This window comes from Balaenoptera ricei, chromosome 2 (genome assembly GCF_028023285.1).
Source record: "Balaenoptera ricei isolate mBalRic1 chromosome 2, mBalRic1.hap2, whole genome shotgun sequence".
Lineage (NCBI taxonomy): Eukaryota > Metazoa > Chordata > Mammalia > Artiodactyla > Balaenopteridae > Balaenoptera > Balaenoptera ricei.
In genome coordinates, this window is record NC_082640.1 from 26,435,609 (window position 1) to 26,579,787 (window position 144,179).

General features: G+C 38.2%; 1 protein-coding gene and 1 long non-coding RNA gene across 4 annotated transcripts; both read left to right on the top strand.

The window, feature by feature from the left end:
* Window positions 1-2,335: 2,335 nt before the first annotated feature.
* On the top strand, window positions 2,336-104,373 carry LOC132359028 (uncharacterized). Of its 3 annotated transcripts, none has more exons than XR_009500694.1 (6): window positions 2,336-2,825; window positions 5,052-5,197; window positions 70,170-70,349; window positions 89,561-89,675; window positions 92,639-92,745; window positions 103,297-104,373. It is a non-coding gene; the product is annotated as an uncharacterized LOC132359028 (long non-coding RNA). The 3 variants fall into 3 exon arrangements; XR_009500693.1 differs by lacking the exon at window positions 103,297-104,373 and adding an exon at window positions 98,757-98,791; XR_009500692.1 differs by lacking the exons at window positions 70,170-70,349; window positions 89,561-89,675; window positions 92,639-92,745; window positions 103,297-104,373 and adding an exon at window positions 59,787-60,064.
* On the top strand, window positions 2,786-3,601 carry LOC132359027 (malignant T-cell-amplified sequence 1-like). The gene has a single exon (XM_059912229.1). It carries the CDS (start codon window positions 2,912-2,914, stop codon window positions 3,455-3,457), a length of 546 nt encoding a protein of 181 aa, XP_059768212.1. The 5' UTR covers window positions 2,786-2,911; the 3' UTR covers window positions 3,458-3,601.
* Window positions 104,374-144,179: the final 39,806 nt, after the last annotated feature.

Sequence of the window (144,179 nt, forward strand, 5' to 3'; positions counted from 1 at the left end):
TTCTTCTAAAAATCCATATAATTAATTTTGAATTGGTTTAAAATTATTTAACCAGAATAAGTTGGTCATGTTTTAACATATTAGTATGTTTAAAGCAACATTTGTGTATCACATTCTTTAATATGCTAATGTATGCCAGCCTCAAAGACCTAGGTTCTTCTATAAAGTTTAAGAACCAGGCCCCATGATTTTAGAGAAGGTGAGTTTTTAGAAAGTCTAAAAAGAGGTTTTCCATTTTAACTGAAGAATTTAGAAGCAAAAACTAGAGCTTCGTGTCCCTTTTCATGGTAGATAGCAAAGAGATGCTTGTGGGCTAAGAAAGTGCACCCTGGGGAAGAGTTACATGGTATGGAATTAAGAGTATGATTTCAGATAAGAAGGATAATTAACTTCAAAAAGATTTTTCATTGCTATGGAACTCCAGACTAAAAATTTTTAAGTCCTTTGCTTAAAATAGCTTCACTACAAAGTCCTTTGGGCATGCCTCTGATAGCCAGGTCTAGGTCAGATCATTTCTGATTAAGCCATTTGGCATCTAGACACGTCACCCTGGTCATTGTAGCCAGTAATGACCTTCCCTCCCCTGAATTTCTACATCTCGTTTATGCTGCTCATACATATGACTTCACAGATCGGAACAATGGGACAATCCTTAAGAACAAAAGAAAGACAACCATCCTATAAGAAGAGTTAAGCCCATAAAATCCACATATAATGAATTAGGTTAGCGGCTTATAAAATAACCAGAGATGCATCTGGATGTGTGTGACTTCACAGGATCAAAGTGACTCGAGTGAAATTTTAGGGAAGCAGAACAGACTAAGCTATAAGTAGGAAAGTGCAAATGTGGGGCCAGTTGTACTGTGTCCTGTGTGAAGAGTGTTTAAAATATTTATGTAACTGTTTTGATGTTAATTTAATAATAATAGCTATGTCAAATATTTAAAACCCATTTGTTATAAGTATCAATTCAAGCAATTCTCACCCCCACCCCCAGGAGATGGGTATTCTTGTTAACCACACATTCATGATGAATAAACTGAGGCACAGATGAAGTTAAGTAACTTCCAGGATTTCAATCTAGTAACTGATGGAGCAGGAGTCATTTCTGGGCTCTAGGGTCAGCACACATAAATACCCCATTATACTGCCTCATTTAAGATGGTCTACCCCTGTGATGGTTCATTTATGTGTCAACTTGACTGGTCCACGGGGTGCACAGATATTTGATCAAATATTATTCTGGGTGTTTCTGGATGAGATTAACATTTTAATTGTAGAGTAAAGCAGATTGTTTTCCCTAATGTGGACAGGGCTTATCCAATCAGTTTGGAAGCCTGAATAAAACAAAAAGGTTGACTCTCCCCTGAAAAGGCCATCCTCCTGCTGGATGGCCTTTGAGCTGGGACGATGGTCTTCATCTACCTTCAGACTTGGACTCAGACTGGAATTTATACCATCTTGGTCCTCAGGCCTTTAGATTCAAACTGAATTACACCATCGGCTCTCCTGAGTGTCTGGCTTGTTGACTGTTGATTTTGGAACTCATCAGCCTCCATAATCGTGTGAGCCAATTCCTTATAATAATGATTATATATGTATACGTATAAAACACACATATATAAAACCCTCATGTGCTATAAGCTCCCCAAAATGAGGAAATGTATGTTATTTTTCCACTATACATTCAGCACCTGTTACAATTCTGCTGCAGTGCAGGCTTCCCAAATTAAGCATGTGTTATTGGAGAGAAGTGCCCACAGAGCAAGGATTTGCTCTTATTCTCTTCACAAAGCACTGTCTGGGAAACAAAGGGACCAAAACTTGGGGGAGAGGAAGCATTCTTTCATTTATTCATCAGTCACTTACTGTGTATGTAGTATGAAACAGATCTATCTTGTGCTGGGTGAAAAAATACAGAGATAAAATATACAATTACTGCCCTCACGGGCCTCACACTTCTTTGGATGACAAGTAAAACCTAAGCGGATAAAATCCTAATTAACAGGGTGACTTCCACATTAATCTGAAATGGGTATGGACCTAATAACGCAGCTTCAAAATGTATAAATCCAAAGCTGATAGAACTGAAAAGGGAAAGAGCTCCACAACCATGGAGATTTCAATATGCTGCTCAGTAACGGACAGAATGAGCACACAGAAAATCAGTAAGAATAGAGAAGCGCTGCACCCAAACAAAGCAGAAGGCCCATTATTTTCAGAAGCACCGTTACATTCACCAAAAGAGACCGTATGCCGGCCCATAAAACGAGTTTGGGTGTGTTTAAAAGGACTGAAATCGTACAACATCCGCATTCCTCCTGGCCGTAAAGCCTCTTCTCCGGGTGCAAGTGGAGAGAACTGGGAAGGTGACAGGCAGCGACTGTTTGCAAGTATTCGGAGCTGCGCTAAACCAGCGAGAGATTGTGAGAGCATGAGAGATTGTGGAGGAGGAATAACGCACAGGACTCGACTCCTTGCCGTGACGGTGCGGAACAGGTGGTCTTATCGTTCAGGATTCGTCCCCCGGTTTCTGGCGTGGGTAATTGGACGGATGGTGATCCATTTCCCAATTAAAAAAAATGGAAGACAGGCCCCCTCCATTCTTCTCTTCCTGCAACAAAAATGATTGCTCCACCACCCTTCCTTCTCAAGTCCCGCCCTTTTACATGCCCGCCCCGGAGAGTAATCGGAAGACCAAATACTGCCGCAAAGAGCGACGCCACGTTCCAAGGAGCGGAAGTAGATTTCCCGGAAAGCCGTAAAGCGCGCCCCTCTTCCGGTTAACAACAGCCGTACCGACCGTCCTCGCCGGCCGTCCTCCGGTAAGCGCCTCCGCCGGTCTCTCTGTAATTCAATTTTCTCTTCCATTCCGGGCACTTCCTTGTCGTCGCCCTCTTCACCTTGGATCATGTTCAAGAAATTTGATGAAAAAGAAAATGTGTCCAACTGCATCCAGTTGAAAACTTCCGTTATTAAGGGTATTAAGAACCAGTTGATAGAGCAATTTCCTGGTATCGATCCGTGGCTGAATCAAATCATGCCTAAGAAGGATCCGGTCAAAATAGTGCGATGCCACGAACACATAGAAATCCTCACGGTAAACGGGGAGTTACTATTTTTTAGACAAAGAGAAGGGCCTTTTTATCCAACGCTAAGGCTGCTTCACAAATACCCTTTCATCCTGCCCCGCCAGCAGGTTGATAAAGGAGCCATCAAGTTTGTGCTCAGTGGAGCCAATATCATGTGTCCGGGCCTGACCTCTCCCGGAGCTAAGCTCTACCCCGCCGCTGTGGACACAGTGGTCGCAATCATGGCAGAAGGAAAACAGCACGCCCTGTGTGTGGGAGTCATGAAGATGTCTGCAGAGGAAATCGAGAAAGTCAACAAAGGAATCGGGATCGAAAATATCCATTATTTAAATGACGGGCTGTGGCACATGAAGACGTATAAATGAGCCTCAGAAGAAATGCGCCTGGGCTAAACATGGACCTCGTGCAGTATCTGCTTGTGTGTGACGGCATGAAGACGGCACCTCTGTGGTTAGCAATTCAACAGATGCTAAAAACCGGAAATAGACGAAGTAAAGCTTTGGAACGAATCCATATGTCTGTGCATGTGTCATTGTGTGTGTGTCTGTGTGAGTGTGTATGCCTGTGGATATGTGAGGGTGTGTGTGTGTGTTTGTGTGTGTTTACAGGGGAGTGATTAGATTTGCTGTCTTGTCTGTTTAAGCAGATATCAGTTCAAACAGGTAAATTATCTTTTAGAAAAATAGATTTCAAAGTCAAGAGTGTGCAGTTGCTAGGTGGACCCAAGTTGGGAGAAGAAAATGACTGGAGAGAGACCCTAAACAACTCTATTCATATGACCGTTTAAGGGATGAGTACTAGAAACAGAAAATCCGGTAAAAAGTACACAGCGGTCATTATTGGTTGTCCACCCAACAAAGTAGCCCCCTCCCTCCTTGGTGGCATAGCTCTGTCCATCCCTTTTCTGCACGAGTCTGGAAAATGCTGATTAGTCAAGGCCTATCACGGTGGTCTATTTCCCTATGAGATGGATTCATTTGTAGGTGGGCGTGGGGCCTAAGGCCAAGGAGGATCTTCTGTTTAGGAACCCATGGGAAAATGAGGGTCCTTCCTCCCATGGTTTTGAGTCATTTATAGGTGGGACCACTAAAAGAAAGATGCATGGGGAGAAACTCCCTACTTTGGATGGACATTGGCATATGATTTTGCTCTTGCCAAACACACACACACACACCCTTGATTAGCATAAAGTCTGAACATGGTAAAGCTGAAAATAGAAAAGAGTGCCCTTGGTGATCTATGAACCAATGATTAATCAACTATGCAGATTCCATATATTGGGACCTCTTAAGGGGTGTGACTAAGTTCTGTGAAATAATAAAATTTTCTTATAGATTACTTCATTTGTACTTGAGTTTTCTGAAATTTAAAGCTAAAGAGAACTCAGTTTTTATAGAGTGGCATCATAGACACCCAACTGAAAAATATCTTAAACAGGGATAAAATAGGTCAGCTGAAAGTTCATCAGTGACTTTCACATGAGCAGTTTCAGTGAAATTCACATGAAAGCAAGATAAATTGCAGTAGATCTGGGGGTGAATGGGGAGTGAGAAGGTTAAGGTGTGGGAGTTTACACTTCATGTTATTATTTACAGAATTTTGGGAATTAAAAGGTGGGTGAAAGGAAGGTCATAGTTAAGATAGTCTGTTTTGGAGTTTATATTATTTTGCTGTTGTTATTTTAATTGTTTTTGTTTTTTTCTTTCTTGTGGCATGTTTGTTAGTGGGGTATCTGAGTATATTTATATGCTGAGGGGAAAGATTCACTAAGAGAGGGATACTTGATGGGGATTTAATCAGTGGAATAGGAAATCAGAAAGGAATGGCTCCAAAAGCAGGGGTAGAGGATGGCCTTCTATCCTCAGAAATCTGCACATTTTGATTATTGCCTTTCACCATAAGGTTGTCATGTAACAGCTCTTAAATACTCCTCTTCAAAACACTGTTTTTTCCTTAAAGGCTTAGGGCTTTTGCCCCTATTAATTCTCCGCCCAAATCAGCATCATTAAGTCTGGTCAGTGGTGGATACCTGTGGAGGGTCTCTGAACGTCTCATGATAATCTGGAGCACCCAGGCCTCTGACGAACACTGATGGAGACAATCAAGTAAGCAAACTTTCAGTTCTTCTTTTACCATATTCTAACTATCTCCACCAAAAATTGAACAAGGACCTTCTGGATCTACTCTAAGCCTTCTTTCAGGTCTCTTCTATTCCTTCTCTTATTCCATCCTGGTTCACTTGGTTCTATTGGATGGTGTTGTAGTCCTACTGAACAACTCAGAATGGACAGCCTGTATACAAACTGGGAAGCGGATGGAGATAAAGAGTTCTATGAACTTCCTGGAATTTCATACAAAATCTGGTGTGTATGTGCATAGATAACTGTATTTGGTAGAGCCTTCTCTACATTGATCATGTGTTTAAGGTGACCTGTGAGCCAAAAGGGTATTATGAACAATTAAAGTAGAAGAGCATCCCCATCTACTTCTTCTTGGCTAATGCCAGTGCATAGTTCAATGATAGGATGCTGGAAAATGAAATACAAATTACAGTCATATCTTACCTCAAGAATCTACCCACTCCAGTGCTATGTAACCCAGAATAGTTCAACAAACATTCTTGGGTACTTACCGTAAGGCAGACACTGGGCTAGGAGTAAGGGACAGAAAGAGAAATATACTATTACCTTAACTTTTAGGAGCTTGGTCTTGTTAGGAAGGCAAACTTAGATAATTTCACTTTCGTATATTCATGTATGTATATAATCTACATACAGTGAATATCTGAATTACCTATTACAACATAGCATGAATGAATGAGGGAAAGCTGTCTCTCCCTAGAGAATCAAAGAGGGTTTCTGAATGACAGGTTGTGTGAGTGGGGACATAAAAGATGATTCAGAATATTGGGAATTCCCTGGTGGTCCAGTGGTTGGGACTCTGCTTTCACTGCTGAGGGCCAGGGTTCAGTCCCTGGTCAGGGAACTAAGATCCCACAAGCCAAGTGGCATGGCCAAAAAAAAAAAAAAAAAAATCTTCATAATGAATATGGTGAAAAATTACAGTAAAAGATACAGGGCAAGCAATGCACTAGATTCACAGAAATACAAGCAGTTTGGCTTTTGTAGGCCATGATTTTCCTGGAAAAGGTGAGAGGAGATGAAGCTGGAGGCCTATGGTAGAGACCCATTTTTAATATGCTAAAGAATTTATATACTTGAGGGACTTCCCTGGTGGTCCAGAGGTAAAGAATCCACCTTCCAATACAGGGAACGCGGGTTCGATCCCTGGTCAGGGAACTAAGATCCCACACGTCGCAGGGCAACTAAGCCCGCATGCCACAACTGCTGAGCTGAGGCACCTCCATGAGAGAGCCCACATGCCGCAAACTACAGAGTCCATGTGCTCTGGAGCCCACACGCCACAACTAGAGAGAGGAAAAAAAAAAAACCTGCACGCCACAACTAGAGAGAAGCCCACGTGCTGCAACAAAAGATCCTGCATGCTGCAACTAAGACCCAGCGCAGCCAAATAAATAAATAAATATTAAAAAATGTATATACTTGACAATTTAAATCGGTCTTTTAAAGGCTGCTAAAAAAGAATGAGACATGAACAATATATTTTGGATAGATGATAATGGTGAGGATGGGTTCTAGTGGGGATAAGACTAGAGGAAATAACTAATATTGCAGCATTGTAGGTATTTCAGGCAAAAGATAATGGCACTGATTAAAAGGATTTGAACTATTCTAAAAATGTTTGTGGAGGAAATTTTCCTAAGACATTAAGGGAACCACCAGCTCACTTAAGAAGAAATGGGTAACTACAGTAGTACTATATCTATTAAAGTACATAATTAAATTTGTAGTTAAAATTCTACAAACAAGGAAAACTCCAGACCCAGAAAGTTTCACTAGTGAAATCTACCAAACATTTCAGGAGAAATAATTTAAAAATTTATAGAATTTCTTCTAAAGTAAAGAGGTTTGGGGAATACTTTCCAACTCATTTTATGAGGCCAGCAGTACTGAAAAATCCAAACCAAATACATGGCAAAACCCCCCACAAAACTATAGACCGATATCCATCTGAATATAAACACAAATACTGTTTAAAAAATGAGCAAACTGAGCCCAGCAATATGTAAAAATGGCAAAACGGATTTATTCTGGAAATGGAAGCTTGGTTTAATATTTAGAAATCAATGTAATATGCCATATTAATAGATTAAAGAAGGAAAAGCATAAGGTATTCCCACTAGATGCAGAAAAAAACATTTGACATAGTTCATTATTAATTCATTCACTGAAAGAAATCTTCCTCAACCTGATAAAGTAGGTCTATAAAATACCTACAGCTCACATATATTTATTGGTGAAAGACTGAATGCTGTCTTCCTAAAATCAGGAACAGGACAGAAATGTCCCCTATAACTCCTTCTATCAGTCATTTTAGGTAGTGATTCAGTAAAGGAAGACCAAAGAAATAAAAGGCATACAGCCTGCAAGTAAAAAACAAAACTGTCTCTACTCACAGACAACTTAGTTGTCTAAGTAGAAAATCCAAAGGAATGTACAAAATAAGCCATTAGAACAGATACATGAGGTTAGCAAATCAATATTTAAAAATCAGTTGCATGTCTATATGCCAGCAATGAACAATTGTTGAAATTTAAAAATAGACCATTTTCAGTAGCACAGAAAAACTTGAAATCCTTAATCAAACAGTATGTGCATGATCTGTATGCCAAAACCACAAAACACTTATGAATGAAACACTGATTAAAGGGCACTTTCATAAACACAGAGGTTTGATCTGTTCAGGAACAGGAAAGTGATAATGTCAATTCTCCCCAAATTAATATAGAGATTTAATACAATTTGAGTCAAAATCACACAGGTTTTTCATAAGAATTGGCAAACTATTTCTAAATTTTTGTTGTTGTTGTTGTTAAATTTATTTATTTATTTATTTATTTCTGGCTACCTTGGGCCTTCTTTGCTGCACGTGGGCTTTCTCTAGTTGTGGTGAGCGGGGGCTACTCTTTGTTTGCGGTGTGCGGGCTTCTCATTGCGGTGGCTTCTCTTGTTGCAGAGCACGGGCTCTAGGCGTGCGGGCTTCAGTAGTTGTGACTTGCGGGCTCCAGAGCTCAGGCTCAGTAGTTGTGGCGCACAGGCTTAGTTGCTCCGTGGCATGTGGGATCTTCCCGGACCAGGGCTTGAACCTGTGTCCCCTGCATTGGCAGGCGGATTCTTAACCACTGCACCACCAGGGAAGTCCCTATTTCTAAAATTTTAATGGCACTTCAAAGGGACAGAATAGTCCAAACCATTGTGAAAAGGGAGAACAAAGTTGGAGGGCTCACACTTACAGATGCCAAATCTTCCTATAAAGCTGCCGTAGACAGTATGGTCTTAGCAAAAGGACAGACTCATGAATCAAGGGAGCTGAGAAGAGTCCCCAGATGGACCTGCTAAATATTGTCAATTGATTTTCTACAAAGTTGCAAAGGTAATTCCATGGAGCAAGAATAGTCTTCTCAACAAATGGTGCTGGGGGCATCCATATGCAAAAATATTGAACTTTGGCCCTTACTTTACAATGTAAATAAAAATTAACTCAAAATGCATTGTAGACCTAAATGTTAAAACGTATCAAATTTCTAGAAGTAAACACAGGAGAAAAACTATGAGTTTAAAAAAAAAAAACAAAAACTATGAGTTTAACAAAGATTTCTTAGATGTAACACCAAAAACACTACCCTTTTAAAAAAATTTAATTAATGTATTTATGGCTATGTTGGGTCTTTGTTGCTGCAGGTGGGCTTTCTCTAGTTGCAGCGAGCGGGGGCTACTCTTTGTTTACGGTGCACGGGCTTCTCATTGCAGTGGCTTCTCTTTTTGTGGAGCACGGGCTCTAGGCACGCAGGCTTCAGTAGTTGTGGCTCGTGTGCTCTAGGGCGCAGGCTCAATAGTTGTGGTGCATGGGCTTAGTTGCTCCGCCGCATGTGGGATCTTCCCGGACCAGGGCTCGAACCTGCGTCCCCTGCACTGATAGGCAGATTCTTATCCACTACACCACCAGGGAAGACCCCAAAACACTACCCTTAAATGAAGAAATAGAAATAACTGAAATTAAGAACTTCTAAGTTTTTAAAGACACTGTTAAGACACGGAAAAGACAAACCGTATACTAAAAGAAACTATTATCAAAACATATATTTAATAAGTCATTAGCATCCAAAATACATATTTTCAAAATTCAGTGATGAAAAAGCAAGAAAAAAACAGGCAAAATGTTTGACAGACACTTCACTAAATAAGATATGTATGAATAGCAAATAAGCACATGAAAAGATGCTCAACATCTTTAATAATTAGAGAAATTAAAATTAAACCACAGTGAGATACACTACATACAAACAACAACAACAGAAAAGGCTGGCCATGTAAGTGTTGGCAGAAATGCTGAGCAAATGGAACTCTCATCCATTGCTGCTGGGAATGCAAGTGGTGTAGCCAGCTGTGGAAAGGAAATGTTTATAGTGGCTGTATTTGTAATCCCCCCAAACTTGAAACACAGTAAAGGAACATTCCTACCAAAGGGACATTCCTACCATTGCCATATACTTATCCACTCTCAATCTTTATTTTAATAGGAATCTTTTAACAGCAAACATATTACAAATAATGACCAATAAGGATGTTGAATATTACAAACTGAGGTTTTCAGATTATGAGGATTAATGATAGTGAACATATTGGCACATTTTTTCATCTCTATGCACTTTCTCATTCTTTTGAGAAAGGTCAAGGTCTATGTTAAATCAAGGTCAAGGTCTATGTTAAATCAAGGTCAAGGTCTATGTTAATCCTGGGACCTCAGTCCTTCAGTTCATCCTCACGTGATAAACTCCAGGAAAACTTTAAAACACTTACAAAGAGCATGATTGCAATTCTTGCGTGCTCTTTCAGCAGAGCTAAATTCAGGGTATAAATATTTTCTTTAAAAATTCAGTTGGCTCAACATATTTTCAAAGGAGGAAATTCTGAGGCTTTGAAAAGCACATCTGTGTTACAGAGAAAACATTTTCTAAGCAGGAAAAGTCTTTCTGACTCTGCAAAACAATATTTTCAATTGCATGTTTTGGGGTTATCTCTGTCCGAAGACTTTTTTCTTCTGTCCGAATGTTGTAGAAAGGTGCACAAGCAAGTCATGGTTATGTCAGAAGCTTAGCCAAACAATCGTGAAAACCAAATATGATATCAATTGGTTTTCTTTGGGCAAAATAATGCTTTTTAAAGTAAGCCCTGCATTTCCGGTCTGTTGAGGATTTGAGCTGACTATGACCATTCCTTTCAAAACCATGAAGTGAGCAGCCCCTCCAAGGGCTCCTTATATACATACCGACTATTGGTCATTATGTCTCTGTTCTTTTGAGGTCAAATGACAGTTTATTTTTAAAAATTTGTATTTATATCTCAGTAAAAATCTATAAAAATGTAAAAGAATGAAAACATGGGTGCATGTAGAGGGCATTAGGCTAAGAAGGACACGTTCTTAAAACCATTGCAGATTCTCAGGCCAAAGAGAGCTGTGATTTGTCGTCCTGTTTATCGATTATGCTGTTTTTTTCCTTTCTTATTAACCTTCCAAGTTGTACTAGATGACATTCGAGAAGTTGCACTAAGGTTTTGAGTATCACTCTCTTAATTACAGGTAGAGCACCACTTCGATGAACGTGGTTTAAAAGTGAGCCCTTAACCAAGCAATGCCCTCATTCTGGTGATGCACCAAAGAGGCTTAGGTTTATTGCTTTTGTTAAAATTCAGTTTAATGTACTATTACTCTCAATTAAAGGATGCTGTTTTGCACTACCTATTTGTAGATGAACGCAGGAGAAATTCCCTGAGCTGTGAATACTTCCCCACAGGATTAGGTGGTGACTAACTCTCCATAGCTGCTCATACCCTTTACCCCATCCTTCTTTTCCTGCTGCCCCTTTCCCCAAACCTACACAGCCCTTCCTCTTCAGCCTCCCCCTCTCCCCATATACCCTTTAAAATATTCATAATTTATGAGAACAATCATCTGAGATAGGATTATAACCTCCTTTTTTGGAGCTGACAATTTGAGGCACACAGAGAGGCAAGGCTAATTACCCAAAGTCACAGAGCCCGTGAATGATGGAGATGGGCTTGGGTCTCAGACATCTGACTCCAGAATCTGGGTGCTCTTCTATAGAAGACACCAGAGAATTTCCCCACCTGATTCAACATGCTGTTTGACTTGTTACCTCACCCTCAGGGACATGCAAGAATTTCTGTTGGTTTCCTCTTACTGAAAAAAAAGTCACAGAGTCTTAGTTTTCATCTCTAAAAGCTAACCATCCCACTTCACTCTAGCCAACCTGTTTTATTCACTCTCTCACAGACTTTTTGTGGACATTTTGGAGTCCAGCTTAGGTTCAAATTATTCTTTTATCTTGAGTTTTCTATTCCCTCTTGGCCTAACTATTATATACATTATCACTTTTCTTCAGAACTTTATGAAGGCTTGCATTTCCTCTATTAGATTCTCCTTTATTATTCCCCTCACCAAAAGTCAAATCTTCTGAGATCTTAAGAGAACATAATGTCTGTATATCTCATTTTGCCATTTTATCACGTTGGCCTCAAGGAATCATATAAAAGTTACATGGATTGTCATCTACTAGCAAAACCACAGTGCTGGTTATGTTAGAGCTGCAAAGCAGTGTGAAACAGGGTTTTTGCACTCAGTGAACTTATATATATATGAAGGCAAGATATAAAGGTGAATTTTTAAAAATACTTTTTAAAAACCAAAACTAGGAATAAGACAAGATGATACCAAAGTAGCTGGCACTACACAGACGTTCTTTGTGCAGACAATATCAATATATGCGTGAAGAGGAGGGAGAGGTAACTAGTGTCCCGACCAGTCCAGGAAGATTTATGGAGGAGACAGATGAAGCCGTAAACATGTAACAGAAGAAAAATGTAGTGGAAGTGGAGTGTAAGAATGGAAAAGGTGGATTGAAGCCACATAGAGAGTGCTTTGAGTTCTCAGTCAGTGCATTCACCTGAAGGTAACAGGTCACCTGGGCTTCTGAGCCCAGCAATGGAATGTTGATTTTGAAAGTGTCTTGCAAGAGAAACTATAGACGTGGGAAAGTCTGCGTGCTGTAAGTATGGAGGGTTGAGACCCTGAGCGCAGGAAGTGAGAGAGAGAGAAAGGTGGAAAAGTCATATCTGTGGGTTACATACCCGTTGTTGTTGTGTGTGTGTGTGAGAGTGTGTGTGTGCACATGATTTAGCAGGAGCAAGCTGTTTGAGAATTGAACAGGCCAACTCTACATGGATTTTGCCCTACAGAATCCTCAAATAATTAGCAGTTCAATGGAGACAATGAAGTCTGTTGTCTGACACCCTGTAGCCTGGCAAGAATGGCTCCGTGATTGACAGTCCCCACTCTCACCTGCTGGGCTGGAGTTACTTGGTGTTGCCTTAGTGTCTGAACTGTGTCTTTTTACCCCATCCTGTACTAAACATCAGAAAGAACACCATCCATGTGATTAGGGAACATCTGTTTGTTCTTTTTCCGTTTTAACAGCAATGAGAACTACAAAAGCCTAGATCTTTTTAGCACTAGGAACAGGGATGATTTAAAATATGGATGGTAGAATTCAGGTATGATAAAATTAGTGCAGAAATCTAGCTATAAATAAACACCAAAGAAGAGTAAAATACAATGTGCAGGATTTTTCACATCAAACTCTAGTTCAGGAATAGATTATGCATATGTTCATGTATTTAAATACCTGAAAATTAAGAAATATGTGGCACACAATATGCACAAACTCTAAAGTATGAAATTTATAGTAGAATAGCTTTGTAGTATATTTTATTCCCTTAGAATATTTTAAGATTTTAATGTAATAATGAATTAAACTATTAACAATAAAAACAATTTTATGAAGCACATTTGTCAATTTTAATACACAATCCAATAATCAGTAATAATGGAGAAACCCTCAATACTTCTTATAGCTTTAAAAAATCATAGCCTTTCCTTTTAGACTTACAGCCAGAACTCTGAATAAGAATTAGTTATTTTTAATATTAGAAAATACAGTTTTAATTAAGGACTGGGAGTTTACACAGGAAATGACCCCTTCCCCGCTCTCCCACCCCTCCACCATGCTACACACATTAAGTCTTTTCATTTAAAACAAATATTTTGAGCAAGGTAATCATACTAGTGCATAAAAGACAAACTGCCTCTTTTTGGGGGGAGGGGGTAGAATTGGGAGTGAAAATGTAATAAACAGATGTAGATAATTAGTTGGAAGAAATAATAGAAAGCCTTATGCTGTTAATGAAATTTCGAAAATTCATCTGAAACCATTGACTTAATTTATGTATTCATTTATTCTTACATTAATTCATGTAACAACTACTAATTAACACCCACCATAAAATGGAAATTAAAATACTTAGGCAAGCCTTTTTGGCTGCAATTAACAAAGCCCCATTGCCCTAGTAGAAGCAAAACATTGCCGGCCATCTTAAAGATTTGGGGCATCTCCAGGAAGGCACAGGGTTGGGAGTGGGGTTGGTTCTCACGGGGGTGTGCCTGCAGACCCGTTACGACTCAAGGTGGCGGGGGGGGGGTCTCATCTCTGTCTCTTTCTTTCTGCTTTGTTCTGTTCCTTCCTTGCAAACCAATTGCTCTGATTTTGGTGTACATGAGTCAGAATTGCCCAGACTGTGCTCCTGAGTTGGCCACCTGTGGACACTGATTAGTGTCTGAAATCCAAATCCAAGTTCCAGGAAGAATGTGTACCCTTGGCGTTGCTTTGCTCTCATCACCCCTTGGCTCATCAATTACTGCAGCAGCCTCCTGCCCTCCCTACTCTGGTCTTTTATTTTTCCCAAACAGTCTTCCCTGCTGCGTTCAGATGGATCCTTCTGAAATTCAAATCTGGTCATGCCTCACACCTAGCTTTTAGTCTTAAAAGGCTGCATATTACTCTCTGGTTAAAATAGGGATGCCTTAAATGGAGTGCGAGACCCTTCCTGATTCAGCCTCTGGGAATTCTTAGGTCTCCTCTCTCACCAGCTTCACTAATTCTAGCCCTCTCTGCTACAGAAACCCTGAATTTGTAGTTTTTCTAAGGCACCATGCTGTCCCCTGCCTTTGGGTTTTAACTTCTCTGTTCTGTCTGAAGAACTTCTCTATTCTGCCTACCCTCTGCCTTCGCGTGGCTAACTGTTACTCCTCCTTCTGTGTTAATTGCTTGTTGCATCCGGCAGACTTTCCTGATCCCAAGTCTGAGCCACAGCCCCACATGCCCCCTCGCACCAGGTACCACTGCTGCTGCAGCCCTGGGCATCTGTACAGTTGTCTGCTCGTGTGTCTGTACAATTTGTGAAAACTTGTTTCCACCTGTTATATACTGTATTAGCAATAAATACTGATTAAATAGGGAAATAATCAAATCAGTGGAATCCATAATCAAATAATAGGATTTCCAGATGGGAAGGAGACAAGGATTTTAACTGCCCCACCCCCTCACTAAGTGAACTAACTGCCACAGAATGCTGTTGTTTAAGGAAAATATACTGATGATTTAACTCAGAAGAAAACTGGTTGGTAAGTAATCGGAAACAGGAGGGGTTAACTTGAATGTGCTGGATGTTTGAAAAATACAATGTCTAATCCTGGTTCTTCCTGAACTTGTGTGAAATTAGTCAAATTCCTTACTAACATTAAAGGGTTGGTATAAAATTTAAATAAAACAATACAAGTATTTAGAAGCTGTAGAAGTATCTCCCCAAAGAGTACAAAGTCTAAAATACCTTTATAAATATATATCTATATAAATCAATAAAATATGAGTAACTTGGGGGTTGACGTTCAAGTAATACCTAAGGTATTAGCTCTTTTCTTGGAGTTCCTGTGTTCAAATAGCCACATGCTTGTTCCAGGTGGTTGCCCTCAATACGTGCTTCCCTGTTCCTCTTCTGCATTTGGAATCAAATGAGAGAAAGACAAACCAAAAGGTAGATGGAGATTGAAATATTCACAACCACAGAAGCAAATTCTGTGGGCAATTGCTGCTATTTGGCCCTGCCAGAATGATGCCCAGGACTTTATTTACCTAAAGGGCAAATAGCTTAGTTGTGTGGCAACGTTCTTACTAATACTATGACAAACCCACAATGCTTAGTGTCAAAAACTGTGGGAATTAAGGCTTTGAAACCTCCTAGTCTCTATGATCAAGGCCAAGTCATACATCCTTGTTTGAAACTTGATTTCATTATCTGTAAATGGAAATAAATATACAAGCCCCCCACCCCCTTATATTTGTTTTGTAGACCACATTGATAATGTGGGAATTTAGTCCATGTATTTTTTTTTTTTTTAAAGATTGATTGATTGATTGATTGATTGCTATGTTGGGTCTTCGTTTCTGTGCTAGGGCTTTCTCTAGCTGCGGCAAGTGGGGGCCACTCTTCATCGTGATGCGCGGGCCTCTCACTATCGTGGCCTCTCTTGTTGCGGAGCACAGGCTCCAGACGCGCAGGCTCAGCAGTTATGGTTCACGGGCCCAGTTGCTCCACGGCATGTGGGATCCTCCCAGACCAGGGCTCGAACCCGTGTCCCCTGCATTAGCAGGCAGATTCTCAACCACTGCACCACCAGGGAAGCCCCCTAGTCCATGTATTTTTAAATGGTGTAGACATTTTATTAATTAAGCATTAAAACAGCAGTAATGCGTTGTAATATCCCTGACATGAGATTGGGTAACTCAAGAGACTAAGTCCTGGCTGTAGGGCAGTTCGTGCACCAGCCCTCTGTATACTTTGGTGATAAGTGTATCGTTCCAGAATTTGTACCTTGAATACATTTCTGTGCATTTGCTTATTTTTCTTCAATATTTTAGTTATCCGTGCATTTGACTATCTTTCTTTAACTCATCGTTTTATCGTATCGTATAAAGAGAATTCATTTGGGTTCACTTCAGGTTTTTTCAAAATGTGACCTAAATATAATCCAAGTAGATTCCATGTGTCCAAGCCTGAGTTACCTGGAGAACAGTAGTGCAGCTGAGAGAAGTACAGTGTTCTGTGGGCTGGTGTGTGCGGGAGAGGGTTTGTGTGCTCTTTTGTAGATTTGCTGGGTTGAGGGGATAGTGGGACAGCCACATTATATACAACAGTCACCTGCAGATTAGTGTGTGAATTTGAAGATAGATGTTAAAAATTAAGATGTAGTTTTGAGTGTCCTCAATGAACACTTATTATTTCTCTCTTTTTAAAGGAATAGGTTTCCAAAGCCTACGTACTGTGACAATCTATTGTTTGGGCCTCCTTACTCTCTCCTTCCCCCTTTCTTAATACAAAACCTAGATTTTTGTTTCAGTATTTCTGCAACCTTCAAAATTAGTTTGTTCCAGGAGCAACTAGATGGCCCCGCAACCCTGGGCTCAGGCCTAAGCTCGGCAGTGCAATCCTTGCCCTGACCCCAGCCCTGGTCAAATTGACTGTTTTAGGGGTCTGGGCAATTGGTCCTATTTGGCTCCGCCAGAATGATGCCAGGACTTTAAGGACTGGGGAAGAAACTGGGCAGCAGGCTTGGGACGACAGCAAGCAGATTGCAACCAAAAGGCAAGTCAGCCTGAATCTGAAGCCCAGTCATGCATGGGGGGGCGGATCCAAGAGGACGAGAAGAGCAAGAGGGGGGCTGTGATGAAACCGCTTTTGAAGCCTGAAATTCTTCTGAGCTTTTAGTTATGTGTGTCCATAACTTTCCTTTATAGTTTTAGCCAAATCGACCTGTGGCTTGTGGGTTATTATTTTTGTTATGTTGTCACCTGTGCTAATATAATCGATGCATGAGGTTGAATTTACAGATTGCACGAGATATTCAAACCATACATTAGCATCACGTATCTCTAACTATATGCAAGGAACGCCCTGGCAATTTAATCCGAGAACTGCCCACTATAGGCACCTCTAAAATCATGTAGTTCAACCCCTCATTTCATAAAGGAGAAAACTGAGGCCAGCAAAAATAACTGAAATTGTCCAACTTAATAGACTTGGATAATGACATAGTTAAGATTAAAAAATCAATTCTCTTTGGCATGGAAATCACTTCTGCCAGCACAGAGCATTTTCATTATGTTTTCCACATACTGTGAAATTAGCCAAGCAAGTAGCCAAGCTAAGCCAGTTGAGAGCACTTTGTGAAGTGAGGGAATACAGGAGCATCCTCTCTGGAACCCAGAGCCAAAGTTGAGGAATAAACCATGAAGGAGATTAGCATACATTTTAGCCCTGGAAAGACATCTACCCACCTCACAGAACACAGCTGGCAAAGACAAAATGAAAAGAGAGGAAAAGAAAGATGCAAATTAGCTGCCACACCACCCCCATTGATTTATTAATGTAACAAGTCCTGTGTGTTTACTTAGTCCTGTGCTAATGCCTGGAGATGGAATGGTGAGCAGAGCCAGGCTCTGCCCTTACACATCCCCGTCTGGGTAGGAAGGGGAGTCTAGCAAAGAGACAATTATAGCACAGACAGAAGGTAAGGTCTGCGGGTCAAGAAAGGAGTCCTCAGGGAACCCACACCTGTCTTCAGACTGCAGGGTAGGGAAGGTTTAGGCAAGTGGAAGTCAGGGAAGAGCATTCGAGGCCAAGAGAAGAGCGTAACAAAGGTTTGTGGTTGAGAGCAAAAGCCTAGGAAATGCAGGAAGTCATGTTCACGTGGCCGGGTCGTGGAGCAATAGAATGCTGAGTGATGCTAGAGGGGAAGCAGTTCTCTGACAGAGAGACAAAAGCACACAGGAGTCCTTCAAAGGGTTAAACACCTCCTGGGAGATAGTATGCATGAACCCTTCATTACAGGAATGCACCCAGTTTTCAGGTGTAATTTGGATTGCGACTTTGCAATTTAGAAAATCCTTTCCAAAGCAACTGAACTTTAAAGATTTTAAAGGCCATAGGCCAGACAGCATTCAAAATAATATGTTTTTGGTTTTTGCTTATAGATGCATGACAGGTGGCTTTCCTTTCACATATTATAAGGCACTTTTAGGTTTAGAAAACTGGAATGCATGCTGAACAAAATTCCTGTAAACAATCATTTATTTATCTGTGTCTTTGAAGAAACAAAAGATTGCTTTCTTTAAAATTGTATTACAGCAGAAGAAAAAAATTGTCTTTTCTACAAAGAGGTATCTAGATTATTGGGGTATTTAAACATTCCATTCCTGATATAACCAAGTCTCATTTATTCCAATACATTTAAAAAAATTATGGTATACATGTATTTACCAAATTATGTCATGGGCACTCAGTATACTTTGAGTAGAAATAGCAGATGTCTGTATTTCCCAGTTTTATGTGAATCCGCTAAACATATATAGTCCTATACTCAACTGTAATTTTCTTTCTAATTAAAAATATATGTTGGATACATATTTCCATGTTAAGCTATGTGTGCCTTATGTATAGACTCTTTGGCTTCCTTAAAATAATATTTCCATAGTATTTATGGCTAACCAACCACCTGCCAAAATTTTGACATACTAAGAAATGGTCAATCTACTCCAAAAATAGCATGTTCTCTCAAATTTCTTAGTGGGCTTTGGACAGAATATTTCATTTCCTGTGACATTTTTAACTCCCTTCGAGGCAGTTTCAAGAGTCCTAGCTTCTCAAAAGTAGCTATAAGGTAGGAAACTTGAGTTTAAATACATTTATGAATTCTGTTCAATTATTAGGAGCATGCCACAGTGCAAGTTCTATGAATGCCTTTAATTATCCCGTTTAACCAAACATCCCAAACTTAGTGTGTGGAGTAGGATGAGCTCCTTGTTCACAAAATGTCTCAAAACAAGCTTGATGCTCTGATTTAGCGAGGGCCTGTTATACAGAGTAAGACACAATCATTAACTTTAAGAAGCTTAAGTTTAGTTGAGGAGTCAGAATGTATGTATTTACATACAATAATAATACTGAAATATCATCGAAATGCTAAATTTATGGCACAGACTAGTTAATCGAGAGTTGCTGGGGCTGACTAAAATTAAAAATTCACCAAGCTGATGGAATGCTTGGCATATGATAAACTCTCGGTAATAATAATTACAGTTAGTAGTAAAAAAAAAAAAAAAACAAAGTGTGTGTTTGTGAGAGTGTGTGTAATTTGGCTCCATAGACTTGCATTGAGAGAAAGAAACAAGAATGGGTAGAAACATCAGAATGAAGATTTTTTTAGTGCTATTGTTGCAGCAATTAAGGCAAGAGATTATGAGAATCCCACCACTAAAATGGAAAGAAAAGGAGAGGATTCAGGGGTTTTTCTTGCTATGGTGGTGGATTATGTGTGATTGGCAAAGAAGAAAAAGGAAAAGAGGAACCAACTGATGGGAATCACGGGGGCTTCTGTGTTAGTGGATGTCTCTGTGGCTGCGTCACCAATAGCAACAGTAACCGTCGTGCATAGTGGTGATAACATGCTCAGTCGGGGTCATAGGTTAGGGTTGAAGATGTAGACTTTGAACAGCGCTTTGTGGTACTGGAGACCACGTGGTCTCAGCGGGATGGGTTGGAACTCACAGAACACCACTCTTGATTGGGTGCAGAGCAACGGGCCCGCCCACGTCTGCAGCTCTTCTTTCGCTTCCATGGTTCCTGTGGATGTATTTCAGCTCTGAACACGTCTTGCTTGTTATGAATTTGGAGGTCATGTTACTGACACGAATATGAATTCTAGGAAGTAAAGGTAAGCCACCAATCAAGGTTGACCGATCTGATATTGGCCTAGGGCCCAAAGCTGGGACCAATGTGGGGAAAGTGATTTGAAACAGTGCTTGACATTCACGTAATAAGCTAGAAATGTCAATTGCTGCTTGAGGTAAACATTTATTTTCCAGAGTAAATGTTACAGCCCCTGCTTTTCATGACCCTGTGTCATTCAAGCACTTGTCTGAAGGGCGGAAATGCATCTTGGAAGTAGCTTTCATTCCTAATCCGTATTTGTGTTTAACTACAAAACCATTTAATCCACCTGCTCATTGTAATCAGCAAAACAGAGAACACACATTTCCTTCATTATAAAAATAAAACAAAACCAAGGACTTTTCTCTGCGTTAGATTCCTTTTGAATACTAATGTATAAAAGCCCAGGTTAAATTAATCTCAGCTGTCACAGTCACACTTGGCAAATGAATCATAAAATAGTTTCTTCTTCATGTGACATCTTAATTTGATAGCAAATTAAAATCTTAATAAGGGCTTCTAAAATGCACATGCATATGTACATGCATAATCTCCTTTATTGGAGCTCAATGTCAAAATACAAATTATTTTGCTTTGTTTTTTTTAAATTGTGAATTTTTGAAAAGATAAAAAGATTTTCCAGATCTTTTTATCTGATGGTTTCAAAGTCTCTATACCCTTGAATACTTTTAACTTACCTACAAAATAAGTTTTGGAAATCTTGCCAGAGTTGTTGGATAATGGTTTGTTTTTTTTTATGACAGAAAATTTATTAACTGTTTACTTAAATGATACAGATATCAATGATATAATTCTCTACCTCCTAGCTTTCCTCAATAACAGTGGCCTCTCGGGGCTGGGATGTCACATGAAGAGATCAGAGGCCAATTACAGGGGTAGATTCCTGCTAGCTCTGTAGGTGCAACTCTCAAGGTGCAGAGAGGTTGCAGAAAGACACATCAGGAAACAGGTGGAGACTTACAGCTTCAACTCAGACATGTGAAGAGCTTGGAAGTTGTCATTACCATCCTCACATTAGGAAAAAAGATGAACTAACTGAAAAAAAATCAATGAAGTCTCAGGTCTAGGTACCACTCCAGATTCTGGAGAGAAACGTGAATCTGGAAAGTCAGAGCCAAGACCTGCTTTCCTGGAACAGAACCCACTGGAGCCATAAACTGGTAGCAACACTTAAAGGGTAATTTTGTTGAATTTCTGGAAGCAGAGTATGGTCTAGCTTGAGAGTAAGAAGTTGGTGGAGACCACTGAAAGGGGCTTTACCTCCAGGAATTCTGTAAAGAGCTAAGGAAGAGCCCCTTGTGGCTCTGGCAGGGGAGAAGGAGAGCAATCTTTGAGAAAGACACCCAAGTGTTCTCCATAACAGAATCCTACTCTGTGGGGAGCAGACTGTACCATCACCTTATTCCACCTGGGGGAAGACCACTGCCCTGACTCCAGCCCCCTCTAGACTTCCTGAAGCTAAGTAGCATGTGTGAAGGTCACAGCTCAGGGACACAGGCCCACCAAGAGACTGGGGTTTAATCAGAAGATAACAGAGCACTTCTCCTCTCCCACACCCCACAGCTACATCAGCAGGGCTCCTGTATAATAACAGCAGATTGTACGGATTCAGACTCTAAGGAGGAATTCGTAGGGAAGCCCCAAAGCCATCAGGGGAGATAAAACCAATGGAACTAGAGGAATTTGAAGCTGGCGTGTACAACTATAACAAACATTAAACATAGCCTGAACTGCACATGAAAGGTCTGTTTACCTCAGTTCCTATTACCCAGCATGTCATGTCTGGATTTCAGTAAAAAATCACAAGGCGTGCTAAAAGGCAGGAAAATTACAGTATGGAAAGACAAAACGAGCATCAGAAAGATACTTAGATATGGCACAGATTTTAGAATGTTTAAAAGTAACTATGATTAAGCTCTAATGGAAAAGGTAGACAGCACACAGGAAGAGATGAATATGATTTTTTATCAACACAACCACAGAGCACCTGTGGATTCCCTGCCTGCATCCCTTCCCTTCCTTTTTTCAGGGCATCCAAACAGACTGCTTGAGTTTCTTGATGCCAGCTGGGTCTCTGATAGAAAATTGTATGTGCTCCTAAATGATCTTATTTTCCACTGTGGATGTTGAGTGGTGTCATTAAAAGTAAATAAATCAATGTGATGATTGTAAAAAAAAAAGAGAGAGGAATAATAGAAGCAGAGAGGTGGAAACTATCTGATGGGCTCATGAGTAGATGAGACACAGGCAGGGAAAGAATCACCGAGCTTGAAGGTATATCAACTGAAACTTTCCAAACTAAAGTGCAAAGAGAAAAAAGAACAACAACAACAACAACAAAAATTAAGGAAGGAAGGAAGGAGGGAGAAATATGACTGGTAGCTAGATTTTATAATATCTGTGGTAATTTGGGGATTGGGTAAAAATAAAGGACAAAGGTCTAGTCAGGATCCCATAATCTTGAAATATTTAATAGATGACTGGATGCTTAAAGGACCACCCAGAAGCTAGGATCTGGGTGATTTAAGTCCAGCTCAAAGGGGCATATTTTAACTGAAGTTTACATAAGACATTTTTTTCTCCCAATGTCACATCTTCCTTTCCCTCCTAATCTCAATTCTATTCTCTATGGGTCTGGGAGGGAACATTAAGTGCTAGGAAACATTAAGTGCCATACAATTCAGGCTTTGCATCCACGTGTGCAAGATAGGCTGGCAATGCTCCAGTAATTGTAACAGCCATATTACTTTCTGCGTATCTGGGACAATTAAAAGCAGGCTGAAAATTGTTCTCAGACCGATTTTCCTCCATTTCAGTATTCCAGTATCTTTATAGCCTTCTAAATAAAATATCATTTAAATATGGACTTATAGATGAGAAATGTACAATGCTTTCAAAGTTGCTGTGTTTTTAATAATAAATATTATACCATTTGCAAGCTCATGTTTGGATTTACATAAATTGATGCCTTGTATTTTCCATAATACTTCCTGACAAAATTGCATTTGATACTTGATGACGAGGCTTACTTGGAGGGTCATCAATTCAGTCTTACGATGATTGAATCTCTAAATGGAATAGTTGGCAGCTGTTTCTTTGCCTCGATTATACTTGGGTGACCTTAACTCTATCAGGGTATAAATAATACTCTATAAAAAATAGATTTGTGACTACAGTTTTATATCAAACATGTTTGGTTTAGTTTGAAACACTGAAATATTATACGGCCTTTGCTGAGAGTCAAAATATCCCGTGGGGTTTGAGGTCATGGGCTCTGGAATAAACTTCCTGGGTTGAAATCCTGTCTCTATGCCTTAGAGGCTTTGTGACTTTGGGGAAGTAACTTACTCTCTATATTTCTCAGTATTTTCATATGTAAAATTGAGATAATAATAATACCTGCCTTGTTTAGTTCTCATGGGATTAAAGGTGTTAATATACACAAATCACCCCAAAAGGTGACTAAATAAGTGCTCAGTGAGTATTTACTGTTATCTTAAAACTTTTTTTGGTCCTGGGGCTCCCCATACATGCTGTTAAAGCCAATTGAAGATAAAGTATTTGTAGTCCTGAAAAACGTCCTAATGTTTGACTAACTGGTATTTTACTTGCCACCCAATGATGCAGAATTTAATCCGTATGTACAATGCTTCCTTCCGTAATTGTCATTAATGTATCTTGATGACTTTCCACATCTTTTTTGGAGTCCTGTCTTTTCCCAACTGGGCTCATCAGCAGAATTTCCTGGGGCACTTGTTAAACACAGTGATTCCTAAATCTCTCATCTGGAGGTCTGGAATGTGACACCTCAGAATCTATATTTTTAATAAGCACCTCAGATATTTTAATGACTACCTCAGTTGGAAAAAATATTGGTCTAAAACATACATATGAATTAAGTTCTACATCCTAAGACCATTGTAAACAAACATATTTTTCATATATATTGGAAACCATGTTAGAAATATTAATCTCTGAGGTTATTGAGCACTTGGTGTCTTTTGTGATCTATTGATGTGGTTTAACTTGACTCTCAGTTGCTAGGACAATCCATCATGAAGATGTGGTTAGCAGGATGTGCCCCCCCCCCCCACTCTAAAGATGTCTGCATCTGAATCTCCAGAACCTGCTAATGTTCTGTGTTATGTTACATGGCAAGGGGGAATTAAGGTTGTAGATGAAAATAAGATTGCTAATCAGTTCACCTTAAAATAAGAAGAGTCTCCTAGATTATCCCACTGGGCCCAAGGTAATTTCAGGGTCCTTTAAAGTATAAGAGGGAGACAAAAGGGAAAGTCAGAGTCAGAGAAAAATTGGAAGATGGAGGAAGGTGCCGTGAGCCAAGAATGCAGGCAGCCTCTAGAAGCTGGAAAAGGCAAGAATACCGAGGCTTCCGAAAGCCTTCAGAAGGAACACAGGCCTGCTGACCTGATTTTAGCTAAGGAAGACCTATTTTGGACTTTTTGACTTCTAAAACTATAAGATGATAAATTTGGAGAAAATCTATTTGACCTTCAGTTTGAATTTCTACATATAGCACCAAAAGCATGGTACACACACACACACACACACACACACATGCATATACAGGGTGAATGAGAGCTAAACCTTGCTATTTTAAGCCTTTCAGATTGGGAGTTATTTGTTTCCATAGCATAAGGATAACCTCATCTCTCCAGACTGGTAAAAGCCAGAAGAATTAACCTGCATTGTGTAATGTGAGAGCATTCAGGGGCAGATATGAGATCAAATCCTTCTCTGTTACTTCAATTAGTAGAAGCTGACCTTTGAAATGCTAGTAGGGGAAGTAGATTGTAAGATTAGGATGGCATGGAGGGAGGGATACTTCATTTGACGCTATTTTATTTGGAGATGAAAGGCAAGAATGAACTTTCACCTTGGAGGACTCAGTTGCTTTTACCTGTTAAGCACTTCTATTAATCTTATATTCATATTTTGGAAAAAGAATGTGAAACAAATGAACAACAAAAGCAGTGGCAACAAATTCAGAAATAAATTTTAACTTGAATTTTATATAGCGCATTCTGGTGAAAATATTGTTCCTATTGTTGGTAGTTATATAGAACTTTAACGTGCATGCCTATCACCCGGAAATCCTGTTAAATGCAGATCCCGATTCCATACATCTCAGGTGGGGAGTAAGGTTCTGCATTCTCGTGGAGCCCCGCGTGGTGCTGATCCATGGACCACATTTTGACAAGCAGTGTGTAGAATACACACATGCAAATAGAATATTTTAATTTCATTGGAAAGCGTAATTCCAGTTTTAGAAAATAAAGGTGTATTTAGGCAAGTAATTCCAGTAGCTGTAGTTTCTCAAAATATGAGTTAGCCAGCTAAATTCAAATCCTTTGTCTGTTACCTGTTTTCTTTGAATTCTCAACATTGGCTTAGTCTCGTAATACATCATTTCTACTTAGCTCAAAAAGGTTTCCTAAATGAAAACTATAATTGTAGATAAAAAAAGAAAAGAGAGAAAAAAATAATGGCAAGATATAAATTAAGAAGAAAAGCAGAATCTTAAAAATTATTCAGGATATGTCTTTTTTATTTTGCTTTGTTGGATAGAAGAGGAAATGAAATTGTATATTTATCAAAGATTTAAAATCAGGATTTTGAAATATTACAATTTATTACTATTTATTCTTACTTTTAGCAAATAAGATGCTGAATGGAGCAAGTGCATATTCAGTTGTAATACTGATGTTTGTGCCAGGTTAAAACTCAAGTCCAAATGCCAAGACATTTAGAAAACTAAATTCTTAGATGTTATCTCAATACTTCTTTTTTTTCCAAAGCGAGAACATTGTTATTGGTGCACTGACCTTTCTCCCAGGTCCCAGACTCAAATGATTGTACAAAAAGCAATATTCTTACAGTCAAACTATACATTCACTTATTATTTAAATGCTTCTTAGAAAAGTTCTTTTTAATAGATTTATTAGAATCAAAATGTTTGTTAAATATCAGTTGTTTTTATTCTTATTTATAAAATGAAGAATAGAGGCACAAAATCTCGAGACATCCAAGATCACACTGCCTGCTAAGGAAAGCTTAAAACAAAGCACAAGAGTCCCTTTAACTACTTATTTTACAGAGACATCATATACAGCCATATGGGAAAGACTGGAATAAGATATATTAGATGTTGAATTTAAGTTTCATCTGAGTTATTGGAGTTTGATTTTAGAAATATATATTTGGATCATGAGTTCTTTTTTAGTTGACAAAATTGAGAGATGTGATTCAAATAACAATTAATATATTATTCATCTATGTCTTTATGAGTCTTCATAACTCATTCCTTTTTATCTTTGAATAGCATTCTAAGGTGTGGATGTGCCACAGTATGTTTATTCACTCAAATATCGAAGGATATATTGATTACTTCCAGTTTTGGGCATTTATGAATAAAGCTACTATAATACTTGCTTGCAGGTTTTTGTGTAAATGTACATTTTCCAGTCAGTTGGGTAAATACCTTATCGGCCTGATTGCTAAATCATTTGAAAGACTATGCTTAGTTTTGTAAGGAACTGCCAAACTGTCTTCCAAAATGGCTGTACCATTTTGCATTCCTGCGAACAATGAATGAGAGTTCCTGTAGCATGCTTGGTGTTTATGGGTCTTTACGGTTAAGAATACTGATAGGTGTGTAATGGTTTTTATCACTGGTTTAATTTGCATTTCTCTGAAAACATGTACCATTGAGCATCTTCATCTTTTCATGTGACAATTTTCCTTTTTAGTGAGATGTCTATTCAGATCTTTTTACCATTTCTTACTTGGGTCCTTTGCTTTCTTATTGTTGAGTCTGAAGAGTCCTGTGTATTTTTTAGAGACGACTTTTATCAGATAAGTGTTTTGCAAATGTCTTCTCTCATTCCGAGGCTAACAGCATCTTTCACAAAACAGACACTTTTAATTTTAATAATGCTCACCCTATCAATTTTTTAAATGGATCATGTTTTTGGTGCTATATGTAAAAATTCATCACCAAACTGAAGGTCAAATAGAGTTTCTCCTACATTTTCTTCTAGAAATTTTATAGTTTAGTATTTAACACTTGGGTCTATGGCCCATCTTGAGTTAATTTTTGTAAAAAGTGTATGGTCTGTGTCTACACTTTTTTTTTTTGCATATGGATATACACAATTCTAGCACAATTTGTTTAAAAGACTATTCTTTCTCCACTGAATTGCCCTTGAACCCCTGTCAAAAATCAGCTGACTTAATTTGTTTGGGTCTAATTTTGAGCTCTGTATCCTGCTCATTGATCTATGTGTCTATTGTTTTGCAAATACCACACCGTCTTGGTTTTCTGTAGTTTGAATATAGTCTGTGATATTTAAAATAAATATTTTAAAATATAAAAATATATGATAAAACAAATATTTATTCTTCCTGATGTTCTATGAGCTTCCTGGATTTGTGGTTTAGTGTCAGTCGTTAATTTTGCAAAGTTCTTGACCATTATTTCTTCAAATATTTCTTTTCCTCCATCCTATCTTTATTCTCCGGATATTCCAATGACACACATTACATACTTTTAAATTGTCTCACAGTTCTTGAATGTCCTGTTATTTCTCTTTCTCTTTTTTTTTTCTCCTTGAATTTCAGTCTGGGAAGTTTCTATTTATATATCCAAGCTCACTGACTCTTTCCTCAGCTGTGTCCGGTCTACTGATGATCTCTTTGAAGGCATTCTTCATGTCTGTTACTATGTTTTTTATTTCTAGCATTTCTTTTTGATTCTTAGAGCTTCTGTCTCTCTGCTTACATTACCCGTGTAAACTTACATGCTGTTAACTTTTCCCATTAGAGCCCTTGACCTACTAATCACAGTTATTTTAAATTCTGTAACTGATAATTCCGACATCTGTGTCACATTTGTCTGATACCGATGCTCACTTTGTCTCTTCACACTGTATTTTTTCTTGTCTTTTATGCCTTCTAATTTTTTGTTGAAAGCCGGACACACATTGACTAACAGGTACTGAAGTAAATAGGCTTTTAGTTGGAGGATTTATGGTCATCCGGCTAAGGGTAGCTGTAGCAGAATGTGCTTGAGGACTCAAGGTCCTCCAGTGCCCTTGTTTTTGTCTCCATTGTGATTTTGGGGTTCCCTAATTAATCTCCAGAGAGAGTCTCTGTCTTCCAGCTCTTTCAGGTATAATGCACTGTTATTATACAGGAACCCCATGTTTTGGTGGTAACACACAGGGAAGGACAAGCATTCTATAATCTCAGGACTAAATCTCAGTGTCTTGCAGGCCTGCATCTCTGGGCTGTGACCTTCACGAGTGTTTTTCCCGTGGTATAGTTTTCTTCCCTCATCCACCTCTCCCTTCTTGACTAGAGAGTTGCCTATCTATTTCCTTAAGGCTCTAACCTCCTGACTACTGTTGTGTTTTTGTTTTATCCTCTTGAGTGAGACATAAATATTAGAGGGAGTGGAAGGAAGACCCTCCCCCAGCTGAGGTAAGGCCAGTAAAGTCTTTTCTGGACTCACTGGTCTCCAGATTTCAGAGTGGCAACTTGCCCCACAGCCTCAATTCTCTGATGGGTCCAAGAAAGTCATTTATTTTCAGTTTGCCTAGCTTTTTTGTTGTAAAAATGGGAGTGACAGCTTCTAAACTCTTTACACGTCGAAGCTGAAACCAGAAGTCAGGCATCAGTTTCTCCAAACTGATCTTCTCCAAAACTCCTTTACCTTAAAAAGAAGACAGTTTTGCCTGCAACAATGACCAAGTAGCGAATGCCTACAGGAGTGATTTCAGGACCATGGAGACACAGTATTTTACATGACTAATGGTTTAAACACCTTGGGATGTTTATCCAGGTGCAAAGAAAACTCATGAAGGGCGGGTTGGAACATTCCAGCGGTCCTCACATATTTGAAGGGAAGCCTTGTGAAAGCACAGTCAGGTAGGTTTGTATAATAAATGGATTAAAATCACGTGCCAAACAGATTACCGAAAGAATACGTTGCTCTCACAAGTTTATTTAGAATGTCAAAGGTCAAGCACACACACGCAGTTTTCCTGCTCTGGCTTATATATCATGTCAGGTTGTGTACAATCCTCTGACTCCTCTGCCACTGTTAGAGTTTCTTTGTTGATAAACTTAGTCAGTGCTGCTCAGCGCTGGTGTACACACGGGCTCAACTGGGATTTTGGGGATACTGCCAACACCTTCTGCATCTTTCCCTCTCTCCCTCAATGTTTGCTCTGTTTTCTGAAGCCAACCCTTTATTCTTGGGGAGTCAAGGCCCCTCACTTTATACTCCTGATTATACATACAAGTACTGTGTGTGTGTGTGTGTGTGTGTGTGTGTGTCGGGGGTGGCGGTTGTCAGATAAACAATCACGTACAAATGGCTGAGACTTTCTGTTGACAGGGGTCTGGCAGGGCCTGATAGGAGCGTGTGTACAAGGAGTGAACGTGAACCATCAAACATCAGAAAGTGATGTCAAATGCCCCTGAAGAGGAAACTAGGAGAGTCAGAATATTTTCTCTGGATGCACAATGTCCCCATTTTCCAGTCTTAAGACTGTCTAATAGGATTCCTATTCCATGGCCACTGGCATCTGAGTTTATTTCCCTTGGCTGTTGCCTGCTCCACACTGTGTTTTAGGAGGCAGTGTCTGTAGCTGGGTGCTATGCCTGATCAGGTCAAGCAGCTGAGCATTGTCTGTGTTCTGCCAAGCACCCAGCTTCACAGGTACCCTTCCTCCATAGAGTCTTCTTTAAAAACATGAAGTATAGTTGATTTACAATTTTATGTTACTTTCAGGTGTACAACATAGAGATTCAATATTTTTATAGAATATACTCCATTTAAAGTTATTATAAAATATTGACTATATATTCCTGTGCTGTATAATATATCCTTGTAGCTTATTTATTTTATACACAGTAGTTTGTACCTCTTAATCCCCTACCCCTATCTTGCCCCTCCTCCCTTCCCTCTCCCCACTGGTAACCACTATTTTGTTCTCTATATCTGTGAGTCTGCTTCTATTTTGTTATATACATTAGTTTGTTTTATTTTTTAGATTCCACATATAAGTGATAACATAGAGTATTAGTCTGTCTCTGTTTGGCTCATTTCACTTAGCATAATACCCTCTAGATCCATCTATGTTGTTGCAAATGGCAGAATTTCATCCCTTTTTATGGCTGAGTAATATTCCATTGTACCTATTTACCACATCTTCTTTATCCATTCATCTGTTGATGGACACTTAGGTTGCTTCCATATCTTGGCTATTGTAAATAATGCTGCTATGAGCACTGGGGTGCATGTACTTTTCAAATTAGTGTTTTCATTTTTTTGAGATATATACCCAGGAGTGGAATTGCTGGATCATATGGTAGTTCTAGTTTTAGTTTTTTGAGGACCCTCCATCCTGTCTTCCATGGTGGCTGTACCAATTTACATTCTTGAGCATGGCATTCTGGGACTCTTTCATGATTTTCTCCATTTAGCCCCTGGAGATTATTTTTTAGAGAAAGGGACCTATTTGCAAAAGAGCTGTAAAAGGTTGATATAAGATTGTAACATTGTTGATCATAAGCCTGTACAATAAAAAGAATAAGTAAAGACCAAAACTCTCATATTCGAAAATGACTTCAAGACACAACTACTTTAACTAACTTCTCCTGGTCTCCTTAATACTTAAAAACTGTGATTAAGTCTAACTGCAGAGCTCTTTTCTAACAATAACTATTTTAACCCCTTAAACTGCCTTCATAGGTACTCATTCTTTTTTTTTTTTAATTTATTTATTAAATTTATTTATTTATTTATTTTTGGCTGTGTTGGGTCTTCGTTGCTGCACGCGGGCTTTTTCTAGTTGCTGTGAGCGGGGGCTACTCTTTGTTGCAGTACGCGGGCTTCTCATTGTGGTGGCTTCTTGTTGCAGAGCACAGGCTCTAGGCCTGCGGGCTTCAGTAGTTGTGGAACATGGGCTCAGTAGTTGTGGCTCGTGGGCTCTAGAGCGCAGGCTCAGTAGTTGTGGCGCATGGGCTTAGTTGCTCCACGGCATGTGGGATCTTCCCGAACCAGGGCTTGAACCCATGTCCCCTGCATTGGCAGGCGGATTCTTAACCACTGCGCCACCAGGGAAGCCCTGGTACTCATTCTTTTAAGGATTAATGAAGTTCTTGAATAGGAAGATTAAGGCCATTGCTTTGGACTTCTGAAACAGTCACTTATGTTTAGTTATTGATTGACTGAAACCAGCAAGTATAATTTTTTTGTCATTAAATAGCTTAATTAATGTGTCCTGGTATTTTCCTGGCTGTTCTTCCCACATCAGATTCAATTGGTCCATAAAAACATGAAGCCAACTCTTTACTGACTTACTAAGACAAAAGAAGTCTCAGACTATGTTTTTCCATATGGAAATCCTCTGGAGATCCTTCTTTGTACTCATCATTAGTGTGACATTTTCTCAAAACAAGATTAATCAACAAACATGGATTTGTTGATCTTTGCATTGAAAAGTTTATATTTTGTAAGGAAAGTATTTTTGATACTTAAAATGTTATGAAGCAACTTCGCTGTGTCTATGTATTCCGAATTCAAAGAGTGAAACTTATAATAAATTCTCATCAAAGTAAAACACACGTTTTTTAAAGATCAGATAAGACCTTGTGGTTAAGACAGCAAGACTCATAGCAAACACTGGTGATCTGTCATGCATCTTCCTGTCCTGGTCACGTTCACTAAGAGGCAACAGCTTATAGTTCTCCCAGTGTTTATTCTTGTTAGTTACCTCCACATTTCCAAATAATATTCAAATTATCAACTTTACCTATTTTCCATAGCCAGCTCCCTTCTCCTCTATGAATTCTACCTAATATCTCCACTGTGTGCTAAATAATTTTTCAGTGTCTGCAGTGCTATGACTATGTAACTGCTTAGCCAAAAACAAAAAAAAAGAAGAAGAAGAAGAAGAAAAAAAGATGCTTCACTTTCATTTTCTTTTTAGACAACTTTTATTTTTCCTTGGAATTTGTAATTATTCTTTCATTTTGATTTTGTTTGCCATCTGCTTTCTTTTTCTATACACCGCTAAATAATTCTTCAAAATACTCCAATAAAGCAGTAAAATCCCTCTTATTGGAAAACTATTTACACGTGGTCAAATGAATCAATTTCTTTCCTCCTCATTGAAATCTCCCTTTTACGGCCATCGTCCAACTGCTCCAGACACACTGTCCTCTACCTGTCCCATCCACAACTGCTGTGCTATTCATTTATTCATCACCCTCATTTGTCCTGTTCATCACCCACTCATAGTCTTCACTCCCTCTCTCCTTTACTGGAACCTCTGTTTTAGGGATTGCAGACTTTCCTCTTTACCCTGTTATTTTAGTAACACCATCCTCAACCCGAGAAAGGGTACATATAGGAACTTTTTTGAGAACTTCTGTAGTTTTGAATGTCTCATTAATTTGCTCCAATATTGAATTAAGGGGAAAGTGATTTTTTAAGGCAATTCTGCCATTGTCTTCTATACTACAGGCCGTTGTTGAGATGTTGAGGTGTCTGATGTCATCCTAATTCCTGCTTTTGTTATTGTTTTTGTTTTTTGTAGTGGCCAATGTTTGTCTATATCTTTCTGGAAACTTTTAGAGTCTTCTTTGTATACCTGGTGTTTTGAAACTTCATATCGGCATGTTTTGGTGCAGGCCATTTTGCAGTCAGTACACTGAACCCTGGCTAGTCCCTTGTAAGGTAGAAAATCTTGCAATATAGTTCTCTGAGATTTCTTTTTTGAATGGAAGAGTCTTTAAATTCTACAGTGCTTTACAATTTTCAAAAGTTTCACACACATGATTTCATATAATCCCATAATAACCTTTTATTCCCCCACCCTTATATTGCCCCTCCCCCTGAGATTTTTTGATATTATTTCTTTAATAATATCTCTCCTGCACATACGTGTGTGTGTGTGTGTGTGTGTGTGTTTCTTTACTCTTTCTGGAACTACTGTTAGTTGAATATTGGACCTCCGTGATAGACCCTCTGATATTATTAATTTTCCCTCCAATTTTGTCATGTTTTTTCCCTCTTAAAATGAATTATATGAAATTATAAATATGTGATCACTTCTTAAAATTTACAAAAGTGGCAATTCCATGTGGTTCAATCTGTATGTCATTATGAATATTTCTTTCATTATATCATACAAAATATTTTATATGGATGATATTTTAAAGTTCCAACTTATTTGCAATGAATATCAAGATTCTTGTTTAATAACAAGATTCACTATGTTCTCTTATGTTCTTGAAGATGTTCATTAAACTTTTTAGAAGTTTTCATCTACTTTACTGAATCTCTTTATTTTCAAAATCTTTTGTGCCCATTGCTTTCTTCTAAGAGGTTTTCTGGAAATATCTGGCAATCTTTAACTATCAGTCAATGTTTAAAAATTTAAACAGGGTCTCTAGGGCTTCCCTGGTGGCACAGTGGTTGAGAATCTGCCTGCTAATGCAGGGCACACGGGTTCGAGCCCTGGTCTGGGAAGATCCCACATGCCGCGGAGCAACTGGGCCCGTGAGCCACAACTGCTGAGCCTGCGCGTCTGGAACCTGTGCCCCGCAACGGGAGGGGCCGTGATAGTGAGAGGCCCGCGCAGCGCGATGAAGAGTGGTCCCTGCACCACGATGAAGAGTGGCCCCCGCTTGCCGCAACTAGAGAAAGCCCTCGCACGAAACGAAGACCCAACACAGCTAAAAAAATAAAATAAATAAGTAAATAATGTAGCTATAAAAAAACAACTTTAAAAAAAAATGGGTCTCTAAAAAGCTGATTAAGAGCTATGTGTTCACAGTGGAGTTGGCATGTGATTGGACACGACTCCATTCATTTTCTTGCTGGAGCCTAAAATATGCAAAATTGTAGGTCTTTTTTATTTTTCCTCTGAGATGAATTTTTTTCCAGAGACAAAATATCCTGTCTTCTGCCCACAGGCTATATGATCAACTTCCAATTTTGTAGGAGTTGAGCAGGGGCAAAAGGGAAAGATTTCCCCATTGAGCTTATAAACTTTAACTTAATTTCCTTAGTTTTATTTTAATGACCAAACAGCCACCCTCTACTGTGCTTTCCCTGCCCCAGTGGGGGATCTCTGAGGTCACTTTCTTTCTGGATGGGAGAGGTGGACTCATTAGGCTGCAAAGAGTGAAGAAGGAATCTCGCTCACCTAATCACTCTGTGTTCAAGCTGCCACCCCTCTCCTAGTTTGGAACCCCCTTCACTCACTCTCCTTGCTGTACTTTATGCTTCTGATTCTCCATTTTTCCCAGGTTCCTCAGTGAAAAATCCACTCAGGATTCAGCTTCCTCTGTCCTAAGTCCATGTCCACTGTCCCTCTGCTTTCTCTCTTTCGAATAGTTGTTAGTCTCTCGCCCACTGATGCCTCTTCTTTCATTCACTTTGTGAGTTTATACTTCTTTTCTATCATTTTAGTAGGACTTCCAGAAGGAGCAGACCTAGACCACCATGTGTTTAATCTATTATATTTAACCAGAATTTCTGCAATTTATTTGCCTAGACATGTTATCAAGCTTATTTCTATTTTTTTTTTTTTTTTTGCTGAACCACATGGCATGTGGGATCTTAGTTCCCCACCAGGGATCGAACCCGCACCCTCTGAGGTGGAAGTGTGGAGTCTAAACGACTGGTCCACCAGGGAAGTCCCCTCAAGCTTATTTCTAAGTCCTATGACAGACAAAGTGCACTATTTAGTAGAGCAGAACCTATGTTTTACAACTTTATCATTCATGCATAAGTAATGGAAACCTGAAGGAGGTTAGTTCTGAAAATGTTTGAAGCTGAAAAATGTCTAATTTATGGAATTTGAGAAGCTTATCATCCTCAGAGTAGAGATTGGTATTCCTCTTTGTGGTGAATCCTCTCCTTGCTCTGGGATAAAATGATTTGGTGAGTTTAATTTCACATACATGGTATAATGTCCGTATAAACTCATGCAGGGTTGAGGTTGGTACCTAATCATCTTTGGTAGCACAGGAGATTAGCCCAAATGCAGTTTCTTCATTTTGAGATGCTGTGCTTTCATTTAGAAATGGAAATTAGATAATTTATATATAATATATATATTTTATTTATATACAAATAAAATTTATATATTATATAAAATATATTATTATTTATATATAAATATATATAAATAATATATATAATTACATAATTTATAATTATATAATTATATATAATTATAATAATATATATAATATATAATATATATAATTTATATAAATTTATAATATATATTATAAATAATATATATTATTTATATATAAAATATATTATTTATATATAAATATATTATTATTTATATATAAATAATATATATATATAATTTATATAAATTTATACAAACAAGGCAGTATCCCTGTATGATTAGAACATTTTAAACTTAATTTTGGAGTTAGACTCCTCAACGATGAAAAATTAGACATTTGATTCCAGAAATCTAGGGTCATTCAGCTGGTAGAAGGATGTGTCAGTATCACCTCTACTCAAAGCTCTTCGGAGGAAATTCTATGACAAGGATCTGGTTTAGCTGAGAACATCTCTAACTATTAGTTCTTCAAGGGGGTGTTTAAGAATGAATAAAATATGACTTTGGGGAAAGTGGACTATCTCATTTGTAGTTTCTGGTGGACAGACCATCTCTGAATACCTCTGCTCTCCTGAAGTAAATAAATATCTTCATTGTCAATTAACGTTCTGTGGGAACAAAGTCAATACCTAGATTCCTGGCATTGTTTTGAGAAAGGATATTAGCAGTTATTCTCCACCCTCCTCCCCCATATCAGGATCTAGCTCATCAAGCATTGTTATGTGGGGTGGGCAATATTCAGAGGATTTGATGTTTACTGGGAAGAAAAGTACTGAAACTCATTCATACCCACAGACATAATTACCTGCAACTTTAGCACTCAGGGAATCTTGTTGGCACAGATCCATCCAAAATCTTGGAAGACGCTCCATCAATACCCGCCCTCCCACAAGGCAATATGTCCTATAAAATTTGCAAAAGTAAGAGACCATTCTGATGTTCCCCCTTCCCTCATCACACTCTCTGTAGGTGGAGAAACCACGGAAATGTTGAGGATCTAAGGGGAAGATGAGTCAGGGATTCACTGAGTTTGGGCTTAGTGAGAGATATTTATGAAATTCACAGTCAATTTCTAACATTTCCATGTGGAAAGGGCTGCTAGGAGTGTCTTTTTCAAAGATCTGAAACGCATTTCTTTAAAACGTGATCATCAGGAGGGTTGGGCACTCTGTCTCCCGTCTCTGTGGGAGGGTAGAATCCTAACATTTTGTTTTTCCGTTACCAGCCAGCAGACACAGCTGGCCCAATCGCCTTTACCCTTGCCAATCCTTTCTGACTTTTCACTTCCCTGGCTCTACAGAGGTCCCCTAATCCCTCATCCTCCCTTTAAACCAGTCACCTCTGTACTAATTGAAGTTGAGCTCAGTTTACATCGGATCCTCTTCCCTCCTGCAATAGTACGTTACCGATTAGAGTCTTCCTTGCCACTTTAACTAGTGTCCAGCTTCAGCTAAGTCCCAAACTGTCCAATCAGGCATCTTGTCGTCACAAAGTCTCATAATTCCAGACCTTATTTGTTTGCTCAGGCTGCTATAATGGATACCACAGACTGGCTGGATTAAACAGCAGACATTTCTTTCTCACAGTTCTGGAGCCTGGGAGTCCAAGATCAAGGTGTCCTCAGAGAGTTATCTTCTCCTTAGACCTTCCCTTGTGTCTCCTTTTATAAGGGTACTAATCCCATTCATGGGGGTGCCACCTTCATGAACTAATCACCCCCAAAGGCCCCACCTCCTGACATCAGCACATTAAGGATTTAGGCTTCAATGTATAAATTTTTTAGAGACACATTCAGTCCACAGCACAGACTAAGCAGTGTGCACTATGTCCTATAAAAACAAGCATCCCAGTGACACTGTGAGGATGCAAGACCAGCCTGATTACACAATTACATGGTTTGCACCTCAGTACAACATTTGATTTGCTTTTTTTTTTTTCAGTTTTTAAATTTTTTAATTTGTTTCAAAGTTAAACCCAAGACACATTGACTTCATAGGAAATCCACTGAGAAATGTTTTCCTAGGCTGAACACCTCTTTCCCTTTAGTCTCCCCCAGCAGAGCATGTACATGTTAATTACTTTCATTTTATAATCACTGCTGTCCCACCACTATACCAAGATCACCTAAACTGTGTGTGTAGTATTCTGAATGTTCTTAGTTATACCCTAATTTCACTAACAGCAAAAGATTTTCTGCGATAAGCTGTCACTTGAATTCTTTGGCTACTTTTGAAGATGAAGTCCAAAGAACTCTTAAATGATTCTCCTTTGTGGGGGTGGGGGTAGGTGGTATTTTATAGGCATTAGAAACTAGCACCTGGGGCTGTGCTGATCCCATCTGGCATCACTGGGAGACAACCTATAAAACCAAAGAATCATTTGATGCAGCAGCCAACTAAGTGACTCGAAACTGAAGGTTAAATTTAAAGAAAAAACTAATTTAGAGAAAAAAAGGTAATCCTAGAGGAACTCATTCTAGGCAATTGATCATTATGCCTGTGTGTGTGTGTGTGTGTGTGTGTGTGTTTGTTGTGTGTAAGGCACAACCAGATCGATTCAGTGCTGCCTGGTAGGTCCCAAATGACTCTCCTTTTCGGAAGACCGTGATCTGAGGGAGCAGAATCTGGCAAGTGGCCAGTACCAGTAAAGAGCAGCCGTGAAGTGCTGGCGACATTTATATTCAACCCCCCTCTGGAGTCAAACCGACAGGTTTGGGAATTCCCTGGCAGTCCAGTGGTTAGGACTCATCACTCTCATTGCCAAGGGCCAGGGTTCAATCCCTGGTTGAGGAACTAAGATCCCACAAGCTGTGCAGCGCAGCTTAAAAAAAAACAAAAACAGAAACAAACCTACAGGTTCACTTGGGTCCCACAGAGCAGTCAAGTCCACTCAGAAGCCGACTATAACCCAGGAGGTAGACTTTCCCACTGTTAACACATCCTTTCGCTTTGTTTCACTTCCAGCTATAAGCTGCTTGGACCGGTTTTCAGGCTCTTTAAATCTCACTCCAAATATAGCTTCCTTGGTGACCGAACAAATATGTGACCTTACATATAAAGAGCTGCACACACCTCCCAACTTCAACAGAAAAGAACGGCAATCCGTGTCCACTTCAAGCCTGGCATTTAAATGGGAACAAAGCCCAGCGCCACTTTGCTACTCTCTTGCTCACATGCCAGCCATGCCATTCAGACAGAGCTGAGCTAATGCCAGGAGAGCTCCCTGGTGTTAACAAAGCACCTGGAAACCAAATTGCTCTGCTAGTGCCATTGTACCCCTTCTCTCCCGAATGTCAGGATATGGTGCAAAGGCAAGAGGTCAGATAGTCCTGAAGTGTTCTCACTGCCACAGCTGGCATACATCTGCCATTCCTGTCTGTTTCAAAGAGTGCATTCATTTTCTTGAAATATGTGACAAGCACTCTTTCATTCCACGATAAGAGTATAAACCAAATCTGGGCCACTTGCCCATTTCTACCACCTCTTATAGCCTGTGACCTCAGAGCCATTAATCAAGGGGCCTAAAGCGTGACAGGGCAGCCACACCACTGGTTTTCAAGTTGCAGAGGGAGGATGCACTAGGACTGGGGTCTCGGCAGGGTATGCACAATTCCCTTTGGAGTCCATTCAATTCGATCCCTTATAAAGACTGAACTTCTTTTAAGAGCACAGGGCCAGCCCCTTAAGCCTCAGAACAGATTGTTTTCCCTCAGTAGAGATTTTCAGACAGAGATAACTAACCATCTAGGCTCGGGACATGTAAGATGGAAACAGAAAGCTTACAAACAACAAGAGAGGAATCATCATTTCACTTGCTTCAGGCAAAGCAGTTCAGTTCTGTCTCACTCACTGCAGACACCTAGCAAAGAAAACAAACCTATGTCAAAGTCTCCCTGACACGTAGCACAACTCAAAGGCCAGGACAGGGGAAGCAAAAAGAACGCTCCACCCAAGCCTGTTCCAAAGGTCTTCTCTATTACACACAGGAGAGAAATTCCGCCTTGGGTCAAGGGCAGCTGAAAGAGCACTGCTGCTAGTTAGTGTCTTGTTCTGGAGCATCCTTTTCAGCCTCAAACTGAGGCTGAGACTGTACCATTTATAGAAATTTCATCACGAAGATGCTTACACTCAATATCTTTGGATGATGGTTTTCATGTGACTTTTTCCAAGTCCACAGCCAACATCTTTAACCTTTCTCATTTCTGGTGCCCAGCCAGGTCTTGCCTGCATCTATTCTTACTCATTTCAAGGTTCCATTCGTTAGTTTTAAGCTTCAACGTGCACGTTGGTTTCTCACCGTCTCTGCAGATGCCAAAGGCCACTGCCAAAGGTCTGAGGTTGCTGGCCTCGCTTGGACCAGACTGAGGCCACCATGACTTCCAGCCACGAGACCGGCCCTGAAGAGCTGGTTTGCTTTTGTGGATACCATAATTTTGAATTCTTTTTCTTTACTTTTTCTGTTTTTCAGAGTTCTCAAGTGTTACCTATGATAGAAAGTAAGTGTTGTTAATTCAGAGCATTTATGATTAGTCACTGCACAAGAATACTTGAAATGCTCTAAAATCTTACAGCTCAAATGAGCAATAACCTTCACAAACATCTTCTTAAATGTGACAAGAGTCCTAAAAATTTGCACGAAATGATCAACCCAGAGTTGTGAAGGTGACATGAACTGCTCAAAGCTGTCAAAACAAACAAACAAACCCTCAAATTCTGGCCAGCCTTGCTAGAGAAAAAAAAAACAAACTAAATTATATTTTTGGTTTTTCTAATATAAAATGTTATGTTACAAAATGATTGCCAAATGGAGAGATGCTCAAAGAGAAGAGTCAGAGATGCAGGGAGAAGCAGTAGAAAGGTATGCTGGGCAGCAAATTAATTTTAAAAAATCATTCTAAACGTGATGTGTGTGGCATTTATTAGCTTTTCAAAAATTTGTAATTTGTGGGGATGTGTATTCTCATTTCAAACAAACATCTATTTTATACATATTTTTGGATTCTTTTTCTTAACGAGGATTCCCCCATATTATGTCAACTCCAGAGCCCACAAAGCTTGGATCCCTTTTTGCTTAGAGACATTTTCTTTGGAGCGCAAATATACTACATCGTGTCTGCTGAGTTCAGGGAGGTGGAACTGAGGGGGACTTAGAGGAAAGGACACAGGGACAGCCCTTGAAAGAAGGAGGCACTTGTTAGAAAGGGAAAGTTTGGCTCAATTTTCTGGTCCTCACTCCTGGACTTTGGTTGGCCACCTGAAGAACAGATTCCAGGACGAGGGTAAGGCTGAACCCTTCCAGACCAGCCACCGTCTCCCTGGAGTGTGAGAACTGAGAAGGTGGCTCTGTGTGTCTGCATGTGAAGTCAGGAGCCTGTCCTTACCTAGCTGTAGCCCCGGGAGCCTCAGAGCCGATTGGACCCGGGAGAGAGGAGATCTAGGAAGAAGAGGCAGCCCTGTAGGCCCTGCCACATTGAGAGCAGGGGGATAGTCAGGATCCAGCATAAAGAGGAGAGAGGACATCGAAAAGAACCGCATGTTCCCACGGCTGGTGTAAGTATGGATACTTCCGGCTCTGAGTGGACTCTACCTGAGGTTTTTTTGTCTTAAAAGATTCTATTTTTTAAGAGCAGTTTTAGGTTTACAACTCAATTGAGAAGAAGGTACAGAGATTTCCCATAAACCCTCTGCTCCACAAATGCATAGCTTCCCCCACGATCACCACCCCCACCAGAATGGTCCTTTGTTTTTTTTTTTCTTTTAACCAAGGATGAACCTACACTGACACCTTTTTTTTTTTTTTTTTAATCTACAAAGAAGAGAGAAAAAAAGTCAACACCTCAGTAATGCATATTGCTTCTCTTTTTACTTTCCTTTCTTCTCTTGAACGTCCTCAGTGGAAAAACATCACTTATCAGAAGCAAAAACTGTCAATATTACGGTGCGGGCAGAGAGAACTTTGTTTACAAAGAATCAGTTTCACTTCCTGCTTCCTGTAGATGGAGCTAAATCCTTAAGCATATGTTCTGTGTTTGCACATCTTCCAAGTTTCTGGGAAGGAAATCTTTGAAAGACGATATTAATGTCTGAAGGCTCCTCGTTCTTTTTACTGTAACTAGTGCTACAATGTGCAAGATTTGGTGCTAAAGAAAAAACACTTCTTTGAGTCACAAGTCCTGTGCCCGCTTCCTTGTCTTTGCAGGGAGCTTGTCTTAGAGAGCAATGGCCAGAATGTTGCTACTATTTTTTATTTCTGTGTTTTGTGAAAAATTAAACTGCCCATTATGCATTGTCCTTTCCCACGGCTGTTTCCTGTGTACTGGTCTCGTCGCTTGCTCGGTGTGATTGAATGATCATATATAACAGGTTGCAATGACCTCTCAGTATTTTTTTCAATCAGTTAATAAACATTGCGTACCTGTGGACAGAAGGATGCACTTTATTACTTCCCCACATGGTTTCTAAGGGATGTGAGAACACAATGTGTCAGGCCACCAGGAAACTTAAAAAAGGAAACAGAAAAAAAAAAGGATCTGATTGTGTCCCTACCAAGTTCATAGCATTGTATTTGTTCATCAATTCCAAAACCAGGAAGAGAAACTTTATACCTTAAAAGGAAAAGAAAAAGCGAAGTAATATTTAAAGGGTTTTAAATATAAATATAGGAAATATTTTGATTAAATGAATTTTCCTATGTCTTAGATGCTTTTTAATTTACCCAACAGTGCATTGAATACATTTTACTTTTTGAAATAAGAAAAAAAGAACCCTTCAAAAAGTTTTTAAAATGTTTTACTATTCTTTCCTAGTAGCTCCCAAATTTGTAGCCAGGATAAGTCAGAGGCAGAATAAAAATGAACGAACGATTTTAATTGTAACCTAAAATATTATCTTGAGCTTAAGACATTGTAATTATTTTGAATTTCAGGAAGATGCTGACAGCAAGGTAAATTTCATTCTCCACATTTTTAAGCTGCATGTTAGAAACTTTACCACCCTTGTGTACCTTTTAATTCTCTAAAGCTATGACATTTTCAATAATCAAACATTTCTTTTGGGGGGATTAATATGTGAATTTGCAGATTGGGTTAATTTCACTAATATGTGAGTTGAGAAATAATTCTCAAAATATTGGAATACTCAGTTTCATGTATTGGTGAGCATTCAGATGTATCATTTACTATAGTTTGCAGAGTTTAGAGGATTAAAGAAAAGAAATGTTGATATTAAAGAGGTGAATTATGAAATTAGTGATTCTCAAAACAACATCCAGGTTTAGTCCTTTAAAAAAGTAGTATAATTTTTTCAAAGTCACATTTACTGTTATACAAGCTATCCCTTGTTTTGATTTATTAGGAGGATATGAAAGGCATATTCTTTTTTTATGCATTTTTCTTAAGACTCCATTAAAACAAATGGTTTTCCGGTCTGTGCCCCCTTCCTATGTGATTATATATCAATTTAACATTGAGTTGCAAAAGGGAATCCATTACAAAAACCTTTTGTAATTGTGTAAATTCCCTGTGTTTAGGAAGCTTTTGAGACATCCAGGAATAAGCCAATTTCCCTAATGGTGAGAGAGAATTGTATGGTGGAGACAATAAAGTCTTGTCTGTTGACTCAGGCTTGTGCATGAATAAGTATACGATTTACTAATTAAAAAAGATGTTAACTTTGAGTTGTTGCTTTCTCTATAAAAAAAACAAACTGCTAGCAACTCTAGTTCTATTTTTCCCTGTCAGAATGCTGTCAGCCCACTGTCTTGAGGACGGAACTGAAATTCCATAGGATGGATAAATTTAAGTTTATTTTATGTGCTATACAGTTTATGGAAAGATTCTTAACATGTTAAGTATTAGACTGGATTCCAAAACATTGAAAGCATGCCAATTGACAGAGATTTGTAAAGATCGTTGAAGACATTATCTTTGCATATATAGCAATAGTATATTTACATTTTAAAATGGTTACCAGAGACTTGGGGGGAGGGCACAGGGGTGAAAGAAATGGGGAGATATTGGTCGAAGGGTACACATTTCCAGTTAAAAGATAAGTTCTGGGATCCAATGTACAGCATGGCGATGATAGTTACTCATACTGTATTGTGTACTTGAAAGTTGCTAAGAGAATAAATCTTAAATGTTCTCACCATAAACACACACACACACACACACACACACACACACACACACACAATGGTAACTATGTGATGTGAGGGAAGTAATCATTTTGCAGTCTACAAGTGTACCAAATCATCACATTTATACCTTTGACTTATACAATGTTATATGTCAATTACATCTCGATAAAGCTGAAAAAAAGATAATTTCTAAAAAAAAGGGGAAAATAATTTGAATATACCTTCTTACGGGCTAGGTGTTTTCATTGGTCACGCTCAAATCTGTTGTTTCCAATTCTCCCCTGGCTTAGGCCTTTCTGAGAGCAAAAGGACTAACTGAGTTAGGGTAATGGGTTTCCAGGGTCCTCTTGGCTGTTACCTTATTTAATAAGGCTTGGCTTGTGCAGTCACTAGTTGGATTCAATTATGTCCCTTCCTGACATTTTCATTCATTTGATTGCCCAGGCCTAATATGTCAGGCAAGATGAGGTCTGGGAGCAGGATATTTTCCTTTGAAAGCATCAGTGCTGATCAGATTTAAATATTTGTTCCCCCTACCCCTGCTCCTGACCCCACCACCTTGGCTATATCTAAGTCAACCAAATACTCTCCCATAAAATTTATTAAAGCCCCAAAACAATCAAGAAAGACACATTCAAATCTGCTGCCTCAACTATAGATTGAGACAAAGAAATGCAGATTTCACTTGATTGTTCAGTCATAGAAGTGTCTTTTTTTAAAAATAAATTTATTTATTTATTTTTGGCTGCATTGGGTCTTCGTTGCTGCGCGCGGGCTTTCTCTAGTTGCGACGAGCGGGGGCTACATTTCGTTGTGGTGCGCAGGCTTCTCACTGTGGTGGCTTCTCCTGTTGTGGAGCAGGGACTCTAGGCGCACGGGCTTCAGTAGTTGTGGCATGCGGCCTCAGTAGTTGTGGCGCACGGGCTTAGTTGCTCCGCGGCATGTGGGATCTTCCCGGACCAGGGCTCGAACCCATGTCCCCTGCACTGGCAGGCGGATTCTTAACCACTGTGCCACCAGGGAAGTCCTAGAAGTGTCTTTTGTTCATTCAGGAAGCATGGAAGGCAGTTCTAGGAAGGAAGCCACTTTGAGCCTAAGGAGCCCCTTGATGAATTTCTCTCTTTTCTTGATCTATTTCCTAGTTCCATAGCTGTCAGTGAAAAAATGTTGCCTGCCATAACAGTAAACAAAGGATGTTGTAGCCATCAAGACATCACACTGCAGCCACCCCCAACGATGCACCCTGAGGAGACTCAGGGTGAGAAAACACAGTATACTGGCCTCAGATAGCTGAGGTACATATCAAAGGAATGATTTCAGCGAGCCCTGATTCTTGAATCTTCCCCTACATAGAAAAGCACTAAATTCCTTAACTTGAGATGTCTGATTTTCTTTAATTCTTTAATTAACAGTAATCTTTTGATGTTCCAACTACTTGTTCTTTGTTGCAAAAACTCCTATATACCCTGGCTCCTTCCCTACCTCTTTGGAGCAGTCCCTCAGAGCTATCTGACCGGCTGCCTCCCGGGCTCAAGTCCTCAGTTTTGTTCACCGAATAAAACATCTCTCTCAACTTTTAGTTGTACATATTTTTTTTCAGTTGACATAGCCTTGCTGCAGTTTGCCCACTGTCCCCAGGCAGAGGTGAGGTGGAAGGAATGAAGGAAAAGATAAAGCAAATCACGGAAAATCTTGATGTAGCCAATCCGAATTGCATAACCTGACTGATAATGTTTTACAGGCACATGAAAAAATTACCTTGCGTTTCCTGAGTACATTCTACCTCACCTGTGTTGTGATTAAATCACAGACTGTCACGGATTTGAAAAGTTCAGGGCAGTGAGGCTGGTGTTCCACTGGAAGCCCCTGAATCTTTCAGCAGAACTCAGCCACGGACGTCAATATTACCAGCCCTTCGTGAGCTAAACTAAACGTGGATTCCATTTAAAAACACTCTTGTTTTGCACGTCATGTGCTCTTAGTACAATCATAATTATCAGTGATTCCAGTAATTAGCTGCTTGCTCACTTTCAAGCACTACAATATGATTATACAACATTTATAAAATTTGGAATCCATCCTGTCCTCCAGTCAAAGAGATATTTCAGGATTTAAAAAATCCTTTTCGCTTATCACCTTCAGTGTGTGCTGACAGGACTGACAGGTCCTGGGGTAGCACTTGTGTAGTTTCTATAATCCACCTAAACGGGAGACTTTTCTAGAAGAGGTTCTGCAAGCCTGCCTTATGTGAAGGGTGATGGAAGAACACAGTTTATTTTCTGAATACAAGAACCATAAACAAGTCACTGAAACAATATTACTTTTTGTTTATGCTAAAAGGATCAAATACTCTGCCCTCTCTAGAAACTTAATTAGAACATCTTCAAAGGCCCTCTAGGTTGCTGAAAGAGATATAATTTCGGGAACTTTCAAGTGATGAATAATAGAGGATCCCTTTATTTATTCCTTTGATAATTCTACCTAAATTGCATTTTTTCCCCAAGAAGACGTTTTCTTTGTTCTTTGTTCATTAACAAATCGTTATTCATCATAACTTGGAATCCAATTATCCCTTTCCAGAGCTGCCCGTGCTATTTCACTTCCCTGGGCACAGTGGGGTCATGCATATGTGTGACATCTCACAAAGTGTCATTTTAGGAAAGTCCTCTTACTCTACGTGTGGGAAGAAACAGAGTTAGGTTGTGTAGCCACAGAGCCCACTTTATTTTGCAACCTTTAGCTTCCTGGGGGGAGTCCAGAAATGAGGAGGGAATTTGACTTAAAACACTAGGTTGTTAGAGTTCAAATGTTCCGCTTATTTATATCAACAAATTCAATCTAGACATCTCATTTAAAAATGTACATATCAGTGCCTGTTTGGAGAAACATGTAAAAATGTATGGCTAAATGCTCACAACTTTACTTTCAGACCATCATAATTATCTTGGCATTTCTATTTACCTTATGTGGAAATCAGAAAACAATTTTGAAAGCTTTTAGGGGCAACAGGGGCAGAAAGGACAGGTACCCTTAAAACAGTAAAGGCATTGCAGTCACCTGAGAGGCAACCTCAGAACTACCAGCAGAGGGCGCAACAGCCTATTTTATAATCAGTAGGAAGAATTTCGTGATCAGAAAACAACCTAAAATGGTATTTTCTCTCTTTGCTTATTAATTCTTAGTGCACTAAAAATATAATGACTTTATTTATTTATATAAATTTATTTATTTGTTTATATTTTATTTTGGGCTGCGTTGGGTCTTTGTTGCTGTGCGTGGGCTTTCTCTAGCTGCCGTGAGCGAGGGCTACTCTTTGTTGCGGTGCACGGGCTTCTCATTGTGGTGGCTTCTCTTGTTGTGGAGCACGGGCTCTAGGCGCGCGGGCTTCAGTAGTTGTGGTTCACGGGCCTAGTTGCTCTGCGGCATGTGGGATCTTCCCGGACTAGGGCTCGAACCCGTGTCCCCTGCATTGGCAGGAGGATTCTTAACCACTGCGCCACCAGGGAAGTCCTATAATGACTTTATTGACAATAACATTTGGAACTAAAACCACACAAGCTGTAATAATTGTATTAGAGTAATGATAGGATTATTATACATAATATCTGACTTCTGGAACTAAAAGGGACCCTAGACCTTTTGGGTTCAATTTCTCTGTTTAAGGCCAGGGAGACTGAGGTTCTTAATTTTGAAGTTAAAATTCAAGGGGAGAGTTTTGATGAGAATTCTGGTCGCATCACTGGGTCCAGGACTCTGATTCAGCAGCACTGCTCCTCAGCCAAATAGCATTTTTAGCCCAATAACCGCAGAGGGGAGAGTGGGGAGGGATATGGGATCATTGAAGTTAAGAATATTTTTCAGCTGATGTTTATCTGTAAAGTCTCCTCAATTCTTTTGTAAGAACATTCATATATTCAGAGAAATGACATTTTCAGGGAGAACCTGCCATCCTTCTGTCACCTCTATAGTATTTTCTAAAGCACCTCTGTTTCCAGCTGTGACCCAGCAATGCCATTTTACCAAATGCTGCCTTTCCAGCCTCCGGCTCTTTCCGCAATAGAAGGGAAGGGATTTTTCACACATTTGGTTTATTCTGAGAAGATACTTCCTACAGCATCAACAAATATCATGTAACAGGAATGAGTAAGGAGACCTGGCTTCGGTTCTGTTGCCAGGATTCTCATGGAAATGATGCTGCTATTCAAAAAGTGGAAGTTGACATAAAGCTGCATTGTTAACTCACAGAAGAAGGAGAGTAATGAAAGCTTGCGTTCAAAAAGAACACAATGCTCCCCAAATAATCACCTGACCTGAAAATGAAAAGGACAGAAAATCGATAGGACAGTCATGGACTTTAATATTTTGAAAATTTATTTTGTAATTTACATTATTTCTTCTTGTTCATATTGCCAAGTGGCTTGAAAACTGTCTGAAGGACCATAAATGATTGATGCTGAAAATTATATATTAGAAACTTTTGTTGAAAAGGTGAGGAAAGACAGAAATTTTGGAAAACCAAGATATACTACAAGGTCTGTCCATATATATATATATATTTATCAACAGGTAATACTTTCTCTCAACCATTGAAAATGTGATAGTACTTTAACAATAAAATGATTTTCAATGTGTTACAGACAATATAAGGTAACTAAAACTTCAATCAAATATCTGATTGGAAGGCTTTACAGAACTCTTCAAAATATTATTTAAAAATACGGTTTCCTTTTGAAAGTATCTGAAAATCAAATTGCCCAGATCATTACACATTTGACTAAGTTTCAATTTGACAAAGGTTCTCCATTGGAATATATATTTTAGAAGCAAGATTAAATGAGTAAATGCAGATAAAGCACTTTGCCCTTTGCCTGGCTCAAATAACTTGTTACAATTATTTTTAAAATTTCCATTACAGTGCAGCAAAATGACCATCCAATTTTCAGCGTATGCTACTTTTGAGTAGAAGGCTTTTTAGCAACGAGCTGAATGTCCTTTTACTTATAAAAGTAAATGGCCTAATCAGATGTTGTTTTGGAGACTTCCAAGGTTTAACATTTGGTGATTTTACCATCTTATTCCAAATAAAGGAGACAAGGAAACCTCTCTGATTTTACTGTGAGAGCTCTGTATGAACAGCTGTGTATAATAACTTGACAACGTTATGGGAAAATTTGGTAAAAGACATTTTATTTGTAACACCTATTTGAATTGGAGATGATCTCTGAGGACATGACTTCCCCGATGCTTATTCATTAGAAAATATCCTGGACTAAAGGCTGGCAAAATATTCTCTTGGGAGCAAGGTCTGCATTACTTAAAAGGTCTGACAATCTGGATATCTTCATATACAAATTTATACTATTTTGCATATCACCTGTTTTCCTTAGGTTAATGTTTAACTTAGCCTTTTTTCTTTTTAAGTGAATAGAAGCTTAACAAGTAGAAAATCTACGGATGATTTTCATTATGTGAACCAAGAAAGTAATTTGAACCTAGTAGTAACTATGACAAAATATTGCTTTCTAGTTATTATCTTTTTTCTTTTAGTGCTGGCCCTTGCTAAATGTTGCCAAAATTTTCAAATTTATGGATTGAGATACATAAACATATGTGAAAACTAGTTGTGTGAACCACCTTGGGCCTTAGTTTCCCCATTCAGCACAGAAGGAGTTGGGATGAATGAGAGGTGGGCTCTTTTCCCAGGTCTAGATGGGGCATCTATGTAGAGTGGTCCTGCTGGAGCTCATAGGGATGGTGAACAAGTCCAGTGTCCAAGCAGCCAGTGGGGCAGGTCCCCAGGGCCTTACCCCAAACACCCTGGGTCTGATGTGTTTCAAAATTCAGATTTGGTTTTTCCTTTTGGATTTTAGAAAGGAAATACATGGCAGATACAGTGCATTATACAGTATCCCCATCAAGCTCTGGGGCAGCTCCACACAGTCAAGCATATTAAGGATTCTGAAGGTAAATACTGTAGGGACTGTAAATAACTTCTCCTCCACTCAGGCCACCTGTTGACATTAGAGGAATTATGAAGTTTGTTTGTTTGTTTGTTTTTTACTGCATTTTGGATTTTGAATTGCAGTTAAGATATTGTGAACCTGGACACATGTGAAGCCTACTAATTAAATACAAACACAGAGAGCATAAAGCTTGTGCTAACTCTTCCCACAGCAGCAGGGGAAGAGATAAGATGTGAGAGACACGTGTCTCCACCCTTGGGAGGGCGTGTGCTTGCGGTGAGGGTGGGACATTTCCATCAGTATTTATTTCCTTGGTTCCATATAAATTTCACTATCTCTACTTTTGTGCTTTTTTTTTGGTGGCAACACAAACATACAAACTAACTGAAAAAAAAAACCCAAACCCTAACTTTTATTAATTTTGCAATTCAGGAATTGAAGGATTTTATCATGGAACCATTGGCGTTTCAAAGACTCTTCCTACTACATTACCTGGAGATAAACAAAGACCATCCAAACGAGAACAGGCAAAGCCTGCTTATTCTGAGCTTGCTAGAGCGAAGGCAATCAGCCACCATCACTCGCTTTTCGCAGGAGACTCCAAGGCAGTCAGGGGAGTTGGAAAGCTTCATCGTGGACAAAAGAGAAGGCTTCAGGGGTGCCCAGGTGGAGGCTGTCAGCTTGGGGAAAGCTGTAGGCAGGCTAACATTACCATGGGGCTCCTAGGAGACTTCCTCTGGTCAGTTCTGTGTTAGAAAGGAGGTCAGGGGCCAACATGAGAGAAGCTGGCAGTTACTGACCTAGTTCTGGCCATTTAGGGCCAATGGCTACAGGGGTTGTGGTTTGGCTTCCTGGGCTGGCTGCTGCTGTGGTTGTAGGTCGGAGTTCTGCTGTCATAAACAGTCTAGCCACTGTCCTTTTCTCCATTCAGTCTCTCAGTAGGAGGGAGTTCCAGTGGTAGTTCCAGAATTTCTAGAAGGGAGAGATTTAAAGGGATAACTTTATGGATGGAGAGTCTAGGAGACTTGTAACGAAGCTGCATTTTCATAGGAAACTCCTGGGCTTTCCTTAGATTATTCCTTTATTGGAGTGGCTTTGGAATCAGGACATGCTGCGTAGGGTGGGGCTTCTCAAGTCCCCACTGCTTTCTCTAGCTCTGCAGCTGGGGGTGCCTTCCTGCGTTAGGTTCCTTTCATTTCATTAAGCAGCTAACGTTAACTTTCTTGCTGCAGTCAAACAGCAAAATCGGCTCTGGGAACAAGCACGAAGTTCAAATCTTAAAGAAAACATTCCCTTGCCATGCAACGTTCTGCTCTAATGAAGTACGTTAAGCAAATAATTTGCTTCGCAGGTCCCAGGGAAGTTACTGAGAAAATGATGAATAGGAAGAAAGGTGAAAGAATAGAAAGATTGAAAAGAGAGATAGGCCCATGAACTTCTGAGTCACTTGAACAAAATCAAATACTAACTATGAAAATTAACCATTAGTCAAACTAATTGATTTATAAGATGAACAGTCCTCTCAGAATCAAAATAATGATATTAAATGGAAGAATAACTGCATTTGAGGTTATTGAAAGGAAAGAAAATCTCTGCAGTGACTAAAGTTAATGGCCTGCTCTTGCCCTGCTGTCAACTTTCTCTATTCAGAATATATATATTCTCTCTCTCCCATCCATGGATTATTAATATCCATATCACACATCACAATAAAACAAAATTATGATGTGAATATTATTCCCATATTTTGAATACTCCCTGAAGTGCCTTTTGGGTCATTAGGGTGATTTTTCATTTAGAACATGTAGATAACTGATTTTTAAAATGAAGAATTTCTAATATACACAGCACCTAAATGCATAATATCATTTTACATTTTTATAAAGACGTTCCTCTGAGGTTCCCAAAGCCCATGGTTAATTTCAGTTTGATTTATATCCAGCTATGTGACTGCTCTGAAGACACAGATACAGTGTAGCTTCCTATCAGAACTCTCAAGAGTTGTGAAGCACTTAAGATTTCACCCAACTTGGAACCAACAAGTTAGGTTGCCAATTTCATGGATGGTAATCAGAAGACATGAGACTCCCGGGTCAGAGACAAGGACTTTATGACTCATGGTGCAGCAGGCAGTTTGAGCAAACATTTGCTGAGTTTGCACTGCTTGTCCCCCAAATCCCACAGGGAGGTGTGTGTGTGTGTGCAGTGGACAGGGACCTTGAATTTGGAGAGCCTGATCTAAGAACAGTAAGAATGTCTTCCCTTTGTTCTGGAAGGAGACACTGTATCTTCCATGCTGATTGCCATTCAAATACCCTGCTTGCTGTTCAGATTTCCCTCTGCTGGAAAGATGTACCCAAATCCCAGAGACACATGGAGAATGATCTTTCAGTAATATGGTGAGATTTCCCAGGAGTACACACGCTGTTGGGCACTATGATTAATCTGACCGACAGAAGCAGCAGCAAAGTCTGTTCAACTTGTCTCCCATGACATTTAATTTAGGCTTCTACCAACAGGACCGCAGTCCATAGGACATGCCAATCCATCCAGAGAATCCAGATGGCTAGCCGGAAGCAAGCTTGAATTCCCCAGGCCCCTTTTGGCCAGGCTACCACCCAAAGGTGTACCAACCAGACTGGTCCAGTGTGGGAGAGAAAGACACATCATGCCAGGAATTCTCAGAGTAGAATCTTAGATATTCAGGTTAGGTCTTTGCCACCCCTTTCATCCTGATCATTGCTCAGGAGATGGCCAAGAAGGGACAGTCCCTTTTTGGAACAGTGGTGTTCAGTGACCAAAGTACCTTGCTAAGGCTGCAGACCAGAAAGAGGTGAGGGAGGTAGAGTTAGAAAATTTTTGAGTCATTTTTTTCAGGAGGCTGTTCGAACATTCAATGATACCGAATGACTGTGGTTGGTAGGCAGCACGGAAGGGCCATCTTGACTATCAGCCCATGGTTGGGTGGTTTTTGCTGTAGAAGGCACACCGCTGTCAGATTGCAAATGGAAAGCATGGCCCAGATTACGTTCAAGGCCCCAGTGGTGTGGCCGGAGTCGGCTGATTGGACTGCATCTCATGAAATGTCAAGTGTGATGAGACACAAGTGATAGCCTGAGAGGAGCTTCGGCATCAGGTGTAGTCTATCTGCCAGGAGCAGCAGGGGCCATACCCCCTGCACAGTGGCCTCCCTCACCTGAGACAAACAGCGGGACCACTGGCAACAGCCCAAGGGGCAGAAGAGATTAACAAGGCACATCAACAGGAGTTTTGGACACAGCTATGAGAATGGCTTTGCGTTCGGCCCACTGAGCAGTGACCACAAACGTCATAACTTCTGTTTGGGTGGAGCTGAGCTGGAACGGCCACAGCAGCTCAGAGGATATACATACTGTCTGGTAGCAAATGACTGGGGAGTTTAGCCCAGTGGTGCTTCTCTACCTGGAGCTCTTCCTGATGGGGTAAAGCCCCTTGGCCCTTATGGGGTTGGGAGCACAGGCATGTGACACTTTAATTCCTACTGTACATTCAGAGGTAGATGAGACATCAACAAGGCACTGAAATGCTCCAGTGGCTCCACATTCTTCCTTACTGAGAATGCTGCTCAACCCCATCTGTTGAATTTGGCCTTTTATAGGATCAGATAGGGTAGAGGCTTGGGCGACAGTATCCAGCAGAGACACAGAAGTCTGAGACTCTCTTCTTCCTCTTCTTCAGCTAGTTGGGTGGGTGGGTGTGGTCTTCAGCTTTCCCTGGGGACTGGGAGACTTCAGCTCCACCCCTAATCTCATCTTAAGGTACCTTCATACAATCTTAAGGTGCTTTGAACTCAGACAACCCTCTGCATTCAAAGGATTCTTTAAATGATAAGTAGAGAATCACTAAATATTTACCAATCTTTTAGTCTAAATATGCACATCCGAGGACAGACGTTTTACACTTTTATGTCTCTAAGGACTTTTAAAGGGAATTTTGTTTGGATCATCACTTTCTTCTGACGCTGGTTGCTGGTAATAAATAGTTCATTAATCCAACGTGGCAAAGTCTTGTCCTGGTCTGTGCCCTTTGTGGTCCACCACCTTCTTCAACAACCTGTTCTAGGTTTTCCACCATCATAAATCCCAGGCAGTGCTAGCATCAGTGCTGCAGGAGAGCTTGCAAACCACAGTGCCCTCCGAAATCCCTGTGTCTGAGCCTTTTCTGGCCTGTACCCCTATGTCTACATCCCCATCTTTGAACTGCTTTTCTTTTTCTCCTTTTTCTCAACCTCTCTTATTTTGTTCACTTCTCCTCCAGTCTGAATATACCAAACCATCCTTTTTTTCTTTTCTCTTATCTTTGTTGATGACTCCTAATTTTCATTAGGAAAATGTATTATTTTAATGTGCTTTGTAAGGCTAGTGGCATTCAGGAGTTCGTGCCCTTGGAAATTCATGCATGTTCACCTTCTAGAACTCCCTGGTTCCTGAGAGCAGGAATGAGTTATCTCTGACTTTCAGTGTCTGTAGGAACCATCAGGGACAATCTGATAAATTGGGCATACAACACATACCCCCCCAAAAGATTCTCAACAAATGTGACCGTTCACTGCTCACTGCAGTCAAATATACTGAACACTGAAAATGACTCTGTTTAGGACTTCCCTGGTGGCGCAGTGGTTAAGAATCCACCTGACAATGCAGGGGACACAGGTTCGAGCCCTGGTCCGGGAAGATCCCACATGCCGCGGAGCAACTAAGCCCGTGCACCACAGCTACTGAGCCTGCGCTCTAGAGCCCGCGAGCCACAACTACTGAGCCTGTGCTCTAGAGCCCGTAAGCCACAACTACTGAGCCTGTGCTCTAGAGCCCGTGAGTCACAACTACTGAGCCCGCACGCCACAACTACTGAAGCCCGCATGCCTAGAGCCCATGCTCCGCAACAAGAGAAGCCACTGCAATGAGAAGCCTGCGCACAGCAAAGAGGAGTAGCCCCTGCTCGCCACAACTAGAGAAAGCCTGCGCGCAGCAACGCAGACCCAACACAACCAAAAATAAATAAATAAATTAATTAATTAAAACAAAAAGAAAGAAAATGACTTTGTTTATACTGGATGAATTCTTGTGACTTTAGATAAAACACACAGAAAAACCCATGTGTGGGGACGACCTCTGAGAGGCAGTAGAAAGTCCTACCACTCTGCCATTCTGTCTCCTTTCTTCTTCACCCCAAGTGAGGAAGGGGCAGAAATGTCTTGAAGCTTACATAAAGCTCTGGTTAAGTCACTTTCATGTAAAAATTTGTTTCACATTTTCCTTGCAGCAGGACCGAGAATTTGGATAAGTATACCTAAAAAAATTTTATAAACTTCTTTCCTAACTTGCGTTTTCTCCATACAGTTGTTGAATCTTTGCTTTATATGTAGTCTTAGGAAGTTTACATTGTCTGAAATAAAGAAATAAATAAAATTTTCTTTTCTTTTTTTATTGTTGTGGTAAAATAGACATAACACAAAATGTAACATTTTAACCATTCTTGGGTGTCCAGTTCAGTGGCATTAAGTACATTCATATTGTTGTGACACCATCACCACCATCCATCTCCATAGCTCTTTTCATCTTCCCCAGTGGAAACTCCGAACCCATTAAACAACAATGCCTCATTCCCTCATCCCCCAGCCCCTGGTTACCACTATTCTACTTTCAGTCTATGAATTGACTATTCAAAGTACCTCACATACTTGGAATCATACAGTATTTGTCCTTTTGTGTCTGGCTTATTTCACGTAGCATAAGATCTTCCAGGTTTACTCATGTTGTATCCTATGCCAGAATTTCCTTCCAGAAATTAGAAATTAGAATAAATTATCCAGAAATTAAAATAAATTATTTTATTAGTTTTAGAATTTTTTGTACTAGAATGTCTTGAGTTTTCTTTGTATACCAGTGTACAGTCGTGTAATCAGCAAAAGTAATAGTTTTTCTTTTTTCCCATGTTTTTTGCCAGTTATTTCATTTTCTTTTAGTATTTACTATAATACCTGTAACAGTGTTAAAATTAATGTGAAATGGATTATCTTTGTCTGGTTCTGATTTTAGAATTTGCTGCTAGTTTTTGGAAAATTATTTTTATTGATTTAAATAGTTTCTTTCTAGTGCTATTTTTAATTAGGACTGACTATTGAATTTTTTCAAATGCCTTTTAATCAACTTGGGCTTTTATCTTTCACCTTTTTTGCTATACTGGATTAAGTGGATACATTTCCTGATATTAAGCACTCTATTATTCTTGGATTCATGTTTAAAAAAAACAAGAAGTAGAAAATTTTAATCAATCAGCTACCAAATAATCCATAAGACGGTCAAGAATCTATCATTTAAAAAGACACCAGGACCATATGGCTTCACAACTGAGTTTTACCTGGACTCTAAAGAACAGAAAATTCCCATATTATTTAAGATAAGCCATTGAAATATATATAAAGCTCCTCAATGATGTCAACATAATTTTCATGCCCAGATTTGATAAAAATAGAAGCAAAATACAAAACTGCAAGCCAGTTTGGCTTATTATGATAAAAGCAGTAACTCTAAATAAAATATTAGCAAAGAGAATCTGTCTATATTTCAAAGGACTAAGTAGAATACATTTCATGAAATATATTCTTAAGTATAAATTTTTCATTGCTATTTTCACTTCAAGTTGTTTATCATATCCTATTGTCCAGGTTATTCACATTCTTTGAAGTTATATCTTCCCCTGACAACTTAGGAACCCTGAGAAAGTGAATAAGAGAGGAATAAACTATCTAAAATCTGACTCAGACCCCAGATAAGCATACGGTGCTTTAGTGAGGAGAAATTTGATTCTGCTGATCAGGATACTAAAAGTTGACCTTTGCGATCTTCTCCTAATAAAATAAAACTAGAGGGCTGCCCTGTGAAAATGTTTATTCATGGATCATCAGGGTGAGAAGGACCTTGATCCCAGAGGAAGGTCTTCCCACAGACACTCAGACTTTCATGGCTGTGAATGTGAATGTGGCTTTCAGAGAGCAACGATGGCTATAAATCTGCAACTCAGAGCAGTTCAGGCGACACACCTCCAGCCTTTATCGCTATTGTTCACTTGAAATTTTTATCAAAATTGTCCGCCCACTTTCCAGTATCACCTTGTTCTGGTGTAGGCTGTGCTTCAAGCCAGCTTCAACCTCACTAACAAATGAGGTGAAATCCAAAACGTAAAATGTTACCTCTCGTAGGGAGGCAGAGGGAAGGCATAAGAGAGAAGCACATAGATAAATATAAATATAAATAAATTATTGTTAATGATCCAGCTTTTGGGCTGGGTGATAGGTTCATGAAGGTACACTTTATTGTGCTTTATTTTTAAAAAGACATATCACTACATGCATATATATATATGTATATCTCATATATAATATTTATAGGTATCAAATAACATTTAACAATATGAAAGAGGGGGAATCACCTAATAGACTTATTAAGAAACAAAGCCCAGGCCCCTCCTTCCAGAGATTTGATTCAATAGGTCTGAGCAGGGTCTGCAAATCTGCATTTAAAAAAAAATGAGGTGAAATCCATATAGGGAGGAATCAGAGCCACGTTGAATTGAAAGAGCTCGCCTCAGGAGCAGCAAATTAGGTGTGCAACAAGAAAGAGAGCTCCAGAGCGCACATTTCCAGTCATTGACTGAAGCTGGGGGACCTGCACCCTTCAATGAATCAATCAACATTTACTTATCCGTCCCCTGCAGCAGCTTTGCAAGTCGTTTTCAAAAATCATTGAACCACTAACAGTTTATCCACTCTGCAAAATATACACAGCTTCTCATATCCACCAGGGTTACTCCCCTCTCGGCTATATTCAGCTCTTTTTACTGCTCCTGATTTCAATAAGCAGCAAATTATATACCCCTGCCCAGGGAGATCACTCGTACCACAAAATTGCCTCTTATGTTGAAATGTCTATGAGACCCTCCAAAAAAGAGAGCCAGCGAGCTGAAGCAAGGGTTTACCCCCAACTTAAAAAGATCTATCTTATAAATAATATGCCCTGGGGAATGGCCAACATTGCTTCACCCTTGAGCGTGAACTTCACCACCTCCAGCTCCAAGGAAATCACTAGCAAAAATGTTATTCCTACACCTTGGCTTCTATCCCAGGCCTCAAATACATACAGGGTCCCAAAGGGTACTTCCTTCCTGTCGCTTTGATCTCGTGTCAGAAGAGGGAGTAGGGGGGCTCCCACCTGCAGCTGAGCGATGCTGGGAAGACATGATGCTCATGCTTCCATAGATGGTGACCTTGGGCAGGATTCCTAGCATAACGTCACTTTCCTTATCTGCAAAAGGAAAATAATACTTCCTCCCTCACAAGGTGTTTAATCCTCTTCACTTTGTTTCTATGTTGGAAAGGTAGAGAACTCAGGGTTGTTTCTCTTCAATGCAGCTGTTTGATCAACAGCTTGAAACCTGGAAGGAATGGCATCTTGAAAACCGACCAAGTAAGGCTTTGGGAAATATCGATTAATGCCAATTCCATTAATTAGTCAGGGAAACCTGATCCAGTACACTAAAATGTGAACATCTGTGAACAGATCAGTAAGATTGGTTTTACTCTTTTAATCCTTTTTCAGGACTTAGAATAATTTTGGTAGAGGAGGGTATGGAGTAGTTCTTATTTAAAAAATTTTTGAAAAGGAAGATAGTTGTAGTTTAAACACTAAGGCCTTTATTTTATTTTATTTTATTTTCATTTAAGGTCTTTATTTTAAAATTTATTTCAAACTTAGAATACCAAAGTGAACTTGATATATTTGCACATAATAAAATGTGGGAAGTAGATTTAGCTTTGTTCCTTAAAATACAGAAATCATACCTTAGATTTTCAAGTGTTTAGAAAATAGTAATTTATGCTCTCCGTTTCTTTATATCCTGCATATTTTTAATTAGAAATGTCAAGTCCAGTTGAGTTTTACAACTCCTGCTGAAAATAAAAGTTCTAAACCAATCTGTAGAGTTTAGAAGTAAATTGTATGACTATTTTACTAATGCTTAAATATTTCTAAAAAATTAGCTATCTCCATTAGTATTTATACCTTCCCCTTCTAAGAAAAGAAATTTTATGTAATTATTATTCTGAGATAGATTTCTTGTTGTTTCCACATAATCTTCTTAGACTAAGACTTATTCTTAGGCTAGCTGAGAAATGCCTCTTAGTTCAGATAACATTTTTTTCTTTTTACTGGTAGTTTTTATAGTATAAGCCAGCAGTTCTGAAATATGTTTAAAAATGTGTTTAAAATAAGGTATGCTATTTACTTTATATAAGCAACAGTTCAATAATTCAAATCCTATATTTATCTTCTCAGAGTAAAAGGCAGACTTATGCAAACACATTTAACAAACAATAGTGGGTTTCAACATCTTTGACTCATTTTCAAGAGAGATTCCATGTAATTCAAAGACAAAAATTTTAATATGAAATACTTTCCTTAACAACTCATATGTACTCATCTAAAGAGTATGTTTGCCATTTTCATGTCTTTTTACATAAATATTAGGAATGGTTAAGTAGAATTTGGAAAGACTTTACTTTTCTCATATGCTTTGGCTTAAATGAAATGGAAACTCATAGGATCTGTGTTTTTGGAGAGGAGCAGAATAAAAGTGAGGGACTGTAGAACTTGGAGGGAAGGGACCATTTAGTAAGAGACACAAAAGTGCTCTCTTGGGAAGAGAAATGATCTTAACTTTACTCCCAAATTGAATAAAAAAGTTCTCCTACGGAAAATGTGCAGTTACTCAAATAATTAACAAATAATGAAACCCAGGAAATTGATTTTTATTTTTTCGAGAGCAGAAGAATATTATCTTGGCTATTCAAATGCATTCAGCAAATATTTAGGTTCTTTTTTCCCTATGTGTCCAATATTTTAATCTTTAGACTTTACTAATGCTAGAGGTCTTACTTGTAATTTAATAAAATATTCTATTTAGTTTAGAAATGTGAATAATATTTTATCAAAACACAGAGCTTATTAATGGTATAATAATTTCTTTTCTTTTTTTAAAATTTTATTTATTTTATTTATTTATTTTTGGCTGTGTTGGGTCTTTGTTGCTGCACGCGGGCTTTCTCTAGTTGCGGCGACCGGGGGCTACTCTTCATTGTGGTGCGCGGGCTTCTCATTGCGGTGGCTTCTCTTGTTGCCAAGCACAAGCTCTAGGCGCGTGGGCTTCAGTAATTGCAGCATGCAGGCTTCAGTAGTTGCAGCACGCAGCCTCAGTAGTTGTGGCTTGTGGGCTCTAGAGCGCAGGCTCAGGAGTTGTGGCGCATGGGCTTAGTTGCTCCGTAGCATGTGGGATCTTCCCGGACCAGGGCTTGAACCCGTGTCCCCTGCATTGGCAGGTGGATTCTTAACCACTGCGCCACCAGGGAAGTCCCAATAATGTCTTAATAATTTATCAAATGTGGTACGTTGAGCACTGTCCTAAATGCTTTTATGCATTAACTGAAGATCTGTTATATATAGTAATCTGTGCCCCACTGTCAAATTCTCCCTCTAGGACTGTGACACTCACTTACACGATTGTCAGGAGTATGGATTTTGACGGAACACTGCTGAGTCTGTCTCCAGGAATTGCCCATGGCCAAATAAAGCAACCCTGTGTCCACGGGGGACATCTCTGAAGGGTCATGGACGACCCCAGGTTCAGAGGTCCCATACATTAGTATTTCTGCTGTTTGATTAATTCTGGTATTTATGCTGCACTATTTCTATTGTTTTTTTTTTTTTTTTGAGTGAAGAATTTTTCAGTGAATTTTTTTTTTTTCACACACACACACACTGTATTTTATTTTCTATTGTTTGATAAAAAATTCTGTATTTATGAATTTATGTTGCTTGATTCTTTCTGTATCAATGAATAATCATAATGAAAAATCAATCTGGAAGAAATTTTTAATCTCTAGAGTCTTATGGGCACAGAGATTTTTGCCCACATTTTTATCGGAGTGAAAAAATATGATGATCAACAAAGCATTTTCAGGAATAAAAACATTTACACTAACAAAACTCAAAGGGAGAAATGGAGTGAAATTTACATTCAAGAAAGAAAAGTCATGTAAAATAACCAACTGTTACTTGAGCTTGTTCATGTGTACCTTTCCATGGCTGGTCCAAGATATAAAATCATTACAATTTTTAGATTTCATTAGGTAAATTTACAAACATGTATCTAAATTCTAGTTGACTTATTTTTAAAACTCCAATATTTGTTGATCTGGAAATTATACTCTTTACAACTATATCAACTTATGACAAAATTTTTTAGCGGCCACCTAACATTGTGTGAAAGGATATATAGCTTTTCAGAATTCTTCTGGGTGTTAAGTAGGCAAAAATTTCCACTAAACTAGATGACTCAAACTGTCTTTTGACTATAAATTCGGTGATGCTTTCTTATCTTGTTTTCTAGAGATAGTCAATCTAATCAAGTCTTTTGTGGTGATCACCCATCCGTGGTGAAAAAAGAATTATTAGCAATGGAAGAGGAAACATCACCAGAAAATCAAAAGCAGGAAATAATTTGGGCTGGCATAAGCTTTGAAAGAAGTAGGGGGGGGGGATTACAAATGTCCTTCTCTGCTCACAAACCACATGTCCTCATCAGGATAGGTGATGCCGACATCTCAAGCCTTAGACTCACATCTCCTTGCTGTTGGTCTCACTGAAGGAAAAGGAGACAGAAGGATTTCTGCTTTCCTCCGCCGCCCTCTGATGACTGCCGTGAATGACTGAGAAATGCTTTCCAGGAGTGGGAAGCTCTCAGTCCAGTGGATAAATCCGTAAGAGCCTGCATAATGTAACCCTCGGGTATCCAAGCATCCATGTGATGCTCATGAAAACAGACAAGCTGGCTTCCAGGGTCCTCATAACTGACCTGCTTAGAAAAACATACCTTAGCTGTAGGCAAAACATGAGGTTGCTTCAGGAATCTTACTGTCCTTCTTAATATTCAAGCTTGTACATTTGTGGTACTAATCTGTTCTCCTTAATTACACTGAAATTATTATCAGAATAAAAAATCCATGATTTTTCATATTTCTTTAAAATGAAATATTTCAATTGCCTCTGACATTTCAGATGAGACCTTTATAATGTAAATATAACTGCGTGAGATATTCCCTGAATATATATTTAATGACTGAGAAAAAATAAATTTCTTCCCATGAAATGGGGAGTCACCAGAAGCAAGGATGGAATGGAATTATAGTCAGGGATAAAGTAAGAGGCAGAGAAGAAAGGGGAGCAAAAAATAATTCTATTCCTCTGCAGGACAATTGGAGTCAGGACTTCGGGTGTCTTCCCAGTCATTCTGTGGTCGTACTGGAAGAACGGCTTTCTTCCCCGGCAGGAAGCATCCTTGTGGATTGGGACTTATTCCTTTGCACATTTCAGGAAATCCACTCACTGCTAGCAGAGGGGTAGTGACATACTGAAAAATTGGCAGGACCGTAGAATTCCATTGATTAACTGTTATATGTGGCAATAAACACTTAAAACATAATCACTAGACTATTTACAGACCTTAGGGATTTCCTACACTTTCAAGCTACGATGTTTCTGTCCACCCTGGCTCTGTAATTTTGTAAGCGCAAATATTAAAGCCAAACAGACATTATGTTTTTCTTCCTTCTTCTCTTCCAGCTGGAATCATTGCAGGAATTTTACTCATATGCCAACACTTAAATCAGCAGCTTTATCTTGTTGAGAGAGAAGCATAACAAGAATTGCATCCAGAATAATGGGAAGAGCAATGATTCATACTTAATTATTATAATGATGTTCTTAAATTAAGAGCTTAGTCATTATATGCATGCACGACAAGCTGAAAAGACAGGTGGGATCTGACAGGTTTGTAGAAGTACCATCCATCTCTGGAAGAGAGACATCTTCCATTCTACAGGAAAAGATGGAAGATGTCCAGCTTACTCAAGCTGATCTAGAAACAAACATTAGCATTTAGAACAAACCCATGGCAAAAACAGTGGTATATATGACCAATATGAAAGCGTTAATGAAAATAGATAGCTGATCATCAAAGCACAGGGGAAATTAATAAATTAACAGTGATAAAAATGTCCTATTTATTCCTTAACTGTTTTACCAAAATAAAAATGAATTAAACTGTAGATGTTTCCAAAAATTCAAAAAGCAAGCCCTTACATTAACTGAGTGAAGATATTACTATAAACCAATTGAAATGTGGTCTGGATTCATTAAAGAGTTTCTATTTAGAATGGAGGGGGGATGGGAGCATGTATTGAACACAGTCAGAACTTACCTTTGCTAAGGCCAGATTTGAATGTGTTGTTTTATTTGGGAAGGTCAGAAGACATGAACTTTCCTCACTCTCTATTAGAAAGTGCACATCTGACCTTGCTTTGAAAGGGATGCTGATGCCTTTAGCAAGGCCTTTAAAAAAATAGTTTTATCACAGTTATTCAAAACTACTGAAGATTCATCTCTATACAAGATTTTCCACTTTTTCTAGCAAACATGAATTATAGTTATAACACTTCCCCAAAATTAATTATACTAGTAGATATGGCCATAAATAACTCAAGGTCATAGGGTTGGATACACAACATATAAGATTTTGTTGTTCATTTTTCTTGTTAAATTGCTACAATTAGTGATAAATTACTAATGTACTAAATAATGAGCTAGAATGATTTTTCTAAAGTGGAATCTTCAGTCTGTTCAAGTTTTCCAAATAGCACATTGTGCAAGTGAAAAACAAGCATCCTGGAAATACTTACTGTTATGTAAATTTTCACCATTACTGGCAAGTCTTAAGCAAAGCAAATTTCAATGAGAACTCATTCTTACAAAGTGACTTAAAATGATCACATACAAAATACCACACTTTGTTTTTTTCACATTTTTCCCCTGCCAAATACACAATATCAACACCCAAACTGGTTACTCATTGGCAATGCAAAAATATAAGACTGACCTTGGTGATAGGAGGAATGGATTTGTCCTTCTCCTCCACCCCCAATCTGAGGAAGGCTTTGTCTGTCTTCACATACCTACCACCTCTCCGTGGAGAATTCCTTAATCACTCTTATTTAAGAAGACCTCATTTTCAAGCTCCTTTTTCCATGCCATACAATTAACACTTCTTTATACTGTAGCTAATGTACCAATTATTTTTACCTAGTAATTTAACACTTGATAATGAACTATTTTGTTCTCTAATTTTTCTTGAATATGCTACTTATCCCCACCAATCATATTATAAAGATTAAGTCCAGATTCCAAACTGCCTGAGATCCAATCTTGGGTCTTTCACTTAAAAGTGTTGGTAACCTTAGGAAAATCACTTAGACATTTTCGTGCCTCAGTTTTCTTCATGCAAAGTGGGAACAATGGTAAACAGTACAGCTTATAGGCTGTTGTGAGGATTAAATAATAAATGTACAAAAAATATGTAGGACAGTTTTTTAAATTTTATTTAAGTATTGTTGATTTACAATGTTATGTTCATTTCTGCTGTATAGAAAAGTGATTCAGTTATACATATGTATACATTCTTTTTCATTTTCTTTTCCATTATGGTTTATCATAAGATATTGAACATAGTTCCCTGTGCTATACAATAGGACTTTGTTGTTTATCCATCCTATATGTAATAGTTTGCATCTGCTAATCCCAAACTCCCAATCCTTCCCTCCCCCACCCCTTCCCACTTGGCAACCACAAGTCTGTTCTCCATGTCTGTGAGTCTGTTTCTGTTTCATAGATAAGTCCATTTGTGTCACATTTTAGATTCTATATATAAGTGATATCACATGGTATTTATCTTTCTCTTTCTGACTGACTTCACTTAGTTTGATCATCTCTAGGTCTATCCATGTTGCTGCAAATGGCATTATTTCATTCTTTTTAATGGCTGAGTAGTATTCCATTGTATATATGTACCACATCTTCTTTATTCATTCTCCCGTTGATGGGCGTTCAGGTTGTTTCCATGTGTAGGACAGTTTCTGATATGTGTGTTATATAACGTTCCCTATCATCATTAGTATTTTATTGTTATTGTTATTGGTACCCTTAATTCCAGGGACTTCATATCATATCTTTGACATCATGCCTTGCACAGTGTTGGTCATACGAGTACTCTGTAAATTTTGATGACTGAATAGTAAGACTAGAAGGCAGAAGAAAATCCATAGACCAGTGTATAGTGTCTGCATATGCATGAGTTTGGGTGTGACTAATGATGAAACCATCACTGCATTTGAATAACTGAGTAGGTCTATGTAGCCATAAAGCATAATTGTGAGATGCTGATGGAACAGCGGCAGAGATATACATTTATAACACATCAATCAAAAAATGGTGTGGCTTTTAATGCAAAGCTTTTCTGAAGTTCATGGTGATATCCAATGGAAGCAGACATTTTGAAATAAGCTCATGGTAGCTCTAAGGATAACATAAATGTAGCAACTATGGGAAAAATGTCTAATTTTTAGTTCCACTATTCATCTAGATAAATTCAACCTCATCATCTTTGAAAACTGAAGGGCAGATTTAAAAATTGGAAAGAGTTAAATAAATTAGATTCATTCACGTAGTAGAATATGACATACCAGTGAAAATATGATTGTAGAAAATATTGAATTTATGGAAAATTGTTCGTGATGTATTGTTAAGAGAGAAAAGATCAGTATGATTGAAGTTTTGAGGAGAAGGAGGGTGAGAAAAAGGAAGAGAAGGAGGAGAGGAATTTGCTTTCCGCTAAGTTGAATTTTAAACTGAAATATTTCTGAATGAAGAGTCAGTCTAGTCTTTTTACAGAGCTCAATCCATGAGTGGGCTCATTATTACTGAGAAGGAAGAGGTAAGAACATGTGAGCAAAATAAATGTCACTTATAGAACAACTGCTCTTTATTTAAAAATAGAGTAGAAGGCTGTGATGCTACACTTAGCTCGGAAATATCATATACATATTTCTTTGTTCAAAAAAACCAGATAAAAATGATTACTTGGAAATAAATTTAGGAGGTAGGCAGTCTTAGGATAAGCAGGGCAGAGGGAAGAATAATAAAGGCAAATAAAAACGTGTGTGTAAATATTTTAACTCAATTTTATTTTTAATTTAAATTTAACTTAAAATTCTACTAAAAAAGAAGTAATTGTATAATCTGTATATAGACCCAGAAAGCTTTCTTATTTCATTAAAAACAACAACAACAAAAAACAAACAGCAAAATAAGCCACACATGCAGTTCTTAATTTGTTCCAAGGGAACTTTTTCTTAGAAAAACACAGAGTACATCTGGAATGACTTGTATATATTTGCATCATTATGAAGACCTATTTTGGGTTATAAATTATAGTTAATAATTTTTATTTCATTAGTCATATTTAATCTTTTCTAATCAAACACTTTATTTGAATGAGAGTCATGAGACACTCTTAAAATAAAACGAGATCTTTAATTTGACTTGGTTATGCACACAGGCCGGGAGGGCTGTTGTATCAAGATTCCTATCAGGAGGCAATTTAGGTTTTAAACCAGTGAGACGTCCTGGCAAAAAGGGAAACTCAAACTCAAATCAAATTTAAGCAATAAAAACCCCAGGAGCACGTGGTCAACATTGACTCTATCTTGATTGAATGGTTATAGATATCTTCATTCATATATCAGAATGACTAATATGTTGATACAATTACAGTTAATCATTATTATAGTCAGGTAGTATGAAACCATATTTATTATAAGGATATATACTGATAATACACATGTATTTTTACTAATGCTTATAACGACCTTTCCACATAGAGATATGATTCTCTCCAATTCACAGATTTAGGTCCTTATATCAATTCACTAACAAAATAAGTATCTTCATGAACTGAATCAAAAACTCAGGTGCTGTGGCTATTTTCAGTTTCCTATAGAAAACAGATTTCATGGTGCCATTCCAAATCTCTATTATATATATGTGTGGCTCATACAAACTAGTAATTTTTAGTTACAGGTTAAATCGGATCATGAAAAAGTAAAACTTTTATGCAAAGAAAATCGGCAAACACACAGTAGCTGCATCTATATGTGCTTACATCATTTTCTGAGGTTTATCAATCTCACGTTACTGGTTAGAACTCATCCCGAAAGCATCACAGCCCAATGCATGTTTTTACTGCTTGCTGAGCCAGGAAATACTGTCAGTAGTGAACCTGACTGAATTTAAGATTATAAGGTGATAGTAGCGGTGAACAGCATTTTCTGAATGGAAGGTCATAGATAAATCAGAGAAAGGTGGAGGAGAAGAAAGCAAATATTTATGGACATTACATTTTGGGAACAGATTGGCTAATATGGTGAAAGGAAGAAGGCCAGCAGTGAAATATGGGAGAAATAAGAAAGAACTCTTTGACACATCCACTGATTTTTTCACAAAGACTTATCTTGTTTGACTTTGACCGAATATAAAATGTAAAGTTCATTTAGATGTTGTTGATGGAGGGAGGATCTAGAGATTGTTACTCTGACAAAAACATTGAGTAAAAATTAGATGCCATAGAAAGATGAGTTGGTTAGACAAGATGAGGAGACACCTGTGGTGTGCAAGAGCTTTGAGTACGAGACAGAGGAGACAGAGGTGGAAAAGTCTTGCAGGTGATTTGATTTGAGAATTCTGATAATATGCTTTATTTTTTAAAATTATTTATTGTTTGCTTTTTAATTTTATTATTGTAATTCAAATATAGCCTAATTTTTCTTACCAAATAAGTTATAACTTAAGACCATGGTTACTACCACTACTATTACTACTACTACTTTTATAAAGCAGAAAAGGGAAGAAATCATGTTATTAATTTTGCCTCATGTATAATTATCATATAGGATGTTTACAAACTTCCTACAAAAGCATGTAGAAATCATTGTAATGGGAATATAATATGAAGCTAACTTTCCCTTTCTGGGAAATGTTATCAGCAACGATGTCCACTTCCTTCTCCCATTTATGATAAACTAGTTCCCATGAGAACTAGTTTCTCTGTGGCTAGGATTTTTTCTTCTCCCTGAAATTTTAAAATAGAAAATAAGTAAGGAAAATAAGTAGTATTATTTTAAAAACCTGCAAATTAATCCTTATGACTATAGAACAACTTAAACTATATCATCCAGGGCAATTTTCAATAGCTTCCTAAGCTGTTTCCTGCCTCCCATCTTATTTCTCTCACTGGTAATCCTCATTGTACAAAACAACTTTATCTTAAAGTGTTGGGGTCTTCCCTGGTGGCGCAGTGGTTAAGAATCCGCCTGCCAATGCAGGGGACACGGGTTCGAGCCCTGGTCCGGGAAGATCCCACATGCCGCGGAGCAACTAAGCCCATGCGCCACAACTACTGAGCCTGCACTCTAGAGCCCATGAGCCACAACTACTGAGCCCATGTTCCACAACTACTGAAGCCCCCGCGCCTAGAGCCGGTGCTCTGCAACAAGAGAAGCCACCGCAATGAGAAGCCCGCGCACTGCAACGAAGAGTAGCCCCAGCTCACCGCAACTAGAGAAAGCCCGCACAGCAAACGAAGACCCAACGCAGCCAAAAATAAATAAATAAATAAAGTGTTGACCAACTCGTTACTTTCTCACTAATGTGACTGAGACACACCTGTCTGAAGATGCCCTACTACCCACTTGAAGTATCTTTTTTATTTAACATGCATACATACAACACACATGCACAGACCACCTGCAGACACACTGCAGACGTTCAAGCCCGGGACACCCCCTCTTCTGTCTCGGCTCCTGATCCGAGACCATGACTCAAATGCATCCTTTGTCTTCCCCACTGCAGTCCTTGGCAGAAATGGAGGAGAGGAAGGAAGTTCAAGCTATTATGCCATACAAAACGGTGTTCAAAGCTATTTGTATCCCAGGAAAAAATATTATTTTGAACAAAAACTGATTTCAGCTGATTTTGATGACCAGAGTAAGGTCACAATTTCTATATGGAAGGTGGCTTTTTGTTGGAAAATTGTCTACTTTTGATTTTGGAATTTTATACGACCACCTGCCTCCTAAATTACTTTAAATAATAATAAAGCAAGAGAAAATTTTCAGTTACTGTAGCCACGTCAGAAGAAGGGATGGAGTGGTGTAAAAGTTGAAAAGATGACATTTGAGGAGTAGTAAGGAGTGAAGGGCCCCTAAATAGAGAAAAGGCTTTGCTTCCTGTGGAAGAAAGATGCTGTGAAATGACCAAAGAGCTTTAGGTACGGGGCCAAGTAATAAACAAGTTTAAGTTGACAGTTGTGCCATGGAGTAAGCTGTTTTATGATACAAATTTTAGTAAAATTATGCAGCATGCAATAGCCTCATGTTTTTGGTTTGTGGGAAATTATAAGAAAGTTGCTGTATCTTATGTTTGGGTTTACTTGTTACAAAGAGCTGCGATGGGCCACAATATAAGAAATTAACAACAACAACAACAAAAATCAATGGAGACAAAGATGACCATGACTATATTGACGATAGTCTATATTGGATTTTCCATATTATTTTGAGGTTGATGCAGGTATGCGTGTGTGTGTGTGCGTGCGTGTGTGTGCGATATTAAAGAGGGAAGTCCAGACAGATCAAAGGACTCAGAGACCCACAGATTGTGCTAAAATTTAAAACCATGAACTTCAGCTATGGGAGTCACTTCATTTATTAATCCATTTATTTATATGAATAGTTTTTAGGTACAAAGTTAGGTGGTTGGGGCCACAGAAGTTAATAAAATAGTCTTTATCTTGGGTGTTATTTTCTAAAGGAATGGAAATTTAGAGAATATCAAGGCGATTTCTGAAGTAAAGAGTATATTTATGATCAATGAGTCAAGAAAGGAAGTAAAAGAAGTTTTAAATTTGGCACTAATACTGTGAACAAGAGTACATTAGGTGAAAGTTCATAATACTTACAGCCACAATATTTATGACAGTGGTAAAAAAAAAAAAATCCAGAAATACAATAACCTTTTAAAGTCCATAGATAGAACATAATTCTATCTGGAAGCAGTAACTTTCCATTATTTAGTAGTAAAGTGTCATTCAAAGATATCAGAAACACTGCAGACACAATGCACTGTTTCCCCTGCTCTCTAAATAGTATCATCATCCTCACAACCTGTACTTGGCATCATGTGGTGTCACCCTCACAAAGTGACTGAAAAGCTGTCAGTAAATGGAAACCTTGCAAAGGTCTAGGCAGAGTTGAGGGAAGCAAACAAGAGATGTAGAAACATGCAGAGGCTAAGAATCTCAGGAAGTTATCACCACCCTCGGACCAAACGGTGGTTTGCTGCAGCCCAGAAACAGGCTCCTGTAGAAAAGGGTCATTAGATAAGAGTTGGGCCCTCTGTCACTCGGACCTCCAAACCCACTGAGCCCTGCATCATGGGAATGGGATGCAACATTTTTCAAGTGGTTTATAAGGTACATGTAGCAGAAAGGGGTCCTCTCCCACCTTCATCCTTCCCTTGGTTCCAAGACATGTTCCGTTCATGTGTGATGGAGGCGGCATCAAACACCACCTGCTGGTTTAAAGGGTACACTGCACCCTTGTGGGATTGCAACAGTGAAGAGGTCGCCCAGCTGGTGACACGGCTGTCTCCAATAGGAAGGCTCCACGGTGTTAGGATGCTAGGGATGGGACAGGCACTAAGACCACTGAGTTTATATTTGTCTCTCTCTCTCTCTCTTTGTTTATTTACACATGATTTTCTGGGCTGGCTGGAAATTCTGCAGATCTGGAGTAGGATGAGCTGATCTCGGCCGGGCAGGCTCCTTCATCCATGGATGAACGGGGTAGGAGCTGGCTGGTCTAGTGTGGGTTCAGCTGAGCCAACTCAGTTCTCCTGCACCTGTTCCATCCTCCAGGGGCTGGTCCAGAACATTCTCTCGGCAGTGCCTGGGCTCCAAGAAAGAGTGTGAAACACACACGCACTTTTCCAAGCCTCTTCCTGCAGCACATGTGCTGCTGTCCACAGACAAAAGCAAGTCTATGGCCAAGCCCAGAGTCTGTGGGAAGAAATTAACCATAGGAACGGATACAATGAGGTAAGGAAAATTAAGACTCTCAGTGCAATCTACTTTAGGTATGTTGGCCTCAAAAAATAAGCTTGGATGTGTCCCTTTTTTAAAATATTCTCTGAGTGAGTTTATTGAATAGTTATCATCTATTTCTTCCAGTGGAGGTATTTAAGTCTGGGACTTTCACTTCTGGAATGTTTTCAATAACATTTAATTAATTAAGGAATCAATTCATTTCATAGACAAGGAATAATTTTAAGTTTTTATTTCTAGTCTCAATTTTGATACATTTTTATTTTTAAATGAGTTGTCATGTATTTTTCAAGTATTTATCATAAAGTTATCTTTTTAAATGTGTCAGATTTGTAGTGCTAAGCCCTGTATCATTCTTATACATTTAATTTATATTTTCTGTGTTATTACTAGATCAATGTTGCTAAGATTTTATCAATACATAAAATTTACTATCTTAACCACTTTTAAGTGCACCATTTAATGGCATTAAGTACATTCATATTTTTGTGTAACCTTTACCACCATCCACCTCCAAAACTTTTTTCATCCTGCAAAACTGAAACTCTGTAACCATTAAACAAGAACTTCCCATCCTTTCTCCCCACAGTCCCTGGCAACCACCATTCTACTTCCGTCTCAATGAGTTTCACTACTCTTTATAGCTCATATAAGTGGAGTCACACAATATTTTCTTTTTGTGACTGGTTTATTTCACTTAGCATAATGTCCTTAAGGTTCACCCATGTTATAGCATGTGACAGAATTTCCTTTATTTTTAAGGATGAATAATGTCCCATAGTGTATATTAGGACTTTATTTTATTAACCTTTTCTTATTTGATTTTTGGGGAGGTAATGCCTAAGAAATATAAAAGTGTGAGAAATTAGAACTGGGAAGGAAAACCACTAGATTGTGATGAAGATCAGATATCTTTGAAATTAAAGTTGAAAACTAACAGTAACATGATACATGTAAATACAGCTATCTGAGGAGGAAGGGTGTGTAAGAAAGTTAAAGTTAATCCCAAGGAGAAAATGTTGATAAATGAGAATGTTGAATCTGGAGAAGCATAGACTTGGGAAGACATTCTGTCTTCAAAAAATTGGAAGGCTGTCATATAGAAGGGCTTTCTTTTCTTCTGGGTTTTCCCAAGAGGTCAGAGTAGGTAGGATTTACTGGTGGAAGTTATAGGGAGATGGATTTCAACTTTATATAAAGAAGAGCATCATTTCTGCCCCCAACAGAGATGCTTCAGCTTAAAGTGTTCAAACTGAAGCTGGATCCTTGCTTAGTGGAGTTATAGAGCAGTGGTTCATAGTGTGATATCCCTGAGATCTTCTGAGGATTCCACATGGCCAAAAATATTTTCCTAATTACACTAAGACATCAACGCCTTTTGCACTGCCATTGTCATTGATGGTGCAAAAGCAATGGTGGATAAAACTGCTGATCGCTTAACATGAATCAAAACAGTGGCACAAAACTCTACTAGACATCAATTGTCTTTCTTGCCATTGGCATAATAAAAGAAAACAAGTGTTGGCTTCGCTGAAGACAGTCCTTCTTGTAGCAGTATAACATTAATTTTATGAAATCTTGACCCTTAGTACACATCTTTTAAACATTCTGTGTAATGAAATGGGAAGTATGCCTAATTCATTTCCGGATACCAAAGTGTCATGATTATCTTGAGGAAAAGCATGTGTTTGATTGAATTGTGGGCTCAAATAGCCACTTTTTCATGGAAGAATTGTTTTGTTTTTTTTCTCTCAAGAATGACTGACAGAAAATCTCTGGTAATTCAGACTTGGGTTTCTAGGAGACATTTTCTCAAACTAAATAAACGGATTCTTCACTTTAAAGAAACCAACTGACACTATTTGTTGCCAATAAATTTTCAGCTTTCAAATGATAGAATTTGGAAAACTTGTGTCCATCATGGTGATCTTGCAACTTTCTAGTATTTAATACTTTCCTGATGAGCTCATGGTGATAGTATAATTGTGAATTTTTGATATTATTTATTGAGATATATCAATATTTGAAAGAACTGAATAGCTCAAGTGATATTTTCCAAATAACAATCGCATGATGTTATGACATTATGCATAGGTAAAAGATCTGTTCAAAAGTATAAGATAAACTCATGGATATTAATGTAACAGAGTACAACAGCTTATTGATAATATTTCTGATTCCACATTACAGTTTTCACATAGAAACTTATAATAAGACACTCCCATTTGTCCAATTCTGGTATGGTATTAAGAAATATAACAATGACCTGATAAGGCTCTTGCAATATTCCTCCCTTTTCCAGATATGTATTTTGTATGAGGCTGAATTTTTTAATATACTTTATCCATGAAACATATTTCAACACAATGAATGCAAAAGCAGGCATTCAGCTATTCAGAATTCAGAAACTCCAACTATGGCATCTCTAATATTTATATCTATTAGTTTAATATCTCTAATAGTTTATTATCTATTAAGTCAGATAATAAAAAGATTTTCAAAAAGGTAAATAATGTCTCTCTTCTCACTTATTTTTTCATTTTAGACCATATAGTTACTCTTCTTCAAAAATATGTCAACAGAGTATGGGTTTATTATTACTATTTTAAAATGAATTGATAGATATTAAAATTTTTATCAATTTTAATTTTGAGTATGCTAAAGATTTATAGATATAACCCACACAATCCAAAGGTCTTTGGGATTCTCTAAAATTCATAAAACTGTAAAGGAATCCTGAGTCTAAGTTTCAGAACCATTGTTATAAAATATAGAGGTCAATAGGCCCCATGATATACTTAGTGGTTCAATCCGTCCTGAGGCACTATTAGTCTTTTTTTGGTGAGAATATAATATTTGAATCCCAGTGTTGTCATTTTTACTCTGGAATATCTTATTTAGTTTTTTTCAACCCAAAGGAAAGAAATCCCAAATATTTGTGTGATAAGCCTATCGTTCTTCAAAATGATTGGCATAAAATTTTCCAAAATCCTTTAATTATGTGGACATGGTTTTATTTCAATAAAAAGGTGTTTTTCTTTCTAATACTTAATACAAACTGTTCACTTATATCATCAATATGTAAATATTGATATCACTCTAAAAAAACACAGCAGCTCTAAGAAATCTCAACAAGTTGACTCGTGCCAGGATGTGGTAGTCATGCTCTGATTGCTAATATTGTGACTGGAATAAAGATTTAAATAGCTTATGATTATATACAACATAGGCAAGACAATTTGTTGAAATTTCTCCCTTAAACATAAAAAAAATTCATGTGGGTTTAAAATGTGAAGTACTTCTCGTGTTTCACTCCTTCACTATGTTTTATGATTATCTGGAAGACTCGTTATATATGAAAAATGACTGATTTTTCTTTCCCTTTATCTTTCCAAATGGCAAAAGTCTGTTTATGTGCAGACTTAAAAAGTTTGAGTATCATGCCGTGATACTAATACTTTTTCCCTTGCGAAACCACTTCTAATTAAAAATTTTAAAACATTCACCTATTAATCTAAACTTAAAAAATTTTTTTTCTCATATTGTTATATACCAACCACACAGGTATACCAACTACACAATTATACACTAACTACACCGTAATTGGAAATCTACATCCCTGAAAAGATATCAAATATCACCACAACAGTATTGATCTAGTAATAACATTTAGTCTATAATTATTTAACAAAAATGCTTTTAAATATAGACTGTTACTCCAAAGATAGCAAAGAAACAAAATAGTTTTTTCTTCTCTCTAACATTCCAGGACAACCTTAGCATGTAATTTTGTATCCGAAGATGTGTGCTGTTACTTACAGGGTTGAGAAAATAATAAGCATCTTCAAACGGCTATTTTTCCATTTGTTTAAGCAAATATTTACTGACTGTCATCTAAGTGCCATTAACTTTGCAAGGTACTGACATACAGGGGCAACCAAATAAACTTATGTCTATTAAGTATACTGTTTTTGTGTCATGAAAGTCTAACCCTGAACAATGCCATTTGCCACTGTCAGTACAGGGCAGCTCCTGAATTGTATCTGCATTTAGTACTGATTCTTATTAATGGGTACAAGGAAGCATTCCCTCAAAATTATTTTAGTGTTCAAAAATTACACTGTCTTTACAATAATATTGTATTGCGGATATTTTATCACTTCTATTTTCAATATTGATCCATATGGTTTATAAAAATACAGTCAAGGTCAATCCATTTAAGACACTTAATATTGTGATCTACTGGTCTGTTAGTTTCATGAAGGCAGACATCATATTTTTTTAAATTCCCTAAGTTGATAAATAATTTTTTCACTATTCCTGCGACCTATGAGCTTTGTAATAGCATATACAATGGAAACTTCAAACCAGTACTTAAGAAAAATCTGAAATATCTCTAAATCACCTAAAGAAGTACAAAACTGAGAAACGATGTCAGTTTGTTATGCCATTAGAAGCAATTTTAACAATCAATACACTCGAAGTAATTTCCTGGCACTATTGGCCAAATGACTCAATTATTCCTCTCATTCCTGTACAGATCTATTACTGGGATCAGCATTTATAAGCAATGAGCAATGCGAAAAATACAGAAAGTAAGGAAGTAAATCTTAATGCTTTTAGGACAGACGCTGAGTCATACTGAACTTGAACTGAATAATGATTGTGATTTAGACTTGGGCCGCCCAATACGGTAGCCACCAGCTTCCTGTGACTCTGAGCACTTAGAATGTGGCTAATCCTATTTGAGATACACTTCAAATGTAAAATACACACCAGATTTCAAGGACATAGTAGGAATAAAAGAATGCACCATATTTCATTCATAATTTTTATATTGATTGCACATTGAAGTGATACTTCTTGAATATATTGGTTTAAATAATAAATAGTAAAGTTAGTATATCCTGTTTTTATTTTTTTAATGTGGCTCCTAGACAATTTAAAATTACCTATGTGCCCTCATTTTATTTCTATTGGGCACATGGATATAGACAACTGAAAAGTGTAATGTGTGGATTAACAAAAATCCACACATCCATATAAAAGGGTTGCTTGTAAAACATGTCAGCAACATCTGGAGTTAATTTTTTAAAAATCCTATTAGTGTGTTAACCAGCTAACTTAGTTTTTTGATCTATTCAACAGGATTAATTTCCAAATTTGTTGGCAATAAGTATTTGTTGAAGCAACTTAAATTTTTTCAAATCTATTTTTTTCAATAAAAAAGAAATAATAAAAAACAGCGTACATTTTAATTTATTTGATTTTGGCATTCAGAGTGATTGTTCTTTGGTAAATATTAGGAACCTCCTTTGAAGTGTGCTGGCTTAAAAATATAAAGAAAATTTAAAACATTTGAATAACTTAAGACCACCTGGGAACACATTGACAAATAAGTAGGTTGTATATAAAAATCTGCAAAATGTATATAACATCAAAAATGCTATTCTTTTTGCCAAAAATGATAATAAAGGTAACTAAAATCAACACTGCTGGTGAACTGAAACATCATTTTATCTCTGAACTGAGAATGATACATTTCTTACTTGGAATTGGTCCATGCCTGTTGAATATCTAGCCCTGCTTTCCCCTCAATATCAGGACCACTTTGCTGTGCTGTGACTGAAGGAATTAATGATCTAAGTCAAAAGATCAAAATATATTCCATGACAACAAGACGGAATTCTAGCCAGACTTTGGTGATGACTCAGTGATTGGGAAAGATAGAAAATCAACCATAAAATGGGAGAACTGGAAAGAGAAAAGACTTCTCTCTCTCTCCCCCAATCCCCTTCTCCAACTGCCAGAAGTTATGAGCTCTAAGATTTTAGGAAATCTGCATTTCATTGTCCTTCCAGATTGCTTTTTTGGCCCCAGCAAAACCCCTTTGCAGTTCTAGCAATTGTAAAATGGTCCGAGTTCTTCTTTGTCTTGCTTCATAACTTTCCTTCTCTTTGGCCTATCTTACTTCTCTTTTTCGACTTCATTTTCAACTTGAACCCCCGTGCAAATCCATCATGAATTCAATGCTCTTGAGATGCTCCATTCAAAAACTGCCTGCTCTAACAGTACTCTGTTCTGTGGCTCTTCCCTGATCCCATCCGATAAAAAAAAGCTCATGTGATCTGAGCACAGCTCTGAGAAGTGACTCAGGCAACTGATGCAAGGAAGTGGTTTGTATGAATATAATAATAGATGCAGATGGCATTTTGCCTCCAGGTAACATACAATTTAACAGTGACCTGTTCAGATATACTGCTTTAATAATAGTACAGAAGATTTATGACACAATATGGATATGGAATATTTGGTATAAGACTGACCTTTTAGAATCTCTTTAATTAAATAACAGTCATAATTAACCCACCCTATTTTGATTCTTCCTATATAAAATTTATAGTGCTATCATTTTTTCTGTCATTTTTAAGATTCCCTGTCATCCTTTGCATTATAAATATCTTATTCAGTCCAGGAAAACAAGAGAGGAGAGACCTTAGTCAATGGTGATAGGCTTTGTTATTATTTAAATAACTTTTTAACAGTTAAAATAAATTTTATTTATTTAAACATTTTTATATATGTATATATTCGTTATATAAATATAAATAAAACATATGTGTGTGCTATGTATAAACAGATAGAAAAATGCTCCCAAGTTCACATAGACTAGGATGTAAAACAGAAAGAAGATCCTAACTCAAGTTTTCTGATTCTAGAACCTGAGCCTTGTGGGACCGTGTTACATTTGTATTCTTAAAACCAGCCCCAAGGACAAAGCAAATAGAAAAGATAAGAGAAATCAGTAAAGCTCACAAATTTTAGTTTGTTTGGAATCAAATCATTGAAAAATTGGCATATTTCCACCAACTATGTAGAGTATGTTTGGAATGATCTGTCTTAGAATATAGGCCATATGGCGAACAGAGACTTCCACATTCCACTCTTAAAGGGATGCAGGGAGAGAGCTTAAAGAGATGGGGTCCTACCCCAGAAAAGTAACACTGATGAAGGACTGTCACATGCTGGAAAGGTGAGGTTTGGGGGTTGGACTATATGCCATAGCTAGAATTTCCTTAGGGGAGTCCTGAATAGAGAACTGGAGGGTGGTCCTCAAAGAAGTAGAATATCCTTACCCTCCCTCAGGGCAGCTCAGTCTGTGGTCCAAGTGGACCTGCAGAGCCCACTTATCAGGAGAGACTGCCATCCTTACTCAGCAGGAGCAACACTGTGACCACGAAGAGAAGGTGTCACATTGACACCTGGACAGGCAGTGCCCCCACCAGACCTACTGAGGGAGCATCATTGGGGAAAACTGGACAATAATCTCCATCCTCGGGCTACGAAGCATTTAAAATGTGGATGGAGAAGCACAGACACCTCCCAGAGCCTTGACTCCTGCCCAAGCCTGCCAGCTAAGCTTCAGTGAGTGGAGAGGGTCCAGGACCCTCACCTGGTGTGACTGGTGAGGAGGCACTTGGGGGCTGGGGTCCAAGTCTTGCTATTGTGGTTGTATGACATGGCAAACTTGCAGGAGGAGTGCCCATCGGTGTTCATGTTTGGGAAGGCATCAGCCCTGATGGCATTCTTTTAGGGTGGATCAGAATTTACTGCCTTAGACCCTGGGCTGTAACCCACGACCAGCAGGGGTCTTTGGGAGGCCAGGCTTCTCTTTGAGATGCCAGATCGAAGAGGAGAGTCTTGGACAAGTCAACCTTGACCTCTGATAGTGTCTTTGTATACAAGCTTTGTTTTGATGATCAAAAGGGCAAATGCTTGGGAACAAAGATGTTGATTTACAAATAAGCGCCTTTCATGTGATAACCTGACATGGCATTTTCCAGCCTGAATAAAAACTGGACTTTATTCAGCAATGGAAACGTAGTAAAATACTGACCAAAGTGTTCCCTGTAAATAGTCTTTCAGATGAGTAGAATACTGGGTATTTGTGAAGTTCCACAAATACTCTTATAGAATTTTTTATTCCAAATTTCTATGGCTTAAAATTATGTTTCCAGTTTCAAGGGTTAAACATACCTTGGACCTATACTCACTACTATCTGTTTTATGCAACCACACTACTCCTTAGGAGTGAAACTGATTGTGACACACTATTTGACAATTTACATGATATTTATATTTTTGTTAAATAGTTCAGGAAAAAAGAAACATATTTGAATATCTACCCTAAGTATAAAAGTAATATTTTGAACTGAAACCTGTTTTTTTTTTTTTTTTTTTGAGTTAAGCCAGCATTTTATTTATTTATTTATTTTTGGCTGTGTTGGGTCTTCGTTTCTGTGCGAGGGCTTTCTCTAGTTGCGGCAAGCGGGGCCACTCTTCATCGCGGTGCGCGGGCCTTTCACCGTCGCGGCCTCTCTTGTGGAGCACAGGCTCCAGACGCGCAGGCTCAGCAGCTGTGACTCACGGGCCCAGTCGCTCCGCGGCATATGGGATCCTCCCAGACCAGGGCTCGAACCCGCGTCCACTGCATTGGCAGGCAGACTCTCAACCACTGCGCCACCAGGGAACCCCAAAACCTGTATTTTTAAATTGCTAACACCACAGTTGTTCTTAAATAAAATATATCAATATCTTTAAAATCAAGAAAATATGTTAACTTTAAACAGTTAAGAAACACCAAGAATTTTTAGTAAAAGATGATCCTTATAAATTATTAATTATTTCTTACCTTTAAGATCCATATCCTGTACTTGAATTCAACAACTTTTGGATTGGATTAAAATGTATGGTTAGGAATCAGAGCTTTGGGCAGTAAAATCTCTACTCCCAGCTCAGCTAGAGGAGGAACCTGATACTCAAGCCGTGTGGCTGACAGGGTCTTGGTGCTACGGCAGGGTGTCAGGCCTGTGCCTCTGAGGTGGGAGAGCCGAGTTCAGGGCATTGGGCTGCCAGAGACCTCCCGGCTCCATGTAATATCAAATGGCAAAAGCTCTCCCAGAGATCTCCATCTCAATGCTAAGAACCAGCTCCACTCAATGACCAGCAAGCTACAGTGCTGGACACCCTATGCCAAACAACTAGCAAGACAGGGACACAACCACACCCATTAGCAGAGAGGCTGCCAAAAATCATAATAAGGTCACAGACACCCTAAAACACACCACCGGACATGGTCCTGCCTACCAGAAAGACAAGATCCAGCCTCATCCACCACAACACAGGCACTAGTCCCCTCCACCAGGAAGCCTACACAACCCACTGAACCAACCTTACCCACTGGGGGCAGACACCAAAAACAATGGGAACTACGAACCTGCAGCCTGCGAAAAGGAGACCCCAAGCACAGTAAGTTAAGCAAAATGAGAAGACAGAGAAACACACAGCAGATGAAGGAGCAAGGTAAAAACCCACCAGACCAAACAAATGAAGAGGAAATAGGCAGTCTCCCTGAAAAAGAATTCAGAGTAATGATAATAAAGATGATCCAAAATCTTGGAAATAGAATGGAGAAAATACAAGAAACGTTTAACAAGGACCTAGAAGAACTAAAGAGCAAAACAAACAATGATGAACAACACAATAAATGAAATTAAAAATTCTCTAGAAGGGATCAATAGCAGAATAACTGAGGCAGAAGAACGGATAAGTGACCTGGAAGATAAAATAGTGGAAATAACTATTGCAGAGCAGAATAAATAAAAAAGAATGAAAAGCATTGAGGACAGTCTTAGAGACCTCTGGGGCAACATTAAACACACCAACATTCGAATTATAGGGGTCCCAGAAGAAGAAGAGAAAGAGAAGGGGACTGAGAAAATATTTGAAGAGATTATAGTTGAAAACTTCCCTAATATGGGAAAGGAAATAGTTAATCAAGCCCAGGAAGCACAGAGAGTACCATACAAGATAAATCCAAGGAGAAACCTGCCAAGACACATATTAATCAAACTATCAAAAATTAAATACAAAGAAAAAATATTAAAAGCAGCAAGGGAAAAAGAACAAATAACATACAAGGGAATCCCCATCAGGTTAACAGCTGATCTTTCAGCAGAAACTCTGCAAGCCAGAAGGGAGTGGCAGGACATATTTAAAGTGATGAAAGGGAAAACCCTACAACCAAGATTACTCTACCCAGCAAGGATCTCATTCAGATTTGATGAAGAAATTAAAACCTTTACAGACAAGCAAAAGCTAAGAGAATTCAGCACCACCAAACCAACTTTACAACAAATGCTAAAGGAACTTCTCTAGGCAGGAAACACAAGAGAAGGAAAAGACCTACAATAACAAACCCAAAACAGTTAAGAAAATGGTAATAGGAACATACATATTGATAATTACCTTAAATGTAAATGGATTAAATGCTCCAAACAAAGACATAGACTGGCTGAATGGATAAAAAAACAAGACCCGTATATATGCTGTCTACAAGAGACCCACTTCAGACCTAGGGACACATACAGACTGAAAGTGAGGGGATGGAAAAAGACATTCCATGCAAATGGAAATCAAAAGAAAGCTGGAGTAGCAATTCTCATATCAGACAAAATAGACTTTAAAATAAAGACTATTACAAGAGACAAAGAAAGACAATATGTAATGATCAAGGGATCAATCCAAGAAGATATAAAAATTGTAAATATTTATGCACCCAACATAGGAGCTTCTCAATACTTAAGGCAAATGCTAACAGCCATAAACGGGGAAATCGACAGTAATACAATCATAGTAGGGGACTTTAACACCCCACTTTCACCCATGGACAGATCATCCAAAATGAAAATAAATAAGGAAACACAAGCTTTAAATGATACATTAAACAAGATGGACTTAATTGATATTTATAGGACATTCCATCCAAAAAAACAGATTGTCCTTTCTTCTCAAGGGCTCATGGAACATTCTCCAGGATAGATCATATCTTGGGTCACAAATCAAGCCTTGGTAAACTTAAAAATATTGAAATCGTATCAAGTATCTTTTCTGACCACAGTGCGATGAGACTAGATACCAATTACAGGAAAAGACCTGTAAAATATACAAACACATGGAGGCTAAACCATACACTACTTAATAACCAAGAGATCCCTGAAGAAATCAAAGAGGAAATCAAAAAATACCTGGAAACAAATGACAATGTAAACATGATGACCCAAAACCTATGGGATGCAGCAAAAGCAGTTCTAAGAGGGAAGTTGATAGCAATACAATCCTACCTCAAGAAACAAGAAACATCTCAAAAAAACAACCTAACCTTACACCTAAAGCAGTTAGAGAAAGAAGAATAAAAAACGCCCAAAGTTAGCAGAAGGAAAGAAATCATAAAGAGCAGATCAGAAATAAATGAAAAAGAAATGAAGGAAACGATAGCAAAGATCAATAAAACTAAAAGCTGGTTCTTTGAGAAGATAAACAAAATTGATAAGCGATTAGCCAGACTCATCAAGAAAAAAAGGGAGAAGACTCAAATCAATAAAATTAGAAATGAAAAAGGAGAAGTTACAACAGACACCGCAGAAATACAAAGCATCCTAAGAGACTACTACAAGCAACTCTATGCCAATAAAACGGGCAACCTGGAAGAAATGGACAAATTATTAGAAAGGTATAACCTTCCAAGACTTAACCAGGAAGAAATAGAAAATATGAACAGGCCAATCACAAGTAATGAAATTGAAACTCTGATTAAAAATCTTCCAACAAACAAAAGTTGAGGACCAGATGGCTTCACAAGTGAATTCTATCAAACATTTAGAGAAGAGCTAACACCTATCCTTCTCAAACTCTTCCAAAAAATTGCAGAGGAAGGAACACTCCCAAACTCATTCTATGAGGCCAGCATCACCCTGATACCAAAACCAGACAAAGATACTACAAAAAAAGAAAATTACAGACCAATCTCACTGATGAACACAGATGCAAAAATCCTCAACAAAATACTAGCAAACAGAATCCAACAACACATTAAAAGGATCATACACTATGATCAAGTGGGATTTATCCCAGGGATGCAAAAGTTCTTCAATATATGTAATTCAATCAATGTGATAAACCATATTAACAAACTGAAGAATAAAAACCACAAGATCATCTCAACAGATGCAGAAAAAGCTTTTGACAAAATTCAACACCCATTTATGATAAAAACTCTCCAGAAAGTGGGCATAGAGGGAACCTACCTCAACATAATAAAGGTCATATATGACAAACCCACAGCAAACATCATTCTCAATGGTGAAAAACTGAAAGCATTTCCTGTAAGATCAGGAAAAAGACAAGGATGTCCACTCTCACCACTATTATTCAACATAGTTTTGGAAGTCCTAGCCATGGCAATCAGAGAAGAAAAAGAAATAAAAGGAATCCAAATTGGAAAAGAAGAAGTAAAATTGTCACTGTTTGCAGATGACATGATACTATACATAGAGAATCCTAAAGATGTCACCAGAAAACTACTAGAAGTAATCAATGAATTTGGTAAAGTTGCAGGATACAAAATTAATGCACAGAAATCTCTTGCATTCCTATACACTAATGATGAAAAATCTGAAAGATAAATTAAGGAAACACTCCCATTTACCATTGCAACAAAAAGAATAAAATACCTAGGAATTAACCTACCTAGGGAGACGAAAGACCTCTATGCAGAAAACTATAAGACACTGATGAAAGAAATTAAAGATGATACCAACAGATGGAGAGATAGACCATGTTCTTGGATTGGAAGAATCAATATCTTGAAAATGACTATACTACCCAAAGCAATTGACAGATTCAATCCCTATCAAATTACCAATGGCATTTTTTATGGAACTAGAACAAAAAATCTTAAAATCTGTATGGAGATACAAAAAACCCCGAATAGACAAAGCCGTCTTGAGGGAAACAAATGGAGCTGGAGGAATCAGACTCCCTGACTTCAGACTATACTACAAAGCTACAGTAATCAAGACTGGCACAAAAACAGAAACATAGATCAATGGAACAAGATAGAAAGCCCAGAGATAAACCCACACACCTATGATCAACTAATCTATGACAAAGGAGACAAGGATATACAATGGAGAAAAGACAGTCTCTTCAATAAGTGGTGCTGGGAAAACTGGACAGCTACATGTAAAAGAATGAAATTAGAGCGCTCCCTAACACTATACTCAAAAATAAACTCAAAATGGATTAGAGACTTAATTGTAAGACCAGGCACTATAAAACTCTTAGAGGAAAACATAGGAAGAACACTCTTTGACATAAATCACAGAAAGATCTTTTTTGATCCACCTCCTAGAGTGATGGAAATAAAAACAAAAATAAACAAATGGGACCTAATGAAACTTAAAAGCTTTTGCACAGCAAAGGAAACCATAAACAAGACGAAAAGACAACCCTCAGAATGGGAGAAAATATTTGCAAACGAATCAACGGACAAAGGCTTAATCTCCAAAATATATAAATAGCTCATGCAGCTCAATATTAAAAAAACAAACAACCTAATCCAAAAATGGGCAGAAGACCTAAATAGACATTTCTCCAAAGAAGACATACAGATGGCCAAGAAGCACATGAAAAGCTGCTCAACATCACTAATTATTAGAGAAATGCAAATCAAAACTACAATGAGGTATCACCTCACACCAGTTAGAATGGGCATCATCAGAAAATCTACAAACAACAAATGCTGGAGAGGGTGTGGAGAAAAGGGAACCCTCTTGCACTGTTGGTGGGAATGTAAATTGATACAGCCACTATGGAGAACAGTTTGGAGGTTCCTTAAAAAACTAAAAATAGAATTACCATATGATCCAGCAATCCCACTACTGGGCATATACCCAGAGAAAACCATAATTCAAAAAGACACATGTACCCCAATGTTCATTGCAGCACTATTTACAATAGCCAGGTCATGGAAGCAACCTAAATGCCCGTCGACAGACGAATGGATAAAGAAGAAGTGGTACATATATACAATGGAGTATTACTCAGCCTTAAAAAGGAACGAAATTGGGTCATTTGTAGAGATGCGGATGGATCTAGAGACTGTCATACAGAGTGAAGTAAGTCAGAAAGAGAAAAACAGATATCATATATTAACTCATATACGTGGAACCTCGAAAAATGGTACAGGTGAACCAGTTTGCAGGGCAGAACTTGAGACACAGATGTAGAGAACAAACGTATGGACACCAAGGGGGGGAAAGCGGCAGGGGAGTGGGGGTGGTGGTGTGATGAATTGGGCGATTGGGATTGACATGTATACACTGATGTGTATAAAATGGATGACTAATAAGGACCTGCTGTATAAAAAAATAAATAAAATAAAATTCAAATAAAAAAGAAAAAAAAAGAGCGACAACTCCGAATGGCATTTTGGCCAATTTGTTTCCAACCCGCATCTGTTTTATCCAGAGCAAGTACAGGGGAACTGTGGATGACATGAGACATCAAGGTGGCTAAATATACAAGATATTTGCCCTCCATAAAGAGAGAAATGTTCAAATCACCAGACTGACCTTGTCTTCTGGGTAACGGCCTTTTCCTTTTGTTACTTATTCATTCATTTATTCATTCATTCACTCCATAAACATGTGAATTCACTGCCAGGAAGATACAAAGATATAAAAATACATAAAACATAATAACTACCTCTCCAACTTTACAGCCTAGAAGGAACACACATATTCATCTCCCACTTAAATCTGTTCTTCTCCCATAACATTTGTTTGCATCGTGTTGACAGGAGCACTAAAGGGCTGCAGCATCCTAGCACACCTGCTGATACACACGTACATCCTGCTTTACACAATAGAGGGCCTTTGGGGGGGGTGATTTTCTTTAAAATCTGTTTATTTCCCATTAAAAAATAATTTGTGGTAATGTCTTAAAATAGAACTATTCACAATCTATTGGAAATATGTTTTGAAGGATGAAAGGGGTTCATGATATGTTTCAAACACATTTCTATTGTATCAAGTGATATGTGCCTGTACACAATATTTAGCAGATGTTTGCCCCTGGGATACTGGATAAAAATAAGACTCAGAGGCTCCTTTGTGACCTGCTGGGGGATGTGAGACAGTGACTGGCTTTGCCTGGAGAAGGGTTTGGAAGCACACTTGTGACTCAGAGGTGCTGGAGCCTCAGCTTTAATTAATTAATTTATTTATTTATTTTTGGCTGTGTTGGGTCTTCGTTTCTGTGCGAGGGCCTTCTCTAGTTGTGGCAAGTGGGGGCCACTCTTCATCCCGGTGCGCGGGCCTCTCACTGTCGTGGCCTCTTTTGTTGCGGAGCACAGGCTCCAGACGCGCAGGCTCAGTAGTTGTGGCTCACGGGCCTAGTTGCTCCACGGCATGTGGGATCTTCCCAGACCAGGGCTCGAACCCGCGTCCCCTGCATTGGCAGGCAGATTCTCAACCACTGCGCCGCCAGGGAAGCCCTGGAGCCTCAGCTTTAGACCTAGTTTTCCAGTCGGTCTTGTTTACTGAAGGAGCTCATGTTCTGTTTGCCCCGTGACTGCTAGCAGCACAGTGACATATCCTAGCTGATGGCTTATGCCCCAAGCCTGATGACACGTGGGGAGGGTTTACTTGCTAGTTTGTGTTTGGTTGGTTGGTTTTCTTGGATTGCTGATTTAGTGCCATATCAAGCCCCCCCCAACAACTGATTCCTGAGATACTTTCCTAATTTTATTTATGCTTTTTATTTATTTATTCAATTTAAAAAATTTATTATTTTTTATTGACGTAGAGTTGATTTACAATGTTATGTTAGTTTCAGGTGTACAGCACAGTGATTCAGATATATATATATATATACTCTTTTTCAGATTCTTTTCCGTTATAGGTACAAGGTATTGAATATAGTTCCCTGTGCTATACAATAGGTTCTTGTTCATTATCTATTTTATATATAGTAGTGTGTATATGTTAATCTCCACATCCTAGTTTATCCCTCCCCCCACTTTCCCTTTGGTAACCACAAGTTTGTTCTCCACTTCTGTGAGTCTATTTATGTTTTGTAATTAAGTTCATTTGTATCATTTTTTTTAGATTCCACATATAAGTGATATCATACAATATCTGTTTTTCTCTGTCTGATTTACTTCAGTCAGCATGTTAATCTCCGGGTCCATCCATGTTGCTGCAAATGGCATTATTTCAGTCTTTTTCATGGCTGAATAATATTCCATTGTAATGCTTTTTGGTTGATATCGATTTGGGTCTCTTATCTGCAAATTGTTGTCACGTTATAGGATTGGTTTATGTGGTCAACATGCTTGATACCAGTAGATTTTGCAGGTACTATATTTGCAGTTTGGTTAAAGGGACCCAAGATTCGGAGTTGTGAGCTACAGTCTCATGCTTCACACATAGGCTACCTGTCATAGAATATGTTTCCATGTTATTGAAACATCTCTAATGCAATATTACCCATTGCCAAAGCACCTGAACACAGGGTAAGTCTTAGCTTCCTCCTTAGACAAAGGAGTGTCAGGTCTGCCCTGGTTTGCCAATGGGGCATTGACTGAAGTGGTCCAATAGGGATTGCTTCGTCTAAATACATACCTTAAAATTTTATTATATGCTTTGTTAACTGAACCATACAACAAATTAAATATTAGAAAATTGTAGTATTAATTTTCAATTCCATCTCCCTGAAGATATGCAAAAACTCTTAGTTTATCTTGAGAAGATGCTCCCAAATGTATGTATTAATCTTACAAGTATTAATCTTACAAGTTGTTCTGTGAAAGAAATGGGGTGTGTGTTGAAATAAACTGGGAAATACTCTCAATTCTTACTCTTTGCTCCCTTAGGCTCCATGTATATTAGTCTATCAATGCTTTGAGAAGAAGAGTCATAAAGAGACGTGACCCTATTTAGTTAACGCAGAATTTCCCAATTTACTTGACTTCTTGGCTCTTTGAACCGAACACCCTTTAACATTCTCAGAGAGTGGATGAACTTCAACTCCTAGAAATGCTGGCTTAAGGAGTCTCTGATGGTTTTGATCTTAATTTCTCCTCTTCTTGTTCCCTTTATCCTCTCTATGTACTCTCTAATTCTTGTCTGTACAATTCTTGTCTATCCCTGGTGTGTATTTCTTTGTCCAGAGGCCCTGATCATAAAATTAAAAAAAAAATTCTGTTTCTACATTTGTGAAGTGTGGGAAGTTCAGATTTTAAATGCAAGTTCTTCATTAATTATTTTTCAAAAGTATTACTTTTCCAGTGTTTCCTCTTAAATGCACAGTTGTTGGTCATGAATTAACACAGATAATGTGTCTCTCCATTTGCATTGTAGCCCTCTAGCATCTGTCTTTTGGAATGTTCTAGGCCTGTAGCCAGTTTTGCTTCCTATTCTATGAATTCAAGATGAAACTAAGTCTCCTACTGAATATAAATATGAGTGTCAGTAACCTCCCTGCCTAATCACAAGAAATGTCCTCTCTGCTTGAAGTAGCTCCAGGGTTTTACTGTTTAACCATTTCACTCCCAGTATCGTGTGGATCACAGCATTTACTAGGAACACTACACACTGTATTCAAAATTTGATACAAAACTTGAGTTAATTTCGAACAATAAAATCACCCAAATATAATTAAACACTTTTTGCAAAAATGTTTATCCTCTCTTCCTCTGTACCTCTGTCTCTCTGTTTCTCTGTCTCTTTCTCTGTCTCTATCTCTCTCCATATATTCCAGCTTTTCCTTAATGTCTTTATTTGCGATTGCCTTTTGGATCCATGTTCATCTCAAAGTCATCATCTCCAGTGAGGTGTTGTCATGCACTAATCCCCACCCAGGAACCCATCTCTCAGTATTTTCTGATTCACACCACCTTCCTGCCCAAGACTCCTGTTAAAGACCATGATGGTGTAGCAGTGTTGTTTGCCCATTCTGGCAGCCCATGAAAGTTCAGAGGTCAAGGATCCCCTCTGTTTCCCTAGTAAACAGCAGTATGAGAACAAGCAAGCATCCAATAGTTGTTAACAAATGACTGATTTGTCTGCAACCTATATATCTTTATAACTTATATTATGTACATAGAAACTCTTCCAGAGGTCCTAAGGACAAGTGGCTCAAAATGCAGCCTGGTTAAAATAATACCTTCGGAATGTATGCATATTCTAAATTATAGTGTTCACAGTGTACATACATGTGGTCTTTCCCTACACACCATTTTTATTTACAATTATACTATTACAGTTTTCTTGACAAACTTTTTTAATCACCCTTTTGATTGGCTAGGTCATATTTGAGCACAATGTCAGGTTCTAATTTATGAAATCTTTTTCATACTGTCCAGTTGCATTTGTATGTGTTCTTGTCCAGCAAACATTTACTTCTTTACTATTTATAGTTCATAAATAACAGAACTAACATTTGCACCCAGGCAGCCTGACTCCAGAATTCCTGCTCTTAATCACTGTACTTCACTTGCTTTGGAGGCTACATTTCTCATTATGCAATTGCCAAGCCAAAGGGTATGGCAATCAGTCTTTTTGTGCAGACTCATAGGTTTATTTATAATTTTAAAAGTAAAAAACAGTTATAAATGCTAATAATGTACAGAAAAATATTTTTAATGAAAACAACTTTTACTAATTTGTTCCTATAAAATCATACCTTAAATTGTTTTAATTTGCAATGTATATTTCTTACAAAATCAAAGATGTTTCATATGTTTGTATTCTATAGCATTTTCACTGTGAGAGTTATTTGTTTATATCCCTTAAAGATATGGCCTTTGGAGCCATGGTAGTTTTGTTTTGAAATTAAGATAATGCTAAAATGCATGTGTGATAACCCATGCAAATGTATTTCCTAGTTTGTCAGCATGCTTTTATTTTAATTTTGTTATTTATTTTAGTTTTTAAATTTACAGAATAAATTTTTAATGTATTTTAGCTGTAAATTTTACTTTTTAATTTTAAAATTCAAATTTTAATTTTTTAAACTAATTTTTTAACTAATTTTTTAAACAAATTTTAATTTTTTAAACTAATTTTTAAACTAATTTAAAAATTTTAATTTTAAAATTAGTTTTGAAACATGTCAGTCTTTGTTTCTGTTACACCAAATATGGAGGCATCATTATTTCTCCTCTTATCTCTTTTTAGCTTTTTGATATTCCACTCTTTAACCTACTCAGAGCTTATTTTGATGTATGGTGTAAGTTCTGCTTCAACATGTTTTTGTTTCAGCAAGAGCTGTTAAAAGGCTGTTTATTTTTTCTTCCCCAGTGAAACTCTGTGAAATCTGTCTTGTAGAATTAGTTGTGGTTCGTGAAGTTTGTCCCCTATATAACCAAGGCTCTGGAACCTGAGTGAAATCTCATCATCCCATGTCACATTTCAGGTAATAGCTAAGGCTGATACTTATTTACTTAAAAGAAAATGACGGGTGCCTGTTTCTGGGTCAACCTTCCTTATGTTGGCTTTCTGATCAATGTGATATTTACCTGAATTCCAGTGCCTATTAGCCTTTGTTACGTTGTTTATAAACATATAATTCTGAGCCTATTAGCAATCATTATATGTATTGGGAGCGTGATATCACTTCAGGAATACAACCTCAGAAAACACCTCTAAGGAGTGAGGGTCCACCAAGGGGCTGTAAGCACGTGCAGTGGCCAAGCTGACCCTCTCCTCAGCTTACGTTTCCATGAAGGAACTCTTCCCAGGGCAGACTCCTGGCCCCTCAGCATGTTCCGTTATTTCCCCAGCTGGGGGGGAAAAGTGATCACCTGAGTGGTAAGTTCAGGAGAGAAGGAGCTGGATGTGCAGGCTCTATCTTTCCTCTCCTCTCTGTCTCTGGGCTGTTTCTTGTTGGCTCTTGGCTTTTGTGCACTTAGCATGAGATCCAGCCTCTGGGAGGGGAGCCCTGAGCTCTCAGAAATGCGTGTGTCTGGGAGGGTAAGTCTGCCTAGTTGCTGAGTTTACTGTTCAGAAGCCTTTGTGCCTCACTCCTCAGTCACACCTTCCCACTTAGCGTGTGTTTTGATTTCCATTTACCAAACTTCTGCATCTGTCTTTTCATTGGTTCCAAGCACAGATAGATAGATATAAAAGTGTCATTGATTTTCTTCAAACTCTACAGTAATCCAAGATCAAGAATAAACATATTGGAAGGAATTAAAAAATCAGTTTCCTAATTGCATAAAGATTCATTCGATTTACTCCACTGGATATTAGTAAAAAGAAAAGACATTTTCTGATTTTTCTTTCCTTGAGACCTCATGTATCACATACAAGAGTGCTCAGGAAGCTAGAACATACTGAAAAATTTATGCATATATATATATATATATATATATATATATATATATATATCTATCTATATATATCTAGAACATATATATATTCTAGATAGATAAATACACAGAGAGAACAAACACTTCTGACCTTGAAGATATATATATATATATGTTTAGATCTATAGCTCTATATTCTGTCTTCCTCTATTTCTCTTCAATTTTCACAAAGCATGTTAAAAAAAACTATTAATCTTATAAACAAAAATACTTGGTTTTCCCTTATGTTTTGAAGACTCCAAGTTTCCAAGGAAGCAGATGTCACCTGAGTGGTGTAATTGCCCTTGGGGTGAAGGTGCATGGGCTAAGGCAACTGTCACCGCTGTTTGCAGGGACTCAGCTGGCTGCAGCTCTCTTGGGGCCTGTGAGCATTCATCTAACACTACCTGGTAGAAATATTTCACAGAAACTGTCAAGTGCCTCTGGTTTCTTTACAATAGCGGTAAAGTGATAAAAGGTGGAAGATGGACTCTAAAATGTAGATTTTTAACGCCTCCCCAATTCAGCTCAGGTATCGCATCCCTCCAACCAGGCTAGGAGACACTGGAGGGTAAAAGCCCTAACCTATTAATAGTTCTGTTACCAGCATGTATCGTAGGACCTGGTATAAAATTGGTAATATGTATTGCTTAAGACAAAAAGTATCTTTGAATGACCCACTAATGATAAACACGAGTCCCAATAAAAGAATAGAGAAAATACAACCAGTGATTTGAAGGGCCCACATCTTTAGAGCTTCATTGCAGTCTGTATGGGAAATAGTGTTTCTCGCGGTTCTGTGTCTTTAGATTTTAAGATAAACGTGTAGGAGCCAGCATTTCTGTTATTACAGTAAAATGACGTTGCCTAAGTCCCACCCTCTTAATCGAGAAACACCAGAAATCTTTCAAAAGGGCCCCTCTTCATTCTTTATTTTGCTGTCTACTGCTATGGATTACTACACCTTATTCTGGAGAAAACAAAAAAGGCAGGTTTTCAAAAGTTAGGAAATAACATACATGTTATTTCCAGGAAAGACCTTGTATTTTATCTCCTTTCAACTTCCTCATGTAACATAGAATCAGCTAGACTCTTCGAGTCACAAAGCAGGGCTGTGGAAATCAGAAAAGAAAACCAAGGCCTTCCCTCACACTTTACTTTTTTAAAATTTTTAAAAAGATTTATTTATTTATTTGGTTGTGTTGGGTCTTCATTGCTGTGTGCGGACTTTCTCTAGTTGCGGTGCGTGGGCTTCTCGTTGCGGTGGCTTCTCTTGTTGCGGAGCACGGGCTCTAGGCGCACGGGCTTCAGTAGTTGTGGCTCGCGGGTTCTAGAGCTCAGGCTCAGTAGTTGTGGTGCAGGGGCTTAGTTGCTCCGCGGCATGTGGGATCTTCCCAGACCAGGGCTCGAACCTGTGTTCCCTGCATTGGCAGGCGGATTCTTAACCACTGTGCCACCAAGGAAGTCCCTCCTCACACTTTAGAACCATTTGCATATCACTTCTGACCTTGGATGGACTTCACTGTAATCTTCAAGGATTACCTTGAAGACGTCTTCTTTCTAAAAATCTATTCTCTCCTTTAAAGACTTGATTTAATGATATTTATGAAGGTTAGTGCAAACAGAGAAGTTCCATTTTCCTGGGCAGGTGAGACAGTTCCAAGAAAACTATTTTCGTCTTCTTTAAGTGGGGTTGCTTTTTTCTGAACAAGTCTTGCATTTGTAGGAATTTTAGGCTACAATATGAATAATGAATCTGGAAAAGCATTCTTTCCAGGACAGATGTATGTACCCAAGTATTTTTTCCTTGCTATTCGATAATGATTGTTTTCATTACACAGACTAGTTCCTAGATAAGTGGAACAATATAAAATTATGCCCAAAAAAGGCTAAAAATGTTTTATTGGGTATTAGATGATTCTGAAACAACTAATTTAGTTTTTTTCTTTGTATTGAACAATGCAGAGACAAGTTATTCTAATTCAGTTCATCAATTAATTTAATAAATATCATTGTACATCTTTTACAGGCCACGTACAGTGCCTAGATCAGTTTATAGGAGCACCGCCGCACTGGAGAGACCCTGCCTTGGGGGCTGGGAGGTTGGATGCGAGGGCCTCTCTGCCTGATTCTGAGGTCGGTACCACGGAGCCCTCTCACCCACAAGATAAGCCACTCACCCCACTGTCAGCCCAATTAAGGGTAATAGTTTGGTCTCTCATGGGCCTTCCTGTTTTGTTTTGTTGAATTTCTCAATCAGGTTGGGCGTGGAGGAAAAGTAAAGAAACCAGAAAGTGCTATCAGTCGGGCTCCTACAGTCCCATTAAGAATAGGTTTTTATGGAAAAAGGCTGACCAGACACTAACAGCCTCCAAACTACCTTTTAAACTTTTTTCGTCTTCCATTTTGCCCTCAAGTGGCCTTCACTTGGTCCATTGAATTAGTTTTGAAGGGTTATCACACCAACTTCTTCTACATCTTTCAGAAAGTCATTCTGTGCCTAGGTTACTTTGCCTTGAAATTAAAGATGATATTGACTACTGCTCAGCAGTACTGATGAAAAGGTACTTGATTGAAAAGTTTCATAACCAAATGCTGGCAAATCATGATTTCAGGCACATTTTTCCAAGGTTCTGATCATCATGTTAGTGATCAAGAAGAGAAAGGATGTGTTTGCAATTTGACAGGTTTTTATTTCTATCTCTCAGATCAAGCTTACTGAGTTAAATATTCTGGTCAATTTTGACCCATGTCTCTTGTTTCCAAATTATTCAGCTATGTCAAGGAAAATAATATTTGCTTGATCCTATCATTAGATACTATGCTGATAGGCTTACAAAACGATGTGGTTTTTTAAATTTCAGTATATCATATTTAAATCGTTCTTGTTTTCCTTATCTATCTACTAGGTGGTAATTTGGTTTATTGCTATCAATGTGAATTTTATGTTTTTTGACACTTCTTTCAAAATTGCTCTTATCTTCCATTCCACAAATAAAACACCACACCCAGAGATAGTGTAATATTAAAGAGATACGTGTAAGGAATACAAATAATCCAGGGAAATGGTAAAAGCAAATTGGAGGCTGAGACTGAAATTTGGGGGTTTGCCTCCTGTTCGGTTCTATGTACCACAACTTTTGGTGTTAAAAGTTTAACTCGGACCTTTAATTTATCATATGACTTTTGGTCATATCACTTCTCTTTTCCACTTTTTAGCATTCATAGAATTTCAATGTTCACCTCTATGTAGATAAATTCAGACTTGCTAGGTCTGATTTCTCACTCTATTTTTATAACCTCCTATTTCCTGTGTATATTTCAATTTTGGATATTCCCAATTTTCAAATGGCAGTACACAAGAACAGACCAACAATCAGGTTTGCATTCAAACTTTGGAGACTAGCTTTGTTTATTACCAACATATATGCAGAGCAAGTTCTACACAAGGTAGATTCTAAGAGACAGGTTGAGGGAATGCATTTCCATTTGCTTCCTGTTTCCTTCGGGTCAGTTAGTAGGAGAGTGGGAGGGGGCAACCTCCATTTTCCCCTCTCCTGGGCTGGTGGTGGGACTTTGCAGAATTCAAGCTCTACCCAGAGCCACCATTGCAACCTTCAACCTTCTGCTGCTCACAGGATCTGAGGTCCTACAGCAGGTCTGAACTTGGCCCACCACCTCCTGTGGAGAAACTGTGACACCCTCAGAAATAAAAGTCATCATCTCCTCAAAACCAGGATCTTTCCTCACCATAATCAGTGTATCCTCTGTTGTCATATATGCTCTCAGCTGTGCCCTTGATTATTTCAGCACACAACTGCCCAACCAAGGATTTTTATTGAAAACGATCACGTGATCCTGCTTTTAATCACCCTTCCACTTTTTCATCCATCCATTCTTCCAACATCACTTTTTTTTTTTTAAAGGAATTCCTTTATTTTTTATTTATTTTTATTTATTTATTTATTTAGTTTTGGCTGTGTTGGGTCTTCATTTCTGCGCGAGGGCTTTCTCTAGTTGTGGCAAGTGGGGGCCACTCTTCATTGCTGTGCGCGGGCCTCTCACTATCGCGGCCTCTCCCGTTGCGGAGCACGGGCTCCAGACGCGCAGGCTCAGTAGTTGTGGCTCACAGGTCCAGCCGCTCCGCGGCATGTGGGATCCTCCCAGACCAGGGCCCGAACCCATGTCCCCTGCATTCGCAGGCAGACTCTCAACCACTGCGCCACCAGGGAAGCCCCCAACATCACTTTTATTGCATCGTTTTCTGGCCAGACTTCCTCAGTGCTCTGGGGTTGCCTCTACAAGACTCAATTTGGCTGTTTGGTCCTGATGCTAGATTCCCGCTGAGTCCCACCTCTAGTCTTTCACATGAACTGCTTGTCACTCTCCTACTGGCATGCTAATGTCCCAATAACCCCCTGCACCTGCTCCTGGGACCACACCTTTTCACCAGGTGCTTCCCCTCCTGACTGCAGTCCAGGTGAATTATCAGCATTGCTTTCCATTAACGAGCCCCTTAATCTCTGGGGCACAGTGGCTCTGCTTTTGTTTCACCTGTCTTGGCTATGGGCGCAAAGTGGGAAATGATATATAATTCCCTTACAATCCCAGGTATGGTTTTTTCACTCAGGTACCAAAATGTTTCTAGCCAGGCTGATGTTCTGGTCCGGATTCTGCCCTAGTGTGAAGTGAAAGCAGAGCTGGAAATGAGGTGAGAATCAGATGAGTCAGGAGGTGCATTTCCTGGGTTCCTGGCCCAGGAAGCACACCAGGTACCAGGGAAGCCGTGCCCTTGAGTATTCTTCTGCAAGCCTCTGGGGGATGGAGTCCACAGTGGGACGAGGAAGTCCAGACCTGACGCGGTGAACTCTTAGAATCCTCCCAGTCCTCCTAGCCCTTCTGGTCAGGACTAGGGAGAGAGGCTTAGCCTGCAGGGTCAGGGCGTGGATGGCTGGTGTTCCGTGAGGCTTTTAAAAGTTCCATTCAAGACACTTTGTTAATGGGCTCGCAGAGGATGATGAGATCATGAGATCAACATAATAAAAATCAAGGCTATTTTAACTTTTAAAATATGCTCAACGTTTTGCATATGGCCATTTCTGGAGTGATTCCTATTCGTTGATATTCATCCATCAATGAAAAAGAGATTCCTCTCTTAACCGTATGGTGGTATTTTACTGAGGAAGAATCTATTCCATAGTGGCTCTTACTATAATAAATACCCACTCATTCTATTATTATAGACCAAATTCTAAGTTCCAAAGACATAACTTTCTCAAGTTACAGGCATTACATCATTATTCAAATAGTAATAAACAATGGCTTCTGGCCAGAAAAGAATTTTTTTAAATCAATTGTCTCACTTGTAGTCCAGACTCCACTTGGGAATTGCTTTCAGGGCTTTTCCCTGAATCTGTGGGGCAAAGGCTGCAACTCAAGGAACAAGGTGAACTTTTATCAGTAACTAAATCTGCAAAAGGCAATAAACACTCCTTTCCCAAAGCAATAGATAAATCACACTTGCTGTTCCTCCTCCACCCCTGGGGTCACGTCAGCTAGTGTTTGAGGTTTTGTTTGTTTGTTTACGTATGTATGCATGCATTTATTTATTTGTATTATTGTCTTTACAGGTCTAAGTATATTTTAGTGTTGTGGCCAATAGTTTAACTTATACACTCTACGCTTATAAAGTGCTTTATGATTTTTCCAACTGAGTTCATTTAATAAGCAATTTGATTGTCCCAGCAGCACTTAGAGGTGCTCAGAAATGACATGATTATACCCATTTCATACATGAGTTGACTGTGTCTCAGACATGGTAAGTGAATCACCATACCTACCCGTTACTCTGAGTCAATGCTCTTTCTTCTATTCACCCTGATTGCATTCTTTCCATGGGCTGACTATTCGGGAAACCCCTTGTTTCAGGATGCTGGAATTCCCCTTTATCTTTGTTATAAGTAGGGAGCGAAATCCTCCAGACTTTCATTTAGGGAAGAAGAAGGAAACAAGAAGGTGGCTAGATATCCAGCTTGTCTTCCGGAATCCAGGAGATAAAACATTCAATCTGATTTCCCTCTTTTATTATCCTGTTCTGTGCTGGATGTAATTAGGAATGGTACAAAGATGGAGGGAAATGAACATTAACGGGTTCCTACAGTATTTCAGGGAGAACACTAGATTTATACTTTCTTTACAGTTTCTCGATTAATTTAATCCTCCAGACAATTTATAAATAAGATATTACCTGTTCCCAATTTCCTTTTGGAAATAGTCTTCAGAGATGTTGAACTATTGATCCAAGATTGCACATCAGTAAATGGCAGGCAGGTGGTGACTCAAACTTCATTCACTCTAAATTCATTCTTCCCGGGACACGAGGCTGGACCAGCCTTGCTGCCAGTGACCCCCCCCCCCATTATTTTCAACCCACCTGAAAGCTCTGTTCCCTATGGCACAGTAAAAGATAACTAAGAAACTTAGAACAACCCCTTTAGTAGAGGAGACTGGAAAGATAAGCATTTTACTTATTTTAAATCTCTGAGCTCCTTGGAAATGGGTTATCAAAGTATTGTCCTTAATCTATTATTTGGATTTTTAATGAGATTCTAAATAGGGATAAGGAAAATGTTAATGTTTCCCTACCTGAAAACTTACAGTTTTCTACTTTATGTGCCACTGGCATAACCTCTCCAATACTCACGTCTGCCTTGGAAATGTTATTTGACAAGAGATCTTTACGGACAGAGCAGCTGAGGAAAATGTCTGCATCCAGTGGTGACATATTAGGTCCCTGGGCTGAGTCTGCCACTGAAAAGAGCTAAAAATATTGGATAAAACGTCAGAGTAGAAGAGGGTAAGGAGAAAGGAAATAAAAAAGAGAAGATAACAGAAAAGAGGAAGAGAAAAGGTGAAATGAAAAGAGAACTGGCAAATATTTTGAGGCAAAAAACTTTAAAATTATTAAATAATTAGATAGTCGTAATTAGATATCCCTCTTACCCCAAAACAAAGGAAAGAAAATAAAGATCTCCTCTAAAAACAAACAATGTGAACTTGGCTGTCCGGATCCCACGTTGAGTCTGTGTTGCTGATCCTTATATAAGTTTTCAAAACAAAAGATTTGTGAAACACGTTCTAGAATTCCTTCCTAAAAAGTATTGATTTATTTAACTTGTTATTGGGGAACATTTCAAAGATAATACAAGGATAGTACAAGGATACACCTCATGTCATGGACCCTCCTGGATCTATCACTCAACTTCAGAGATAGCAAGTCATGGCCAGTTTTGCTTCATATAAACCCCTACTCTCTCTTCCCCAGATACTCTGAAGCAATTCCTGACGCCAAGGCAACTGCAGTCAATGCTTTCCTCTAAAGATAAGAAGTTTTACAAAATATAACCTCAACACCTTTCTCCCACCTAAAATTTTATAATAATTCCTCGTATCATCAAATATCCAGTTGGCACTCACCCCAGCAGTCTCAAAAGTTTTTAAACATTTCATTTTTACACGTGAGGGCTGTAGGCTGATTTTTCAATCATTGGTTACGATATAAACAACATTCCTTTCGTTAATCATCTTCACTCTGTGGTTCCAGCGACACTCACAGGAAATAGTTTGGTCAATACAGACGGATCACAGCCCACAGGTGAGCTTTGAGAAGGAGGGTAGGTTATCATCAGAAGACCATGCCAACTCAACCTCACAGCTCGTTTATGAAGCAATATGTGTACTTGTGCATAAACCCAGCTTCCTCCCAGTCAACTGCCCTATGCTTACCAATTGGATTTTGAGACATTAACCTCCTCTTGAAAATAAACACCCTTAATCTATTTACAGGCTGCTTGGTAGCATTTACATGTATTCCTCCACTTACAACACATGCAAATAGCTGTATCATTTCAGACTGTTTATGGCACTTTTGTACCAACAGTTTATGGTCGTTCTAGATGGAATGGAACTGTGCAAAACTATTATGTCTGAACTTGAATCACAGGATATGATTCAACAGGGATAAGGAAATAACAGGAACTGTTTGGATGAGCTCCTGTAAAAACACTCAGCAATGGCTTTCTCTTTTTCTTTTTTTTTAATAAATAATCCTAAAATTCTAAAATCCTAAAATCTTCTGATTTTACTAGAGATACCTGTAATAATGATGATGATGATGATGATAATATTAAAATTTGAAATCAAGGTGAACCTGGAAGTAAGCTTATGGTAAGTTGTGCTCCATAAACCATGGCCTTTGGGAGTTAGTAACAGTTGGCTAAATACTCCTAAAATTCAAGCAAACAAGACCCATTGGCAAATATAAATTAGGAAAGTTACTGAAGCAATTCATGAGAAAGATAAATAGAGAAAAATTCATGGAAGCAGACAAATACCATTATCCTTAACTCTGCTTGGGATTTACCCACAAAATATCCATCTGTTACTCCTCAAACATACTCAGGTATGTAAGATGGAGAAGAATCTGCTTATCTGAGAGCTGGGCTGTGTCCACACTACTGAATAAAAGCCTGTCTCCTTCCATCCTTCCCACACCTCACAAGCTCTTGGGTATAAACTATTTGGTGGGCTTGGTCTCAATTTAAAGGCAGGAAGCACTTCGTAGGCATTTGAGCAACAAAGCGATAATTTTCATTTTAAGCTGTTATGGAACTGAAATATTAATATGAAGCCCATTAAGAGAAGTTGGAGTGGATTCTGGAGATCATTGAGAGTGGGCAATTCAAGTGACCTCCCTTGGAGGTGCTTCAAAATCCATGACTAGTTACTTATTCAAAGTTTCAATTAAATGGGCTATCATTCTGAACTTCTACTGATTCAGATTCTCCAAAATGGAAACCTGAATATGTAAAATTAAAATATTATACAATATATGAAATACACACATTGGTCAGATTTTCCCAGCCATGAACTGATTTAAATTAGTTTTTTAAAAAAATATTCTCTTTAAAGAAACTTTCAAAATGAATGAATCCTTTCCCCCAAGAAATCACATAAAAGAAATTGTGGCAAATGATATTTGAAAAGAAAATTTTAAATTATATCGCACTGAAAGTCAGACATTTCTTTTGAATTACTTTAGGTAAAGGATAGATTTGTGGATTTTTAGTATTTTACATCATTTTAATGTAATTTAAAATTTATAGACAGTAAAATCCACTCTTCTTTTGTGTACAGTTTTATAGTTTTTGGCAAATGTATAGAGTTGTGTAATCATCATCATAATCAAGTTATAAAAGAGTTCCTCATCCCCCAGAAAAACTTCCTAGTAGTGACATTTTTAGTCAGACCCTCTGCCCACTTGTCCCTATAATTGTGTTTTCTAGAGTGAGACATAAATAGAATCATACATAGCCTTTTGGGTCTTGCTTCTGTGTTTTAACATAATGAATTTCAGATCCATGCAGGCTGATCAAAGTCTCAGTAGTTCATTCTTTCTTGTTGCTGAGTAGTATTCCATTTTATGGAAACATAGTTCATTTATCCATACGCTAGTTGAGGGATTTTTTTTTCCCACACAATTTGTTGAAAAGACTGTTCTTTGCCTATTGACGTGCTTCGTCACCCTTGCAGAAATTCAATTTACAATAAATGCAAAAGCGTATTTCTAGAGTCTCAATTCTATTACATTGAACTATATATCCAGCCATGACACTATCACACTGTCTTTGGTACTGTAGTCTTGCAGAAAATTTTGAAATTGGAAAGTGTGAGTCTTCCGAATTTTTTCTTTTTAAAGATAGTTTTGGTTATTCTGCATCCTTTGCATTCTTATGTGAAATTTAGGATCAACTTTTTAATTTGTGTATAGAAGCCAGCTGGGATTTCCATAGGGCTTGCACTGAATCACTAGACCAATTTGGAGATTTTTGCCTTCTTAACAGTATTAAGTCTACCTACCCATGGGATGTGCTTCCATTTAATGTCTTCCTTCATTAAAAAATATGTGTAGGGCTTCCCTGGTGGCGCAGTGGTTGAGAATCTGCCTGCCAATGCAGGGCACACGGGTTCGAGCCCTGGTCTGGGAGGATCCCAAATGCCGCGGAGCAACTGGGCCCGTGAGCCACAACTGCTGAGCCTGCGCGTCTGGAGCTTGTGCTCCGCAACAGGAGACGCCGCAACAGTAAGAGGCCCGCGCACCGTGATGACGAGTGGCCCCCGCTCGCCCCAACTAGAGAAAGCCCTCGCACAGAGACGAAGACCCAACACAGCCAAAAATAAATAAATAAATAAATAAATAAATAAATAAATAAATAAATAAGTTTTCATTTAAAAAAATAAAAACAATGTGTAGTTCTCAGTGCATATGTCATAATTATTTTATTAAATTTATTCTAATTATTTTATCCTTTTGAGTACTATTGTAAATAGGGTAATTTTATTAAATTTTAGAATTGTTAATTGCTAGTGTATAGAAGTTCAATTAATTTTTATATATTGATCCTATGCTTTCACTTTACTGAAATTATTTATTAGTTATAATTTTTTTTGTAGATTCCTCAGGATTTTTTTATACAAGATTATGAAATTTACAAATAGAGGTAAGGATCCAATAAAGTGTAAGGATCCAATAAACATGTGTGTGTATGTATGTGTGTCTCAATCACCCACCACAGTAATTCTAACACTAATAACAGTGTAATTTCCCAGAAATTACAGTACTTCTTTTTCTTTTTCCTATGGTGCCTATTAATTTTACCCATTGGAATCATTTATTTCAGGGCTAACCAACCTGATGTGGGTTAAGCCCTCTAGAAAATAGACTTAGTCCAAGATAAAAAAGGAGCATTAATTCTTTTCCACTACAGGATAAATCCAACATGGTTGACCAAGCTGAAATAAAAAGAACAGACAATGGACTGGTTCAGAAAAGAATTGATTTTTGATGTTTATTCTATGTGTAATCTGATCACTCATCCATATCCCAGTAATATCAATATTATGACAGCTTTCAGACATGTCCTCAGAGTAGGAAGAATTATTGGGAAAGGAGGAAGTATGTGTAAACTATCAATTTGGTTTGCTTCCGAGATAAGGAAAAATATGGAATAACATATTTTAATTCTCTAAAAGACTGAAATGACCTCTTGCTTCATTTTTCTTTCCTTTGCATCTCAAACTTAAATTCCAGGAAAGCCCCTGCTAGTGATTTTATCTGAATTCCAATTAACCTCTAGTGATGGCAAAAAAATCCAATGAATTGGTTAGCATGTGGTGATATGTTCAGCCTGAGTTTTGAATATCATAATGTTTTCCGCTATATTTCATATCTTCAACTCTAACTTTAAAAAGTGATGATGCCGTAACAATTCCAATTTTCCCCTAAACAGAGAAACTTTTTTCTTACTTTTTCTTGGTAGTTAGAAGAATACAAAAGATGATACATTGTTTGATCTGTTTAGGCTACTCTAATATAAAAAAAGTACATTTTCTTGTAAGTTGTAGAATATTTAGAGATAACGAATAGTCACTATTTTAGTAAATGTATCAAATAAATATTGATTCCTCAACTCCTCTCATTTATTTCTTTTATGACTTTCCCTCTCTTGACTTGTTGGCATCATGCATACCATAAAATGTGTTCGTTTCAAAAATAAATTCCACAGTGTAAATACTGAAATCAACAAGCTTATAATTTTCCTTGTAAAAGCATTATACAATTCACAAGCTTTCTGTAGTAATGGTAACAACCACAAAAAAGCATCAAGCTCTTTTCCATTGTTTTTTAAATTCAAGTCACAGAGACATTACTCAAATATTGGAACAACAAAGACAATGTGTTGGCTGAAATCTGGACATCTTGACAGCAGGATGGTCCCTGATCAGCTTCTTCTTTGCCCATTTTATTCTCCTTTAGACTCTGCTCCACATCCCAGCAAAAATGTTCCCAGCTGCTCCACACGACCCAAACCCTGGCAATCACTGTCTCAGATGGAGACTAATTTTCTCCTGTACAGTGTCCATAATAAACCTCAAATATATTGGTTTCTAAACTCATGTTTTCACTTCTGGACCATGGAAGGGAAAACTTATCATGAGTTTGAGCTACACCCACCCTGTGTTCAGTAAACTTGGCTGCCCTAGATCAGAGAAGGATTTCTCAAATCAAAGGGAGTCAAAGAGGCAAAGGATGCCAGGCAAAAAACATTTGATGAAATTTTAGAAGCAAAATAATTTTGAAAAATACTCCATTCTAACCATCTTATTTAATAGATGAGAAAACTGAGGTGCCTGGAGAGTTCTTTGACTTTGTAAATAGTGACCCCAGCAAGAAGAATACTGTTCTTTCTATTGATCATTCTAAAACCCTGAAAATACATCTGAAAATAGTAAAGATGGGGCATTTTAAAAGGAAAGAAAGTTAATTGTATTAATTATCCATTTGGCTTATACTTACATTCCTCTACTCGATGCTTTTTTCTACCTTTTATATTCACCCTGACATAAGCTTATATAGGTTAATCTATATATTTATATGTATATATGTGTGCATGTAAAGGTATGTATTATGTATGTGTATATATAGAGATAGATAGATTAATCTATATGGTGATTCACCTCTTTAATGCCATCATAGATAAAGCAATTATTAAAATTTGCACCCATAACTTAAAATTAATTGCCCTTACTAGCAAATAGATTATTTTCCTTGTCTAAATTACTTTCCAGCAATATGCACATACCTACAGAAACATCTCTCAAAGGAAGAATGAGCTCAATCAAGTTCCTGATCACCAACTCCGAACCCCTCCTGCCCTGCCATTTGTGCAAAGATAGATTTGTATTATCTGCATGGATCCGCTAGTAGGTCTGGAAGATCCATGCACAGAATTTCCAATTTCCCATATGACTGCTACCCTTCAGCGCTAACCCTTTGGCTATGTGGACTGACAGAGGCTCATAACACATCATTCAGTCGGCCTTTGGTCTCTGCCGAACCAGCCCTTTGTCACCGAATCCACTGGAGTGCAGAGGAAGACACGGTCATTATCCCAAACTCTGAAGAAGTAAGCCAAGAGCATTTCAAATAACTGAACAATTTTCCAGAACAATCCTCGATCCTTTCAAGCCCAGACCCCCAATGAAGAGACAAATAACATTCCAAGACATGTGTCAGTATCTTATCTGTGTGCACACAGAGACATAGAAACTTCTAGCTCTGAAAGGATCTTCCAGATGTCAAATGAACATGCTGACAGCCCAATGGCATCATCCGATTTTGTTGTCACAAACCTATACAGTTTTCATACCCAATAATATAAACGTGTGTGTACAAACACATGAGCACATATGTAAGTACATTTACATATGCATACATGTATAGTTTATATATGCACATGGCAAAATGTATAAATATGATATCTATCCAAAGCTGCTTGTTCTCTTTGGAGGACCCAGCAACAGACAGCAAAGTTGTGATGTCTTCCTGACTCTGTATTTCCCATCATTCCACAGGGCATCTGCCCATCTGACAGTGAATCAGCATTCTTGCCTCAGTGGCCAGGTAGGGCAGGGTCACCTGCAAAATTAGAGAACTAAAGGAAAGAAGTCACAGTCAGAATGACAGCAACTGAAGTCCTTCTTAAGAGCATGTGAGGTCTCTCACCTCTCCATTTGTTTCCTGTTTAATATGTGGTTTGGACATTTTGAGGAAGAAATCTAATTTCAAAGTTGTCTAAATATGTTTAATGACAAATATCATGCTGTTTGAAAGCACATTACTCTGAGTGACATATGTCTTCTGCACTACTTACTCGTAAGCCCAGATCTTTTTTCTGTAACAATTTTCTTTCAGCAGGAAATATTTTGCTATTTCTGAATAGCTAGCAGTTATATACTATGGAAGCTATGTACTACAGAAACTACATACTCTAGAAACTATATCATAAGTTTTGGCCCTGTGAATTTATGCAAAATTAATGACTGACATAAAATAGATAAGCAACAGGGATTTATTGTATAGCACAGGGAACTATATTCAATATCTTGTAATAACCTAAAATGGTAAATAATCTGAAAAATATATATATAATAAACCACTACATGTAAGTAAATTGTTTCCATGGGTTTTGTGAGCATTTATAACCAAATTATTGACTCTGAGGAAGGGGTTAGGGGGATCCCCAATTTGTAGCCAACTCAAAATTGTGGGTACCTTGGGGACCCACTACTTGAGACTGGCATCTGAAGTAGGGGCAACTTTGTGGGACTGAGCCCTAACCTGTGGGGTCTGCACTGACTCTGGGTAGTTGGTATCAGAATTGAATTCAATTGCAGGACACCCCGTTGGTGTCTGCAGAGAATCGGAGGACTGCTTGACGTGGAAACCCCACACAGTTGGTGACAGAAGTGTTGTGAGTAGAGAATGTTTTCCTTTAGCAGGAAAATGAATTTTTCAACCTTCAGTGAATGCAAAGCTGCCCGGCAACGCTGATTAGAGTCCCTAAGAGCGAGGAGACAATGTAGGATGTTACTGGGCAGCCTCAGCGCGGCTCAGGGGTCCCTGGGACTGGACCCTCTCTACACCCCTGTCTCAGCATCCTCCGCTCCCCACTTCCTCTGTGCCCTCTCTACTCCACCCTGGACTCTCTGTTCTTCTTCAACCCTTCAGAATCAGCCCAGTCTCAGAGCCTCTGCCTGGTGGTGGTCTCTGCCTCGAATCCTCTCCCCACTGGACGTGTTCAGTACTCACACCCTTGCTTCTTTCAGGGTTGGCAGAAACTTGACCTCCGTAGAGAACACTACCTCCCTCTAGAAAACAGAAAATGGCTCCTCTGCCCTCAATTGCTGTCATCTCTCCCCACTTCATTTTCTTCCATTGCACTTGTTGAAACCTGACCATACATTTTATATCCAATGTTTATATCTTTATTCCTCCTTCACCCCCTCTACCTCTCACGCTCATGAAACCTTTGAGTTCAGACATTCTGTGTTTCCAACGATCTTTCTGCACATTGTCTGCCACATCCTGGGCTCTCAAAAATATTTGTTGAATGAATGAACTGCAGGCAAGTGGAAATCTTAAAACACATCCATGGTGTGGTGTGTATTTTCCCAAAGTATTTTAAAAAATGCTCAAGATCGGAAAACTAAGCAAACGATGCTTTTGGCATTTGCCTTTCTCATGGTGAGATGCTTAATTGAAATCTGTGATAAGTACAGCAAATCGAACCTTTTGAGAACTTCAGCTGGTTTGTTCTGGGTGTGTGTTGTTCTCTCAGTGATGCTACATCAAATTCAGCCATGAATCTGAAAGAACATTAAATCATATTCTACAACAGAATGTTCTGTTGTTGATGTTGTTAAATCCATGAAGATGATTTTTAAATTGTATCGATCTACTATGGATATCAAAACCCATTTTTTAATATTTGCTCTGCTCTTCAAGACTGACTTTCCCTAGAATTTCTAAGTCTCTCTACATGCGGTGTCATTTTTAGTCCTTCCCTTTAGTTGGCTTAACCATCAGAGGTTATTCTTCCAATGAAAAAAAATCACTCGATAAGGATTTCTGTGAAATATTCCTCAGCACCCTCTGAATAGTCACAGCTGGCTCTGACTCCCAATTCCCGGTCTTTTGTTTTCCTACTTTTTTTATGGAACTGTAAAAAAATCTAGCCCATCTAGAGATGTTAGTGCTTACACTAAAAGAATATAAAATGTCTTTATGGAATGCCAGGAAATCCTAAAATTAAAATTATATTATTCTATTCATTCATTCATTCACTCCAAAAATATTTATCGTGTCTCTGACATGAGTCACGCTCTATGACAAGTGCCGATGCTTAAAGATGGATGAGATGCAATCGCTATTATCGCTATTATCAATCGCAAGCGATTGTCTGAATGTGGGTGGCACTCTGTCCTAATTTTCCTTTCCTGTAATGATGCAGGCAGAACAGGTTCAGAGACACAGCCGACATTAAATCTGCCTGAATTCCCCTTTTTGAGAACCCCTCAACCAAGAGCTTACTTCTCTCATGTTGCCTCACTGTAACTTTGGAATTTCTCTTTTTTTTCCCTGCACATTATTGACCTACACTTTTTCAAAGGCCCCCAGAACCCTTCTTTCAGCCATGTTGTAAGGGCACAAAGCAATCCAATAACTCTTTCACGTAGGGTCAGGGTCAAAGATGATTGTGTTGAACCTCCGTGGGTATGATCATTAGGACGGACCTCCTACAGTAGTGTGCTGAGCCCCAAGTGGTCCATTTTTAGGGATGGAAAATTGGGGGCTTCTGGAAGACTGTCAAATAAAATAATTTCATATGAGAAGAGCCCCATCCTAAACACAGTTTATCCCTAAGCTCCATAGTGGTAATCTTTCTTTATGAACCAAAGAATTATTTTCTCATTGAACACCTGAGATAAATGAAGGGTATTGTGTTCTTAACAGTTATTCTTAAAGATATTAACACCCCCCCCCCATATCTTATATGCATTGGTGTTTTCTCCTCTCTTCAAAAGCATCATACAAAGTCTCTCTTCAGTTTCCAAAAGGGAGAAAGATTACAAGACTGAAGTGCATTAACAATAAACAAAAACATAAGAATACATAAGTGGTTTCCCTGCTAAGGCCAAATCCACATGGGATAAATAAGAGATTAAGGCTTTCAAAAAGAATATCCATGGCTTCTTATTTTCAAAAAAGGGAGCTGCATGGATAAAGAAGATGTGGCACATATATACAATGGAATATTACTCAGCCATAAAAAGAAACAAAATTGAGTTATTTGTAGTGAGGTAGATGGACCTAGAGACTGTCATACAGAGTGAAGTAAGTCAGAAAGAGAAAAACAAATACCGTATGCTAACACATATATATGAAATCTAAAAAAAATGGTTCTGAAGAACCTAGGGGCAGGACAGGAATAAAGACACAGACATAGAGAATGGATTTGAGGATATGGGGAGGGGGAAGGGAAGCTGGGACGAAGTAAGAGAGTAGCATTGACATATATACACTACCAAATGTAAAATAGATAGTTAGTTGGAAGCAGCTGCATAGCACAGGGAGATCAGCTCGGTGCTTTGTGACCACCTAGAGGGGTGGGTTAGGGAGGGTGGGAGGGAGACGCAAGAGGGAGGAGATATGGGGATATATGTATATGTATAGCTGATTTACTTTGTTATAAAGCAGAAACTAACACACCATTGTAAAGCAGTTATACTCCAATAAAGATGTTAAAGAAAAAAAAAAGGGCGCTGCATAGGAAGCTTACTCTATAGGTGAGTGTATAGCTAGACTCTTATTATAAGTAGGATAATCAGGAAGGGGTGGAGGAGAGGGTGGGGACACTAGAAAACCCCAGTGTGCTTCATCTTTACCACTTCCTCTAGGTGAGACTGAAAATGCATTCCTCTACCTCAGCTATGCCCCAGGAAGTCGTGACACCATGATGTAAGTACCCTTCACGCTTCAGTGTGAATTAAAGGGCTGATTAAAACTTTAACAAAAGGAAGATTCAGTATAAGGACACAGGTTATTGGAGGGAAGGATATCCCTTTAATACAGGATCTAAGAATATAACAATAAAGAACATTCAAGAAAAAACACTCAAAAACATTGCTTCAGACTCATCTAGCGAGTTTGGACAACAACTCAACAAATATATTAAATGGTGAATGGCGCAATTCTAATGCCTTACTCACACAGAAGCTGAGATGACCCACATTTATATTCTCGTACTGCATTATCAAAGCGATAAAAACATTCTCCTTGTGCTGTCAAAGTATTAGTGCTTAAGTTCAAAATGGGCTAATGCCCACCAGTCCTTTGAAGTACATCAGCCGAATGATGATTACTACCTTAACACAGACGATATACATTTTAGCACACATTATTCAGCTAAAATGATATTTAATCCTCATGCATTCTGATGATGATCTGATAAAAGTTTAATGGTCCATTAGAATAGATAGGTCAGATTTATTCCTACACATATCCAAGCAAGCCTTGGTTGAACCAGTCTGGCCTTTATCTTTTGGGGACCTGTAAAGTTTTCCATTACTTACGTTATTATTTCTGTGTTTTTGTGGTTATCAGAGAAAAGCAGTTTCCATTGGAATTTATTATTTGTGTTTGTTGTTGGCTTTAAAAATATTTTATTTATTCACATAAGGTACAGACAGATAAATGTTTGGCTGTTGAACTGTAATTATTCACCAACTCTTTTTTTTTTTTTTTTTATTAACCCATTAACTTTAATTAATTAATTAATTTATTTATTTTATTTGTGGCTGTGTTGGGTCTTCGTTTCTGTGCGAGGGCTTTCTCTAGTTGCGGCAAGCGGGGGCCACTCTTCATCGCGGTGCGCGGGCCTCTCACTCTCGCCGCCTCTCTTGTTGCGGAGCACAGGCTCCAGACGCGCAGGCTCAGTAGTTGTGGTGCACGGGCCCAGTCGCTCCGCGGCATGTGGGATCTTCCCAGACCAGGGCTCGAACCCGTGTCCCCTGCATTGGCAGGCAGACTCTCAACCACTGCGCCACCTGGGAAGCCCTCACCAACTCTTCTAATAAAGTTTGACTGCTCATATTAAAATGTCATTTCACTTTACCGTTGTTTAAGTGGATATAAAACAAACATTGCTTTATACTCAGACATTTTCTTTCATGAATCAGTCCAAAGTTATCTCAATTCCCCCTTGACTGTTCTTACATCCTTCCTTCCCTAAAACAAATATTTTAAAAAGCTTTCTGAAATTTTTATTACCATCATGATCTAAATAACTAAAAATGAAATTATCCCCTAAGCACTGCCTGACATTGAACAAGTCTAACCCACACCAACTATTTCTTTATGACCTGTCCTGTGCTGGACATGGGAATTACAATGATGGCAACGTGGCCTGGCACTAGGGGAAATTGCAGCTCATCTGTCAATTATTTGTTTTGTTGTTGTTGTTGTTGTTTGGGTGATTTCTGTGGGTGCATATGACAACAGCTTTTCAATAATGTGTAGTACGGACTACGTGAAGGCAACATGCCGAGGGTAGAGATAGGTATGAGGAACGCGCATTGCATTTCAGACTTTATTCTTCTTCCCTTACACCAGCCAATGTGGCTTAGGGGATATTTTATTTTACCAGGTAAAATTAGAAGCAGTTGCAAACTTGCTCATGTTATGCATATCCTCAGCATCAACTTGTCAGATCTGAAAAAAACCTGAGAGACATAATCAATTAAACTGATGTTCATTTCTCATAATTAACCCATCACATTAAAAAAATAGGTAAGACATATTTTTGGCCTGGATTAGCCATGTATTTACTACGGTTTTTTCCATTTCTTTTTGGACTCATAATACTCTTAGTACCTTTATCTCTAAAATACAATGTGTTGATTTTTTTTTTTTTAATTCTGGACATGAAATGCAGAAATAACACATGTATTCATCTCTGTACTTCTGCCAAACTTCCATATCCCTGTTCAATGCTGTTCATTATTTTCTACCTTACCATGATGTTAATTTTACAGGCATATTTTTATCACGTTTCTTGAGAAAAGGTCAATGTTGGATCAGCTGGGACCCTTCTATCACAAAGAGCATAGCATATAGTCAATAAATGCTAAATATATAAATATATATTAAGAACTTTTTTCTTTAATAAAAACTATGTACTTGACTCTGAATGTGTTAACAAATATAAAATTCAAATAGGAAGCTTAATAATGACATTCTTCAAAGTCTTGCTATTGAGTCCATAAACAAGGAATTCGTCAGAAGATGTAAATTATGACAGGTCCTGAGATACCAACTCAGAAACTCTCTTTCTCTGAAAAGATTTTCCCGTGGAAATCCAGAGACTGCATTATCCACATGAATTACTTAAAGGCAAAATCCTACTCACTAGAGATGGACTTAATTATCCCTCTGATAATTGTGACGTGTGGTCACTACGCACATCCTGATAATGTTTAAAAAATTAATGCAAGTGACCTATAAGTCTTTAAATAGAGAGAATTAAATTTCTAAAGGAAAACCATATAAAACATAAGAGTTTTGAAATAGTTAACAGCATATATTCGCTTCTCTTTAAAAAAAATCAAACTCGAAAAGAAGATAAGGAACTCCTAAATGTTTTAGTTCAGATATTTTAGGGGAGAAAAATTTCGTAAATTAAGTGAAAATTCACATAATATTTTTGATGCCTTTACCTCATAAAAACATTTGGGAGAACCAAAGTAGCTTAAGCTATTTCTTCTTTTGCTACAGGTAAATGAAAGAGCCTTGCATCTGATTTTTATGTAAACCTCTAGCATGTCCTCAAGACACAGTTAGCAATGTGCTTTGAAGTAAGAAGCAGTGGTGGTAATGGGGTGGGTGTAGGATTAAGGGAAGTTGGGAAGGAGGAGAGGGTGGGGAGTATTTGATACTTATGAGGGCATATTTTCTGACAGTCATTGTCATAGATGCCACAGGTGTACTAGCTAATTTAATCCTCCCTACAATCGTGGGGGATAAGTATTTTTATTCTCCTCAATTTACAGATGAGGACATAAGGCTGGGAGGGGTATGACAATTTTATCAGGTCTGATGCCTCGTTCATTACGGCCCAACCTGAACTCCAGTCTCCTCAAGGCTTTTGATTTCCTTTCTCTCTTTCTCAGCTGGTCGTTATACTGAAAAGATAAGGCAAAATAATTTACATTGAGGTAAAGGACTGTCGGCAATACAGTCTTCCTTGGGGTAACTTTTAACCCCAAGGATTAATTTTTAATGATGCATTTGTGTCGAGGCGTTGGGAAGGTATCCTGTTCAGAGGAACTTTCCAAGAATCTGTAACTTCACCATCCACTAGCAGCTGCCCAATTTTAACTATTCATTGGTTGTCAGGCTTTGTATTGTAGGCAGAAAATACTAAAAAAAAATTAAAATTAAATGATAAGACCAAACCAAAAACAGATTTTCTGGCTAATTATCATTTCGGATCTCTTAACTACTCTTACAAACTTTCTCCACATATTTCTCTTCGTATGTGAGCTCTTTAATATTTGGTGACAATGATGACACTGCTAAGTGAAAGATTTATATCAGGTAAATATAAATATATGCATTGCCTTACTTTTATTGCCCAGATCCATAAAATTTCCTTGTGATAAGTCAAAATGTTGAATTTCATTAAATTTAATTTTTAGCCCTCTCCTTCCCCAGTTCCATCATTTTTATTCAGATTTTTTACTAAATAAGATAATATTGAAGAGTAAACAAAATTTCTTATTTCTTTTTGTGATAAAGCCATTTAATTCCAGGTGATTAAACAAAATATGAGCTGTTAAAATATTTCATACTTAATGGAACTTGGGGTGGGTATTTACATGTATTTATGATATTCACATAAGGAAATAGAAAAATAAGAGATTGTAATTTCTTGGTTACTAGAATTCAACAGTTTTCTTCTTTTATTGGACAAATCTTTTGGTAAAAATATAAATATAAATGTAAATAAAAAAAAAAAAATATATATATATATATACAGATGGCCTAGCCTAACTAGAAAGAAAGCTCCATGCATTAAGTTTTGGGGAGGGTGTGTTAAATATGAAATGTGATTCTACTGATTTCTCCTTCTTTACTTACTGGGGGGAGTGGGTAAGGGGTAAGCTAGAATTCAAAATTATAATCAGCATAAGAGCTTCAATCTGCAAGTTATCTTTTAGTTCTAAAATATAAGAAAAATTTTAAAAAAGAATTATGACTTTCACATAAGAACAATGAGTTCAAGTTAGAGTAGGTAGCTTTTTCAAATAATTCTGGGCTGATTTTACTCTTTTAGAACAATTTTTAGGTGCATTTGTGAAATTCTTTGAAAATCTACTTAAGAATTTTGATGCAAACATCATAAAAATACATCATTTATTTGTCTTCTCTTTTTTCCTTCATTATAGTATATATATATATATATATATATTTTTTTTTTTTTCAGAGAGCTTGCTATAGACTGAATGTTTCTGTGCCCTCAAAATTCATCTTGAAGCCCTCATTCCCAGTATAATGGTATTTGGAGTTGGGGCTTTTGGGAGGCAATTGGATTTAGATGAAAATGAGGGTAGAGTCCCCATGGTGGGATTGGTGCCCTTTTAAGGAGATGAAGGGACCAGAGATCTCTCTCTCCACCATGTAAAGATACAGGAAGAAGGCATCCCTCTTGCAAACCAGGAAGGGGGCCCTCAATAAGAACTGAATCAGCTGGCACTTTGATCTTGGACTTCACAGCTGTGAAGAAATAAATGTTTGTTGTTTAAGTCACCTAGACTATAATTCTGTTATATGGGCATTCTTTTTTTTGGTGGGGATACTCTTTAATCCAGTAAAGTCCACTTCCTGGCACCCCAAAATTCAAGTCCTCCATGTGCAAAATACACTCACTCCATCCCACCCAAAGTCTTAAATCATTCCAGCATTCAGTTCTAAATCCAAAACCTCATCTAAATAGTATCCACTCAAAAAAAGTTCCAAATTTCATTATCTAAACTATCTAAATCAGGTATGGGTGAGATTTGCTATGAGTCATTCTGGGTCAAAATTTCTTTCCACCCACAGAGCTGTGAAACTAGAAAACAAATGATCTGTTTCCAAAATACAATGGTGGGACAGGCATATGATAGACATTCCTATTTCTAAAGGGATAAAATGGAGTAAATAAAGGGGTTACTGGTCTAGAGCAAGTTCTCAACTCATCAAGACAAGTTCCATTAGGTTATAAGGCAAAGACTAATCCTCTGTGGCTTAATGTTCTGTCCTCTGAGGCCTCCCAGGATAGCAGCTCTGCCTTCTCTGGACTTTGGATCCACGGCTCTGCCCTTGGAGTGGTTCATCCTTCATTTCATCCCATATCTGTTCCTCTCAGTCCAGGCTGGCTGTGTTTCTGCTGCTATAAAGTTCTCAAAAACCTTGTGAGTCTCCTATTGATGTCAAAGGGATCCACACCTATAAACACGAGCATTCTACACTGATTCTCCCTGGATAACCCATCTCTATTCCTGACTTCTGCTGAGAAGCGTGTTTGAATCTGTGAGTCACACATCTAGTCTCTTTAACAAATGGTTTTCCAGTCACACCCTTGGCCCTGGTTCCAGAGCACATTATCTGGAAAGAGTGAGAATTTTCCAAATCATCAAATGCTGGTTCCTTTTTGCCTAACAGTTCACTGCTCAATTGATGTCTTCTAGCATTTTACTACAAACAGAAAGGAGAAACAAGTTCACATCTTCCAGTCTCACTTGGAAATATCAGCTAAATATCCAAGTTCATTAATTACAAGTTCTACTTTTCACCCATTGGTAGAAAACAATATGGCCAAGTTTTCTGCCACTTTATAACAAAGTAGTCTTTCTTCCAGGGTCCAATAACATATTCTCTATGTCCATCTGAGACCTCTGTTCCTGTCTGTTCTTTCTATTTCCTCTTCCTTGTGGTGGTTTTTTCCTATGCTGTAATTTTTTAAAGTTCATCTTCAGTTGCTTTTGTTGTTCAATACATCTTGTGTTGTAGAATATACGATTTGATTTTTTAATTCTTATATCTGTTTAGTGCTTTATTTGATTACATTTTCCATTGTTTGCTGATTGTATACAATAGTACAATTGATGTGTGATCTTTTTAAATTAAATTTTGAGTTTTAGTAGTTGTTTAGTAGATTCCCTAGAATACTTTGTGCAAACATTCATGTCATTTTCCCCATTTTCCTTCATTCCTTCCTGACGATTTAAATGTCTACTCCTTGTATCATTTTTCTTCAGCCTGAAGAATTTACTTTAGCATTTCTTTCTTAAGTGCAAGTCATTAGCGACACAGAGTCCTTGTATTCTTTTGTCTGAGATTGTCTTTATTTCAGCTTCATTTTTGATGAATATGTTTGTTGGATGTAGAGTTGTGGTTTGACAGTTTTTTTTTTCTTCAGCACTTTGTTATGTTGTTCTACTTTCTTCTGACTTCCAAAATTTCTGACCAGAAATCAGAAGATATTTGAATCATTTTTTGGCATATAGATATTTTCCCTGGCTTTAAAAAAATATTTTAAAAAACCCAATCAGTGTATACTTATTTCATACACTGCAGTTTTCTATTCTTGAATTTCCTTTTGGGACTTTTTCATAGTTTCTATTTTTTTGATGAAACTTTTTATATTTTTATTTATTGAGAGCATATTTTTCTTTATGACATTGAGAATAGTACATACAGTTAAAATAAAATCCTGTCTACTTATTCCCGTATACATTCATTTGGGAATTGGCTTCTACTGATTGTCTTTTCTCTTAAGAATGGGTTATATTATGGGTCTTTTTTCACCTGTTGGGTGAATTTGTATTGTTTCCTGAATATTCTGAAGGTGCAGAGACTCTGAATTCTGTTGTATTCCTAAATAGAGTGCTGATTTTCTAAATTTTAGCAGGCAATTTTCTTGGGCTCATAAAGATTGTCTCCTTGGTGCAGCTCAAAAGCTGTCCAGTGGTTAAGACTCTGCGCTTCCACTGCAGGGGGCGTGGGTTCTATCCCTGGTCGTGGAACTAAGATCCCACATCCCGCGCGGTGCAGCCAAAAAAAAAAAAAAAAAGTTTGTTTCAAAATTTTGTGTTTGCCCTGTATGTGCATGGTTCAAAATCAGCTAGTAAGTTGGAAAATTCAAAATCAGCTAGTAAATTGGCAAATTCTTTACATAGGATTCTAAGCTCTGCCTCTCTGTTGCTCTTCCTTTTGGAATGTATATTTTTTTCATGCACAGTCTTAAATTAATGGGTAAAAAGATTACACACACAACAGTTTTTTCCAGAAAGTTAAATAAATGGAATCTTTTTTTCTTTTTTTTAACTCTGTACAAAGGACTGGAAAACAAGCTTTCAACAATATATGGTGGCAATGATTAATCCATACTCTGTCCTCTGGTTCTTTAGACCAGAAAAAGTGTGGATTTTCCATCAATGCTTTACTTTGACAGTACTGATTTCAGCCTGCTCTCAGGCTTAAGTCATCAAAAAACAGGAAAATCACCTCATGCCATTCTGTCTTCCAAACAGATTCTCCGCTATAATCTTCCAGCTTTTGTTCAGTTTGTGCTAACTCCAGGCAGTTAAAAAAAATTATCCAAGTATATAACTGTTCTTTTTTTTGTGTGTGTGGGAAAATTGGTCTGGCAGGAGCTTCCCTGGCCACGCCTGAAGTGGAACACATAAAAAGTGATTTCGCATTTTTTTTGGCTGGAGCCACCAATAATTCATCTTCCCCAAATATATTTTCCCTTAATTTATCAACTTGGGATTTCCACCTCCCTTTGATAATATTAGTTTGGTCTATATAGCTGGAAGGTCAAACTAGGATTTAATTTCTTACAAAAAGTATTTTTACTCTGAGTAAATTAGAGTCCCATGCAGATGGCTAGTTCCCTTGTAGTATTTTTGGCCCTGTTTGGGGGAATGTTTCTAGAACTCTTATTATAAGTAGAATTCTTTCAAGAGTCCCAATATTTCGCAAGTATCCATTTGAAGTTCCCAATCTTGTATAAGATAAGACATTGACTATTCTGTTCTCTCCTCATGTGGGCGTTAAAACACCAACCACAATACACACTTTTTCTTTTCATACCAAGGAAATTATCTTACACCTACTAGATATTCGCAATCTTTAAAGACTGAAAGTAATAGAAAATTCTTAAAATAGTTATCAAGGTAACTACCTTACATAAGACACATCTTGATAACAAGCAGGAGAGGTTGCCCCTGTGTGATGAAACCACTTAGAAAGTGATACAATGACCTATTTTCTGAGAATACCAGAGCAAAAAAGTTTCTGGATCCATAGAAAGACAAACCTCAATCACACAGAGTTTATGGATCTTGCAAAAATAATGGGACATGTACAATGTCAGAGTCACTACCCTATGCATGAGTCACTTTCTGAGATAAAGGAAAGGATAAGCCAGGATGCCAACCAAATGTGTATTCTGACTATTTAGTTCATGGGAAAGTGATCATATTACTTGTTGCTTATTTTGATTTTGTTTAAAAAGAACTGAAATATAATTTTTATGTAATAATGAAAAACATCGAATGATATAAATTTGTTTGAAAAATCAAAATCCCTATAAGAAAGTATTGTAACATTAAGAAGAAAGTTATTCTAAGACAATGACTCATGAGAGAGTGTTAAGTGCCATATGCTTAAATGCTGAGAGCATTCCAAGAAAATTTTAGTGGTTTGGAACATTAGTTTTATTACTGGTTTAGTGATATTTTTGAAAATGCAAATATGTAATTAAAATGGCTAAAAGAAATACATTAAAAGAATAAGCAGTTTGGGCATTTATTGTGAACAGACTATATTTTGATAAAAATGCCTATCAGTCTATTACCTGCTTACAAACTCTAACACTCATTTGTGGTTCATGTTTTCCTAATAACATTGCATTCTTTATTGAACTATATTCTGTGGCCTGCAGAGCAATGATTTTGCCCCTGGCTGTTATCTAAAAAAGCAACTAGAAAAATATTATCTATATACTTTAACTTGGAGAAATCCCTTAAACTATTTTAAATTTCATGGAAGTTCAAATAATCAGAAGATGGATTTATCATTATTTTCAAAACCAAAGCCTTTTTTTTTTTTACCCTCTTCCCTATATTCACAGTTTACAAATTTTAAATACATTATATTTTCCAAAGCAAACTGTGGAATTTTATAATACATTTGATTCCACTTTAAATGGATTTTAAGCACAAGATTGTATGAACAATTCAGTTTCTTAAGATCAATAAGCATAACAAAAGACAAAATATGAATTTGAAATATCATAGTGAAATGCACTAGCAAGGAAGTCAAAGATACAAAGAGAATTCTACTGTGAGAAGTAACAAATGCAAGTCATTTGGTTTAAGTGATATCTGGAAGAAGGAGAGAATAGGCCACTCTTAATTGCCCAGTAAATAATTTATCCTGGGGGATAAATTATACATTTACAATTAAACCAGGAGTAGCTTGCTCTGCCTGTAATCAATAGAGTAATGGAGATGACTGCCAAAAATGTAGCTTTCCCAAGGTTAAGAATGGAGCTTGCTTCTTTAGTATATTTCCAGAATAATGCATGTGCTAGCTAGTCAAATTAAGGACTTCACATTTTAAGGCTGTTTTCTCTGATGCTGATGAATTCAGATAAGGAAATTTTTTATCCATTTGAAAAGACATGGCCACAGGCGGTCAGGAGGAATGACAGAGTAAGGACTTCTGAAAATCATCTACGTTCAACGAGAACATTGGCAAAAATGATCAGAATAGACTTTCTCAGATCTCAGGAAATTAATCAAAGACAACAATCCGGGGAGTGTTTATTCAAGAAAAACTGCTTAATCTTGGGAAGAACAGCAAGTTTGGGGGAGTTTTAACATAACTTTTCCCATCTCTCTTCCTCCCCTCCCAGCTCTGTGGTAGCCTTGGAAACAACATGCATCTCAGGGAAAACCAGCAGCCTGGCAGGCACTGATGGTAGAAGCCCAATTCCCAGAGAACCGTCATTATTTTAATTGTCTACCGTTCCCAGAAGACCCCACTTATCAGCCTTGTCTTTCTTTGGCCTGACTCAGAGGCCCTCAGAAAAGCAGCCTTTTTGCAGGGTATTTGCTGAAAACAATCTGTGGCAATATTTTAATAATCCAATGGCTCCAGGTGGTGAGTTATCAGTAGGGAAAACAACAGGCAAACCAAAAAGGTGAAAAGGAAAAGCTGGAGGAAAAGAAAAGTTGAGGGAGATTTATAAAGCTCTGACATATCTGGAAGTCCAGAAAGTCACATGCATGCATGGAGCCGTGCTTGTGCTCAGGGCTGTGCTCATGCATAGGGGGAAGACCTAAGCCATAAGCCATGAGCTCTCACCTCTGGCTGACCTTGAAACTCTGCTCAGTTAAAAGTGAAGGATAAGGCAGAATTTCCAAATGCCTGGCTGAGTCTTGAAGGCACACCTGAACACCATAACAGAATCCAGCAGCAAGGACTGGGACACATTGCTTCCAGACATTTAAGGAAATTTCTCTTGAACACTATCTGACCACTAAGCTAACCAAGCAGAGTCTTCAGTGCCACACATGACAAAGAAAGACATCTAGTCTCATGGATTGGAAGACTTAATATTGATAACAAGATGCTTTGCTACCCAGATTGTTCTACATATTCAATGCACTCTCTAACAATATTCCTCTTGGCTTTCATTGCAAAAATTGACATGCTGATACTAAAATTCACATGGAAATGTAAGGAACCACAATAGCCTAAACAATCTTGAAAAGGAGAATAGACTACTTAACCTCAGTTTTGAAACTTTCAAAGCTACAGTAATCAAGAGTGTGTGGTACTGGCATAAGAGTAGACATAGAAATTAATGACATAGAATTGAGGGTTTAGAAATAAACCCTGACACATATGCTCAATCAATTTTTCATAAAGGTAAAGGCAATTCAATGGGAAAAGAATAGTCTTTTAAACAAATAGGGATGGCACAAATGGATATTAGCATCAAAAAGAATGAAGCGGGACTCCTACTTCACACCATATACAAAACGAACTCAAAATGTAAATGTTACAATGATAAAACTCTTAGAAAAAAATTAGGTGTACATCACCATGACTTTGATGCAATATATATATATAAGCAATATATATATATTTTTAGATATAACACCAAAAGCACAAGCAGCAAAAGAAAAATTGGATAAATTGGAATTCATCACAGTTAAACATGTTTGTGCATCAAAGGATACTATCAAGAGAGTGAAAAGACAATCTAGAGAATATGAGAAAATGTTTGGATGTCATATATCTGCTAAGGACTTTTATTCAGGATGCAGGTGGAACTTGCAACTCAACAATAAAAAAACAAATAATAAAAATGGATAAAAGATTTTAATAAGCATTTCTTCATGGAAGACATATAAATGGTCAATAAATACATATAAAGATGCTCCAGGTCATTTGTCATTAGGACAATACTATCAAAATCTCAGTGAGGTACCACAGCACACACATTAGGATGGCTATGGTAAAAAGAACTTGCAAAAACTGTTCCCAAGGTGAGGAAATCAGACCTCACTCGTTGTTGACAACAATGTAAAATGTTGCAGCCACTTTGGAAAACAGTCTGGCAGTCAGTCCAACTGTTAATGTCAAGTTACCATTTGATCCAACAGTTCCACTCCTAGACATATACTCAAGAGAAATGAAAACATATGTTCAAACAAAAACTTGTACATGAATGCTCATAGCAACATTTTAAAAGAATAGTTCCAAAGTGGGAAAAAAAAAATGTCCAGCCAGTAATGAATGGATAAACAAAACATTGTACAATCGTATGCTAGAATATTCTCCAGCCATAAAAATAAATGAAGCTCTGAAATATCTTAAAACATGGCTGCACCTTGCAAAAGTGCTAAGAAAAAGAAACCAGAAACATTAATATAAAGTGTCCAGAAAAGGAAAATCTGCAGAGAGAGAAACTAGATTAATGTTTGCCAGGGACTAAGGGGAGGAGGGAAAGGAGAGTTAGTGCTAATGGGAATGGGATTTTTTTTTTTCTTTTTTCTTTTTTGGTTTGAAAATATTTGGGAAAAACAGAGTGGTGATTGTGACTATACTGCAAACCGCTAGTGTACATTTTATTTTATTTTAATTTTTTAATTAATTAATTAAAAAATTTTTTGGCTGCATTGGGTCTTCACTGCTGCACATGGGCTTTCTCTAGTCGTGGCGAGTGGGGGCTACTCTTTGTTGCAGTGCGCGGGCTTCTCATTGCGGTGGCTTCTCTTGTTGCAGAGCACGGGCTCTAGGCGTGCGGGCTTCAGTAGTTGTGGCACACGGGCTCAGTAGTTGTGGCTCGCAGGCTCTAGAGTGCAGGCTCAGTAGTTGTGGTGCACGAGCTTAGGTGCTCCGCGGCATGTGGGATCTTCCTGGCCCAGGGCTCGAACCCATGTCCCCTGCATTGGCAGGCGGATTCTTAACCACCGTGCCACCAGGGAAGTCCCTAGTGTACATTTTAAAAATGTGAATTTCATGGTATGTTTTAATCTCACCTTAAAAAAAAAGTATAAGAAAAGAAGACATAGCCATGACATGGAGAAACAGACTTTATCACTACATAAATATATATTTACAAAGAATGCTTATGTCTGGAAATGGACATATCTGGACATAGCCTTATTTATTTATTTATTTTTACAGAAACAGTACAAGTACTCATTTCCTATATTTTAAGCAACCTTAATTTTGTAACAAAACCCACAGTGGCATTTATTGTATAATCGTTTGAAAGTTACTGATTTAAGTGAAGCCACTGTACCTTTAACACCCATTTATTTATGTATTAGTCATGAAATCTCACCGGAAGACACTCTAAGCCTTAATTATAACAGGATTTGACATATTTGGGCAATTCTTGATTTACTTTTCATATCACCTCATTTCAGACTTTCGACAACCTTTTCATTTAGACTCAGGAACTTTTGGTCTCATTTTATGTATAAGGAACTCAAGAGAACAGAGTACTTAAGGGTCGTATTTAAGATATAATAAATCAATGATGGAGTCAGCACCAGTCTCCTTATCCCCATTCTTAAATTATTTCCAAACACATGGAAGTGAGTTCTCTCAACTCACACAAAGAAGAGTGTCCTCTAATTTAAACATTTGGTGAGAAAATTTTTCTTACGGACTTAAGAAAAACAAGCCACTATGTAGTTTCATTGTCTTGAATGAAATATTCCTGCAGCTTTATTTTTAAAGCCATCCTTCTTTGAATGGTTTGAAGAAACTTCAGTAGTTATCAGTTCTACACTGTGAAACAGAATGTTCATATCATCATGTTACTCTTTAAAAAGACATTTTGACTCTGGAGGGTTCACAGATGGAAATACATTAACAGGCAGGACAGGAATCTGTTTACAGAAAATACCAAGGCAGATGGCGAAGTCATTGTGAATAAAAATAGGTCTATTTCTCACACAGATTCCTTAACAGAGTCATTTAGAAACCAACAAGGAAACTGAAAACATCCGGTGAAACCTGGCCCAGCAAAATGACACCCTGTCCTGCAGTGACAAACAGGATATTGACAGGGAAATCCATTTCAGCCTGGAGCTATATCTACAGAGGGCTCACAGCAGTTTCTAGTATCGGTCGTTTTTTCTGTGCCACCTAGACTTACTTGGCTGTGTTATTGGAATCTCTGACTGCAGACTGAATGAATGCAGGGTTTGTTTGCTGTGACTGGATCAGCTGACATCATCCAGGGAGCTGAGCTGTGTGAAGGGCCCCAAAGCCCACTCCACCCTGGGTCAGAGATGGAGGATCCCTGGAGACCTGTTCTCATGACTCACGCAGCTGCTATCTGCAAACAGCCTCTAGGGGAAATACCTAGTAAGTGTTTAGTTACCACAGTTACTTTGCCCCTGCCACTCGTGCGTTATTTTGATTTGGACTGAAAAAAACAACAACAACTAAAATGAGAATAAAATGTGACAAAGAATTTGCCCTTTCTCCTGAATATGAGGATCTTTGGAGAGTCACAAACAGCTTCCCTGGGCTGGTCTGAGGATTTTACAGGGAACATAATAATCCAGGAAAGAAACAAAGATAAGAGTCATAGATGTGAAGGAGGAAGAAATAAAAGCCAGGCTAGTTGGGATGGCATGTGGGGTGGTTAATATACTTGTAGTAAAATTGTGTTTATTTGTGCCATTCTTAAACAGGAGGTGTTATAAATGAAGTCAAATGATTTTATCTAAGCTTTTTTTTCGCAAAGGACTGCTTCAGGTTAACTTTTTTTTTTTTTTTAAGATTTTTTTTCACAGCAGTTGTAGGTTCATAGAAAAATTGAGAGGAAGGTACAGAGATTTCCCATAACCACTCTGTAGCCTCCCCAAGCCTCCCCACTATCAACATCTCCTCCAGATGGTACATCTGTTACAATTGATGAACCTACACTGACACGTCATCATTACCCAGAATCCATACTTGACGTTAGGGCTCACTCTTGGTGTTATACATTCTAAAGGTTTAGACAAATGTATAATGACATGTATCCACCATTATAATGTCATACAGAGTAGTTTCACTGCCCTAAAAATCTTCTGTGCTCCAACTATTCCTCCTTACCCCTGATCCTTTTACTGTCTCCATAGTTTTGTCTTTTCCAGAATGTCATAGAGTTGGAATCACACACATGTAGCCTTTTCAGATTGGCTTCTCAGGTTATCCTTTTGAAGTTTTCAGTTATTAAAACTCTTGTGTGAAAAACTCAGGAAATATTGCTATGAAAATATAATTATGAGACTTTCCATACTTTAGCACTTTATTATTGTTAAACTACATTTTGTCTGGATAACACGTTTTTGAAAGCCATAGGGGTTGTTACAGAAAACTACACACATGAACAATGTGCATCTATTTGAGTGCATCAGTATGTCCACACGTGGATCCATGGAGAGAAACTGAGAATGAGTTAAGGAAGGGGATGGGGTGCGAAATCGCTCCCCAGTACCTCAAATTTCAAGACTTTACCTAGACTGGGTCCTGGCACAGCTGTGCCCTCCTCACCAACTCTATTCTCAGAGCAGTACACACTTCAGTTTGCTTTATGTGCTGGTGTTCAAAGACGCTAAAGCACGTTGGCAAACAAAGTGAACATGAGAGAGAATCTCCACGTCAGCCAGAGACATAAGAGGGATGGAGCTGTTTAGCTGAAAATAGGACCCTTGGCACAAGCAGGGGCAGGACTGGGGGAAAGTGAGCTGGAAACCACATTAAGGGAAGGAACATTTAGCAGGTTGCATTGTTCCCAGTCAGAGAGCCACGGGTTCAGGGCTAAGAGAAAACAGGGGACGCGTAACCCAGTTGGCCGTTGAAGCAGTCAGCATCCTTCGAGGCTGCCAGGACTGCAGGGACACAAGCCTGTGGAGGTGGCATGTGGACAGGAGCCCAGGAACCTGCCCCTGGGAGCTGACCATGTGCCATGCGATCTCCTGATCTCACACATGGCAGTCCTTCCACGGGGCCCGCCAAAGGCTCATTTTTTTCCTGAGAAATTAGAGAAAAGGAAAAACAAAAAGATTGGAACAAGCCAGCCAGTACAGCAACAGCACTGTCTGCCGTTTCCTACTTCCTTTGCTGGGTCTGCTTATTGACACACTGACCACTGTTCATGTTAAAATTACAATGATTTGTATAATCGCTGCCAGATACAGAGTATAAAGTGACTTTCTATACCCACGTCCACCTGGCAAACACCCGCAGTTAATTCATGGAAGAAGAGAGAGTGCACAACTGAATTCTTGACCGCTTTGCAAAACCCTGTGTTACCTCAAGAGTAATAGCAACAAAATCTGGTTGTTTTTCATCGTGGGCAGTTGTTTCATTGCCATATGACTTTTGTACATCAGGTCATGTATTCTTTGCTATTTGACACTGAAACCGCACTCCTTTTTGGGTGGGACTCGAACTCAGCCAAAACTCAGATTGGGACTTGAACCCATGATCCCTGACTAGGAGGGGACTTGAACCCACTGTCTTTTTTTTTTTTAAATAAATTTATCTATTAATTAATTTATTTTTGGTTGCGTTGGGTCCTGGTTGCTGCGAATGGGCTTTCTCTAGTTGTGGCGAGTGGGGGCTACTCTTCGTTGCGGTGCACGGGCTTCTCATTGCGGTGGCTTCTCTTGTTGCGGAGCACGGGGTCTAGGCATGCAGGCTTCAGTAGTTGTGGCACTCGAGCTCAGCAGTTGTGGCTCACAGGCTCTAGAGTGCAGGCTCAGTAGTTGTGGCACTCGGGCTCAGCAATTGTGGCGGGCAGGCTCAGTAGTTGTGGCGCACGGGTTCAGTTGCTCTGCGGCATGTGGGATCTTCCCAGACAAGGGCTGGAACCTGTGTCCCCTGCATTGGCAGGTGGATTCTTAGCCACTGCGCCACCAGGGAAGTCCTCTAACCCACAGTCTTTTGATTAAAACCGCTCAACTGGTGTCAGGACTTACTGAAGCTTAGGTTGTTTTGTCTTGTCACAGATAGAATTTAGCGTGAGGCAAAGTGATAGGCAACGGGTGAATTTATTAGCACAGGACACTTGTGAGAGATACAAGCCGGTAGGCAAGAGCGTGCCGCCCCGAGAACAAAGAGGGCTACATTTTTATAACCAAAGAAAAAGTGGGGAGGGGAGAAGACCACTGTCTTCCTCATTCTTGGGCAGGTGTCAAGGTTTACATCATTAGTTCCTCCTTTGGCCCTATATGGTTTAACTGGGACTGTCATGGTGCTATTTAGATCATATGTATATTAGCAAAAGGGTGGTGACATATACTAAAATATAGTAATTCATCGCCGGTTTCAGTATAATGTCCCCTTTCACCTATATTTCTGTCGTGGCTACATGCAGAAATGCTACTCTTCAAGGACTATTAACTTTCTGACTTCATGTAACAAGATTCAGACCCCATTGTATCTATTGTCTTGCGTTTTAACTATCAAGGTTTGTGGCTTGTGTGTGTCTGGTGCTTCAATGCACCTGGTGTTCCATCAAGGTAGTGTAGATTGTTGCTAGGGTACTGGTTTCTTTTCCTGAGTGGTCATGAGCTTACCACAGTCTCCCAAACTCCCGTTAAATTCCCTTTCTCTCCTTAATTCCCTAGTGGGATTTCTAAACTGACTATTTAATTACCCTATTCTATCCTTATCAATACCACAGTTTGGAGTTTGGCTCCTAGGCTGGTTTGCAGCAATCACCACGCTTACCCCTTACCAGGTCATACCTGTCTGTTAGTAGGTCCGGTTTAGCCACGTGCACTCTAATCCTCAGTGGTCACCCATGATTCAGGGAGACTGGAGGAGGTAGGAGGGAAAGAAGGAAAGATGGGGAGACAGAGAGAAAAGGAAGAGAGGAGGGAAGGGAGAAGAGGAAGAGGAAGCAGAGGAGACGGGTGTGGGGAGAGGGCTATGGAGGATGGGATCATGGGATCTGCAAGACCTCTATTTATCACTGACTGCTCTAAACAGCTGCAGGAAACCCATCGAGGGTGTGCTCATTTTCTGTTACCTACCCTCTCACACCCCTGGTTCATTCTCCATCCTCTCCCGTTTGATTTGTGGTCAAGGAAGCTGGTCTCCACCGACTGTGTTGCCCAGGCTCCTGTGCCTCCTGTTCCTGTAGAGTTGCTTTAGCCATGGAAGCAGGGGTAGGTGATGGGAAGGTGGAAAGAGGGAGTTGCCTGGGTATTTACTCGCTCCTGACCTGCGGCACCACGTTCCAGCACTGGCTTTGATCCCCTAGAGATGCAGTTCCTCTGGCTCTGGAATGTCCTGGGTGGCAGTGGCTTCCCACAGCTGCTGGTCCTTGGTCACGTTGCCACCTGCAGAAGGGGGCACTGGGGCCCCACCCAGAACCCCTTGGCAGCCGGGACACCACGCTTCCAGCGGCTGGGAACGGTGGCTGTGTTGTCTACCATTGCCCCCTTCTGGAGACAATGGTCCACAGCCTACAGGACCCCCGGCCCATGAGGTTCTGCCTTCTGCTTCCTCTTGGGGGCAGCTGGTGAGCAACAACTGACAGACAAAAGGTATAAACAGATCCTATTTCCACAAAATGAGTCCCTCTATGGACTCTCTTCAGTGAAACACTTTGAGAGCTCTGTCTACATCCTGAATTTATCTTTTTTGTTTGTTTGTTTGTTACATGTCTAGCTAGAGGACCAAGAGTGCCTGACTATGGTACATAGGTCACAAAAATCAATTATTTTCCAAGTAAAAGTAAATATTCTACTACCTTTGTTCAGAAACAAAACCCACTTTTTTTGTTTCATAAAATTTATTCTTTTCCATTGACATGACAGAAAAGTTGGCTGACTGTGAGGTAATACATTGAAGAAGATGCATCAAATAAGGACATTATCTTCATTTTTTTTTTTGATCAAAATTTACGGTAAAGTCCACTCTATACAGGGGTAGTCAAATGGAGAATTTGCAAAACTTTCTTAGTTAATATGTGCACAATATCAACATTTTCATCAGACAACTGTGCAAACTGTAATTGGCCATGGGAGGAAAGGATGCTGAAGTCTACATATCTTTCTTCAATTTAACAGCAGTGAGAAGTTCTTAGCACCCGATATAGGGCTTTAGTCATATCATAATCTTTCACATAATTTATCTCGTTTGATCTTCACATTGTCCCATGAGTAGACAGAGCATCAATCCATGGCAAGTATAACTTACTGGTCCATCCTAAAAGACACTTAGGGGGCTTCTCACAGTAGCTCCACACACTCTGGGAGGGACAGACAGGTTAAATACCAGGCAAGTATTACATGGAAAAGAAAAATGCTTATGCTTGAAAATGACAAGTTCTCATTTATAAGTATCACAAACCCTAATCCAATATATTTCTGAATCATATATTATCAATATATGTATGGATTCATTTTTAAAGCAATTATCCCAGGCTTTTAAAGCAGATTTAAGAATATGGTATAAAAAAAGCCTGGACTAACTTTCAATATTTAATGATGAAATCTCATAAAATAATGCAACAACCATTGAAGTATTAATGCTTGATTTCTGCATGCCTCATGGGTCAGAATCTGCCATCAGGAAATATGGTATAAGTTGGTTTGCTTTCAAACTGATTTTTTTTTCTTGTTTTCTTTTCAGTCTATTTGGTTCCCTAACTACCTCTGTTGAGGCGGCTATTTTAATTTGGTTATGGCTAAGGCATGACTGTGTTTATCACATTGTCCACATTTTTCCTTCAGACCAGCACATGTAACTGAATTCTATGGGCGCTGCTGAAAGCACGTCTAAGAAAGGCATTCAGCTTCAATGTCTTTTACTGACTGTAAATAAATTGCTTGTGAGACTGGAGATCTAAAGACTTTATTATATCAAAACTGGCTCTGAGGAAATGCTGAATTTCATAAATAATAACAACAAAAATACCCCTCAGATGTGTCAACTTCTAAAGCAAATTGGAACTTCGAATAACTTCAAAAGGAAGAAATGCTTTTACCAGCTGTAGAGTTAAAATGCAGATGTTAGTCACTCTTTAGGCTCTTCATTAAAATAAAATCCTGACAAATGCAAAATCATTTGTAAAAGTATGTGTGTGTGTGAAAACTATACATATTCTACATACATACATCATATATAGTATATATACATGCTCTATACTGTGTACTGTGCATATATAAAACTGCATGTATATAAATACATATACATGCATTTAAAAAGTATAGTACTGTAAAAATACATAGACAAAGCTTATAAAGTATGTAAGATATATACAAGTATATTAAAGTACATATATACTATGAAAGTACACGTGTAATATATTAATATTATTAAATCATATAATGTGTTAGCATTATTAATATTAATAGTACATACTAAGTATACAGACTATTATATTTTAAAATATATTCTATATTAATATATACTCTTTCAATATACACTATAATATATAGTAATATATTTTTTAAAAACTGGAAGAAACCTAGTTTCTTTCTATGTGTGTTCCTATGTATGATGTCCATATTTTTCCTGGTCTATCTCATTAGCTGTGATCAGGATATTCCTTAATTCTAAGTGCACGTTTCTCAGTGTCGTCTGAGGGTCCCCAGCCCGGGATTCTCTGAGGAGGGCAGCAGGATTTTGTGATTTCATAAACAACAATCTCCCTGGAGATTCCTACTAGTAGCAGGTTGAGGGTCACAGGATACTTACTGAAGGTGGACAGCAGGGGGCAGAGGTGTCCACAGTTCTCTGTTTTGGGCAGCTCTGCTTCCCTGGGGCCAGGAACTCTGCTACTACACTTAGAGTTTTCAGGTGAAGATTTCTTGTCTGTTCTCTTTCCAGCCTTGAAACAAATAACTTTTTATCATTGTAAAGGTTATACAAATTCATTGAACAATATTTGGAAAATACGTAAGGTATAACAACAGAAACAAAACCAAAAATGACCCCTGAGATTTCCATCATCAGGGAATAAATATTCTGATAATATTTTGTCTTAGTTGCCTGTATACTTTTGTGTGTATATATATGCATATATACAAAATTATATTATAAAATTTATATAACACATGCAATAATATATGGAATTATATTGTATATATTATGTTTATGGCATATTGTATCTATCATATTCATTCATACACGTACAGTTTTCAAAAATGCAGATTGCCTTGAAATATTCAATTATATTCTGTTTCTTTTCTCACTTAAATTATACTTTTTCTGAGTTTGGGTGGTGAACAGGTAAGGTTCATTACAAAATACACCAGGCTTAAGCACTCTACAAAAGGAATTCAATACTGTACTGATGGTGGGCTACATGAAGGAAAAAGGTGTACCTTCTATTATTTTCAGCACATCTAGGTCACAGAGACCTAGGCGTGAGTTCATTACAAACCTGGGTTCTATTATATTTGTTGCAAAGAGCCTTAACCAGCTCGAGAACATCAGAGTCTTAGCATATCCCATTGTCTATAAGCTCTGCCTTAGAAATTTCCATCTTGGATATTCTAGCCTTCTGAAGACATGTTTTCTGAAGTATTTACTTAGAATATTTTTCAACCCTTTTTGCTCTCTATTGGGTAACTTGGAAAGCTCAACTAATATAATCTTTCAGACTGCCAAGGACTAACGGTCAGAAATTAGATCAGCTAAGTTTACTCTTTCTCTTAATAAATATTTTGTGAGGTCCTACTATAATCTGATTTGTGGACAAATGTTACACAAGACAGACTCTGCCAACTTTCTAGCCTCTGCCTGAAATGCCACTCTTGGCAACAAAGTGATGTTTTTCTCCATAACTTTTATGTACACTAAGAAAAACCTTATTTTGAGCATTACTGAGTCAAGCATACAAACCCTAGAGAATTTGCAGGCCTGGAATGAGGCTGGGAATGCAGTTAGTTCCAGGGTTATAGCTCAAAGTACCCGTCTTGTACTCCTGGGGCCCATTAATGGCTTGTAAGGCCTTCTCATAACCATCGGGCCAATTAATTTAATCAAAATCAACTTAATTCAGTTAACATCAGGTTCTGCCAGAGAATTTGTTAGATACTCTTGTGGATTAAAAAAGATTTACTTCTCGACAAGCCTCTTAGATAGGCTCATCCACCAGAGGGCAGACAGCAGAATCAAGAAGAACTACAATCCTGCAGCATGTGGAACAAAAACCACATTCACAGAAAGATAGACAAGATGAAAAGGCAGAGGGCTATGTACCAGATGAAGGAACAAGATAAAACCCCAGAAAAACAACTAAATGAAATGGAGATAAGCAATCTTCCAGAAAAAGAATTCAGAATAATGATAGTGAAGATGATCCAGGACCTCGAAAGAAGAATGGAGGCAAAGATCAAGAAGATGCAAGAAATGTTTAACAAAGGCCTAAAAGAATTAAAGAACAAACAAACAGAGATGAACAATACAATAACTGAAATGAAAACTACACTAGAAGGAATCAATAGCAGAATAACTGAGGCAGAAGAACGGATAAGTGACCTGGAAGACAGAATGGTGGAATTTACTGCTGCAGAACAGAATAAAGAAAAAAGAATGAAAAGAAATGAAGACAGCCTAAGAGACCTCTGGGACAACATTAAACGCAAAAAAAATTTGCATTATAGGGGTCCCAGAAGGAGAAAAGAGAGAAAAAGGACCCGAGAAAATATTTGAAGAGATTATAGTCGAAAACTTCCCTAACATGGGAAAGGAAATAGCCACCCAAGTCAAGGAAGCACAGAGAGTCCCAGGCAGGATAAACCCAAGGAGAAACACGCCGAGACAAATAGTAATCAAATTCACAAAAATTAAAGACAGAAAAATTATTGAAAGCCACAAGGGAAAAATGACAAATAGCATACAAGGGAACTCCCATAAGGTTAACAGGTGATTTCTCAGCAGAAACTCTACAAGCCAGAAAGGAGTGGCATGATATACTTAAAGTGATGAAAGGGAAGAACCTATAACCAAGATTACTCTACCCAGCATGGGTCTCATTCAGATTTGATGGAGAAATCAAAAGCTTTACAGACAAGCAAAAGCTAAGAGAATTCAGCACCACCAAACCAGCTCTACAACAAATGCTAAAGGAACTTCTCTAAGTGGGAAACACAAGAGAAGAAAAGGACCTACAAAAACAGACCCAAAACAATTAAGAAAATGGTCATAGGAACATACATATCAGTAATTACCTTAAACGTGAATGGATTGAATGCTCCAACCAAAAGACACAGGCTGGCTGAATGGATACAAAATCAAGACCCATATATATGCTGCCTACAAGAGACCCACTTCAGACCTAGGGACACATAGAGACTGAAAGTGAGGGGATGGAAAAAGATATTCCATGCAAATGGAAATCAAAAGAAAGCTGGAGTAGCAATACTCGTATCAGATAAAATAGACTTTAAAATAAAGAATGTTACAAGAGACAAGTAAGGGCACTACATAATGATCAGGGATCAATCCAAGAAGAAGATATAACAATTATAAATATATATGCACTCAACATAGGAGCACCTCAATACATAAGGCAACTGCTAATAGCTCTAAAGGAGGAAATCGACAGTAACACAATAATAGTGGGGGACTTTAACACCTCACTTACACCAATGGACAGATCATCCAAACAGAAAATTAATAAGGAAACACAAGCTTTAAATGACACAATAGACCAGATAGGTTTAATTGATATTTATAGGACATTCCATCCAAAACAGCAGATTACACTTTCTTCTCAAGTGCGCATGGAACATTCTCCAGGATAGATCACATCTTGGGTCACAAATCAAGCCTCAGTAAGTTTAAAAAAAATGAAATCATATCAAGCAACTTTGCTGACCACAACGCTATGAGATTAGAAATCAATTACGGGGAAAAAACGTAAAAAACACAAACATATGGAGACTAAACAATACATTACTAAATAACCAAGGGATCACTGAAGAAATCAAAGCGGAGATTAGAAAATACCTAGAGACAAATGACAATGAAAACACGACGATCCAAAACCTATGGGATGCAGAAAAAGCAGTTCTAAGAGGGAAGTTTAGAGCTATAAATGCCTACCTCAAGAAACAAGAAAAATCTCAAATAAACAATCTAATGTTACACCTAAAGGAACTAGAGAAAGAAGAACAAACAAAAGCCAAAATTAGCAGAAGGAAAGAAATCATAAAGATCAGAGCAGAAATAAATGAAATAGAAACAAAGAAAAGAATAGCAAAGATCAATAAAACTAAAAGCTGGTTCTTTGAGAGGATAAGCAAAATTGATAAACCATTAGCCAGACTCATCAAGAAAAAGAGGGAGAGGACTCAAATCAATAAAATTAGAAATGAAAAAGGAGAAGTTACAACAGACACCGCAGAAATTCAAAGCATCCTAAGAGACTACTACAAGCAACTCTATGCCATAAAATGGACCACCTGGAAGAAATGGACAAACTCTTCGAAAGGTATAACCTTCCAAGACTGAACCAGGAAGAAATAGAAAATATGAACAGACCAATCACAAGTAATGAAATTGAAACTGTGATTAAAAATCTTCCAACAAACTAAAGTCCAGGACCAGATGGCTTCACAGGTGAATTCTATCAAACATTTAGAGAAGAGCTAACACGCATCCTCTCAAACTCTTCCAAAAAATTTCAGAGGAAGGAATTCTCCAAAACTCATTCTATGAGGCCACCATCACCCTGATACCAAAATGAGACAAAGATACTACAAAAAAAGAAAATTACAGACTAATATCACTGACGAATATATCCTCAACAAAATACTAGCAAACAGAATCCAACAACACATTAAAAGTATCATACACCATGATCGAGTGGGATTTATCCCAGAGATGCAAGGATTCTTCAATATAGGCAAATCAATCAATGTGATAAATCATATTAACAAATTGAAGAATAAAAGCCATATCATCATCGCAATAGATGCAGAAAAAGCTTTTGACAAAATTCAACACCCATTTATGATAAAAACTCTTCAGAAAGTGGGCATAGAGGGAACCTATTTGAACATAATAAAGGCCATATATGACAAACCCACAGCAAACATCATTCTCAATGGTGAAAAACTGAAAGCATTTCCTCTAAGATCAGGAAAAAGACAAGGATGTCCACTCTCACCACTATTATTCAACATAGTTTTGGAAGTCCTAGCCATGGCAATCAGAGAAGAAAAAGAAATAAAAGGAATATAAATTGGAAAAGAAGAAGTAAAACTGTCACTGTTTGCAGATGACATGATACTATACATAGAGAATTCTAAAGATGCCACCAGAAAACTACTAGAGCTAATCAATGAATTTGGTAAAGTTGCAGGATACAAAATTAATGCACAGAAATCTCTTGCATTCCTATACACTAATGATGAAAAATCTGAAAGAGAAATTAAGGAGACACTCCCATTTACCATTGCAACAAAAAGAATAAAATACCTAGGAATAAACCTACCTAAGGAGACAAAAGACTTCTATGCAGAAAACGATAAGACACCGATGAAAGAAATTGAAGATGATATCAACAGATGGAGAGATAGACCATGTTCTTGGATTGGAAGAATCAATATTTTGAGAATGACTATACTACCCACAGCAATCTACAAATTCAATGCAATCCCTATCAAATTACCAATGGCATTTTTTCCAGAACTCGAACAAAATATCTTAAAATTTGCATGGAGACACAAAAGACCCCCAATAGCCACAGCCGTCTTGAGGGAAAAAAACAGAGCTGGAGGAATCAGACTCCCTGACTTCAGACTATACTACAAAGCTACACTAATCAAGACAATATGGTACTGGCACAAAAACAGAAATATAGATCAATGGAACAGGATAGAAAGCCCAGAGATAAACCCACGCACCTATGGACAGCTAACCTGCGACAAAGGAGGCAACGATATACAATGGAGAAAAGACAGTCTCTTCAATAAGTGGTGCTGGGAAAACTGGACAGCTACATGTAAAAGAATGAAATTAGAACACTCCCTAACACCATACACAAAAATAAATTCAAAATGTATTAGAGACCTAAATGTAAGACCAGGCACTATGAAACTCTTAGAGGAAAACATAGGAAGAACACTCTTTGACATAAATCACAGAAAGATATTTTTTGATCCACTTCCTAGAGTAATGGAAATAAAAACAAAAATAAACAAATGGGACCTAATGAAACTTAAAAGCTTTTGCACAGCAAAGGAAACCATAAACAAGACAAAAAGACAACCCTCAGAATGGGAGAAAATATTTGCAAATGAATCATTGGACAAAGGATTCATCTCCAAAATATATAAACAGCTCATGCAGCTCAATATTAAAAAAACAAACAACCCAATCCAAAAATGGGCAGAAGACCTAAATAGACATTTCTCCAAAGAAGACATACAGATGGTCACGAAACACATGAAAAGCTGCTCAACATCACTAATTATTAGAGAATTGCAAATCAAAGCTACAATGAGGTACCACCTCACACAGTTAGAATGGGCATCATCAGAAAATCTACAAACAACAAATGCTGTAGAGGGTGTGGAGAAAAGGCAACCATCTTGCACTTTGGCTGGAATGTAAATTGGTACAGCCACTATGGAGAACAGTATGGAGGTTCCTTAAAGAACTAAAAATAGAATTACCATATGACCCAGCAATCCTACTACTGTGCATATACCCAGAGAAAACCATAATTCAAAAAGACACATGCACCCCAATGTTCATTGCAGCACTATTTACAATAGCCAGGTCTTGGAAGCAACCTAAATGCCCATCAACAGACGAATGGATAAAGAAGAAGTGGTACATATATACAATGGAATATTACTCAGCCATAAAAAGTAACGAAATTTGGTCATTTGTAGAGACGTGGATGCATCTAGAGACTGTCATACAGAGTGAACTAAGTCAGAAAGACAAAAACAAATATCGTATATTAACACATATATGTGAACCTAGAAAATGCTACAGATGAACGGGTTTGCAGAGCAGAAATGGAGACACAGAAGTTGAGAGAAAACATATGGACATCAAGGGGGGAAAGCCATGGGGGGTGTGGGTTGTGGTGTGATGAACTGGGAGATTGGGATTGACATGTATACACTGATGTGTATAAAATGGATTAAAAAAAAAGATTTGCTTCTCATTCAATAAATGTTACTGGAAATCAGATATCCATGTGGAAAAGTAAATGATACTAAAAAAAACTTTATGTGGAACTACAAGTAAAAAGCAAAATGTTAAAACTGTAGAAGTAAAGCAGTCTATCTATGTCCACAAGGGAGAAAAGAATTACTTAAACCAAATTGTTAAGGGAAAAAATCATGAATACAATCAATTTATCAATCAATAAACAAAAATTAATATATTAAATATTTGATCAAATGTTCCAAAATAACAAACAAGCCACAGATGGGAAGAATAAATAGATTGACAGGGCAAATAATCTATAAAAAATTATCAATCAAACTATTTAAAGTTCTCATATATCTCTAAGAAAAAGACCAAAAAATGGAAAAAAGTTGAAGGATAAGAAGAGCAATTCACAGAAGGTAAATTTTTATCTGTCAATAAAGTGATGCAGAAGGGTTAAAATAGTGAAAAAAATGGAAATCAACTGAATGTTCATTGGCAGAATAGGTGAGTATAGTTTTCGATAATTATAAACTATATTATCCCTGGATTTTTGTATTTCCTGAAATTGTTTATTGAAATAGTCTTGATCTTGCCAACAATGTAAACAGAGCCACTAAGAGTGTCTGGTGGTATTCATTTAAGTTAAAATGTATGTGCCAATGGAGAGAAGTGGATTTAGTATAATTTTGTTTACATTTTCTCAGAGCAATATATTTTAAAGAGCAAAAAAACTGAACTAAAGTAACTAAATTTATACAAAAGAAAATGGCTGTTTGTGCTAAATAGCCTGATGTGCCTGAAATCTTAAGTATCTTCAGCTGAGGCAGGCGCGATCTAAATGGAAACAAAGTTGCTTTCTAATTGTACATTTGTGTTGGAGTGAAAGCTAATCTCAGAGAAGAGTGGAGAGTTCCTGGAGTATTAAGATCTGAAGAAAGATAATTTCCAGGACAAAAATATGAGCCAGAATGAAGGGGCCAGATGAAATTAATGTCCCAGTTTGGGAGTTAAGCAAGGTGGTCAAATTTAAAGACTGTAAGGAAGGTAATTAGGGAAGAAGGTGCACACTGCTGAGTGCAGAAGAAAAAAAGAAAAAAAAAAAATCCAGTCACCTAAGGATGGCACTGTCTTCCAAAAATATGGATCTGATCTCATTTCCACATAATAGCTTTTGATATCTCCCAATTGTCTATAGTTTTGGTGTCATACTCTTTCTGGAGCAAATTTGGTAGGATTGAAAAGCTATCACTGTAATTCCAAAGCTTTTGCATACATCATTCATAAGACTCTGCCCCTTGCTTCCTCTTTGGACACTTGTGCTCTTCCCGGCATCCATTGAGTAGAGTGGGCAAAAAGATGATGTTATCAATGGCTCTAAGATTCCATTTAAACTTAAAATAAGTCCTTGCAATTGAAGTGTAGGTAAGTCCTTAAATACCTTAAAATTCATGTAGAAGGTTCAGACCCTGGATCCTGGATCCTGTGGTTGCCTCAGTGTTGTGCAGAGCCTAAAACCTCAGGGTGGGGCCCGAGGCATCACACAGTGACGACAGATGGAATTTCCTCATCTTTTAATTATTGGTTGTGAAGCAAATTGGTGGCTAAAAGGAGTCTTGTATGATTTTACAATGCCATTGTGTCTGTGAGCTACCATCATAGCTTCACAGAATTTCTAGTGGTGTTAGTGAAACACCGTTATTTCTCAGTTATCTAGCTGCAATTTTCTTTCTTGTTTTCTTTATTTACTTTTTATTAATGAAGTACCCTTCACCTTCAATTTTAGATCCACATTTTTACATAGTTCCTAAGAGGAAATTAGTAAATAAAAACTGATGAGAGCAACACCTTTATTTCTTCCCGGCAACCTCCACTATATAGGGAGTAGTCAGCCTCCTTTGTAGCACAAAGACGGAGCTCAGAGCTTCATATTTTACTGGTATGAGAGACCCTCAGTCTGTGATGCCCCACAGATTATTTTGTTTCCCAATCTGCATCATTATGGAAACAGAAGACTAGACAACAGAAGTTAGGAGGATAGATTCTGGCCATATAAAGTAGTAAAAGCTGGCTGACTATGGAGAACAGTATGGAGGTTCCTTAAAAACTAAAGACAGAGCTACCACATGATCCAGCAATCCCACTCCTGGGCATGTATCAAAACAAAACAAAACAAAACAAAAAAACAAAACCCAAAAACACTAATTTGAAAAGATACATGCACTGCAACATTCATAGCAGCACTATTTACAGCAGCCAAGACATGGGAGCAACCTAAGTCCATCAACAGATGAATGGATAAAGAAGATGTGGAATATATATACAATGGAATATTACTCAGCCATCAAAATAGTGAAATAATGCCATTTGCAGCAACATGAATGGACCTAGAGATTATCAGACTAAGTAAGTCAGAGAGAGAAAGACAAGTATCATATGATATCACTAATATGTGGAATCTAAAAAAAAATGCTACAAATGAGTTTATATACAAAACAGAAATAAACTCACAGACACAGAAAACAAATTTATGGTTACCAAAAGGGACGAGCGAGGAGGGATAAATTAGAAGTTTGGGACTGACAGATACACGCTACCTTAACATATACACATCACTATATATAAAACAGATAAAAACAAGGACCTATTGTATAGCACAGGGAAGTATATTCAATATCTTATAATAACATATAACGGGAAAGATCCTATGACACTATAACGGTAGACAAACCCATAGAATGTACACCACCAAGAGTGAACCCTAAGGTAAACAAGGGACTTTGGGTGATAATGATGTGTCAATGTAGGTTCATCCTCGGTGAAAAAAAAACTATTCTGGTGAATTATATTGATAATGGGGGAAGCTGTGTTTACTGGAACACCCCAAAGCACTGCATTACATTCTCAATCCTAAAAGAATGCCAATGTTAACATCACATAACAAGTTACACTCAAGTTTCCCAGTTACTCCAGATTTTTTTTTGAAAGATATTATTTTTTAGAGCTGTTTTATGTTCACAGAAAGAGTAGTTTCACTGCCCTAAAAATCCTCTGTGAATAGGATATTCATCCTTCCTTCCCCCTCAAACCCTGGCAACCACTGATCTTTTCACTGTCTCTGTAGTTTTGCCTTTTCCTGAATGTCACAGAGTTGGAATCATACAGTCTGTAGCCTTTTCAGATTGGCTTCTTTCACTTAGCAATAGGCATTTAAGGCTCCTCCCTGTCTTTTCATGGCTTGATAGTTCATTTCTTTTTATCAGTGAGTAATATTCCATTGTCTGGATGTGCCACAGTTTATCCACTCACCTACTGAAGGACATCTTGGTTGTTTCCAAGTTTTGGAAATGATGAATAAAGCTGCTATAAACCTTCAAGTGCAGGTTTTTGAATAAACATATGTTTTCAATCCCTTTGAGTAAATACTGAGGAGCAATCACTCCAGTTTTAATCAAGGAACCACAGAGGTCCTGGGAAATCAGAGGGAAAAAAAATGGAAAATAAAATGAATACGTAAGCTGAAATGGAGCTCTTGAATTGTGCAGTATATTCAGAACATTAGAAAGTAGAAGAGAATGGTGATCCAGAGAGCTTCTTACCCATGAAATTAATATTTTGTGAGCAGGTTAATCTTCCTCTATCTATTGAGTCAGAATCGGGATTAGTCACACACTTCAGGTGACAGACTTGCCAAAACACCCTCTAGATTAGCCAAGGGGTGCATAGCCTTGCAAAGCAAATTCAAATATTAAAACAAACATCTTTCCAGAATGCACTTTCTTTCCACTGATGAACCTTCTGCCTTCTGTTTTCACCTAAAGCATTATGCCTGAGATGGAAATAGACATTGCATGTGCAGCCTTGTCATTTTCATGTCAGGGGACTGATTACAGTGATAGAGAGGTCTATAATGTGTCATGCTTCCTAGCATAAAAGCCACATTTCTCCTAAAATCATTTAATATTTCATTCCTAGAATACTCGTTGATGTCAACAGTCTGAATCCTTTTTACTTTTTGTGGTATTAATATAAGAAAGAAAAAGAAAGCATCAATATCCATAATAATCCCACAGATGTCACTTAAAATCAAGTACCAGATAATAGCGCCTGGCAGCCACCATGATGCTCAGTATTTTTATGATTCAGACAACATCGCAATCAGGTTAAACAAATAGTATTTTTTATTAAATGTCACTCAATCCCAGGGCAGCTTATTCATTTGTGTTCCGCTCAAATGACTCAAAGATGGTGGTTACACTCAAAAGACAGCTTGAGTAGGAACCTACGAATTCTATCAGTCAGTCTTACTCTGGAAGTAAAAGAATAAAAAAAAAAGGTCGGGGTTGGGGGTGGGAAGAAAATGGTTTGATGAGATAGAAGATGGAAACTGCGTTGTGCATTTAAGTAAAGCAAGTACTCTCTAAGGGCTAAAATTATTTGGCAAAGAAACTTATGAGTCCCACATGGCTCTTTCATTTCACAATCCGTGCATTTTCTAACTATTATATATAGAATGGATAAACAACAAGGTTCTACAGTAAAGCACAGGGAACTATATTCAATATCCTGTGATAAACCATAATGGAAAAGGATATGAAAAAGAATATATATATATATATATATATATATATATATGTATGTATGTATAACTGAATCACTTTGCTGTACAGCAGAAATTAACACAACATTGTATTAAATCAACTATACTTCAATAAAACTTACAAAAAAAAGAATCCATGCATTTTCTGCATGAAGAACAATACAGGCAGACCTCCTTTTATTTTGTTTTGCAGATATTGCATTTTTTACAAATTGAAGGTTGGAGGCAACCCTGCATCCAGCAAACCTATCAGCACCATTTTTCCAAGAGCATCTGCTCCCTTTGTGGCTCTGTGTCACATTTCGGTAATTCCAGCAATATTTCAAAAATTTTCATTTTTATCATGTTTGCTATCATCATCTGTGATCGGTGATCTTTGATGTTTTGTAATTGGTTGGGTGGGCCATGAACCACGCTCATAAAAGATGGTGAACTTGATGGATTGTTGAAGTGAGTACAAGTGGCTTAGAATATTGCATAAACTTGGTGCAATATTCTTGACTGCAGTGGTCCTCTGATAGTCCTTGAGTAAGCTGTGCCTTTCCAGTCTGGTCGTCGACATTTTAAGCTTAGACATTATGTTCTCTGAAATCTTCCCTGATCCACAAACTATGCCTCCTCTATCAACCACCAGCATACAGTATTATATGTATTAGTATTACAGTATTATCAGTATGCATCAGTATTTCCTACAGGAATATAGTGATCAATTTGTTTGTCTCCATTGCTGGACTGCACACTCCTGGTCTGGCATCCAGTGGCGCTCAGTAAATATACCTTGAATGAGTGAATAGGTGTACACAGTAGCATGAAATCAATTGAATTTTGTTGTTGTCTTCAACACTAAGGATATAGATAATACAGTTAAAACTACAGACGGCTAACCTGTAAACCATGACTCATGAACTAGTATCTCCATTCCTAAATACCCATTTGTGTTCCTGCTGATGTTTCCAAACTAAATAAAGATCAGGCTCCAGGGAAATCCCATTCCTTAAAACAACGTCACAAGAACACACATGCATTTCCATTTAAAGCAAGAGACTTCCAGGAGTAAAAATAAGTTGTGTATGTTTGATTATGAAATCTGGGAAAAAAGTCTGTTGTACCAGGGCCCACACTTTAGTTTGAAAGCGTTTAATGGATACGAATATTAATGTCATCATTTTGGAATCACATGTATTTTTTAACGTTTTCATTCTGTTCCATTTGGACAGTTTCATTGTGTTTGGCAACCCTGGGCAGTTGTATACATTCACTGAATTTTGAATCAAAACTATGGTATGTTACCTAAAACACCTACTAAATTTACCTTCCAGGATGGATAAATCATGATAATTTTTATATTAGGTGCTCGAACCTCCAATAATAATTTCTAATCTACATCCTAATTTCTGGTATCATCTTTATGTTACTTCTACATGTCTTTCTCCAGACATCAAATGTTTCAAAAGTATTATTAGCTGTCATAAGCAAAATTGTGGTCATTGTGATAAAATATCAAACTACTTTAAATATTTCATTTAACATAACACAAATTGCTAGCAATATTCAGTGGAAGATATTTTATATATATATTTACATGGCTTAAATTGCTGGGCGTGCAGTGGGGAAATTTTAAATTAACATAGTTGTGGCATAATTTCCCTGAGTCATAGATACCAGTGAAGAGGTACAGAGAAGCGCTCTGTGGTTACAGATCAATGAGAAATTATGGGATTTTTCTTGCTAATAAAGATTCAGTTTGTGTCTGTTTTTTTTTAAAGTTTGGCCAAGTATTCATGGTAGGGATACGTATCTGTAGTTTTGAATTTCTATATTTGAAATACATGCAATACCTCCATCAGATTTGTTGCAAGGGATCCAAATTTGGAAAATTCTTTATAAATTTTAAATGATCATTGAGTGGTTCCAGATCTTCCGTGGGCCTGATTTCTGGCTGACTGTCCTTCTTGGGGCCCAGATAGGAGGCAGGATGCCCACTGTCACTCACCCCCACCCAGAGCCCCTACTACCATCTGTCCACTCACAGCCTTGCTTTCAGAACAGCTGCCTGGGTCAGTTCTTTTGACTGAGATATATCAGAATTGGAATGTTTGAAAATGGATGGAAAATATTCATCATACCAAGTCTTAAATGGTCATGATTCTACTGCTTAAGAAATTCCAGGAATCGGGCTTCCCTGGTGGCGCAGTGGTTGAGAGTCTGCCTGCCAATGCAGGGGACACGGGTTCGAGCCCTGGTCTGGGAAGATCCCACATGCCGCGGAGCAACTGGGCCTGTGAACCATAATTACTGAGCCTGCGCGTCTGGAGCCTGTGCTCCGCAACAAGAGAGGCCGCGATAGTGAGAGGCCCACACACCGCGATGAAGAGTGGCCCCCGCTTGCCACAACTAGAGAAAGCCCTTGCACAGAAATGAAGACCCAACACAGCCATAAATAAATTAAAAAAAAAAAAAAAAAAGCAAACCTTTTAAAAAAAAAAAAAAGAAATTCCAGGAATCAACCTTGGGTGAACCAAAATACCATGAGGTGTCCGTGTGATGACATTTATGTGCTGAGATAGTGTTCCATTTTCCAGTGTTCTCACTTTCAAGCAACTCTTCACCTCTGCTGTGCTGTATTCAAAACATGTCGGCCAACTCTTTGATCATCTTTCCATCAAGAGATGGAATCTAATTCCTTTCTTCTTGAATATGGTCTTAGGGATGAAAAGAATGAGATTGAGATGATACTGAGTGATTTCTGAAACTAGCTCCTAGAGGACAGTCATCTCTCCCTCTTTCTCTCTCTCTCTCTCTCTCTCTCTCTCTATTTCTTTCTGTCTCTCAGGACGCTTGCTCTTGGAGTGTGGCCACCATTGACTGAGGGAGCCCCAGCCATGTGGAGTGGTCAAGGGTAGCATTAATATTGCCTCTAGTAGTAATTTTAATACGATATGTTTTGTCCTGACAATAAAATATAAGTGGGGCGGGTGTGCTTCCTTTCTGGGTAAAACCGTGAAAACCCCATGCTTCTCTCTTCCTATAGCAGACGGGGGTACAGCTGGGGAGATGCTGGATGGTGGTGCTTCCACCTGTCTGGGTTGCTGAGAAGTAAGAAGCCAACACACATGCGAGGCCTTGGCTCTTTAATCCTTAATTATGAGACGTTTAAAGGAAATGCATGAAAATGCCTAGGAATGTCTGAAAATAAGAAATGCAGTCGGAATAAAAAGTCTAGAGCTTTTCTTCCTGCTGGTGTCATCTGGTCACACCCTTCTTATTCTCTGAGACAACAACCTTGTACGTTTGCTGGAAAAAATGCTGGCACTGAAAGCCAGCGAGGAGATTGATATTTCTTCATAAGCAAATTTTGCTTTTTATATCTTATTTTCATTTTTGAGTCTATACAGAGGATACCTTTCATGTTAGACAGGTTTTCCATCTTTTGGTTCATCTAAGCTGAGGATAAAAAAAAAATTGAAGCATTGGAATGTCTTTCCATTGCCAGGAATGGAATGCATTAACGTTTAAAATTAGCTAATTCTATTGATCGGCCTGCTGGAGGACATTGTTTAAATTGTTCTCCTTCTACCTCTGACATGTGGGCAAGTGGGAAGCAAACCAAACCTGGAGGGGAATGCGACACTCTTTGTGTTTAGGATGGAAGAAAGAGTGGGCAGAGCCAGTGTTGCCTTTTTTCTTTTATTCCAATTTCTTCTTTTTCTTTGCTCTTCCCTTTTTGTCTTTGCTAAGAAACGGGTTATTCTAAATTCCTCCTTCCCCCATCTTGCACGTAGCATACGATCAGCGGCAGAGACAGTTCATTTGCCCTCAACAGCATCCCTGCCAGGAGAATCCAGACAAGCTTTGAGTTGCTTCTAATTTCTATGGACTCACTTTTTAGCTCCAGGAAGATTGATGACAAAAGAACTATTTTTGGTGCCTCTAGGAAAGAAACACACCACAGCCTGTTATTTTCTGTAATCCTGCTGTTTGGAGAGAAAAGCACTCACAAAGCCATTCTTTATCAAATAGCACTGAATTCTCCTAGCTCTGTGGGTTTGTTCACTAGACTATCCACTTGGCTGAAGTGCATCACATCAAGGTGAACTAGCCCTACTGGTTCTCTCACCCAGCAAAGGGACCCAGGGTGCATTTCTCCTTCTGTCACACGCCAGATTATGTATCCTTAAAATATTAAAAGAAAAATCTTTAAGTGTTGAACAAGGATGTCGTTTTAGTATCTCATCATGGGAGGTAATTTGAAAACGTTATCCCTCTATTCTTCTTAATCTCTGCTCCCACAAATATAAAGCATCCTAGCATATTCAAATTAAGGTTTGGCTAATGTCACCAAGTAGAGAAACTCCCCTGTGATGCCAGAGTAGTAAGGTTCTCATAATCTCTCCCTGCGTATCCATAATTCAACTGTGTGCACTTAATAGTAGTAGTGGGCACAGCCTATGTCAGCTATTAATGAAGAATATTCAAGAAAGAGAATGCATGGGTATAGTAACCTGGCAAGAAAACATAAACTTGTGAGAACAGAGTGAACTTATATGAACTCTCAAGCACTGTTCTACAGGATGAGTGTGAGAGGCACATGGGGACATAATTAAGATAATTTGGAGAATAATTTATGTCAATGCTGAGGACAGAAATTTTAAGAATCCGTAAGGCTTTAAACTTAGATGACTAATAGAATGTGGTGTCTTCAAATTAAAAAAAAAAAAGACTAATGGAAAGAGATTTAGAAAGATACAGTATAGGTAAGGAAAACTGGGATATGTTAGATTAGGAAGAGAAAACTGG

Coding starts and splice junctions, on each gene's coding strand:
- LOC132359027 (XM_059912229.1), top strand. CDS start 2,912: ATGTTCAAGAAATTTGATGAAAAAGAAAATGTGTCCAACTGCATCCAG.